The following is a 144,179-nucleotide window of genomic DNA, read 5'->3' on the forward strand; positions in this document are numbered from 1 at the left end:
ATTTCGGGACTAACATATGGTTTTAATGTTATTTCAATAATTCGCATGCGCATAGGGGTCTTTAGCAGTGGGAGGAAACCAGAGGACCCGGAGAAAACCCACGAGGTTGGACAGGCGACCCCTACTCCTTGTCACGTACAACTGGGGATTCGAAACCATGCCAGTTGACTCAATGACAGGCTTTATGATAAAGCCCGAACGTGCTAACTATTCTGCCATCCATCCCCCCCTTAATAAAGTGAAATGAAATGAAATGGGATTTAACGTCCTATCGTTCTGCGCAGAACTTGGCTAATGAAGATGTGCATATGCCATACAGTGTGCTATGAGGAAAATTTTGCCCAGACAGTGGCACTACGGCCAAGTATTATATCGAGGGATATAAGGGATCTTTTATGTGCATGCCAATGTGTACACAGGACCTTGTTTTTTTCGTAACATCCGAATGACTAGACAGCTGTTCTTGACAGGCTGCATACTTGACAATGCAAATGAAATGGGGTTTAAAGTCCTACTATTCTGCTCTGACTGGGCTAATGAAGACAGGACTTACAATGCATTTTGGCCATTAATGTATAGTACTCAATTAAGGTGGGTGAACTTTAAATGGCTACACTATAGTGTAAGTCAGTGGTTGGGTAAACTAAAAGATGGATGTACTGTTGCATTTCAAGGGGAGGGTGTCTCGAATTAGGGTCCAAATTTATCAACGGTTGGGTGGCTGAATTCTAGGATTAGGTGGCTAAAATCTAGGAGTAGGTGATTGAATGACCCAATTCTAGGTGGGGTGGCTGAAATCTAGGATTAGGTGAGTGAATTCAACGAATTGATGACCCAATTCTAGGCGGGGTGGCTGAAATCTAGGATTAGGTGGTTAAATTCAACGAATTGATGACCCAATTCTAGGTGGGGTGGCTGAAATCTAGGATTAGGTGGTTGAATGATGACCCAACTCTAGGCGGGGTGGCTGAACTCTAGGATTAGGTGGATGAAGTCTAACAAGGAATATGTGGCTATGGGTGGCTGAACTCTAGGATTAGGTAGCTGATTTGAATAAGAATGGCTGAGTTGGTCCAACTCTAGGATTAGGTAGCATAACTCTAGGAATGGGCGGTTATGGGTGGCTGAACTCAGGCGATGGGCAGTCCGACTCTGGGATTAGGTGGCTGAATTTGAAGAATAAAAGGCTCAACTTTATGGTGGGGTGGTCCAACTCCTGGATTGTATGGCTGGTAACATGTCTTATGATATATGATCAACAGCCAACATTGAAACACTTGGCCACCCATTAGCTTTGCTAAAAATTTCTTATTAACATTTATATTATATTACAAAAGATAGGTTGCCAGGCAACGAAACATATGCCCAGAGCAGCTAAGTCGTTCAGGCAGTCGACAAGGGTTGTTGCATATTTTTTCTTTTGTCAGTAATGAGAACATTTACAACACATGAAAATCTGATTACAAGTAATAACCCATTAAGTAATTATCCGAAATCATTAGAATTTCTTTCGATTGTTTGTCTAATGTCCTTAAGCAATTTATATTAACTTTAGCCGCTAGAGCATCCACAAGATATTTCAAAGTGATCAAGGGCCATAACTCTGGCAGTAATTATCAGAAATCGTTGAAAATCAACAGACGTCTTCATCTCATTGCCTTAAACACTGTGTATAAATTTAAAGTCAATCGGTGAAATTCAATAGGCTTCTTCGTTTCATGACCTTAAACACTGTGTATAAATTTAAAGTCAATCAGATATTAACTTTAGCCTCTAGAATGTCCAAAGATTTTCAAGGTGGTCAAGGGCCATAACTCGGGTAGTAATTATGAGAAATCAGTGAAAATCAATAGGCTTTTTCGTCTCATGAAATTAAACACTATGTATAAATTGAAAGTCAATCTGATATTAACTTTAGTCTCTAGAGCGTCCACAAGATTTTTCAAAGTGATCAAGGGCCATAACTCTGGCAGTAATTATCAGAAATCGGTCCAGAGTGTCCACAAGCAATTGTGGACACCAGACAGACAGATGGGGCATGACGACAATTTACTACCACATTTAAATGTGGGCATATAAAAACTCATATCAGTAATATCACAGTTTTATTATCGTTAATATTCTAAGGAAAACATATTTATATACAAATAAGATAGGATAAAGGTGTTTATTATTGCATCAAAACTACAATATTGGAAAAGTTGAATCACTCAAGGAAATCAGACCATAAATGGCTCAGTTCTAATCAGTATTTAAAAGAACACGAAGAATTCAAAATCTCCCAACATTCAGCATCCCTTATGGTGAAATTTATGCCAAAAGTCCTACTGTTCTCTGATTGCATGTTGTTTTTTTTTAAAAATAAGACCTTTTTTCTGCAGTCGACTATCTTTTATTTTTGCATATCCATTTTGAAATCTTCCTTAACTTGCTTCAGTAAATCTGGGTTCATCATCACATCTAATGTTGTCATTGCCAGTGCCTTGGCAACCGATAAAGTGTAACCCTGAGCAACAGGAGACCCTGAATCAATATAAAAATACATTATCAATCATCCAACTGGCCAATCCCCAACATCAAAGTGGAATATTCCTTTTTTTCTACCAATGAAATCTCTTCTCTTAAAGATGCATTATGTAAGAGCTTACTCTGCCTTTTACAGATCATTCGTTTGGCCTCAAATGCTATATAAATCATTAATTAGACATATATTCACATACCAAGCCCATAACTCTCTACATGATGGGATGGTTGTGATTTCAATGGATTTAAATGAAATGAAATGAAATGGGGTTTAACGTCCTACTGTTCTGCTCCTATACTGGGCTAATGAAGATGGGCATACGCCATACAGTGTGCTATGAGGGAAATTTTGCCCGGGCAGCGGCACTATCGCCTACTCTTATATCGAATTCCAACTGCCAAGGGATCTTTTACGTGCATTCCAATGTATACACGGGACCTCGGTTTTTCGTCTGCATCACTGACAAGGGGAAACCATGTCGGAAAATCAATGGATTTAAATATCATCGTCAGTTAATAATTTAATTAAAAATTGGATTATCAAGACTTTGTTTTTTATTGTAACAATGGTAGCAAAAATCTTGGTTCCTTTCAATATTGGGATGTATCGGACCGTAACTTCATAGGCATATCTTTCATGGCAACAGCATGTTAACTATTATAGCGAGAAATATATCAAAGTCTTACATAATGCATCTGTAAATGCCATTTTAGTAATTGATAGTAAACACAACATATTTATATGGATTACAATTACTGATTTATTTTACTAGCGACAACCATTTCTAAGAGAGAGAGAGAGAGAGAGAGAGAGAGAGAGAGAGAGAGAGAGAGCGATATGGGGTTTAACGTCTACTTGTTACAAACCAGGTTCCATTTTATTTAAATAAAACCCATAAGGTAGGGCAGGCGACCCTACTCCTTATCACGTACAATAGGGGAATCGAAATCACGCCAGTTGACTCGATGACATGTAGCACCATGGGTCTTTTGTCTGACGTGGAGAGCGGATTAAGGGAACCGGTCGTCACATCCTACATATGACCCATGCATCTTTTCTTACTACATATTTCTGTAGCCTTGTGATCGCCTAGAATTTGTCTCTAGCTGTCTTTACTTCTGCTTCACGTTGTGTATTTACTTCTTAATGGTTTTCTTAAGACGTTTGTCTTACCAGGAATAACAATGCGACAGTTTGCTTCTATATTTTATATATATATAGCTGAATACAGGTATACAAGCATAATAGATAACAATATTAGCTAAAACCATTTCTCAACCCTATCCAGCCTCGCGGCTGTCTAGGAACTCAGATGTAAGCTCTCTGGAACCTAATAGAAGCCTGACTTACAGGGTTCCACGGTTTCTTTTAAAGGTATATGAATATCATGCACAATAAAGCGTGATCATGGACCTGAACTTGTGTAATTAACGATATGATTGGTTACTTTAAGTCAAATGATGCAATTAGAATAATTCCACTCACGTGTAATTCTGGTGGTAAAATATTGACACGTTTTGGTTAAAGAGCTCTTTTTTATATGTCAACTGTCAATTACAGACTAAGTTGATTTTGTACAATTCTACATATGTGGGAACCTACCAATTTGCCAAAGATATTAACTAGTGAAATATAAAGCCATCTTATTTCTCTATTCCTTGTCTATAAATTTAAAAGCAATGTCGCCACCACGATAGTGCTACAGACAGACCTTATGATAAGCGACATTTCTACCATGGTAATGTGTTGTGTTAATATGCAATCTTATTAAGACACACATCCTATTTTCTTGCGTTTTTATTGTTCAAAGTCTTGTTTAACTTGTCTTTACTACACTACAATCTGAAGTAAGGGATTGGCCAATCAAATGGTCTGTTTAAGTTGTCTGTCTAGCGGAACTGTGAGTAGACATTAGCAGCGATAGAAAACAAACCAAAGCAAAAGATGTATTTCTGAATAGCCACTAGAAACACTGACACTCATTGGGTAATCAAATGACTGACATCATAGGGTCAAAAATCGTTGGTATGACCCCTGACGTGACCTCCCACTACAACAGGTTATGAAGGTGAGGCCATCGACAGAATAACAAATGAAATGAAATGAAATGGGGTTTAACGTCCTACTGTTCTGCTCTAACTGGGCTAATGAAGACAGGCATACGACATACAGTGTGCTATGAGGGAAATTTTGCCTGGGCAGCGGCAAAATGGAATACTCTTATATCGAATTCCAACTGCCAAGAGATCTTTTATGTGCACGCTAATGTATACACAGGCCCTCGGGTTTTTCGTCCCATCTGAACGACTAGAAAGCTGTCCTTGTCAGGCCCTGCGATCTGCATCCCTGACAAGGGGAAAATATGCCGGAAAATCCTGATAAACTTTCTCGGCTACTGCAGGGAAGATCTTTATGTAGTGGAGGCCATCGACAGAATACCAAAAATGATACAAAATATAGATCTGTATTTTAAACAAATCGGTTAATATCTAATGTACCTGAAGCTGTTGTGAATTCTTGAGAATGGTTAACAGCTGTTGTACCAATATTGAATTTAGGATGTATACTTGGTACGACTTGTGATACATTCCCCATGTCCGTTGATCCTCCCTGTTTCCTTAAAATATCTGGATTTGTTTCAGTTTGTATTCCCACTTTATTCCCGTTCACCTCGTATAAAGAAGCAAGAGTATTATTAGAGACTAAAGCTGAATACGGTTTCTTACTATATTCACAATCAACCTGAAATAAAGTTAGAATTTTATTAATTTCTTTTTAATTTGGGTTGGATTTACATTTATGGGGAGAGAGAGAGAGAAAAAGAGAGAGAGAGAGATGGGGTTTAACGTCCACTAGACACAAACCAGGTCATTCTGGGAGTAACATATGGTTTAATTTTATTTCAATAATTCGCATGCGTGTAGGAGTCTTTAGCAGTGGGAGGAAACCGGAGAAAACCCATGAATTTGGAGAGGCAGGGAATCTAAACCAGGCCAGTTAATTCAATGACAGACATTATGATGCGCTAAGCATTCGGCCATCCAACCCCCTATTTACATCTTATCAAAGCTGAATTAAAGTTACATTATGTAAGATTTAGATAAAGAGCTGTCTGTTCTTGCTGCAATAGTTCAAAAATAGAGAATGCAAAATGAATATATTGAAAATTCCATTTAAATAACTTTATTCTTAGCCAAGTTATCACTGTTTGTAGTTTTGACAAAATGTTTGCATTGATTGTTTATTATCATAACCATGGTACTGGTATCTTAGCCATTATTAAATCAGATTATTAAATGGCCTAACCATTCTAATCTACTAAAAAATCAGAGCCGCCTGATGGCATCAAGAGTTGATTATGGTCTTGTCAAGTTAATTAATGTCTGATTAATAATTTAGATAACATTTCAGGCCTAAAGAAAGACCTGCAATAGGCAGATTTAGCTCTTGCATAATGTATGTTTAATATATAATTTAGAAAACAAGATCAAAATATCAACGGCAGAGAATCTCCTGATGTGAATTCAATGAGAGAGGTTGCTCTGGGTGGTGTTGACCATGACCTATATATCGGCTACAATGGATGCTGAATTCTCAATTCCTCATATTATCTTTATGAATACCAAAAAGAATTAAACCATAAAAATAATTTACACATAATAAGGTATTTTTCGCAAATAGTAATTTTCAATTATATATATGTTATTCTTTTTATGTTTGTCATTTTCTTTTTGCAAGGGGGGTTGGAAGGCCGAATGGTTAGCACGTGCGCGATGTATCACGAGACCGGTCATTGAGTCAACTGGCGTGGTTTCGAATCCCCAGATGTACGTGACAAGAGGGTTGCCTGTCCAACCTCATGGGTTTCCACCAAGTCCTCCGGTTTCCTCCCACTGCTAAAGACCCCTACGCGCAAGCGAATTATTGAAATAAAATTAAAACCATATGTTAGTCCCGAAATTACCTAGTCTGGGTCGAGTGGACGTTTAGCCCCATTTCTCTCTCTCTCTTTCCTTTTTGCACTTGGCCTGTAAATTGAAAAATTGAATGAATATCAAACTTTGTAAAGTATATATATACTCACAGTACATCCTGTTGCTGTAGCAGCTGCCTTGATACATGAATCAACTTTATTAATTAATACGTCTAGTTCTGGATTAGTTGGTGCACGGATATAATACAATAATTCTGTTAAATCTGGTATTATATTGGGTTTCTCACCTCCTTTAGTTATTACACCTGTAAAGAAAGCAAGATGGGGTTTAATAAAACGTCCACTCAACACAAACTAGGTCATTTGGGGACTAACATATGGTTCAATTTTATTTCAATAATTCGCTTGTGCATAGAGGTCTTAAGGAGTGGGAGGAAACCGGAGGGCCCGGAGAAAACCCTACTCCTTGTCATATACAACCAGGGAATCGAAACCACACCAATTGACTCAATGACAGACTTTATGATACAACGTGCACACCTTAACCATTCAGCCATGCAATCCCCCTATTACACCTGTAAAAATATACAATTAAACAAATGAAATGGGGTTTAACATCCTACTTTTATGCACCGACTCGGCTAATGTAGCCGGGCATACACCATGTATTAGTTGGTTTTCAGACTCTAACTGTGAACACTAAAGGGAGATAACTCGTGCAGCAATTTATTCACTAGGTATCCCGAAAATAGCTTAAAGGGGCATTATGTAAGATTTAGATAAAGAGCTCGTCATTCTCGCTATAATATTTCAAAAATAGATAATGCAAAATGAATATATTGAAAATTTCATTCAAATTTATAGGAGCGAAGTTATTAATAGTCGTAGTTTTGACAAGATGTGTGCATTGATTGTTTAAGCTTTAGTACAGATGTGTTTCATTAATAAATCTCAATAAAAATCCTGATATTTTCTTATATTTTTAGAGAACAGACAAATTCCTTAATCACACTTTATTGAAGTTCCATGTCTGTCTTCATTAGCCCAGTTGGTGCAGATAAGTAGGACGGTAATCCCATTTCATTTTTTTATTTTATTTTATTTCATTTTATTTTATTTATATTTCCTTTCATTTTCATTTTCATATGCTAGGGGTTAGTATTTTGGAGTCCAATTCATTCACATAGACCAGCTCAATCATTATTTATAATTCAGGCCTTCTCAAAAAGTGTGAATAACATACCATGAACTCGCCATGTTGGCTTCATCTGTTGTCGTAGACACGATATGTTCTGATAACACATGACAGCAGCGTCTAGAGCGTTTATACCTTCCCATGGAAACCCTGCAGCATGTGAAGCTCTGCCCTTGAACCGAATTACAACCCTGGAGTACAAAAAATAATGTAGATAACTTTATATATACTCTTCAAAAAAAGTAGGGGATATTCAGAATTTCTAAATCAGAAACAATACAAAACTGCGGAAATGCACTGCTGTTTTTATTAGATATAACCAGTGTATGTTAATAACAGGCCAATTGCCTACACATGAACATAAACAGTTCATTTGGTCGGCTTATTTGACGGCCCCATTTCACTCGCAAAGAGATACACTGTGAAAAGTGAAAATGGACATTTTTGATTTTTGTCTTAATAGTGTAAAAATTGAGGTGCTAAAGGGCAGTGGAACAGGAATTATATTTGGGGACATTTTTGGAGATTGCTGTATCCTAGAGTCAGTTTGTAGAATATCTGGGGGAATATATCAGATACCTACTACTGACGGCTGAAATACACATGGCTTCCCATGTACATATGGGGTATGGGAGGTGGATGGCCGAATGGTTAGCACATGCGCGCTGTATCATAAGATCTTTCATTGAGTCAACTGGCATGGTTTTGATTCCCAAGTTATACGTGACAAAGAGTAGGGTCACCTGTCCAAATTCGTGGATTTTTGAAGAATGCAAAAAGATTGCATGAAAATGTGGTTGGCAAGAAATATATTTTGCCGACCAACTGTAAAAACTGATAGCAGCACGCCAACCGGTTTCACACGCCACTGCTCTAGGTAGTAGTAGTTTCGGGCGTGGGTTTCCGGTGATAGAGAGTAATATATAAAATGGTACATACTGATTCATCGCGACATATATAGGTCTAGGTAACATGAACTGTGAAGGATGAGCCATCATAGCACAATCAATATCATCTAACACACCAGCATTAATCAGATCTATTTTACCTCCACCACCTTCTTCTGCTGGTGATCCAAGTACCGTCAACTAAAAACATAAATAATCCAATATCATACATAGTCGTCAAATGAAATGAAATAAAGTTTAACGTTCTACTTTTCTGAACCAGGGGCGGATCCAGAGGGGTTGCTCAGCCACATAAAATTTTTTGCAAAACAACCTTTTTTATGAGAAAAGTGCCATAATTGTGCTTTATCCTTTATCGTCAGATGGTGCGACAGGATGGGCACTCAAAGCGCGAGATAATGATATAGACATATGTGATATCACAATTAATGCTTTGCATCAATAAAATTGAATCACAATGTCATCGTATTAATTCATAATAAAAATTGATATCAAACAGGATGTTGGATTTCTCTGTTTAAAAAGCTCAATGTTTAAACGCCAAAATGACAATAGAGACCATGTATTTCTGTATTTCTCAAAATATTCAAGCCAAGGAGGGGGGGGGGATACATTTTCTCAGGAATCCGGCAAATCCCCTCCTGCAAAAATTCCTGGATCTGCCCCTGTGAACCCATCTGGCTAATGAACATGGGCGTGCACCATACAGTGTGTTATGAAAGTCATTTTGCTTGGACAGCAGTGCAATGGCTTACTCTTATTTCGAATTCCAACCGTCAACGTTTCTCGTTTCTTTTATAGGCACACCAGTGGCATTTCCATCTATTTTTCTTCAAATTCCAACTGCCATGGGTTCTTTTACATGCACGCAAATGTGGACCTCAAACAGTGGCGGCGCCAGCCGTCGGTGATTGGAGGCGCAAAGCTGAGGCAAAGTCCAAGGTTAAGGGGGCAAAGGCACGAGCTTTAACTAGGGGTAGGGGGCCTCCCCCAGAAAATTTTGAAAAACAGGTTGCCGGAAATGCAGCCTGGCAGTATTTCAGGCATTGATCGATGAGGTAAAGTGTCAAACGAACGGACTTGCGAATCACGACGAAGCCCACTCACGAGCGTCAAATTAAGGAGTCCTCCCCCAGAAAATTTTGAAAAATAGACTGCCGGAAATGCTGTCTTACAGTATTCTGTCAGGCACCGATCGTCGAGATAAATAGATATGCCCAGATACCGTTCGTCGCCTGATCACTAGTTTATCTGACTAGAGAACAAAATGTCAAACGAACGGACTTGCGAACCTCAACGAATTCCCATTGTGAGCGCCAAAGTAGCGAGTCCATTGGGGACCTCGCCAAGAACATTTTGAAAAATAGACTGTCGGAAATGCTCTACAACATGCAAGTTTATGACTGAGTAGGGATGTGGGATTTATTCACCGTAGAAGGTATTGATTACTGAAACGTATCGCAAATACTTTTTTTTATTTTCTAAAATTATTGGGGGGGCAAACAGAGGGCAGACCAGATTAATGGGGGGGGGGGATGTGGGATTTATTCACCGTAGAAGGTATTGATTACTGAAACGTATCGCAACTACTTTTTTTTATTTTCTAAAATTATTGGGGGGGCAAACAGAGGGCAGACCAGATTAATGGGGGGGGCAAATGCCCCCCCCTGGTGCCGCCACTGACCTCAATATGTCACATCCGAACGATGGCTCAATGAGTATGATGCTGGCTCGCTAACAAGGAAGTCTTGGGTTTGCTCCAAGTGTTGTCCAAGAAAGTTCCTGGGGGTTTTCCAGCACGTTTTTCCCCTTACCAGTGGAGTACAACTGCCTGGTAAAGGACGGTGTCTAGTTGTTCGGATGGGACTAACAACCAAAGTCCGGTGTACACATTGGCATGCACATAAACCATTGTTTGGAATTCAAAATAAGAATTGGTTGTAGCCCAGCTATCCTGGCTATCCGGGCAAATTTTCACTCAATCAAGATTCTGATGCTGGATGGTGCACAAGCTAAATCGAGTGCCTTAAAGTAGCTACGACTCCAACTCAATATCATCCAAGATATTAATGCTGGAAGGCGCATGAGCTAGATCGGATGCTTAAAGATACATTATGGGAGATTTGATAATGAGTTGGCAGTTCTCACTATAATAGTTAAAAACTAGATAATGTAAAGGCAATTTGTTGAAAATTTTATTCAAATTGATCCACTATGAACCGAGAACTAAGCAATTGAAATTTCCGCCTAGCCTCGATCATCATTACTAAAGTCAGTACGATAAACAGCATAGTCTCGATTATCCATTTAATCGTTAAATCGTGAAGGAAAGTTATGCAGTATATAGGCTCATAATCCACTAAAGATCGCAGGCTAGCGATGCCATCTAGAGTTGATTATGGTCTGGATAGGTTAATTAATGTCTAATTAATAATTTAGATAACATTTCAGGCCTAAAGAAAGACCTGCAATAGACAGATTTAGCTCTTGCATAATGTATGTTTAAAAGAGCAATGACTGAATCATGGATGTTACATTGGGTAGGCTATATGAGTGACAAGTTGTAAATATTACTCACGGTCCCCAATTCTTTATTCGATGCTTTCATACCAGCCATTATTCCAATAGAAGTAGCCACTCCTAGCTCAGCAATCAAATTATGACCACAGGCATGTCCGATACCTGGTAATGCATCATACTCACAGAAAACAGCAATATTAGGTCCGGCACCTCCTTTATAAACAGCTTTAAATGCTGTCTTGAGTTTGTGCTCCCTCTCGACACTAAAACCATGTTTTTCTAAATAATCTGTCAAAACTTTATGCGCGTGATGCTCCTCAAAACATAATTCAGGATGGTTCCAAATGTTTTGACTTAATTTGTTTAAATTGTCTGAATCTTCGTCGATGGCTCGGCACGCTTCCGTTTTGACCGGCTCCATGGTTACGTTGGATTTTGGTTTTGGTAGTCCAGAATAAAATCTGTTGTGTTTAGTTATAACTTCTACTGTTACTGATAATCTACTGTTAATACTAAGCACACTCCGAAACCTGCAAATAAATATTCATAGAGGTGTTAACATATAAGAGCTGTAATTATAGTACCAGTAAGGCCTACTGATAATAACTTTATTTAAAAAAACATAGAAAATTATAGGTCAAGGGCCTGTCTTACATCTTATGTTACACCCTTGTACACCTGGAAATTACAAATACCCCCACCCCACCAAAAGAATGCATTAAATAAATATACAATAGGGGACATAGAGAGAGAAATGGGGTTTAACGTCCACTTGACACAAACTAGGTCATTTATAGGGACCAACATATGGTTCAATTTGACTTCAATCTTTAGCAGTAGGAGGAAAACAGTGGATCCGAAGACAACCTGCGAGGTTGGATAGGTGACCCTACTCCTTGTCACGTACAACCAGGCAGGGAATCGAAACCACGTCAGTTGACTCAATAACCATTTGGTCACCCCCCCTCCCTCCGGGCCCTGTCTGTAGGCTACAATTACAATAGACAAGTCAATAGTCAATAGGCTAAGTCTGGTTACTGGTAGTATAATTTTAAAAAGTGTAACACAAAAGCACCCCCCAAACCCCACCCATCCCTTCGTCCCGCCCTACGTCCCGTCCTCCTTCCAAATCTATGCCTGTGACTGCACATTAATTCATGACAGATTGCATTCCACCTCTGAGCTGACGGTATCAGCAGTCAGCAGGACCAAAACGAAAGTAGACAATCCATATACTACGGTAGGCCTACCGTAGTAAACCATGAAAAACAGTCTCCAGAACAAGGTCATAATAAGTGCAAATTATATATGTAACTGGGGTATTAATGACAGCATAAAGTAACTTCTCAGACAATACGCATAACATTAATAAAGTATTTACCATAACCCTTTCAATAATGCCATATCAAGTCAAGGGGAGATAACAAAATGGAGTTATCTACCTTTAACCAAAAATACTATACAAAAAAAAAAAGGTATTATCAGGTCACAAAGATCCTTTTGGTTTCGATAAAAGTAGCCTACCGTCAATGAAATACATTTCATTACACCACTTCACAAAAATTTCATTAAGTCATCCCCACCAGTTCCTTAAACGTCTAGATAAGTAGAAATACCATGTAGCCCTGGTGGCAGCGTCAAAGGAAGTAGGTGTGAGGGCCTGATCAGCACCCCCCCCCCCAACCCCCATTATCGGACACACTTTAAATATTCAAAAATTAATGCATGCACTTTTTCATTTGAAGCAAGGGAGTCGCACTGGCTCATTGAGGAAGACACTACCTTGCTAGGCTTAAGGTCTTGGTTTCTTCCAAATGTCTGAGAAAGATCCTCTGGATTTTCCTGTGTGGTTCCCCCCTTGCCAGTGGTAGAGTACAGATGGCCTGACAAGAACAGTGTCTATTCGTTAGGATGGGAAGAAAAACAGAGGCCTGTGTACATATTGGCATGCATGTTAAAGAACCCTTTGCAACTGGAATTCGATATAAGAGTAGACTGTAACACCACTGTCTGGACAAAATTTCCCTCATAGAACACTGCATGACGTATACCTGTCTTCATCAGAATAATAATGACTAGAGAAGCCTAGTCGAAGCATCGCTCAGTAATAAGCAGTATTTGTATTCCATAGAATTGTGACAAGTATACTCCAGTTCAATTACTAAATGCCATTGAAACAATTCATCAGCCCAGGGCGATGGACTGGGCTCATTTCAATATCCTTCCCTTAACTGCGATTGGAATACAAAAAATAAACAAAAAACAAAATGTCACGAATTACGAGTATAAAATGTTAAAGTTATATTATTAAATCATAATATTTACAATACAATAAAAACAAACTCACAATATTTAATATTTTACACAAATAACCATAGACTACTATACAATATAACCATTACTTCCTTATCGTTTATCATTACAATATAACCATTACTTAACTAGTCCAGTTAATCATTACAATATAACCATTAATCTTTTAATCACAAGCATATAGGTGCTAAATAAAACAATATGATCATCATATTTAACTTTCATTCTACCAGAGATGCCAAGATAAACGACTACCCTAAACCTGTGACACAAGTTTCCTTATATTAAGACTGAGTCACGCTAGCGGATTGAATGTTAGTAAAAGTCTTATAAAGGATAAGTCATAGAGGTCATTCTTGGTTTTGGTCTGGTTGAGAACGATATGGGCTATTTGGAGAGAGTGAGAGGGAGAAACTAGGTCAGTTCGAGACTAACACATGGTTCAATTTTATTTCAAACATTTGCTTGCGTGTAGGGGTCTTTAGCAATGGGAGGAAACCAGAGGACCCGGAGAAAACCCATGAGGTTGGACAAAACGACCCTACTCCTTGTCACGTACAACTGGGGATTCGAAACCACGCCAGTTGATTCAAGCTATTTGGAGAAACACAAGTGATAATCAGTTAACAGTATAAATCCTACATGATTAGGACCTGTTCTGTACGCTAGATTTTATCTGTAGACCAATAAATAAATCTGTAACCTGTTTAGTAAAAATAAGGCCATCATTTTGATCGCCATTTCCCTTGTTATCTACATCCCTCCATAGGTATCTTTATCGATTGTTTATACTCTTTCGGTTTACAACATCGGATGAAAGTCAGAATCAAATTAATAGGAACAGCAGATAAGCAGGATAATATATTTCAGAATGTTGACAACAACAAAAGGATTAATTTATGAATTCAGTGTTTCAATAATAAGAATAGGCTGAAGTGACAATAAAATACAATATTCTATCTATGATACATGAGGATAATGGGATGAAAGATTAAATCATACACAGCCGGCCTGGAAATAACGGTTTTAGATGTACCTGACAAAATGTCAGGCACTAATTAAATAGTATGTGACATTTTCAACTTAGTACTGGACATGTATTAATAATATCAATAAAAAGACAAATCAGTGCCGGACAAAATGACAGGTACCAGAGGTTTTGTGTCTGACAAAGCCTGAATCTGTTTCTGACATTGTCTGTGACAGGTGCCTTATTTCCAGGCTTGCATAAAGTAAAGGTTTTCACACTTTATTACAGTAACAATAACAACACACCAAATGAATTTTCTGTTTTTCGGGAAAACCTTTTAAAATTTAGCTTCTTATTTCTACAGGAAAATGACTAATTTAAAACAAAAAGTACTTCATTGCACTGTTTAAAAGCTTTTAGTTTTAAATTTTTATATTTTGAAATTATAAACAAACTTTTAGTTCTCAATTTTGAAGTTTTGAAATTTTTAAAATTATAAAGTTTTGAAATTTTGAAATTTTAAAGTTTTGAAGTTTTGAAAAGTTTTGAAATTTTGAAATTTTGAAATTTTAAAATTTTAAATTAAACATCTTTCATGTGATTCAAGTGGCTATTTATTTATCAAGCCTCCTGAAGAACTGAAAATTACATTGGTTTGGCCTTAAACTAGAAATGAAAACAAATATATCGACACAAATAAAATCGACTAAAAAAAAGTGAAGAAGGAAGCAATTCAATAATAAAAAATTTGTTTTTGTTAATCGACAAAAATAAAATCATTACAAAAAAAAAGAAGGAAGAAATTCAATAATAAAACAGATATTTTTGCTAATATTGACAATCTTGATATAAAATCTGACTCAAAAAGAATGTCTATCTACAGAAAAAGAAGTCAATTCTATGCACAATAATGTCTAAGAATCCATCATTGATTTTTATTGGATCTGTTGATTTTAAAGTAAAAGAATATTTTTGTCTGTAGTTTTATTTTTGGTCACTGGATATTTTATCAAAAATGGCGTGGAACACTTCTTCAAACATTGTGCATAAATATTCCAAGAGCATGTTTCCCATAGTTTTATATGTAGTAGTTGAATATTTATGAAAGACAACTACATAGGGAATAAAAATTCTAAATTAATTCTCATACAAGTGTGTCTTGTGTTTGAAGTCTGTAGTGGTTAATATTCACATACATAGGTATATTATATTATATATCTACCAAGGCATTGTTGTATGTCAACTGTACCTTCATTGAGCTACAATTTACTGTACAAAATAACAAATCTTTTGTTCGGCACAGAATTATAAAATGAAGAGATGAGAAATATTTTCACTAAAAAATTTCAGAAAAATGAACACACACTGAGAAATATGACATGTAATTATCTGGCCATGATTTCACAAAGCATTCTCAGACTTAAGAATTTACTCAACTTTCAATCACTGTTTATGAGAAATATCTTCGATCCAGAAACACAAAACTCATTGATGTATTTGATAAATTAACTAAAGTATAGCCCATTATAAAGCTTTTGTTGTTTTAAAATAAGGCAAACAATTTTGAGTAAATTCTTAACTTGAGTCTGAGAATGCTTTGTGAACTCGGGGCCATGTTTCAGTTTGCTTTTGATTTCCGATGCACTCTTTTATCATAAATACTTAAACAAGGACTACCACTTCAAAACTTTAACAGCCAGCTTATTATTGACATTTGAAGTATTTTGTTTACTTCAGATTAACAAGACACATTTTTTTCCAACGGAACATTACAGTTTTTTTAAATTTGTCGTAATTTTTCTTGTATATTTTTAAGTGTTTTTACACCGAAAATCTGTTTTTTTGAGGTCAAATTCTGTGAAATTTTAATTTCATGGCATGTATAAATTGACCTACGGTTAAGTTCTATAATCGGTCAAATTCACAGGCAATCAGTCCAGGCAGGTAAATATGGCTGAAATGTGAGCCCTGATTTAAAGTATAGCGATAGTTTCTGGATTCAGACTACCAATAGTCTGATAATTTTTTAATTCTGTACATCATGTATAATCTGTTCCATAGATTGTGTTTATTTACATCTGACGTAGTTTGGCTAACCTCTGTGATAATTCATCCTGAAAAGAACACAGAAAGATATATGTTTTGATTTGAAAGAAAGGACAAACAGATCTTAACATTAATAATCACACTATCTTACTAGGTTGTGTCCATCCGGTGGCTAAGCGGGTAAGATGCCGGCACGCTAGTCTGGAGGTCGCGTGTTCAATCCCGGCATTAGCCGAGAAAGTTCATCGGGATTTTCTGACGTGGTTTCCCCTTGTCAGTCGTGCCGGACGAAGAGTTAGACAAGAACAGCTGTCTAGTCATTTGGATGGGATAAAAAAACTGAGGTCCCATGTATACATTGGCATGCACGTAAAAGATCCCTTAGCAGTTGGAATTCGATATAAGAGTAGACCATAATGCCGCTGCCTGTGCGAAATTTTCCTCATGGAGATGAATTTATATAAGCTTTGGCTTGTTTTCAGATCCACTATATCAGTTTTGTAAATAATCATGATATAATAGAAATAAAATATTGTTTACACCAAATTTTCCTCATAGCACACTGTATGGCATATGCCCGTCTTCATTGAGCAGAACAGTAGGATGTTAAACAACATTTCATTGACATTAGCCTTTTTAGTGGTTAGTGCAGAAAAGCAGGCGATTTACTCCCATTTCATTCCATAAAGCATACAGCAACTGGTTGGCAATAGTGTGTGGATGTGCCGATTTCAACATGACAGTTACAATCTGGAGTGACCCATTCTACACAAAAACTCATATGTCATACAATATCCACATTTCTTGGCACATTTTCAGCATAAATTGACATTTGACAGATTTAAAAACTTTTCATTGGATTGAAAATGGAATTAAACAGACTTTGTCATACAATACAATAGATACAGGTGCCTTATGGGAAGGCTTGCAGACAACGTATGAAAATAACCCACCTGTTCTGTTGAAGCTTGTGTAGATGATGCTGTTCCTATTGTTGATCCCTGGGCTTGTGGTAAATCCATATTTAACTCTAGCCTGTGGAGAGAGAAAAAATATAAAAATTGAACACAGTATGAAGAAAATGAGAGGATATGTAGCAAGACAACGAAACACAACATGTTAATTCTAAAGCAACTCGTAATTGTTTCTGGAAAACTTGATCGTATATGCAGGATAAAATTATAATAATATAACTTATATTTTAATCATAATCTTTAATTCTTGTTGTTTGATTCCATTTGATAAAAAATATCAACACAGACACCATTCAGTATTATAGGTTTTTCTATCGTTTCTAAGCAGTCATTCTACTAGTAGGAGTCGCTACACTATTCACGTTTTATACAGTTTCCAGGACAGACATTCTACTAGTCGGACCTGCTACACTATTCTAGATTTCATACCGTTTCTAGGGAGTCATTCTACAAGTCGGAGTTGCTACACTATTCTACGTTTTATACAGTTTCCAGGACAGACACTCTACTAGTCAGACTTGCTACACTATTCTAGGCTTCATACCGTTTCTAGGAGTAACTATGCTAGCTGGTTGTGCTGCCCGACATATATAATATTTAAACATTTTGATAAAGGAATTAAATAGTTAAATGAACCTACCCTGCCTCATCTGCTACTTCTTGCATCAAACTATCAACTTGGTTCTGTGGTGTTGTTAATGTAGATGTATTGCACATTGTACTCTCCATTACTTGGGACTGGACATCTAAATTCTCAAACTGTTGTTCAAATCTATCCATTAACTGAGACACCTAGAATATACAACAAAACATTGGTAAAAATATAGGATGGATGAGAAAGAGAGAGAGAGAGAGAGAGAGAGTTTAATGTCCACTCGACTAGGTCATTTCGGAACTAAAATATATGGTTCAATTTTATTTCAATAATTTGCATGCACGTAGGGGTCTTTAGCAGTGTTGCATGCACGTAGGGGTCTTTAGCAGTGGGAGGAAACCGGAGGACCTGGAGAAAACTCTACTCCTTGTCACGCACGTACAACTAGGGAATCGTAACCACGCCAGTTGACTCAATGACAGACCTTATGATACAGCACGCACATGCTCTCCATTCGGCCATCCAACCCTCCAACTTCTGCTTAATCTTTTCCGCAATAAAAAATAAAAGTTGATGATATAAGAAAAGAGAGAAAGTTCCATACATTAGAGAAAATATAGCAGCAATACCTAGTCATAGGATATGAGTTTGTAGCTTAATTGTTTTAAAATAATTCCTCAACTGATCTAAGCTAATTTATCGAGGACGATAAAATACAATGTGTCATTGCTAAAATTTAAATTTTCTCGTGCCTTAATCCATGCTTATATGTAGGCCCACTCAGGTTGATTATTTAATATTTAATTAAGAAAACATAATCAAAATACCAAAGCTAGATAATGTCCTAGCTAAGATTCAACAGATTTAAATTAGGCTCATCAGGTTTCTCCATTACCATTAAAAGAAGGTGGTGTCTTGTTATGCTCAAGCTGTATAGGTCGATAAAATTTCAGTTTATCAGAACTTGTTAAATACTGACTGGAACTGAACCATTTTGGAACTGATATTCATATTAGAGATTCATATTTCACAATATTGTAATTTACAAGGGATTCCTGTTGATTAAAATGATGCAACATTAGTAGTTAGTATACACAGTACCTTTTCCAAATTCATAGATTTCATAGCTGATTCCATAGATTTTACTACTCCTGCCATAGAACTTGTCACTTGTTTTGTGGTTAGAGCTGTTTGTACACGTTGAGCTACGGCATCAATTCTAGCTCCCATTCTGCGATAATTTAAAGCCTGATTCTTTTGACGAATGGCGTTCTCAGCATGAATCTTTGCACCTTCCATATTACCTTTGGCTATAGACTGAAAAATATCCAAAACATTTTATAAAACTTGGGAAGGACATTTATTTAATAGAGGTACTGGTACCTGTCTTTTTGGAATGTGTAAGTAATGTATCTCTTAACCTATATATGTCCTTAAACAACTGAGGAATCAACTTAGAGAATGATTCATTCAGCTAGAACTTTGACGTAATTACAGACTTTAATTCAAGGCAAGATATACACGGTATATGGCTGATTTACGACTTCCCCTTGTCAGTGGTGCAGGACAGAGAGTTTGGCAAGGAAAAAACATCTAGTTGTTCGGAAGAGACTCAACTGAGGTCTGCACATGTACGCATTGGTGTGAACTAAAACAACCCTTGAAAGTTGAAACTATGGTTTCCATGGCGGTCAGGACTACTGAAAATGACTGAAACTAGAACTGGCCCATCGATCAATTTGCACATCGGAAAAATAGCATATTTTTCAAAACCCAATTTTCAAACATGGCCCTACGATCTACCTCTGCTATGTAACTATAAAATTCTACAGCCTGTACATATTAATGTACACGTATAGGAGCCACTCCATGAATAGTAGGCAGAAACGATGCTAAAGTGGCAATATTACCTTCATGCAAGTAGCACACTGTATGGTGTATGATTTCTTCATTAGTCTGGTTGGTGCGAAGAAGTACACAAGTAGGATACTAAATATTTATAATTTACAACAATACAGGTAGGCTACTTACTTTCTTTAATTTATTTTTTTCATCTCTTTCTGATTTTTCTGACTTCTTGGCATTTCTCTCTAAATCTTTAGCAGCAAATCTCAGGTTAAAAAGATGTTCTAGTTTGGGTTAAGTAAATAAAATCTTTATATTAATAAGATTTGACAACATGAGAGAGAGAGAGAGATTCGACACAAACTAGGTCATTTCGGGACTAACACATGGTTCAATTTTATTTCAATAATCCACTTGCGCGTAGGCGTCTTTAACAGTGGGAAGAAACAGCTAGAGGGACCCGGAGAAAACCCATGGGGTTGGACAGGCAACCCTACCCCTTGTCAGGTACAACAGGGGAATTGAAACCACGGCAGCTGACTCATTGACAGACCTTATGATACAACGCGCATGTGGTAACCATTCGACCATCCAACTTCCCCAACATGAAAGAACATATTGTTCTTGATGAAGGAAAGCACTGACATTGTCAGGCACAAATTCAGGCTTTTTCAGGTACCGGTACAATTCCTCTGCCATTTTGTTAGATTTAACCTCACACAAACTAGGTCATTTTGGGACTAACATATGGTTCAATCTTATTCGAATAATTCGCAAACGTGTAGGGGTCTTTAGCAGTGGGAGGTAACCAGAGGACATGAAGAAAACGCACAAAGTTAGACAGGCGACCTTACTCCTTGTCAAGTACAACCGGTGAATTGAAATCACACCACTTGACTCAATGCACAAACCTTATGATACAGCGGACAAACGCTAACCATTCGGCCATATAGTCATAAAAAATTACCCAGCAAAATTTCAACAAAGAGAACTCCCTGAACATACTGTACATGTAAAGTGTAACTAGGAGACACCTACATTCAGAGCTGAACCTATGGTCGAGCTACGATCGGAAGACTTGGTCTGTCAAATTGCTGTTAAGCAACACGAGATAACACCAAGGTAAGCGGTTATTGTTTATTTTAAGTTTCGGAGTAAATTGAAATCTAGATTCAAAGTAGGCCTATAATGAATTACTCGCTCAGACAGACTCAGAGTCAGAGACTGTTAATTAACTTTAAGTGTCAAGTTGCCAAGTGGTTGATCATATCTGAGATAGATTCAAAATTAATAATTATTATCTTATTAAATATAACACAGTAACAGTTTGTATTCATTATTAATACCCAAATGTTCAGATTGCACAATTTCCTCTTTTTTATATTTTGGCAAGTTTATTTTCTTCTGTCTCTGACACCTTCCTCCATTTTCAAACCTGAATTCCAATCTTTGATCTAAAAATTCTTGGTGTATTTTAGATATAAAAGGATACTGTCCATTTTCTGTGTTTCTGTACTCTTTTCTTGGCAACTAAATTCACAAACTTCGAAAATATCTCGATAAGTTTAACTTTGTTTTGGGTTTTGTTGAATATGACTGATCTTCTTGTGATGAATGTTTGTGTATGACGTATCTTCGGCTAAAAATAGAGTGACTATGTCATCAAAACGTGTGTACTAATTATAGGACTAGACATTCGCGTCTACTACTTTTACTTATCTAGTTCATCGAGTCTATTCATAACCGGAAGCACGTGTTGAATGAAAACATTGAAATAGAAAACATGTCTGTAGTTCATAGGAAAAGAAAAAAGCCTAAAGATGACGCCGATGAGGGTTCAGTCATCAAGAAAACCAGAGAAGTCGAATCCTTCAACCAGTTGAAGTTCAAGTCTATGCTGAAAAACATTGACACAACATTTTTAGGTGCGAAAATCATAATTTATTTAATGATTAGATCATGCACCTTATAAGTTATAGATCTATAATTATAAATTAAAAATAAAGGCCTATTCCAATTTTTTAATTTGAGTTTTTAAAACTCAAAGAATAGGGATGTGGTCATGACGGCCTTAAGCCATATAACAGCCAAAATCCATTTTAGTCAAAATGGCCAAACAGTTCGATCGTAACAGCCCCAAAAATTGGTCGTAACGTAAGGGTCAACAAATTGGTCTTAACGGCCCAAAGATTTGGTCAATATGGCCAAACAATGTTAAATTAATGGAAAACAAAGCATTACATACTATTGTCAAAGATATATACTTATCCGAGAAAGTTCGTCGGGATTTTCCGATCTGATTTCCCCTTGTCAATGGTGTAGAATGGGGGGCCTGACAAGGACAGCTGTAGTCGTTCAGATGTGATGAAAAACCGAGGTCCCATGTATACATTGACCTGCACGCAAAAGATCCCTTGGCAAAATTTCCCTCATATGCCCATCTTCATTAACCCAGTCGGAGCAGAACTGTAGGATGTTAAATCCCATTTCATTTCATTTTACTTATCTTTGTTAAAAATAACAACTGACAAAAATAAACACAAAACATGATAATGGTATTGTACTCTCCCATTGGCATTGCTTAAAATCCTTTGCACAATTCAGCACCTGACACCTAAACTTGAATAAAGGAAATATAGAATTTAAAATATCTCTATATCACGATAAAATCTAGCTACAGGAATTGTCATTGATGCTTAACCTATTTTAATTGCATTCAAGCATGTTGGAATTGATTACAGTTAAAAATGATAAGAGTTCTGGTCTTCCATTAATTTATAGTAAGAAATATCCCCCCCCCCAATAATTTTACTGTGAAAGCACTAATAAAGAGAATGTTGTGTGTTCATTACTAAAGCAAACCATATTGTCTGTAAAGACAAATGCAACAATACTTATTTAAATTCTATTTTTACATTTTTTTTTTATTAGCTTTAGAAGAATTTGCTGATGCAGCAAATGGATTTCCAGATTTTACAGAATATGACATTGTTAAAGATTATATCCAGAATTCTCCCGACTGTGCTGAAGTATTTCAACTACTGGATGGTAAAACACCCAAGTCAACTGAGGTAAGATTTTATAGCTACAGGAATACTGTTGATGTTCTGAGTCTTTTTTGATCAGGTTTCTACTACCTTTCTCAGAGAAATAGAGAGAGAGAGAGAAATGGGATTTAATGCCCACTCGACACGGACTAGGTCATTTCGGGACTAACACATGATTAAATTTTATTTCAATAATTCGCTTGCGCGTAGGGTCTTTAGCTGTGGGAGGTAACTGGAGAAAACCCACGAGGTTGGAAAGGCAACCCTACTCCTTGTTACGTACAACCACGGAATCGAAACCACGCCAGTTGACTCAATGACAGACCTTATGATACAGCGTGTACATGCTAACCATTTGGCCATCCAACCCTCCCTCAGAGAAATAAAATGGCAGCATGAAATCAACATAGGTAATACCATTTGAGTTTTCACCCCCCATATTATAGTATAGTAACTAATGTTGCACATTTTAAAATGGTAAAAAAATCTAATTTTAAAAATCTAAATGTCAACTTTTAAAGCAGATTGAAAAGAAATATGCCTATACATGATTTTTAAATATCAAATATAACCTAGCCTCAATAATCACTATTTTTATTTCGATTGATGATTAACAGTATTACGAATATTTAAAAGTGTTCTTTACATAGTAATCTATTAAAACATGAATTAGACATCATCTTGGGCTTGATATTTCTGGATAGAAATGAATTATTATTCAGATGTCTGATAACGATTTTAGAGAAATAATAATGGTGTTCTGAAATCAACAGGACTTCAGATGGCCAAACCTTCTATTGGGATTTTTGGAAATGAAATGGGGTTTAACATCCTACTTTTTTGTACCAACCAGCACTAATGAAGACAGAGGATTTTTGGACCCACCAGCTTTTGTATATGGTCCCGAAGAGTTTATTTAACTTAACCTTGAAATATTGCATGTTTGAATTCTAAATAAATCAGATTTTACAAGTAATAAATTCAGTTATTTTTAAATAACTGAATTTATTACTTGTAAAATCTGATTTAAAATTATTTTATTTCAGATTGCTAAGATATTTCGTGTATTAGAATGTATTTTAATACGAACAGGGGATGATCTGGCCGAGAAATATGGTAAAGTTGGAGAAAGTATCGTTAGTCATTTGACCAAAACAAATTTTAAACAGATCTATTTGTCGTTGAATATCTCAAACAAATCTAACCAATTAAAGAACAGCTTGAAGTTACTAGCTGCCATGGTAATACAGGGGGACAACTCTGCAGTGTCGGTTTTATCATTATTTGATGAGAAAAACCAAGGAACTCTTCTGCCTCTTTATAAAAGAAAAAATATTAGTGTAAGTTTTCAATATGTATTTTATGGCATGGTGGTTACCCATGATTATTTTTGTTACATAATTTGTATGATAAAATAAAAGAGATTAGCCTGTCTATGGTGGAGGAGTAGTGTTACGTAGCAGAGTGATTTTAATGGCTAAATGTATTTGTTAAGGCCAGCTCAATTTTTGTCAAGATCGCTGAGATGTAAATAAGGTTAGGGCACATGATTGTTGAAGAGATTGTAGGTTAGGGTTAGGGTAAGCATTGGGGCTAGGTCCAGGGTTAGGGTTGGGATTAGCAATAGCCCTGTTTACATCTTGTGACCTATGACAAAAAATTGAGCTGGCCTTATCATTTAGCACTAACCGATTTTAATGGGTGCAGTGCAGATCATTAGGTCTGTTATCCATTCAGGTGTCATTGTTTCAGTCCTACACTAATACAACAAATGGATTAGTGTCACCTGCTTAGAGAGCCACAGTGGCTCAGTGAGTAATATCTTTGCTAGCTAACCAGGAGGTCCTGTTTTCGATCCCTGTGGTGACTGAGAAAATTCATCATGATTTTCCAACCTGTTTCTCCCTTGTCAGTGGTGCAGGACGGAGGGCAATGTATAGTCGTTCTGATGGGATGAAAAACCGAGGTCCTGTGTAATCAATGGCGTGTACGTAAAAGAACCCTTGACAGTTGGAATTCGATATAAGAGTAGGCCGTAGTCCTACTGCCTGAGCAAAATTTCTCTCATAGCACACTGTATGGCGTATGCCACTGTCTTATAAGGGTAGGCTGTAGTGCTGCAGTCTGAGCAAAATTTCTTTCATAGCACACTGTATGGTGTATGCCACGACTTAATTTATATATTTTTAAAAACAGGATCACCAGGATGTAAGAACGTGTGTCGTCCATTTTATAATAGCGTTATTATTAACGGGTAGTAACAGTATTATACGACAACTCTTAAAGAAAACTGGTGAGTCAAGATTACCCAACTCTATATTTTATATGGAAGAACCATAACACTCGGGTGATACTAGATTGAAGGTTCTAGAATTGAACTCTCTCAATCTCAATAATAGTGACAGTCAGTTACAAAGGGGGAATTCAATCTACAACGCATGTACCGACTGAAGAAGAAAGTACTCCAACTAACCACAACAGCTGAAACATGTTCATGTGTTTAATAAATTCTTGTTTTTACTCGCAATATCTCCGTTGTCGGGACTGACACAGCTGTTACGGGACTGAATTTCGTGCCACTCGGTTGCAATTCCATCAATTCAGAATGTTCTGGGCTAACAATTGAGTGCCCCTCAGGGCTTTACTATAATAATGATGTTCATGTCTACAGATTACAGTCAGGTTATATTAAAACACTTTCATGTTATACATAATTAATCTTCAGTCTGCTAAGAGTCATATTGATGTATTCCCTTATACTTGCACCCACTTACCAAATTCAGCTGGATACTGAAACGTACCCTATACCTAACTTATTCTGAAACCCACCTCTGTACCTGCCTTATGCTGAAACCCACCTGTACCTGCCTTATACTGAAACCCACTTTATGCTAAAACTAATGTTTTACTGAAACCCGCCGTATACTGAAATCCAGCTTATACTGAAACCCACCTTATGCTAAAACTAATCTTTTACTGAAACCCACCGTATACTTAAATCCAGCTTATACTGAAACCTACCTTATATTGCAACCCCCTTATACTGAAACCCATACCAAAACCCACCTTAAATTGCAACCCCCTTATACCAAAACCCACCTTATATTGCAATCCCCTTATACCAAAACCAATCTTATATTGCAACCAGCTTATGCTGAAACCCACCTTATATTGCAACCAGCTTATACTGAAACACACCTTACATTGCAATCCCCTTATACCAAAACCTATCTTATGTTGCAACCAGATTATAATGAAACCCATCTTATATTGCAACCAGCTTATGCTGAAACCCACCTTATATTGCAACCAGCTTATACTGAAACACACCTTACATTGCAATCCCCTTATACCAAAACCCATCTTATATTGCAGCCAGATTATAATGAAACCCATCTTATATTGCAACCCCCTTATACTGAAACCAATCTATGCCCTGATACTTAATTTACAGCTGTTGCTAATAAGAGCAGATGCTATGAAATATATGTCAAAATAATCACTGTGGCTACATTATCCAAGCAATTAAATAACATCCACATATGGTTGTAAACTTGAAGATACATCTGAATGTAATGATACATGTATAATTTAAAGTTTTTGTTTTATACAGCTTTGTTACATAATATATTTTATGGAATATCGGAAGATAAATTTGAACTGATTGAAGTTGTTCTTCCAATATTTCAAGAAAAGGTAAGGTGATTCAATCCATGGATGCTGTTTTTATTTATCAGTGTTTTAGTTAAAAGTTTCAAATGACTGGAGTTTCATGTTTCAAATGTTTGGTGTGTAATGTTTCTAATGGTTGGTGTGTTATGTTTCTAATGTTTGGTGTGTTATGTTTCTAATGTTTGGTGTGTAATGGGTATGTTTCTAATGTTTGGTGTGTAATGTTCATGTTTGGTGAAGCGACTTACTGAAATAAAATTGAACCAAATGTTAGTCCCGAAATGACCTAGTTTGTGTCAAGTGGACTAATGTTTGTTGTGTAATGTTTCAAATGTTTGTTGTGTAATGTTTCTAATGTTTGGTGTGTAATGTGTGGTGTGTAATATTTGTAATGTGTGGTGTGCAATGTGTGTAATATTTCTAATTTTTGGTTGTTTCAGGTTGTTGAGAATGGAGGTATCAGTAAATCACTGAAAGTTGCTGTTTTCAACCCTAATATACTTAATCATTTAACACAGCTATATTACTGGTCGGGGCCACAGAAATGGAAAGAAAATAAAAAAGATGATATACAGGTGCTGTAGGGAAATAATTAATTAACAAATCCACTCACTGAATTGGCAAATCCACCCACTGGAACTAACAAATTCTCTCACTGAATTGGCAAACCCACCCACTGGAACTAGCAAATCCACCCACTGAAACTAGCAAATCCACCCACTGGTACTAGCAAATCCACCCACTAAATTGGCAAAGCCCCCCACTGAAACTAGCAAATCCACCCACTGGTACTAGCAAATCCATCAACTGAAACTAGCAAATCCACCCACTGGAACTGGCAAATCCACCCACTGAAACTGGCAAATCCACCCACTGAAACTGGCAAATCCAACCACTGGAACTAGCAAATCCAGCCACTGGAACTTGCAAATGAACCCACTGAAACTAGCAAATCCACCCACTGAAACTAGCAAATGAACCCACTGGAACTAGCAAATCCACCCACTGAATTAGTAAATCCAACCACTGAATTAGCAAATCAACCCACTGGAACAAGCAAATCAACACTTAATTCTTGTCCTAAAAATATTACAATTTTCTTTTTATCACTGCAGGATACAGCATCAGCAGAAGACAAAGTGTTAGTTATAGAAATGGTTCATAAATTCCTAGTCAAATTATGCTGTTCTTTTAAATATGGCATCGCCTACTATGATAAATCTACTGGTACAGGAAAAATGTAAGTTTAATTATAACTGTTTATAACTGTTCCTTGCCAGGTCGTTTCTCATCAAACATCTTTAAAATATATATTCTTCCACCAACTGGGCTAATGAAGTTTTATTATGTGCTTCTAACATATTCACAGAAAATTATGAATGAAATGACGGTAACAATAATTTATTCATTTATATAGTGCATCAAGATCGAGAAGGGGGGTAGTTGTTTAACGCATGCGCGTGAAATGACAAGGTCTGTCATTGAGTCAACTGGCATGGTTTTGATTCACTGCCTGTACGTGACAAGGAGTAGGGTTACCTCCCACTGCTAAAGACCCCAACACGCAAGCGATTATTAATGAAATAAAATTGAACCATATGTTAGTCCCGAAATGACCTAGTTTCAGTCGAGTGGACAAAACCCCATTTCTCTCTCTCTCCCTCTATTTTGAATGACTTCTTTTGAAACAGTTTTTTTTTCTCTCCACAGAAATAATAATATAACATTGAATAAAATGTTATTGTCTATACAACACCCATATCATCATCGACATTTAAATGAGCTTGTTGTTCAAGTCTTAGAAACATGCCCAGATTTGCTACAGCATTATCTCCCATGTTACCAGCACTCTCTGTCACCCAGACTCTCTGTAGAATGGATACGATGTATGGATTTTTTCCTAGAGGTAAGACTATTACTTCCGTATCCGTTAGTTACCATATCTCTTGTTTCAGCCCACGTTTGTGTGCACATAAAAGAACTCTTGACAGTTGGAATTCGAAATAAGAGGAGGTTAAACCCCATCTCTCTCTTACTGCCAGTCAGTCATGACAGGTAAAATAACTGAAATGAGAAGCTTGCTCAGAACCAAAAGCTTCATGAATATGATGGTAACCCCAATTTTTTTTGAGGCATTTAGTAACTGGATAGAGCTATAAACTATAACACATACTTATGGAAGAACAATTACTGATTTATTTAGGCGACTTTTCGAAGAGTATTCGCTCATCCTTTCAAGCAAGAACTGTAACAAATGTGTAGGGCAATTATATATAGCTAAGCAATAACAACAAGGATTAGTTTAATTCAATTCATAATTGCTCTTGGTCTGATTTTTAAATTTAAATTTTCTTTTTTCTAGATTTATGAGAAGCAGCCATCTGTACCATCAAGAGTTGTCTGGGAGAATATGCCAGTTACTAAACTTGTTACTATGACTACAGCTTTCATTTTACCACCAGACCTTTTGATGAAACCATTAGCCTCTGCTCTTAAGGTCAGTATCATTTTCTATATTATTTAATTAATAATGTGCAGAGTTCTTCAACAGTGGAATGAAACTGGAGAACCCACTGAAAACAAGGGTGTTTGGCATGACTCATGTAATTAAATAAAATTGGGTTTAACATCTTACTGTTTTGCTCCGACTGGGCTAATAAAGATATGCTTATGCCATACACAGTGTGCTATGAGGAAAATTTGGCTGGACAGCGACGCTATGGCCTACTTTTATATCGAATTCCAACTACCAAAGGATCTTTTACATGCATGCCAATGTGTACATGGGACCTCGGTTTTTCGTCCCATCCGAATGACTCTACAATGTCCATTGCCATAATAATATGTTTTACTTTTCAGAATGAGTCCATGTTAGTTCGTCATAAAATAATGGAGTTGTATCGTCTGATCATGGGGCGATGTTTATCTTACATAGAATATATAGAGAATCAGAAACAAACAAATACTCACGTACCATGGCAAGAAATCATTGATAGACTCAAGGAGCTTGTATTAAAGGTAAGTGTCCGTCAGACACAGTTCTGTGTCAACTTGGGGGTTGGATGGCCGAATGGTTAGCATGTGCGCGCGCTGTATCATACGGTCTGTCATTGATTCAACTGTCGGGGTTTCATTTCCCCGGTTTTACTTGACAAGGAATAGGGTCGCCTGTCCAGCCTCGTGGTTTTCTCCGGGTCCTCTGGTTCCCTACCAATGCTAAAGACCCCTACGCGCAAGCAAATTATTGAAATAAAATTGAACCATGTGTTAGTCCCGAAATGACCTGGTTTGTGTCGAGTGGACATTAAACCCATCTCTCTCTCTCTCATTCATGATCACCACCAATCAAATGTTTACCTTCAAGATGGGTGCTCTCCAAAAGTTGATCATTGATCTGTGTTTGTTAGATATTTGTATGATTTTGTATTTTCAGAGTGTTCCGAGTATTAATGTTATTATCAACTGTTGGAACTTGACCTTGAAACCCAAATCATCAGACAATCAATCAGATAAACAAGATTCAGGTGATTCATACTTTTATTTCTGCATTTAAAAACACATTCTGGACTTTCGGAGCCTTCAGTTATCAGGCATTAAACCCCATTGCATTTGGATGGCCGAATGGTTAGCACTTGCACGCTGTATCATGAGGTCTGTCATTGAGTCAACTGACGTTGTTTCGATTCCCTGCTTGTACGTGACAAGGAGTAGGGTTGCCTGTCCAACCTCTTGGGTTTTCTCCGGGTTTTGTCCAACCATGGTAACAGGTAGTGTACTTGTCTTCGAATTCCAACTGCCGAGGGGGATCACGGTGGCAAAGTGGGTAAGATGCTGACTCACTAGCCTGAAGGTCGGGTGTTCGATCACTGCATTGGCTGAGAAAGTACATCCAGATTTTCCCGCGTGGTTCTCCATTGTCAGTGATGCAGGACGGAGGGCCTGGCACGGACAGCTGTCTAGTCGTTCGGATGGGATGAAAAACTGAGGTCCTTTGTACACATTGGCGTGCACGTACAAGATCCTTTGGCGGTTGGAATTCGATATAAGAGTAGGCCATAGTGCTGCTGTCCGGGCAAAATTTCCCTCATTGCACACTGAATGGCGTATGCCTGTCTTTATTAGTCCAGTTGGAGCAGAACAGTAGGACGTTAAACTCCATTTTATTTCATTTCCAACTGCTAAGGGTTGTTTTACCACCATATACATGGACTTTTTTTTTTGGCGGTTGGCGGCCAAATGGTTAACATGTACACATTTGATCATAAGGTCTGTCATTTAGCCAAATTGAGTGGTTTCGATACCCGCCGCTTGTACATGACAAGGAGTAGGATCGCCTGTCTAACACTGTGGTTGGGTGGGTCCACAGTTATTGCGAGTCCCCTATATATTAAATTGAAGGCCCCTATATATATTAGACTGAACAGCTTCTCTATAACACTGTTGTTGGGTGAGTCCCGTATGACACTGTTTCTATGTAGTAGATTGAAGAAGTTTGTTTTTATGTTGTTGGCCACCATGTTGACCCCTGTTTTACTTTGAAACCAGCCTTATAGTGACATCCCAGTTTATTCAGATCTACAAGACAATGTCGACCTACTGCGCAGCCCAAATGACAGAATGAATAAATCTTATAGAGCACTTTTGGACACTCTTTATACAATATACAATATAATTGATTTATATTTTACAGTTTATCCGGTTGTCACGACAGCAGAACATCTGAGTTTATTGGAACAATTTCTATGTTTAAACCAGCAGCTGGTTCCTGGAATTCTACTTGATCACCCGGCTCTACTTACTGCACTACTTGATGGTGTTGCCAAGGTAACAGGCGCCTCAGCAGACATAGACGAAGAGGAAGAGAATATTTCACACTTGCAGTTTTATTTGTTGAAAATATTTTCTGAAGCAGACGCTAGATTGTTACCATGGAAGAAGGAGGTAAGTAATATTTTATGCACCGACATGTTGTCCTGTATGGTTTCATGAATTGTTGTTATAGTTTTCTGTATATATACTATTCAAAAAAAGTAGGGGATATTTGATTTTTAAGTGTTATTAAAGTCACCTAATGAAACTGACGAAGAAACAAATGACAAAATGAAATGAAGTTCACATTCATCGATTTATTCCAAATGATCGTTAGACTAAGTAAGGCACAGACTGACCATTATAAGGGTAAAATGATACCCGGGGTCAAACAGCAAAGTTACCACAGCATCACAACCAAGTCAGTAACGGGTAAATCCTCCTCTGTTTGCCAAACAAGCATTGATCCGACGTGGCATACTCCTATTTGCCTCTCAATTTTGTATTACTGTATTAGCTTGATAAGATTGAGAGAATACTCTTCAAAATGTCTCCCAAATAAATAAGTAGCTGTTTTTCCATAAGTATGTGTTATAGTTTATTGCTCTATCCAGTTACTAAATGTCTCAAAAAGATCACATTTACTTGTAACCTTCAGACTTACGGACTTTTGGTTTGGCGTTTCCTTCGACAGCTACTAAACCCCACTGGGGTGCCATTAGATAAAACCTGCCGCCCTTGCTGCGATTGCCGCACCTCATCTCTTGCTGGCACCATACTCGCCACTGTAGTCATCAATTGTAGCCTCAGTGTTTTATTATTATCCATGTTCGATGTTGAATTGATCTCCTTTTTTGTTTTCAGAGTAAAGATGGAGTCAGCTTAATGCATCAGTTGCTAGGCATGTTGACCAGACCGTCGAGACTTCTACCTATAACTCGACAGTTGATCTGTAAGGTAAGATTATCCAGTCTATATCGATGATGGGTTACCTAGGCTTTATTGTTTTTCAGGCTTTGTCTTTTACCTTTGTTCTTTGTCAGATATCCAGTGACGATGATTGTTGTAAATCTTGAACTTATCTGCATAAGAAAAGAATGAAATGTTTATTTGTCCTTTGTTTTTGCACTAACCATGCTAACAGTTAGTGTACTTTATTTTTTCATCACGTCCAGACAACTAGAAGCCGTTTTTTGCCAGGTTTCATGTCATGCAATAGAAAGAATGTTCCGATCTCGATAACGCATAACTGTTAACTCTGTACGATGATATGTATTTCATCTCTATTTTAGCTACTAAAGAGAACTGGTTTGTTTGAAGATGACAGTAACGAACTTACAATATGGCTGAAACATCTTGTCCCTAGCAACCAAACAGTATCATCAGAGTTACCTTTCCTTGCTAGAATATTAAACCTGTATATTAGTAACCCGTATCATTATATAAATAAACTAACAGAGATTATATCTACTGACCTGCCATCTAGTGGTGATTTAGAGACAGCAAGTATTGGATCAACAGATAGTGTAATTGATGGTGAGTATAAAAGAAATAGAATGGGGTTTACTTTCATAATTTTCTTTACTAACCAGGCTACAGAAGACGGTCATATGCCATGCAGTGTGCTATAAGACAAAATATATCCTGTTGTACACCTTGGGATGTTATTTCCTTTGATCTCCATGCATGTTATGAAACATATTACCTTGTTGTTACATCATCATCATCAGAGAGTGATGTCTGATATCGGCCCTAGTGAATTGGATGTCAGGCTTTTCACAATGCCCTAGTTGTAGTGCTACAATATAGTGAACTGTTTCAATGGCATTTAGTAATTGAACTAGAGTATACAGGTCACAATTCTATGGAATACAATTACTGCTTTTTACTGAGCGACGTTTCGACTAGGCTTCTCTAGTCATTATCAAGCTATGATAAAAAATGAAAATATGACAGGACAATATATACATGTACACCACAATGCTAAGTTAATGATGACAAACCAGGGATGTAACTTAATTACGTGTACCTAATGGTAATCTGATTTAATTGTACGCTAATAAGTAATAATACCAATTAACCTAAAAAATTGACTAATTGATTAATGGATAAGTTGTTGTGGAGTATACACAATGATTAGTGGGTTTTAATAATACAAACGTTGCAAGAAAATGAAAATTGATGAAATGTTATCAACAACCCCTTTCACTGAAATAAATACAAAAGGTAAAAGGATAGATTGTTGTGGAGTATTTACAACGATTTGATGAGGTTTTGATAATGACAACATCCCACGAAGATGAGATTTGATTTGTGTTATGACCAAAATAATTGATATGTGGATGTTGATGCGAGTGATTACACTGATATACGAAAAACCCTTAGAACAATGACTGCACAAATGATCAATAGTCCCCTGAAGGCTGACAATTTAAAATATTGAGCGGTACTTCACTGGATCTTATGGTGATGTAGAAAAGCAGGGTTAGAAATATTGAGTGCATTAAATTACAATAACCGCAGGCCTGAAAAGCAGAAATGCCTGAAAAGCAAAAATAGTTGGGAATTATTAGTTGTCATTTTTGCATATTATGATGGTTATTACAAACTTAAAGTTGTTACTGGAATATTGATAAGTATTAAATATGATAAAAAAGAAAAAAGTAGAATTATGCTTAGCCTTGATTATGTGATAAGAATATCATACGCCCTGGGAAGGAACAATCCTTGATCTCTGTTCATCGTTGGTTTGTGTCGTCGTATATGAATGGCTTCATGTAATCGGCGCGCTCTCTTGTTGCTTATATTCTTGCATAGTGGTTTTACGTTGGACCATTGGACTCTGTGGCGAGGGTTGGAGTTCAAATGTTCAGCTACAGCTGAGTTGTTGGTTGCTGCTTTCGACTTGTGGTCATCTATCCTTTTATTTAATGGTCGCTTTGTCTCCCCGATGTATGCAATCCCACAATTGCATACTATTTGATAAACACATCCCTTTGGTTGTGGTGGTTGTGTAGGATTTTGTTTACCATTGGCTCTTAATATATCTTTAGTGCTGTAGCTTTTTGTGAAAGTTACATCTATTTCTGGTTGTTGCATTAGTAGCCGTTTGATTTGGTAGGAGACTTTGCCGTTGAAAGGAAGGAAGATTCTGACTGGGGCAGTCGGGGTTTTTGGTTTAGCTGCACTCGCCGACAGGGTCTTGTTGATGGCATTTGTCACAAACTTCCCTGGATAGCCGTTGAAATTTGTGAAGACATGTTTGAGATGATCAATTTCCTTGGAGAGGCTCTCAGGATCACATATCTTTTTCGCACGGTTCACCAGAGTTGAAATTGTGGCCGATTTGACGCTATTCGGGTGATTAGATTTGAAGTGAATGTATTGGTCGGTGTGAGTTGGTTTCCTATAGACACTGGTGCGGATCGAGTTGTTGGTTTTAGATACACAAACATCGAGGAAAGGTAGTTGGTTATCATTTTCGGTTTCCATTGTGAATTTTATACGTGGGTGTTGCCTGTTGAGGTGTTGTAACAGTGTTTCTGGATCATCTTGTTGATTGATAATAACAAAGGTATCATCCACTTGCCTAAAGAAGCATGTTGGGGTTACGGTGGATGTTTGAAGCGCCTTCTCTTCTAAATCAGTTAAAAATATTTCTGAAATTAAAGGGGAGAGGGGGCTTCCCATGGGTAATCCATTGGTCTGTTCGTAAAAATCGTCACCCCAGGAGAAATATGTTGAATTGATGCATTGTTTCAACAAGAGTATGATGTTGTCTGTTGATAGGGAAGTCTCTAGTGGGTTTTCTAAACTTTCTATGCGCTTGCGTAGAATCTTCAGGGCCTCTTCCCTTGGTACATTTGTAAACAAATCTACAACATCATATGAGACCATCCTCCCGGGGTTTTGAATATTCTGCAGTTTCTCACAGAATTCACCTGAATCTTTGATGAAGGACGATGCAGTTGTGCCAAGTGAGGAAAGTAGTTTTGATAAATATTGGGCTGTGTTGTAGAAGACTGAATCTCGAGAACACACCAGCAGACGGGCTTTCATGGGGTTTTTGTGGATTTTTATAGTAGCCCTGGCATAAGGTGGTCGAGGGTGGTTTGGTCTGAGCTTGTAATAGAGAGCTTCAGAGATCTGTTTGTCTTCTTTTAGTTTTTTAAGCAAGTTTTCATGGCTGTCCTTGTGCGCGTTTGTTGGGTCTTTGCGGATTCTTCTATATGTTGCTGGATCTTGGAGTAAACCGTTGACCGTTGTGAGGTACTCGTGAGTGTTCATGATGACTGTTGCTTTTCCCTTGTCGGCGGAAACAATTGTGATAGATCTGTCGTCTTTTAGGTCATTGAGGGCTTTCCTTTCTTGGCGGGACACATTGGTCGTCTGCTGCTTGTATTTATTTCAGTGAAAGGGGTTGTTGATAACATTTCATCAATTTTCATTTTCTTGCACTAATCATTGTGTATACTCCACAACAACTTATCCATTAATCAATTAGTCAATTTTTTAGGTTAATTGGTATTATTACTTATTAGCGTACAATTAAATCAGATTACCATTAGGTACACGTAATTAAGTTACATCCCTGGTTTGTCATCATTAACTTAGCATTGTGGTGTACATGTATATATTGTCCTGTCATATTTTCATTTTTTATCATAGCTTGATAATGACTAGAGAAGCCTAGTCGAAACGTCGCTCAGTAAAAAGCAGTAATTGTATTCCATAGAATTGTGACCTGTATACAATATAGTGAAAGTTAAATCTAAAAGAAATACAAGTCCAAAATGGTTGTATGACGAATTGAAAATTGTGTTGACAGTCGGATTGAATGGTGATAAAGTGAAATTCTAATTTACGGACATTCATGCAGCTGCTACCTTGTCGTATGACTTAAACAACAGTATGAACTAGAAAACAGTTTCTATCTTCATGCTCCGACATGGTTTCCCCTTGTTAGTGGTTCAGAATGGAGGGCCTGACAAGGATAGTTGTCTAGTCGTTCAGACGGGACGAAAAACAAGGGTCCCGTGTATACATTGGCATGCACATAAAAAAGATCCCTTGGCAGTTGGATTTCGATATAAGAGTAGGCAATAGTGCTGCAGCCTGGACAAAATTTCCCCCATAGCACACTGTATGGTGTATGCCCGTCTTCATTAGCCCAGTCGGAGTAGGACAGTAGGACGTTAAACCCCATTTCATTTCTTTTCATTTACTATATTCATGGCTCTATTAATTTAGTCTGGCCAGTTTATTTGAACTAGAACATATATCCTTTCTTCATGACTATTAATTTGATTATTTTAGCTATATTAGAACTAGATGATGATGGTTTATCTTCACTGGAGAAAACTGAGGAAGAAATTAATTTAGACAATGACTCCAACAACAGGTAGGTCATCTTCTAGTCACTTTTAGGATTGTCACTATTGAATCCACGATCTGATCCGTGCAGATATGTTTGGATACGTTTCGACAGGATCACCACGATTGCTACGACTGACTTCAATATATGATAAGACCTGATAGGATCACCACAATTACTCCATGATTAAAATTATGATTTCCATCACGTCGCGAATTGTGATAGTGGGAAGCTAGTATAGGATCACCACGATTACTGCGCGATTAAAACCATGATTTCCATCATGGTAGTGGAAATCTAGTATTAGGTTATAAAGACTAAGGTCATCAGAATATTCAAAAATCATTATAGGTCAAAAAGTGGCATGAATTTAATATTAAAGTCAGTAGGTCCAAACTAGAATCTGTACCTTGTCAGGTTCTTTCGTCCTGCGCTACTGAAAAGGTTAAACCAAGCTGAATAATCCCGAGAAACTGTCTCGGCCAAGTCTGGGAGTGAACCCAGTGACCCCTTATTGCTGGTGAGCTAGTACCTCACTCACTAAGCAACCATGGTTCCCAGATAAATATATTCCCTATACAAAAAGCAAGTTTAGTATAAATGAAATTCATACAATCTTATGTTTATTTTAACTAGGTGAGGGTTGGGAGGCCGAATGGTTAACGTTTGTGTTTGCATCATAAGGTCTGTCATTGAGTCAATTGGTGTGGTTTCAATTCCCCACCTGTACGTGACAAGGAGTAGGATCTCCTGTCCAACCGCGTGGGTTTTCTGCGGGTTCCTCAGTTTCCTCCCACTGCTAAAGATCCCTACGCGCAAGCGAATTAATAATATTAGATTGACCCATATGTTAGTCCCAAAATGACCTAGTTTGTGTCAAGTGGATGTTAAACCCCATTTCTCTCTCTCTTATTTTAACTTTATTTTATAAAGGTTGCCATTTAGTCCAATGATTATTGTTGCCATGGAGATAATAAAGACAAAAGAATCTAATTTTGAAGTTAAGGGTGAGTACTGTAAAATAATAGTTGAAAAGAAAAATTATATTAGACTGCTTGCTGGCCCTTTAGTTTATCCCTTGGTCTATACTTTTATTTTTTGGGGTTTATAAGAAAGTAATCCATCACCAATGGTCTAATGCAATACTCTTATTTTGTTTAGTTGCTTTGTATTTTGTAGACCAATGTTTCTGCAACTTAGGTTATCTTGTGCTACGAGGAACTAACCTGGATGTCCCATGTTCGATCCCTGTACATCAGGATTTTTGGGTGTGGTTCCCCCTTATCATTGATGCAGGATCGAGGTCCTGTGTACACATTGGCGTGTATGTAAAAGAACCCTTGGCAGTTGGAATTCGATATAAGAATATGCAGTTGCATAGCTGTCCGGGCACAATTTCCCTCATAGCACACTGTATGCCCGTCTTCATTAGCCCAGTTGGAGCACAATAGTAGGACATTAAACCCTATTTCATTTTGCTAAGAGGAGCTAGGGTTTGGGTTAACAACCTCAGTGGCTGCAACTTTCCTTCTAATTTAAATGCATTGATGTGTTTTAAAGGCTTAATAACTAGTAATAATTTTTGTAATACAGGAATTAAAGAATTTGTTAGTCGAGTTCTGGTGGATATTTTTCACATACAAGTGGAAGTTGATTCGCTGCGTATGGTGATAGATTATTATGGAGAGCATTTAAAGGAAGACAACTCTGTGAACTACATCAAAACATTTACTGTTGCTCATCAGGTTAGTGGAATACATGGTCTAGTCACAAGCAAACACATTGTTAGAGTTACCTTTCTTTCTTCAACCATTCAGGTGGGGGGTTGGGTACAAATACAAATTAGATGATTTTTGGTGATTTTAAACAATTTTTGAAATTTTTAAACAAGGATTTGATATTGAATGAATGTGAAAGAAATTAGTGCTAAATACACAAGATTAAATGATACCCTGATTACAGTGTTACCTTATATAAATATGTATTTTTGTACATGCGGAGTGTTCAGGGCGGGAAGAGAACATGGCATCGGCCTCTCTGAATTATTAGTTAATAAAACAGTTTACTAATCTGTGATTTAAGTGTCACTATTCAGTTCAAACATTTTACTGATACAGAGTAAAATGAAAAAAAAAAAAAAATTAATCGAAGAACATATTTTTCAGGGAAAATCAGATAGTAATTCTGTATCTAGTATGTTGATGTCACTTCCCGTATCGAAGGATGTGTTAACAGAGTCGTATGAAGAGAGAATAAAAGAAGGATTGGTTTCTATGGAAACTGAAGATGTTGTGTTGCTATGTCAACAGATATTGTTGTATATCCGGGAAGCTGTTGATCAGTTTAACAATGTAAGTAGTGATAATAAACAATATTATAATCTCTAAATGACAAGATGGTGGAAACCTGTTCCATTCCTCTTGTGAAATAAACACTGCTTAATTAGTTATTCCCTGAGACCTAAATTTTTAGTCCCATCCGAATGACTATAGGTACTTTTCTTTGCAAGGTCATCGGTCTTGTACTACTGAAAATGGGAAATGAAAGTGGGAAATCTCAAGGAACTTTCTCAACCAATTCCAGAATCAGATATGGCACCAACTGGCACCTCATCAGTCCAGTCGGTGAACAAAAGTAGGGTATTAGACCCGATTTTATTTCATTTCGTGTTAGTCAGCCAGCACCATATTTATCAAGCCACCATGGCGGCCCCCCAGAGTTTTCAAGGAATTATTAGTGAGCAGAAATTTGCCCTTGTATCTGTTATCACTCGTCACTTCAGTCTGTTATATAGTATAACTCGTGTTTTCCTTTTGCATTCGTCACTTCCCTTTCTTGAAAGCTTCATAACGCATCTATCGTAGCCATGAGCTCTGTGTTAAAATTATATTTGGAACGTGTTTAATTAGTTCTGTCTCATATGTGATAATGACTGACACCAATATTGTCCTTTTAATGTTCTAAAAGACTCTAACATGGCACTGATTTAATGACTAAAATATCATTTTATTTTCAGAATAAGAAAGACAATGAGAAAAGGTTGAAATTTTATTTCAGAGTATTACAAAGCATTATTTCGCAAGTAGATAGCAAAATGGCTGAAGATGAGAAAACAGAAAATATTGACAAGGAACATGTTCTGTTGCTAGGCAGTAGTCACTACAGTAAGATGGACCAGAAAAAACAAATTTTGAAATCTATTTTGAAGAACACAACACTTCAGAAACTTTTCCTGTATACAAAGGATTCAGGATTATTTGGTGGTGTGGATGAATCTGCACGTGTGTTGAGTGCTTATATTACTACGCCACTATTAGAGATTATTAAAACAAATGCCCAAATGTTTGATACAGCAGAAATGAAAAGTTTGCTGTTTATCTACGCTGACAGTATACTGGAGAAAATTAGTTCTGTGGGGGGACAATTGGACAAGAGTTTGATTATCCAGTGTTTAAAATCATTGGTACCATATTTGGATGAAGAGTACCAGAAACGTTTCTTGACAGTTGTTCTGAATTTATCAGATTCCGTCATAGTTAACAAGAAGATGAGAGAAATAACGGAAACAGGAAATTTAGTTATTCGACTCTTGTCGGACATGTTGGAAAAATCACAGTCATTATTTAAAAAACTTTCGCTTGAAAAAGCATCCAAGTTATTCAATTGTTTGGCTCATTGCGATGACGACAATTTAATTGGTTTGTGTACAGTCATACTAGATGCAAATCCTAGTTTCTCATTGGCTTGTTCTGAGTCTTTGTGGCGACACCTGTTGGAGAATTCTAGTGATAAGATGGAGGGAGTAATGTTACGATTATTCAACAATAACTGCGTCTGTCGACAACTGTTTGAAGAGTGGTTGGTTAATGCGGATGGAACAACACAGACAAAATGTAAGTAGAAAATAGATGTTGTGGATTGTGTTTGATTTATCTTTTTCAAGGGGGCTGGATGGCTGAATGGTTAGCGTGTGCGCGCTGTATCATAAGGTCTGTCATTGAGTCAACTGGCGTGGTTTCAATTCTCCAGTTGTATGTGACAAGGAGTAGGGTCACCTGTCCAACCTCGTGGGTTTTCTCCAGGTCCTCTGGTTTCCTCCCACTACTAAAGACCCCTAGACGCAAGCGAATTATTGAAATAAAATTTGACCATATGGTAGTCCCAAAATGACCTAGTTTGTGTCGAGTGGATGTTAAACCCCATCTCTCTCTCTCTCTCTCTCTCTATATATATATATATATATGATTTTTGTTTTTGTTTCAGGGTCAAGTAAGATAAAGAATAGTATAGAAGTTATATCAACCGTTTACGGAACAAATCTACCTAAAATAACCAATATCCACGATAGCAAGGAACTAGAAATAATACAACAATTGGTCCTTAAGAACAGATATAGTATGTTGTTTGTTTTATATTTATAATCTTAGTTTATTATCCTGCGCCGAATATCATATGCTAATTAGAAATTTTCACGAATTTAATGATTTTTGTGTTACCACTGAAACAAATTGGAATTAGTGTTTAGTATTCATAACATGAGATGTGGATGAAATCATAAAAAATGTACAAAGCAAGACTCTAGTAGTACCTTATTCATTTGATCCTTGCATTGGTCGAGAAAGTTCATCAGGATTTTCTGATGTGGTTTCCTCTTGTCAGTGGTGCAGGACGGAGGGCCTGACAAGGACAGCTGTCTAGTCATTTGGAAGTCACGGAAAACCGAGGTCCTGTGTAGACATTGGTGTGCACGTAAAAGACCCCTTGGGAGTTGGAATTTGATATAAGAGTAGGCCATTGTGCCGTTGCACAGGCAAAATTTCCCTCATAGCACTCTGTATGGCGTATGCCCGTCTTCATTAGCCCAGTTGGAGCAGAACAGTAGGACGTTAAACCCCATTTAATTCATGTAAATATAATCAGTTAAATTTTGAGTTTTTGTGTATAAAAACACTTTAAAAGTGTGATTATGCTAAAATTTGACTTAAAGAATATCTTTGTAAACTGAGGTGAACAAAATATGTAAAACAGTTGACCAGTTCAGTTAAGGCCTGCTGTTTTTTTCATTGGCTGAGAGCAAAGTATACTTGATTTCACTGAAAAGGCCCATTTTCTAAAATACTTTTTAAGGTAAAAAAGAAATGGTAAAAATGTGGAAGTCCGTGACGTCTGCTGTTGAAGATTCACTTCTGCTAAAATCGGATCATACAAAACTTCTCCAAGCATTATATACACAGTTAGTTACCATAGAAACATCCTACAGGGAGAAATTAGTTATACTCTGTATGCAGATGCTGGTTAATCATGTATCAAAGAAGTCAAGTGATGAAAACATGAAATACTCCCTACTGAACATGATCACAGATAATTTGAAGGTGATTATTTATACTGATTTTATTTTTAGTTATTAGTCAATGTTTAAATTGTGGCTCAGTGAGTAAGGGGCTGGCTAGCTAAACTCTGGATTTTCCAGTAGGGTTCTCCCTTGTCAGTGATTCATGATAAAGGGCCTGACAAGGACAGTGCCTAGTTGATTGGATGGGGAAAAAAATGAGCTCCTGCATACACAGCCCCTAGACATTTGGGATGGACGAAACCGAGGTCCTGTGTACACATTGACTTGCACGTAAAAGAAATCTTGACAATTGGAATTCGAAAGAGTAGACTGTAGTGCGACCGTCCAGGCTATATTCCCACATAGCAGCATACAGACTTTATTGGACCAGTCAGTGAAGAAAAGTATGACGTTAAACACCATTTCATTTCATCAAGTTTAAATTAGGGTTATTAACTGTCCTGATTTCTTTATGAGTTCCCTGATATTGTTTCCTCACTGATCTCTGGATAGGGAATGAAATATTGTTCTATTGGAATTTCATAATGTTTTATGTTTTAATAAAAAAAAGTTGTCTGATATTTTATTTGTGTAATCATTTAAATCTAAGTCAGTTTCTTTGCAGTATTATATAAACCCCCCGACAACACAACATAAATAAAATTACATGCTCCTGAAAATTTTTTTAAAAATCAATACAAGTGTATTGTCAACCTTGAACAACCCACATAAACCTAAAACTGTGATAAAGATTTTCAAAATGTCCAAAGTTGAATACCTAGATTATGATATATCTGTTAGATTTCTAATTATCTGAAAATGGAATTATTAAAAATGGTAGAAAATCAAGAAGATTTCATTCATTCCTGTTACAAATGGATCCGTACTAATTCTGTTGTGAAAGATTTAAAATGTTGTATTTATTTTTTATGTTATAGTTTTGTAAATCAGAAGAATTGTCAACAACTTTATCTGAAATGTGGCTAAAATTCATCAAAACCTGTTTAAAGTAAGATTTGAATATAACCCCATTTGACTGCCTATCTTTAACATTGGATTTACTAATATTTGGGAACATATCAAATATGAAACAAAGTACGTCAATAATTACGACAACTAGGCAACAACTAGGGATACTGTTGTTCAAGTGTTCTTATCATTTGTCAGTTACTTTATTATTGTTATTTGAACCTTTTGTGGGTTTTCTTTTTCATGGTAGAAGTGTAAAAATCAAATTACTGAACAGTGTGGGAGTAAATTGCCACAAGTAAATAAAACGAAAAAAAAGTTGAAACTCCATACTTGTAGGCTAAATTGATGTTTTCAATAATATATTTCAGGTCCATGTATTTAGAGCCTAAACTACTAAACATTATATTTGGCTGTTTACCTTTTGTATATGGTGAATCATGTGACCATTCTCTGCCAATCAAATCACTGTATGAGATGGTGATGAGCCATTCTAAATTTCTATTGGTTATGTTTGGTGAATACTCTACAGATATTAAAGGTACCGGTATTGATTACGTTTGGTGGGTTTTTTTTCGATTTACTTGAGTATATCAATCAGAGCTCTCGCTTCAATTATATTACCCTGGGGGGGGGGGGGGGGGGTGAATGGCCGAATGGTTAGCATGTGCGCGCTGTATCATAAAGCCTGTCATTGAGTCAACTGGCGTGGTTTCAAATCCCCGGTTGTACGTGACAAGGAGTAGGGTTGCCTGTCCATGCGCAAGCGAATTATTGAAATAAAATTAAACCATAAGTTAGTCCCGAAATGACCTAGTTTGTGTCGAGTGGACGTTAAATCCCATTTCTCTCTCCCTCTCTCTATATTACCCTGACTTGATTGACCAGCAGTTGGGGGTTGGTTGGCCGAATGATTAGCGTATGGGTTGTATCATCAGGTCTGCCACTGAGTCAACTGCCATGGTTTCGATTCACTGTTTGTATGCGGCAATTAGTAGGGTCGCCTGTCCAACCTCCTGGGTTTTCTCCAGGTCCTCCGGTTTCCTCCCATTGCTAAAGACCCCTACGTACAAGCTAATTATTGAAATAGAATTGAACCATATGTTAGTCCCGAAATCAAGAAACACAAAACTTTGCATGTGCTTTCTTATATTTGATACATTAAAACAACAAAAGTTTTATAAAGGGCTATATTTTTGTTAAGATAAGATCAAACCATTTTGAGTAAATTCTTAACTGAAGTCTGAGAATGTTCTGTGAATTTGGGGCCTGATATTTTAAAAGGGATGTATATTCAATGTATTGTATTTTTTTTGAAAACAACCTGTGAAATCTTGATGAGAGGTTGTAATGTAATAAACATAGCGATTCTGTCTTTACATATTGTTTATTTTGTGTGTTTTCTCTTGTTTCAGAAACTTTGATTAATCTGTTGCTGGATATAGCCCAACGATCACATGACTGTCAAGATTCTGCCCATATAAGGATATTCTTGGGAGCCTATGGCGCCTCTCTTTCCATTTCAGGTAAAATACATAGAGTTATATAAATTGTAAAACGAGAAATTAAAGCAAAAATATGTGAGTAGCCATTGGATAAAACCACCCTAACACCACGATCACAGGAGGCTTTTGGAAAGGGCCCATAAAAAAAAAATGATCTGATTACTAAAATCCTCATTTTTCCCTTTGTGACACAAATTGATAACTAATATTTGTTATGGAACAACAGGAATGTGAGTGGGAGAATCTTGTCCAGACTGCTCTTCTTCGAATTCCAAATGGCAAGGGTACAGTTACGTGCATGCCAATATGTACACAAGTAGAGACCCATCACGAGCAAAATAATTTCATTGTATTTAGGGTGAGGTTGGGGGTTGGTATAATTGTATAAGGTCTGTCATTAAGTCAAGCGGCATGGTTTCGATTGTACGTGACAAGGAGTAGGGCTGCCTGTCCAACCGTGTGTTTTCTCCAGGTCCTCCGTTTCCTCTCACAGTTAAAGACCCCTAGACACAAGCTAATTATCGAAATAAAATTGACATAGTTTGTGTTGTATGGGTGTAAAACACAATTTCTCACTTTTTTGATAATATTTGATAATATTTAATTGATATTTCAGATCAGATGTTATTAAAGTTGATATATTTATATGAATCAAGATCTGCTGATGTCATTCAATATAAGTAAGTTTCTCGGATACTAATAACAAAAATCGACATCCATCTTCAAGCTAACAGTGGCTCAGTGCAAACTCACAGTGGCTCAGTGCAAACTCACAGTGACTCGATGCAAAATCACAGTGGCTCGGTGCAAAATCACAGTGGCTCTGTGCAAAGTTACAGTGGCTCGGTGCAAAGTCACAGTGGCTCGGTGAAAAGTCACAGTGGCTTGGTGAGTTTGGCGCTGGCTCACTAACCAGGAGATCCAGGGTTTGATCAATATTTTCCAGTCTTGATTGTGGTTCAGAAAACACTGTAACTCGGGTATCATTTAATCTTGTGTAATTAGCATTAATTCTATATCAAATCATTGTTTGAAAATTCATAAAAATCATTTAAAATCACCAAAAATTGTGTCCAGTTTGAAGCTGACCATTCAGTTTTGATAATGAGTTTCCCAGTTTAATTTCTCAATCACTGGTAAAAAAATAAACAACCCAATTGATTATTGATGTATAATTAGTTTTTAAACGGTGGTCAGGAAATTAAGCACTTGTAACTTGGACACTCATTATCAAAATTAATTGGTCAGCTTTGATGATTTGAAATGATTTTTTACAAATTTTCAAACAAAGATTTGATATTGAATGAATATGAAAGAAATTAATGCAAATTCAAAAAATTAAATGATACCCGAGTTACAGTGAAATGTCCCTTAGTAAATCGGATGGTAAGAAAAAATTAAGGCCTTGTGTGTACCATGTTAAAAATCCCACTGATTTAAAATATTTTGTGTTTCCATGGAAACAAATTTGACTTATTTCTTGCTATACATGTGTGGGGGACGGTGATGAGTGAATCTTCTTGTTTATTTTCAGACCATTTCTTTGGGGTCAAAAAGCTCTTGATTTTTATTCTTCATCGAAATATCAGACGCCTTCAGTTCTCAGGGAAACCAAGATGGCTGACATGCTGGAATGTTTGGACGAATCCCGTCTGCACAGAACTGTTGTTAATTTTCCCATTCATAGAAAACTGAACGTAAGTAGTAACATGATATTATTCCATGCAGGACAATAGTGAGAAAATTTTTAGAGGTCATGTTAAGGTAATATGAGAGGATGTAGCATTTTGAACATACATTTTCCTGTAAATCGTTATTGGACAAAAGGATGATTAAAATACAGATCTATATTACGTTTCATATTTTTTATACTTTCGAAGGCCTCTACTACATGAAGGTCAGACCAGTGTTTTGTTAAATAAATTTATTTATATTATTATAGCCAGTAGAAGTGAAGCGGGCTGTAGAATATAAATCTGATGAAGAATGTTATGATCCATGTTTTTTATTACCTGTCTTTAACCAGTTACTACAATCAGGTGAGCTGTCATGATATCAAATTCTTACATATATTAGCAGCATACGGGGGGTGGGGGGGTGTGGTGGGGGTGAATAACCGAATGGTTAACGCGTGGGCTTTGTATCATAAGGTCTGTCATTGAATCAACTGGCATGGTTTCAATTCCCAGATTGTATGTGACAAGGATTAGGGTCGCTTGTCCAACCTCGTGGGTTTTCTCTGGGTCCTCAGGTTTCCTACCACTGCTAAAGACCCCTATGCGCAAGTAAAGTATTGAAATAAAATTGACCCATGTTAGTACTGAAATAACCTAGATTGTGTCGAGTGGATGTTAAACCCCATTTTTATATGCAGAATACCATTCAGTGAACAACTAAAAACAGGGTCATGCCATTTGTAAGTCCTCAACCTCTTTCCTTAAGGTGATGTAAATATCTCAGATGTGTAAGAATGAATGTAGATATATTTTTAAAATGGGCGCCTCTTTATGAATCAACATTTGGTGGCAGACTAGGCTGCACCCTGATGACAATGTTAATCTTACTGTCAGGGGATAAAGATGTATGGTCACGTATTCTGTAAGGAGATTGAAAACTTTCAAATTTTAACAGGAAACAGTTCTCGATAATTTACAACAGGATATTGATTTTGTAATATGAGTCTTAGTTTTAATATCGGTGAATCATTAGTGGCAGTATTTACAGTCTTATAAGGCATTTGTAATACGGGACTTTCTAAGATTTTTTACTGTGTGTTTTAATTGCCATTTGCACTCTGCTTTACTCTGTTCTCCATCTAGTCTCTCCTCTCCTCTCTTCCCTTTTTCCTCTCCTCTCCTCCCATTCATCTCTCTTCTCTTCTCCCTTTCGTCTATCCACCCTGTTGTTCTAGATATAACTGTCAACTGTAAAGAGTTCATTACCTCTAACTGTGAATTTTTTTTAGACTGTTTTCTTAATTTTTCAGATATAGTTGTCAATAGTAAACAGTTTATTACCTCCAACTGTTTGTCCCTTGTGTTTGCTGGCTTGAGTAGTTACGCTACCAACATACGAAAGGTGGCTTATCTTATCTTGAAGAAATTCTACGATGTTTTGAAAAAGGCCCAGTTTGCGGAGGCAGAAGAGCTGTTATATGTTTTTGATTTGTTAAGTCGAAGTATCGAAACATCGAATATGAAGTTATGTACGGTTATAACTAGTTATTTGTCCAGAATAACCAAGTTACTTGTTACTCCAGGTAAATATTACATTGATTCGCATCAGATACTTTCGGTATGGCTTCCCCTTGTCAGTGATGCATTTCGTGAAAATCGGCACAAAACTGACAGACAAAATGGCCGCTCCTCGTTCTCAAATTGCGTAAAAATATGGTATATCAAGGTTGTGCACCCTATAGAGGTCACAATTTTTATCCGATTTTGTTGAAACTTGAAATGTAAGTTTATAACTCAAAGATCTTGGTTCCTGTCGATATTTGCGCATATCAATTTGTAATTTCCTGAATTATGGCCCTTGATTGTAGGAAAAATCACTTTCGTTTTAGCTTGTTTTCTATCCATCTCTCGAAAATGTGGGCGTATCCTGCCTGGCAGCCGCTGGGGTTTTTTTTACATTGTCACGAATGTATTCTGTTTCTTAGAACAATAAATAAATAAATAAATGTAAGAAAAAATATTTTCCTGTGATACTGCAGCCATTTAAATACATTATCACTTTGACCAGTTCGATTAGGAACCAATCAAAAAAATATTAGAATTATTAAACTAATGTTAACTGAAAAAGAAATTTATTTGTTTTCGCTACGTTAGTAATTTAAAAAATATTTGTCTTCTTTCAGAGAACCACATGTATCGTAAGCTGACAACATTTTTGTTAACGAAGCCTACAATAGAATTTGATCGTGTTCCTGGTTTTTATCGTTTCTTCAACAGTACTGAATTAGATGTATGTATATATTATACTTATAGAATAGGGGGCTAATGAGTACGCGTTGGCTCAAAATGTCTGTCATTGAGTCATTTGGCGCGGTTTTGATCCCTTGCTTGTACGTGGCAAGAAGTAGGATCGCTTGTCCAACCTTGTCGTTTTTCTCCGGGACCTCCCACTGCTAAAGACCCTATGTGCAAGCAAATTATTTAAGGAAAATATAGCCAAATGTTAGTCCCGGAATGACCTAGTTTGTGTTGAGTGGACATCAAACCCCATTTCTCTCTTTCACTTATAGAAGGATTTCCTATCAAACAGCTGTATACTTCTAAACTATGGGTAATATCAGAGGGTGGCTTGGGATATACGGCTGCAGGCCCTATTCTGCTTCTGGCAGAGTTGCTGACGGGTATTTATTACCTGTGCACAATGAAATCGCTTCTTTTTCTTGTGCCCAGGGCTAATTAGTGTAATTTGTCCTATTTAGATCATCAAGTCAGTTATTGAGTCAAGTGGCATGGTTTTGATCCCAAGCCACCTGACAAGGACTAGTGTCACCTGCATAAACTCGTGAGTTTTCTCATGGGCATTCACTTATGTCCCATTGCTAATGCAAATTAAGCAAATTATTGAAATTTTAGGAGGTAATTCTTTGAATCTTTAAAGCACTACAAGCAAGGTACCAGTGATTCTGGACACGTTATGATAACCTGTTTACAATATAATTGATTTATATTTTCCCAGCATCATCAAGAGCGAATCTGGATTTTATCATTAATGGCTGATGGATTGAGAACAAATGAAGATTATATGATTTATGGTCATCTGTATTGTTTTAAATTATTAGAAAGTTATTTTACAAGTTCTGTTAGTGATGCACATAGTCAGGTTAGTGTCATTTCTTACATTACAGACTTCTTCTTCTGGGTACTATTAAAATGGGTTCATCTGTCTTTAATGAAGGTTAATTTCTTTGTTACACAGACTGTTTTGTCACACGCCTTTCAGAGAAAGCAGGGTGCTATCAAAATAAATTCATCTTTCCGTCTGGCCATCGTACCTTTTGGAACACAATAACTTTGATTGAGGTCGAAATGTTCAAATGTGGTGTAGATATACCTGAGGTGAATATCTGACTTAGTTCAAATTCAACTATCTGAGCAAAAATTGTCTCTTAGCACACTGCATGGTGGGTGCTCATTTTCATTATCCTGTTTGGTGCAAAAAAGTAGGATTTTAAAACGTAGAACCCTGGGGCCGAGTTCACAAAACATTCTCAGACTTAGGAATTTACTCAACTTTCAATCACTGATTATGAGAAATTTCTTTGATCAAGAAACACAAAACTTTTTACATTGATACATTAAAACAACAAAAATTTTGTAAAGAGCTATATATTAGTTAAAATAAGGCGAACAATTTTGAGTAAATTCTTAACTTAAGTCTGTTTTGTGAACTCGGGGCTTTGATATTACTCAAATGCTCAAAATCAAAATTTAGTCAGATTTGAGCTTTGGTGTTAATCTTTTGTCTGGAAGTTTTTAGGCCATTGATAATTATGTATATTTTCAGAGTTTAATATTAGGTATTATAAAAGCAGCTAGTTTAGGCCATTGATAATTATGTATATTTTCAGAGTTTAATATTAGGTATTATAAAAGCAGCTAGTTTAGGCCATTGATAATTATGTATATTTTCAGAGTTTGATATTAGGTATTATAAAGGCAGCTAGTTTAGATGTAGAGAATGTTGTTATGATGTATGAAAGAAACAGTGTATTAACCTGGATTCTAACAGTTATAAAAAATATGTAAGTTTACAAAATGTCGTAAGATGATAAATAGAAAATGTAAAATGTTGATTTAGATAAAGAGCTGACCATTCTTACTATAATAGTTCAAAAATATATAATGCAAAATAAACGTATTGAAAATTTCATTCAAATTACTTCATTCTGAGTTATTAGAAGAACAGTGTAGTCTCGGTTTTCATCTCTACCGTTGTTACAAGTCTTGATTATCCATTTTATAATTAAATCATTAACTAGCAACCAGGTTTAAATTTGTTGATAAACAAAAGCATCAGATGGTCTTGAGCATTCATTATAGGCTTGACATGTGAATAAATGTCTAATTGATGATTTATATAACATTTGAGGCCAAACGAAAGATTTGCATTAGGTATCTTAGCTCTTACATAATGCACATTCTCTAGATAATATGATGCTTTTATATAAAGATGAAATGGGTTTAACGTCCTACTGTTCTGCTCCTAACCTGGGCTAATGAACACGGACATACGCCCTACAATGTGCTATGAGGGAAATTTTGCCCGGGCAGCGGCGCTACAGCCTACTCTAATATCGAATTCCAACTGCCAAGGGATCTTTTACGTGCACGCCAATTTGTACATGGGACCTAGGTTTTTCGTCCCATCCGAACGACTAAAAACCTGTCCTTGTCAGGCCCTCCATCTGCTTCACTGACAAGAGGAAACCACGCTGGAAAATCTTAATGAACTTTCTCGACCAATGTAGGGATCGAATTATATAAAGATAGAATCAAATTTAATAAATACAAATATGTTTTTGATTTCAGGAAAGTGAGTTCCATCCATCTTGAATCTATCTGTGATATTTTATTCAACATGTGGTTTTCTGTGTTCAATGATTTACCTACTGATGTTAAAGAACCAAATTATTTCCCCTTGGAGTTTATACATCAGATTATCCAGTGTCTTAAATTATTATTAACAAAATTTGGGTAAGTTTACTGTTATTCTGAACTGACACTGTTCAATATTAATGAAATTGTCATTAACAAAGTCTAATGCAGGGGTGTCAAAACTTTAAATGAGTAGGCAGAAACGCCATTGCCCGCGCAAAATTTCCCGCGCAAAATTTCCCTCATAGTACTCATAGCACACTGCATGGCAAATGCCGGTCTTTTAATATCCTGGTTGCAGAAGATGTTAAACTCAATTTCATTTCATTTATGCAGTTTATAAACATTTCTTTTATGTTCATATTTTTCAGGCCAGATGACTCACCAGCTTTTAACAAAATTCTCAGAATATTTTCATCATCATTGCACCAACTGTCCTTAGCAATAAATACCCTGAGCAACCAAGGTCAAAAGATTACCATAGAAACTTTTACTCTTAGAGACACAAGTCTTGTTTTAATGCTGATTGGAAAATATCAAAATAATGCCAAATTATCCAGACAGGCAGAACAAATTCTAAATGAACTTGGTTTGGATACAAAATCACAGTTATCCAGTCACCAGAAAACAACTTATAAATCTGAGAGGCAGAAACTGAAGGAAAGTGGTGATTATGATAGAAAGGATAATCAAATTGACCAGACCAACCAGACTGTTGTCAAGGAAACAGGTGACAGACTTGACAACAACCTTGACCTTAGTGCTAAATCTCCAAAATTTGTCCATAACCAGATTGATGTGGTTGAAATTTTATTATCTTGGAATCCTGCATCGGATTCTTCAACACTTGATGCTACAGCCACTGGTTTTCTTAGTGCTTTGACATATTGCCTTGATGTCTGCTCAGGGGTCAAGGACATCCTATTAAAGGTTAAGGTTATGAAGTGGGCAAGCTATGTTATTCTTTCTGGAAGCGATTTAGCCAGGAAATGTGCTGAAATAATTATTAAAGAAAATGACTTTAACACGAAAATAGTAGGTCAGTGTTTAAATATGTATTCTAATGGATTTACGGCTGAACATCTGGAAGAGAAAATGGAGGATAGTGATAGAGTTGCTGAGATCCGAGACAATACTCCTGCTGTCTTAATAAGAGAGTTAAACAGTGTTCTCTTAGTGTTAATTGACCAATCAGTTAAAAGCACAGATAGAAAATCAGAATGGAGAAAAGGTTTGAAGATTATAAAGACATTGAACAATACAGGTGAATGAATACTTAAAATTTACTAGAATCATTTGATTGGGATTCAATGACAAAGCCTCTATTTAGCACAAGGATCCCCCAAATTTGTCAATAATATGCGATTTGGTGTATGTTCTGGAGAACACATCAATAGAAAAATTGCATCTTTGAATCAATTAAAATGGGGGAAAATTAGCTCATGCCCTGGGAGCAGTTCACAAAGCATTCTCAGACTTAAGTTAAGAATTTATACTCAATTTTCAATCTCTGTTTATGAGAAATATCTTGTTCCAGAAACACAAAACTTTGCACATAATTTCCTATTGATGTAAAAGAGAGAGATATGGGGTTTAACATCCACTTGATATAAACTAGGTCAGTTCAGGACTAACATATGGTTCAATTTTATTTCAATAATTTGCTTGCGCATAGGGTATGGTCTTTAGCAGTGTGAGGAAACCAGAGGACCCGTTTGACCTAGTTTGTGTCAAGTAGACCTTAAACCGCATTTCTCTCTCTCTCTTTATCTCTCTCTCTTTCTCTCTCTCTCTCTTTCTCTCTCTCTCATTTCCATGTAAATGATTTTTTTATGTGCATCTACATGTATTGTGTAAACATGTGGACCTCAGTTTCTCATCCTTAACAATGCACAATATGTTAAATGTAATAATTTTGTCTTCTTTTCTTCAGATGAAATGGAGCAGATGAAATCTGTTTATATTCAGGAATATTTCTTGGATTCAAAGACATCTGAAATATTCAATAAACTGTACATGGGTAAAAAAGGTGTGTCAACGACTTCACCAGGTGTTGATGATGTTACCATGGAAACAGATGTGGACAGTGATGAAGACTCTAGTAACACCCATAAAATGAATTCTTGTAAACTTAAAACACCAAATTCAAGTAAAATGCCAAAAGTAACTCCAAAATCAAGTGATGCCAAATCTAGTAAGGCTACAGAAACACCCAATTCTAGTAAAACACCTAAATCTACACCCAAGTCAAGTATTTCTAGTAAAACACCTAAATCTACAACCAAGACAAGTAGTACTAGCAAAACACCTAAATCTACACCCAAGACAAGCAGTACTAATAAAACCCCTAAATCGACACCCAAGTCAAGCAGTACTAATAAAACCCCTAAATCGACACCCAAGACAAGCAGTACTAATAAAACCCCTAAATCGACACCCAAGACAAGCAGTACTAATAAAACCCCTAAATCGACACCCAAGTCAAGCAGTACTAATAAAACCCCTAAATCGACACCCAAGACAAGCAGTACTAATAAAACCCCTAAATCGACACCCAAGTCAAGCAGTGCTAATAAAACCCCTAAATCGACACCCAACACAAGCAGTACTCATAAAACCCCCAAGTCATCTGTTATGAAAATGAAACAATCCTGATAATAAATGCATTATTACTTGTCATGTTTTTGATGTACATTTTTTTAAAGGATGAAAGATAAATATGTCAGAGAAATTAGAAAAAAAAAAAAAATCATGTATTAAAAAGATATGACTTGGTGTTGTTTTTTTGTCATCAGAGCTTTTCACTAGGAAAAAATGGAGAACCAAGTAGTTTATCACTGAGGTAATAAAGGGCATGACTTGGGTAAAATACAGGGTATCACTGGGGTCAAATACAGGACAATACTGGGGTCAAATACAGGACATCACTGGGGTAAAATACAGGACACCACTAGAGTAAATACAGAGCATCACTAGGGTAAAATACAGGACAACACTGGGGTAAAATACAGGACATCACTAGGGTAAATTACAGGACAACACTGGGGTAAAATACAGGACATCACTAGGGTAAATTACAGGGCATCACTAGGGTAAAATACAGAGCATCACTAGGGTAAAATACAGGACAACACTGGGGTAAAATACAGGACATCACTAGGGTAAATTACAGGGCATCACTAGGGTAAAATACAGGACAACACTGGGGTAAAATACAGGACATCACTGGGATAAAATACAGGACACCAACTAGGGTAAAATACAGGGCATCACTGGGATAAAATACAGGACAACACTAGGGTAAAATACAGGACATCACTAAATACAGAACATCACTAGGGTAAAATACAGGGCATCACTGGGGTCAAATATAATCAAAGCTGAATGAATATTATTATTCTTCTATATGATATATGTATAGATTAATAAACCTTTGGATGAAGTTATGGCAGGATAAACCCTTTTGAAAATACTACTCCCTATCTCGAACGGGCTCTGTACTTGATTTGGTATCATTCCTATAGCTCAGGATTCATTTTTCTTAGTACCGAAAACATGGGGCCATGCACTGAAGTCAGGGACCTTTTTCTTGAAGGGAGGGGACGGGTGACCCAACCTCGTGAATTTCCTCCTGTCCTCCGGTTTCCGCCCACTGCTAAAGATCCAACGCACAAGCGAAATATTGAAATAAAAATTGAAACATGTTAGTCCCGGAATGACGTAGTTTGTGTCGAGTGGAATTTAAACCCCATCCCTCTCTCTTTTTTTCTTTGACTCTGGGGGTCCTTTTCACCACCTCGGGGAACCAATTCCCTATATTACGAATTTCATTTTTAAATTTAAATAGTAGATAATGTTCTTTTGTTTTTATTTAGTTTTCAAAAACATGGTCATATGATAACAGATGGCCATTCTTTGACCTAAAGAATTAATTTACAACCAATGGAATACAATTTAAAGAATATTTTTAAAAACACGGTATTCATTATTGCTACGCGCAAAACACCCAGAACTACAGGATTTATTTCTACGGTGATATTAATTCCGTTTCTGAAGTAGCACTGGCTTCAACTTATTTCTTCTTTTTGCTGGTGGTGGAACGTTTAGCCACATCACCCTGTGTTGAGTCTTTATTATCTCTCCCGGCTCTCTCTTTTTTACCTGATCTTGGTTCCGTTCCCGCTAAAAAGATATTCACATAGATGTATTAATAATAAGTTTATGGAGAGAGAGAAATGGGGTTTAACGGCCACTCGACACAGACTAGGTTATTTCGGGACTAACATGGTTTAATTTTATTTCAATATTTCGATTGCGCGTAGGGGCCTTTAGCAGTGGAATGAAAGCGGGGGATCCCACCCCGTAAGTAAAGTTTACATTATTTTATTTATATACCACCTACCTGTATTTACAGAGCCACGGTAAGGTGCCTAAGTGAGTAATACGCTGGCTTGCTAGCCTGGAGGTGTCGGGTTCTCTCCCGTTGTTGGCCGAGTTCATGTCCGTCTTGATTAGCCCAGTCGGAGGAGAACTGTAGGACGTTAAGCCCCATTTTATTTCATTTATTTACGATTTCGACAATGGAAAGATATGAAATGAAATAGATTCCTACTTTTCTGCACCATTCCTAATCAAGACGGGAATACCGCTTTGACTTTGAGTTAAATTTTGCCCGGAGATCGGGGCTACGGCTTAAACTACATGTAATTTCGAATTCCAGCTGTCATGGGTTGTTATACGCGCACACCAACGTGTACAGGACGTTGGCGAGGCGAAATAATCGATTTCCCGTTCTGATGTCACAATCAGTATAACGTAATCGGTTCTATTTATTTAACCTGGATGTTTACCTTGCCATGACCCCTCAGCCCCCCCCCCCCCATTTGAGGGCCCTGTCAGTATAACGTAATTGGTTCTATTTATACTGGACGCTTACCTTTTTCTCCCGCCATCTGGTTCTTCAACTTTTCTACAAATAGATTGAACATTATTATATTGGTATGATGATAATGTTAATAAAACTCTTTACACGCACCAGAGAGGAGACGATGTTCAAAATGGTGCTATTGGTGACAAGATCCTAATATCTAAAATATTGGGGATGGGGTGGTTAACGCGTGCGCGCTACATCATAAGGTCTGCTACTAAGTCAATTTTTTCTTCAAAACAAAGATTGATTATTGTTAATTATTACATTTCTGCCACATCCAATTACAATAAAAGCATAGAAGACACCAACAGGTCTGGTTGTCGACCTGTCACGTACACGCAGGGAATCGACACAATGCTACTTGACTCAAGGACAAACCCTATGAACTAACGTACACGCGTTAACCCCCCCCCCCCCCACTAAAAAAAACAAGAAGAAGATTACCATGTGTATAGGGACCAGTCCCTGCTTTAAAGGTTAAAGGACGCATGGCTCTATTTTTTGGAACCTTGAAATAAACAAAAATGGTTCTAAAAGCACATATTAATTTAATATGAATGTATATAAAGTGTTTTGTATTCAATTTTTGAAAGAAAAAAAAACAAACTGAAATTTCTAATCAATATGTTCAGTGAAATACGGCAGTCGTTTACGCCTGCTTAGTGCATTGTACACGTTTTTATATTGTAGTTTGTGAATCGGCCTTTACTAATTACTTCCACATTGTGTTGTAGGACATTTTTTTTATTTGTTCATTACAAAATGACCCCAAAACCGTAGGGTACACGTCTCGTGTACTTGTTATAAAATGTTAATTGTGTCGGGGGATCACGTGGCTAAGTGGGTAAGGCGCTGGCTCGCTAGCCTGGAGGTCGGGTGTTCGATCCCTGCATTGGCCGAGAAAGTTCATCTCGATTTTCCGGCGTGGTTTCCCCTTGTCAGTGATGCAGAACGGAGGGCCTGACAAGGACAGTTGCCTAGTTGTTCGGATGGGACAAAAAAAACCGAGGTCCCGTGTACACATTGGCGTGCACGTAAAAGATCCCTTGGCAGTTGGAATTCGATATAAGAGTAGGCCGTAGCGCCGCTGCCCGGGCAAAATTTCCCTCATAGCACACTGTATGGCGTATGCCCGTCTTCAATTAGCCCAGGTTAGGTGCAGAAGAGTAGGACGTTAAACCCCATTTCATTTCATTTCATTTCATGTTAATTGTGTCTTAAATATTGGATGACAACATCAATATTGATTGAAACTGATCAATATTCAATTCTTGTTTCTAATTTCGAATATTATGGAAAATATTGAGTTAGAGACTTAGCTCCTTTAAAACAACAACATCGATAGTTTAAATTGATATGGCGTTTTATTAAAACAGTACCAATTAACCTACTTTCTAATGCTGGATATCTTCTTTGCCATTCATGTAGAACGGGTACCAGGGTCTTAACCGATGTGTCATCTTCACCTGAAAATTAAACTTTATAATTGGATTTGCCTGAATGACGTTCACATTTTTGTATTTTGTGCTCCGAATGTTCGTTTTTATTCATGATTGTTATGGTTACAATGAAATGGTGTTTAATAGCACGTCAGCACATTTATGCCAGAGCTATGGTTAACCTATGGTCGGTGACACACGAAATGAAATGAAATGGAATGGGGTTTAACGTACTACTGTTCTGCCCCGACTGGGCTAAAGAAGGCGGGCCACTGACACACGTACCGGACACGTGTATTCCTCGTGGAATTTTGGCTAGACACTGGGTCAATTCAAGTACGCTTGTGTTAAGGTTGAGTTGTAGTGGTATATAACTGGTGTTCTTTTTAGTACCTTAACCTGAGTTTAAACTAGTTTAATACCAGTGCTAAGACTGGTGGAAAAAATAAAACACTACAACACTAGTGTTATTTTTGACTGTTTTCCCTTTTGTATCCTGCCCTAATTCATTCATTTCGTGTTGCAGATGCAAACAAATTGGAAGATTGACAAGATTATTAATTGCATACAGACCCTAACCAGTAAGGTTGATGCATATAAGTTAGCCACTAAGAAGTTCTCTATAAGCTGGGGGGGGGGGGGGGCGAATGGTTAGCACATGCGCTCTGTATCATAAGGCCTGTCATTGAGTCAACTGACATGGTTTCGAATCCTCGGTTGTACGTGACAAGGAGTAGGGTCGCCTGTCCAACCATCGTGCGTTTTCTATGTCTCCTCCGTTTTCCTCCGACAGCTAAAGACCCCTACGCGCAAGAGAATTATTGAAATAAAATTAAACCATATGTTAGTCCCGAAATGACCTAGTTTGTGTCGAGTGGATGTTAAACCCTCTCTCTCTCTCTCTCTCTCTCTCTCTCTCTATAAGCTGCATTTCCCAATAATACATTATTAGGTTGCATATTGTTTAAATATTTTAAAAAAAAACTCAGCTGACCACTCTGCTGCAGTTTTGTCATGTGCAGCGACGGGTATACCACTTATGATGTGTCTCACCACTGATCTCGGATACACAATATATTGGACATTCAGGACATTACAGAAAGAGGGGTTACACATAGGCATAGCCTGTTCCCCAAATTCAGATTTAATGAATAAAAATACTGTTTAAAACAAATTAAAAAAAAAATTATACTATCAATGTATAATACTGAACACATATTTCTGCCATCGGCTAAATGGATTGGGTTGGCAAATTCAATCGTTGAGGAATTTTATGAATCTGTCCGAAATATCAGACAAAAAATCAGCAACTTCATATGTACTCCTTACAATCCCAAATGCATGGGCTGGCTGACTATATAATAACCACTTCTCCCCGCTTTCGGGAAGTTAAGTAACTGCGATCTATGTTGAATGTATGTTGTGAGGTGTTGTCTCTGTGTATTATATTCAATAGATAGTTTATCTATTTGATCATTATTCTCGTAAATCAGTAGGTCAGCGATCAACATTCATTTCTTTGCCTTATATTTTGGCCAGTTATAGGTAAAAACAGCATTTTACGCCTGGAAACTAAATCTGAAAGCCTTAAGTTAAAAAAAAGAATCCCTTTTTTATCGTCTGATGTTTCACACCAGTGTTGTTATAAATGACTTTGGTTTCGAATCCCCGGTTGTACGTGACAAGGAGTAGGGTCGCCTATCCAACCTCGTGGGTTTTCTCCGGGTCCTCCAGTTTCCTCCCACTGCTAAAGACCCCTACGCGCAAGCGAATTATTGAAATAAAATTAAACCATATGTTAGTCCCGAAATGACCTAGTTTGTGTCGAGTGGACGTTAAACCCCATCTCTCTCTCTCTCTCTCTCTCTCTCTATAAATGACTTGAACTGAGATTTTTTTTTAACCCCTAGCGGTTAGTGTTAGAGTTATTTTTGACAAGATAATAACCTTCATCAAGTTATTATTATCTAATAAGTTTTTATGTTGTTTTTTTTTACAACGGGAAATTGATATTGAAAATATAGACAAACTGAGGGGCTCAGGTATAAATTAGTGTTTGAGTAACACAGATACGACACTAGTGTGTTACTAGTGTAAGTATATCCATGTTTAACACAACCTCAACACCAAAGACCTTAACTCGGATTGATTTAAAATACAGAGGGAGTCTCAGGCTGATCTAACTGGTGTTAAACACTACACCACCTTAAAGGAGCTAATTCGCTAATATTTGGGACCTAGAAATGGACCCAAATGGGTCGCAACGCATATAATAATGTAACCTGATTGTATATGAACTGATTTACATTCAATTGTTTCCGTTTTGACTCTAATTTCAAAACAGTCAGATCCAGCGAAATACGGCATAAGTTTCAACCGAATAGAAATTTCTAGCGTCTGGTTATTCCAGTCTATTCTGCATATCGTATGACATGAGTTGTGGAATATGTCTAGCCTCGCTCTTTCTGGTCACTTGTTTCAAATGATGACGAAACGCACTATGGAACACGACTCGTGTACCAATGGTAAAATGTTTATTTTGTCTTAAATATTGGATATCAGAAGCCTGCCTTTTCCCGGTAAGATTACAGCATCAATGTTGATTTGAATTGACAAATAATTCGTGTTTTCAACGTGTAAGAATTTGTATGAAATTGAGTTAGAGACTTAGCTACTTTAACCCAGGACTTGAACTGACCCACTGTCATTTCCACATGCTCTGCAAAATCCGTCAGACGTTAAATTTAGAAAGTAAGTGCAAGACAAACCGCATTAAAAACAAACCGAACCGATAAGACAAACCAATGACCGGGACGCAAACTACACAGATATTGTAAGCAACAAACAATAAGTATCAAATCAAGTGAATTCATGGATTTTTAGTCTCTTGCAAACAACTACAATGTTTACAGAGAATTAAAAATAGAAATCATTTACTGTTATTAAATTTTATGTAAACGGTTCCACTATTGATTTTAAATATTATTGACATTAAGTTCACTAAATGTACATGACAAGGAGTAGGGTTGCCTGTCCAACCTCGTGGGGTTCCCCCGGGTGACCGGGTCCTTCGGTTTCCTCCCACTGCTAAAGACCCCTACGACCAAGCGAATTATTGAAATAAAATTGAATCCATATAATTATTCCAGTTTGTGTCAAGTGGACGTTAAATCCTATTTTTCTCTCTCACTCACTAATGTCACTGTGCTTGATATGTACGTGACAAGGAGTAGGGTCGACTGTCCAACCTCGTGGGTTTTCTCCGGGTGACCAGGTCCTTCGGTTTCCTCCCACTGCTAAAGACCCCTACGACCAAGGGAATTATTGAAATAAAATAGAACCATATGTTAGTCCTGAAATGACCTAGTTTGTTTCGAGTGGACGTTAAATATTTCTCTCTCTCACTCACTAATGTCATTGTGATAACTATAAGAGAATACTTGTCGAAACGTCGTGCTTTTATAATAAAACTAGTGATTGTTTTCCAAAATAACTGTGTTCTGTTAACGTGTTTCTCGATCGCTAAAAAGATTATACTGTATTTAACTACAATGTTGGAGTTGAATCTGAAAAGAATATTATTCCAAAAATCATATAAGCTAATATGTATCTACTCACGTGCATTTTCTACTCGAAGTGGTATATAGACAGATCTATGTAATACACTATTACCAACACACTCGTTATTACTTTTAGTTGATAAAAACGCCACATTACCATTCTCATCACAAATATCTATAACAGCTACAATATACAAAATGAAATGGGGTTTAACGTTCTACTGTTCTGCTCCGACTGGGCTAATGAAGACGGGCATACGCCATACAGTGTGCCCGGATAGCGGCGCTACGACATACTCTTATATCGAATTCCAACTGCCAAGGGAACTTTTATGTGCACGCCAATATGTACACGGGTCCTCGGTTTTTCGTCCCATCCGAACGACTAGGCAGCTGGCCCTGTCAGGCACTCCGTCCTGCATCACTGACAAGGGGGACAAAATGGAATTAAATGAAGTTTAACGTCTTTCCTTTCTGCACCAACCGGGTTAACGAAACTGGGCATACACCATACCCCGTCTTCATTAGCCCAGTCGGAGTAGAACAGTAGGACGTTAAACCTCAGTTCATTTCATTTCATATGCTGTACGTGGCAAGAAGTAGGGTCGCCTGTCCAACCTCGTCGGTTTTCTCCGGGTCCTCCGGTTTCCTACCACTGCTAAAGACCCCTACGCACAAGCGAATTATGTAAATAAAATTAAACCAAATGTTAGTCCCGAAATGACCTAGTTTGTGTCGAGCGGACGTTAAACCCCATTTCTCTCTCTCTCTCTCTCTCTCTCTCTCTCTCTCTCATTTCATATGTAGGTGGGTAGATATAACAATATGATAGGGGGGACCTAGAACAAACTGCAACAGAAATCATTTCTTTGGGAACTGTTCAGGTATGGTCTCTAGTACTCCCATAACAAAAGCGGCCATTATCGGTCTTGGGGAAATTTGCATAAATAATTTAATTCCAAGATGGCCGCCAGTGGACTAGAAAATCGACGAAATCTCCGAAACGGTTGGCTTTAGTGCAACTAAATGTATTACCGACCTATAGGAAATCGATACTCCCGAGTTCAAAATTGCCGACATTTTTTTCCTACGACCTTATCGTAACCAAAGCCCTATATAAGGAAAGTTCCAGGCGCCATTTTGGATACCAACTATGACGCCACAAAAACCATGGTGTCATACAGCTTTACTTATCATTACAAAACGTTTTATTTACTTCATGCAGCATTATATAGGTGGGGAAAGATATAACGTTTTACCTTAAACAAATTGCACCAATGCAGTTTGGTTCAATGATAAATATGTCAGACAAAATTATACTCAAAATCGGTCGAATTTGGCCAAGGTAAAATGACGTAATCAACATAATTCAATATGGCGGTCTTCAGGAATGTGTTTCAGTGGTGGAAGAATAAATAATTTTTAAATTCCTCAAACACAGAACGATTATGCAAGCCAAATGTGCCTAAAAGTCGAATTTGACAAATATCAATTAAAAAAATGTATTTTTCATATGGTGCCGAGCAGTTCTTTCAAAGTGGCTGCCAAATTTGGTAATATAATGCAATTTAAAAAAACAAACAACATAAATAATATGGTAATAAAAGGGCAGCGATAATTTCATAAGATATGACTTTTGCTATGACTTTTATATGGTTTTCGATGTCCGAATTAAAAGATAAATTTCTAAAATCCAAAATGGCAGCAACACAAATCGGCAGATGTTAATTTAATCGTCATTTTTCCTTGTTGGATATTACTTGTAACATGTCATTTCCACGGTTCTCGATGTCGCCGAGTTCAATACTGATCTCAAAAATGACTCCATGATGGCAGAAGTTCAAAATGGTCGGCAAAGTGTTTTCCAAATTTGCGGAATTTGGTTATATATCTTATATATGTGTTTTGAAGTTGTTGGCACAACTCTGATCTCAAAAATAAATTTCGAGAATTCTTGATGGTAGAAATTCAAAATGGTCGACAAAATGAAATCTAAATTGGTGCTATTTTAATTAACCGTCATTTTTTTCCGTTGGATATGTCTTATATGTGGATTTGGTGGTTTTTAGGGTTACTGAATTCAATGTTGGGTTCAAAACTTAATTTCAAATAGGATTGTCACCCACCAAATTTGTGCGTAAGCTAGAAACATCAGGACAAATTACAGAAATCATCTTTTACGGTCAGTTTTGTAAAAGCAAGGACAGAACCTCACCGGACCTCCAATAGAGTGGGAACCCCTCGCGAGGCCAGGTTCAGAGACCCTCGGCCCCCTAGCTTGTGAAAAACTGTACTACTGGGGTAATCACAAGTGCCGGTCGTGAAATGAATAACAAACAGAAATGAAACCGCAGTAACTATCGGTCTTGATGTTACCAGGGACGGACCGGGAGTCGAGGGTCTCTAAATCATAATGAAGACATCTGAACTCAATCAATCAAATCAATCAACCAGGCTGTTGTCGTTGCATTCACATGTCACCAGAAATTTCACTGATGAAACAAATATGCCCGAAAAACACCCTTTTTTTTTATTTAAATTACACTGATTTTAAATGTTTTATCCATTAGTCAATTTAAAGAAATTTCAATTCCCGAAATATTGATGATACAATTAATGATCGATGACCGAAAACTGTCACACAATCCGGAATATCACCAGACCAAAAGTCATGGAATTTCGAGCACTTTATTTTGCCGGCTAGAAGGCAAATGGGTTTTTCCCCCTCAAAATATTATTCTCAGACTTAAGTTGTGAATTTACTCAAAATTGTTCGCCTTATTTTAACTAAAATATAGCCCTTTATAAAACTTTTGTTGCTTTAATGTATCAAATACATCAATAAGAAACTATGTGCTGGAAAGTTTTGTGTTTCTGCATCAAAGATATTTCTCATAAACAATGATTGAAAGTTGAGCAAATTCTCAACATAAGTCTGAGAATGGTTTGTGAACTAGGGTCTATATTTTTAAAAGCGTATTCAAGTTAACTATCTTTAATAGCGCTTTTATCTGGTGTATCTTTTATTTTGATTTTTCTTATGAATTCAATTAGATTATATGACAATTGTGTGCGCTTTTGTTTTTCGTCTCATCCGAAGATGTACGTTGTCCCCTGCCAGGTCTTCTGCCCTGCACCACTGACAAGGGGTACCACGCCGTAAAATCCCGATGAACTTTCTCGGCCAACGCAGGGATCAAACACTGAACCCCCAGGTAAGCAAGCCAACGTCTTACTCTCTGAGCCACCGTGTCTCCCAGCTATAGATGAACGATGATGTACAGTTTCAGTTTGGATGAAGATGTGTTCTTTTATAGAAATTGTACAGCGGTTCCTGGTTTCAATACAATTTGATAATGAGAACGACGTAATGCCATCAAAATGACGTTACGACGTCATAATAAGGTCGTAGGTAAAAAATGTTGGCATTTTTGAACTCGAGAGTATCGATTTCCTATAGGTCGTTAATACATTTATTTACACTGAAGTCAACCGATTCGGAGATTTCGGCGATTTTCTTATCCACTAGCGGCCATCTTGGATTTATGTTAATTATGCAAATTTCCCCAAGACCGATAATGGCCGCTTTTGTTATGGAAGTACTAGAGACCACACCTGATTTCTGTTGCAATTTGTTCTAGGTGCATTGTTATCTACACCCGCCTAATGCTATGCATTGTGCTATGAGAGAAATTGTGCCTGCCCGGACTGCGGCTCTACGGTCTACGGTTCTTTTACAAGATATTAAATGAAATGAAATGGAGTGGGGTTAACAGGGCATTAGGTAAAATTAGCTAAAGAGCTGACAGTTCTCGCTATAATTATAAGTTAAAATGGGGTTTAATGTCTCGTGAGTACATTATTGTATTTTATTTAAATCCGTGGTTATGCTTGTAAAATTGTAACACGAGAGAGGAGAATTGTAGTTTAACACGCATCGTTTATTTACCAGCATTCGTACGAATTGGCGCACATTTCTTAAATCCGCCCCCCCCCCCCCCCCCCACACCTCCCACCTTGCCGTATTGAAATTAGAAAAGTAACTGCACTTTCGTCCCCCCCCTCGCCCACTTGCTCAGCTACATAATTTTTTTTTTGTAAATCAACACTTTTAATGAGAAAAGTTTCTCGGCCGTCTTTATCCTTTATCGTCAGATAATGGACGGGATGGGCACTCAAATCACGAGATAATGATATAGACATTATGTGATATCACAATTAATGCTTTGCATCCATGAAATTGAATCACAATGTCATTGTATTAATTCATAATAAAAATTGACGTCAAACGAGGTGTTGAATTTCTCTGTTTAAAAAGCTCAATGTGTATGTATATACGCCAAAATGACGACAGAGACAATGTGGGCGGGGGCACTCGGCAAACCTCGGCAGATTCCGATACCCTACATCTGTCGAGGTTTGCCGAATGGGAGGGGGGGGGGGTACATTGTCTCAGGAACCTGGCAAAATTCCTGGATCGGCCTCTGTCATGTTTTTGTTCTTACCACCAGAATCAAAATTACAGACATCTTTTACGTAATCAACAAAATTACGACAACCACAGTCAGCATTTAACAACTTCGTCATTGAATCTGCAAAACACAAAAAATATTTCAATCAATTAGTTGAATTACCGGTATGCCCCAACACAGGTTCCGACTTAGCATCCCACTAAAAAAAAGTTGGACATACGCCTTGCAGTGTGCTGTGGGGGATATTTTGTCCGGTCCATCTGCTCTTCTTCGCATTCCAAATCTCAATAGTCTTTTTATGTACACGCGGCTAGGCAGTTCCCAATCTGTTTCACAGAGAATTACGAGTCTCGTATAATATCTCTGTCATAGATGACTGCCTTAACACGTGCTGTCACAGCACGCGGTGTATATCATTGGCTGAATGGCGCGTGCATTGGTTACATAAGACATAACTGCTTCGGAGAGAATGCTGCATTTTAGTCATTTTAATACCCATTTACACTAAATCGGAAATAATTTTTAACTACAAATACGTCAAACGCCTTTATTTATTTTTCCAATATATACAAAAAATGTTTTAGAATTTAATTTAATTTGTCGCAGGAAAAAAGTTAATATTTCTAGCTCATTAAGCCGCATCAATGTCATCCTTATCAGTGATTGTCGCGGCCAAGCAAATATTCACTGCGGATCAGTGTGGGCAGTTCCATGTCTGTACCACCAACAAGGGGGATAAAGAATGGAAAAACTCTCGGTCATTGAGACAGCGGTTTGTGTACGGTACGACATAAAAAGATTCATTATGTGAGGTCTAGATAAAGAGCTGACCCTAATTCTTGCTATTACAGTTCCAAAATACATAATGCAAAATTAATATATTGAAACTTTCATTCAAATTACTTTATTCTCAGCGAAGTTACCACTGTTTGAAGTTTTGACAAGATGTGGCATATTGTTTATTAATATTATCGTAGCAACAGTAGGTCTACTAGTACTACTTAGTACTACTACGGTACCGGATGCATCTTTAACTTTAATGATATGTCGTCTAATACAGAACAACTTTCAAACCTGTATACTTTAGGTCAAGTCAGTCCTGTGGTGTTTAAAATGGCGAAGGTTTTAACAGGGCAGAGGCGTTTGAAGCAAAAGGTTTTTCTTCTCAATCCTCACATGACATTTGATTTCATATAAATAAAGACGAAACAGATGGGTCTATTTTAGTATTTAGTAGGCTACTTGAATTTCAGGCTTTTCAGTTACTATTTCATTGTAGGAAGCAGGTGTGTTGACGCAAGGGCAGGGTATTCATTGACATTGTTGTTGCTTCACTGTAGTGTTTTGGTTCGCTTAAACTTCTTAAATTTTAGCCATGGTCCAAGAAAGACCGGTAGCCTGGCTAGGCCTAAGCCCCTTTTGACAGGCTTTGATTTGAAGAAGAGGACGCTACGTCGTGAGCCTTGCGTTGTAAATTAATTATAGGCCTATCGTAGATTTTACTATACTTGCCTCCGTATAAAAGAGTTATGAACATGACTGTTTCTAATCCATACTAGGCCAATTCAGATCTTGATCAGAGCAGAAATTCGTCGTAAAAAGTAATAATAAAATACTAAAAACAAAGACAGCTCCACCTGTGTAAAACAAGATCGATAACTCTAAAATCTATTATAGACGTCATCTGCTATCAAAAATGAAATAAAATGAAATGGAGTTTAACGTCCTACTGTTCTGCTCCTAACCTGGGCTAATGAAGACGGGCATACGCCATACAGTGTGCTATGAGGGAAATTTTGTCCGGACAAAGCACTACGGCCTACTCTTATATCGAATTCCAACTGTCAAGGGATCTTTTACGTGCACGCCAATGTGTACACGGGACCTCGGTTTTTCGTCCCATCCGAACGACTAGACAGCTTTCCTTGTCAGCCCCTCCGTCCTGCATCACTGACAAGGGAGAACCACGCCGGAAAATCTGGATGAACTTTCTCGGCCAATGCAGGGATCGAACATCCGACCTCCAGGCTAGCGAGCTAGCGTCTTACCCACTTAGCCACGTGATCCCCATCTGCTATCAAATGTCCACCCCAACGCCATGGACATAATAATAATTATTATTAGTCTATACTCTATCTATCGTCTATCGGAGAGGGTTTATTTTCATTAGAATTTTACAACTTCAACTTTCAACTTTTTTATTTGCATATTACGTCCATTAAGAACATTATACAAAACATACGCATACATCAATATCAGGTATACAGGCAGTGGTGTTTCCCTTTACTCTTTATCGACTTTTAACTGTCAAGGGTTTTTTAGCGTACAAGTTACAGATGTGGTAAATTTTTAGGCCTAGGCCTACTTAGTCTACCTAGTAATAATAATTAATAGTATTATTATTCATAGAGTATACATAATGTAAGTATACATAACATAAAGTAGACAGTAAAATTATTAGGCTAGGCCTACTGTCTATATTATCAAATGTAGTTTTTACTCCGTTCACAAATATATCGAGATCAATTTCAAAATAATATACCTTTTGATTTTTTTTGATTTTTTTTTTTTTTTACGAGGCGGGTGTTTCATTAGACAGTACAGTTACTAGTGGTAATTGCGGACTTACCATTTGCTCCTACAATTGTGATATCGTCGAAAATCTTCCAGCCAATGCTCTGACTGATTAATGACAACCCGACCCTCCAAATGGGCAACGTGAAACAGTTAGCAAAGGTTTTGAAATGTGATGAAAGTTCATAATAATATGCTATATGCTTAATTGAATATTTACAATGGCAGCCCACAAAATGGCGCAGTTTGTAAAACAAATAATTTCTGGGCCCTTATTCACGAAAACTTAAACTAAGATAAAATCGAAATTTTAAGAAATACTGCAATTCAATTGGCTGACCAGTAAAATCCATTTGCATATATCCAATGAAGTTGCAGTATTTCTTAAAATTTCGATTTTATTTTAGTTTAAGTTTTCGTGAATAGGGCCCAGTTCACTGTGTCCGTTATAAATGAAACCCTATTTGACGTATTTCGCCGGGAAATCTGTGACATTTTTATGGAGAGCATTCCCACCCCATACTGGAAAATCCAGGGGCCACGACTGCTGCTGTGCTCAGATCAGTTTATAATTAGGCAATAAAATATCTTGGACTAATAACTAATTTAATTTTCACACCATCATTTTGTCATTTTATGCGAGAAAGAAGAGCATTACGACAAAAAAAGCCCACCACCACCATCCCACCACACACCAACATACACATGCACACACCTCGCTACTAGTAAATTGTGGAGCCGCCACTATGTTTTTATATGTCAATCGACTATAAAATACACGTATATTACATAGACTAGCACGAGCCGTTGAAATAAACACACAATACAAACAGAAGATTGCTATTTGATTTGATTTTATAGTCTTTCTATTGACTACTTCAGGCTTCTACTCCGTTCATTCGCTATATTAAATCTTAATTAAATCATACCGATCACAACACCGAAACATAAACTAAATATTGATAATACACAAAAACACATACTTATGGAAGAAACAGCTACTTATTTATTTTGGCGACGTTTAGAAGAGTATTCTCTTAATGATATCAAGTTATTAGGACAGCAGCGTATCTACCTACTCTTCTTGCGAATTCCAACTGTCAAGGGTTCTTTTACGTGCACTTCAACGTGTACACGGGACCAATCGAACAAATAAACGCTGCCCTATCTCCCCATCCTACACCACAGACAAGTGAATGTCGCATAAGAAAATCCCTTGGAACTTTCTCGACCAACAAAGGGTCAGAAACCGGGATCTCATGGCTAGTGAGCCAGCGCCTAACTCACTGAGCCACCATGGCTCGAAAATTTTAATCGCTATGTGTGTTAGCCTATAAAATACAACCAAAGATGTGTAAGTTATAATGAGATCAACGCGATTTCCAAGCAAATAATGAGCTCGCTCCAAGTCGGAGGAGTGGATTCGATTGCATCGAATGTTTTCTCTGTTTTCTTGGATTATTTTTCGCTGACTGCTAAAGAGATCCGTGTGCATACGGATTCATGAGATAAAGATAAATCATATTTTATCTCGATTGATCTAGTTATGTCATGGTTGAACTCTGTACCCGATATCTTTTCTTCTCCGCAACTGTGAAATCTCATCCTCGGTATCCCCAGTAGTATCATTCAGTAGAAGGAAACGATGCCACATCGGGATACCGAAGATGATAAAAGCTTAGAATGACTAATAGACACAAAATATTAATTTACGGATTGAATTAGAACGGAACGATACCACATGGGGATACCGAGGATGATGAAAGCTCAGCATGACTAATAGACACAAGATATTAATTTACGGATTACATTGTCTTTTATATATTAAAGTTTAATTGCAGGAATCCCTTGAAAACTACAATATCGTGAAAAAGAATCTCTAATGGGAATATCGGTCCACAGAGCGTTCAACTTCGTTCAGTATTTACAACGATATGTTGAACAGAAATTTCATCGATCTATTCTGCTCGCTATGTAATAAGCCCGCCGCTATTTGATTGTCCGCGAATTAATACCGATGGGCCTATTTTATATCCAATTTAATCCAAGCCGCGAGATTATCTAGCGTTGGTATATTTTGTTTCTTAGTTTTAAAAATGTTAAATAAACAATCTGAGTAAGTTAAGCCAAAAAGCAAAAGCGTTTACTTAAAAAAGAAGAAGAGGGGGTTACGGTACCCTTTAAGAAGAGACTTTCTGTAAACTGGGCAAAAAATATCTTCTATTTTTCGGAATAAATTGTCTTTTAAATATCAACTACCCATGTAAATATTTTAAATGAGAAATTAAATTCAAGACACTAAGTTCAACCCTCAGTTACGTTTGTCGCTTTTGATTGAAATGTTAACCCCGACCGTTCCCTTTAAGAAGGGCGTTTCAATAGGTCTTGTATTGAATGGAGTTTATATTAAACCATAGTGCTGTGTAATATAATATCGTGTATATACAGGTATAAGAAAAGACTGAATGGGTGGCTTTATAGTTCAATATGGATATCATGATACCGGACAAACTTCCGTGTATATCAATATAATATATATTTCATGTTATTTCAACACCTCTTTTATTCTGGTATCGCCAGTCGTCATCACCAGGTGAATTGTGTTCAAAAGGATATATTAATTTTAAATAACGATATGGTATCCCCGGTCGTCGGCAACAGGTGAATTGTGTTCAATACGAACATCGTGATATATTTATTTTAAATACGATATGGTATCCCCAGTCGTCGTCAACTGGTGAACTGTGTTCAATACGAACATCGTGATATATTAATTTTAAATATCGATATGGTATGCCCAGTTGTCATCACCAGGTGAATTGTGTTTAATACGATATACTGATTTTAAATATCGATATGGTATCCCCAGTCGTCATCAACAGGTGAATTGTGTTCAATACGAACATCGTGATATATTAATTCTAAATATCGATATGGTATGCCCAGTCGTCGTCACCAGGTGAATTGTGTTTAATACGATATACTGATTTTAAATATCGATATGGTATCCCCAGTCGTCGGCAACTGCTGAATTGTGTTCAATACGAACATCGTGATATATTAATTCTAAATATCGATATGGTATGCCCAGTCGCCGTCACCAGGTGAATTGTGTTTAATACGATATATTAATTTTAAATAACGATATGGTATCCCTAGTTGTCATCACCAGGTGAATTGTGTTTAATACGATATATTAATTGTAAATATCGATATGGTATGCCCAGTTGTCGTCACCAGGTGAATTGTTGTCAATACGATATATTGATTTTAAATATCGATACTAATTAACCTTGGATTTGTATATATTTATCACAGCAAGGTAAGTCTTAACATTTTTTTTTTTTTTTTTTTGGGGGGGGGGGGATCACGTGGCTAAGTGGGTAAGGCACTGACTCGCTTGCCTGGAGGTCGATTGTTCGATCCCTGCATTGGCCGAGAAAGTTCATCTCGATTTTCCGGCGTGGTTTCCCCTTGTCAGTGATGCAGAACGGAGGGCCTGACAAGGACGAAAAACCGAGGTCCCGTGTACACATTGGCGTGCACGTAAAAGACCCCTTGGCAGTTGGAATTCGATATAAGAGTAGGCCGTAGCGCCGCTGCCCGGGCAAAATTTCCCTCATAGCACACTGTATCGCGTATGCCCGTCTTCATTAGCCCAGGTTAGGTGCAGAAGCGTAGGACGTTAAACCCCATTTCATTACTTTTCTTAACATTTTATATATAATAGTGATATGTAATAACAATCGGTGGCGTGTGTGTGTGGGGGGGGGGGGGGGGTCGAATCCAGGAGTGAAATTATTATTATTATTTTTAAATTTAAGTTTTAATCCAATGTTGGAAATCGTGACACTGGATTAATATTTCCAACAATGTCATATTTCTCATTTTTTTTCTAATAAAATGTTGGAAATATTAAACATACATTATGCAAGAGCTAAATCTGTCTGTTGCAGATCTTTCTTTAGGCCTGAAATGTTATCTAAATTATTAATTAGACATTAATTAACCTATCCAGACCATAATCAACTCTACATGGCATCGCTAGCCTGCTATCTTAAGTGGATTATAACTTTCCTTCACGATTTAACGATTAAATGGATAATCGAGACTATGCTGTTTATCGTACTGACTTTAGTAATGATGAACGAGGCTAGGGTTCATAGCGGATCAATTTGAATGAAATTTTCAGCAAATTGCCTTTACGTTATCTAGTTTTTAACTATTATAATGAGAACTGCCAACTCTTTATCGAATTTCCCATAATGTATCTTTAATACAATGTCATGATTTCCAACAATGTCAAATTTCTATTTTATTTTTTTTTAATGGAGAATTTGACATTGTTGGAAATCATGACATTGGATTAATATTGGGTGTGTGAATGTAATATGTAGGCCTACCTTACTATAGAATATATATACACCATCACATTTATATCAACCCTTTTCATCGCTTTGCCATTTAAAAAAACGTTATAAAGGGATTCAGCCATCTAGAACCTTATTCTTGTACACATTAACTGTACCTATATATAAGTTAAGCATTAAGCTTTTTGCCTAATTTATTATTTAGCTCATCCCTTTCAATATTTACCTCTTTCCCATAAGCACCGCCAACATCCTAGGTCAGTGCTTCTGTGGAGACTTAACCTCTCCCCAAAATTCTTAAACCTAACCTACAATCTCGCGAAAAATCGCGTGCACTAACCTTATTTACATCTCAGCGACCCTGACGAAAAATGAACTGGCCTTAACAATTAGATTTAGCCCTTTAGAATATTCTATGTCGGAATGTGTGGTGCCTCCGATACCCAGACATTGTCTAGAACAATCTTCGTAAGATGTATTTGGCCGATATATTGTAGAACAATTAGACGTAATCCGTTGTCGGTAGTATACACATATCACATATATTTTGGTCGGAATGTATATAAAAGACGACTTTAGAGCGGTGGGGCGGGGGTGGTTATGGGGGAGGGGGGTGGTACTCCGAAAGCCATAATCAAAGGTCAAAGGTCATTTATTCGCTTATTAAATAGCTACACAGGCAGCGTATATTCAACTTTCAAAAACGAGCATTGAAGTTTAGTAATAAGGGAAATAACAAATTATCGCCAGTAATCACAGAACTCCCCCCCCCCCCCCTGATATAAGCAAGCACCATTACCACAGCTTTAATATGTAGGCGTAAAACGTGTATTTTTAAAATCATTAAACTGTTTCAATGACTTTGAACTGGACCGTCACAGAACACATTTCTATGGAGGGAGAGAGAGAGCGAGAGAAATGGGGTTTAACGTCCACTCGACACAAACTAGGTCATTTTGGGACTGACATATGGTTTAATTTTATTTCAATAATTCGCTTACGCGTAGGGGTCTTTAGCAGTGTGAGGAAACCGGAGGACCCGGATAAAACCCACGAGGTTGGACATTTCTGTGGAATACAATTACTGTTTATTACTGAGGAAATGAAATGAGATTGGGTTTAACGTCCTACTGGTCTGCCCCGACTGCGATAATGAAGACGGGCATACGTCATACATTGTGCTACGAGGGAACTTTTGGCCGGACAGCGGCGCTATGACCTACTTTTATTTTGAATTCCAATTGTCAATGGTTCTTTTACGTTGTTACTGAGGGTGCGATTTGCTAGGTTTGCGCTGTGGAGATACTTGGTTTGGGCTATCGATTTGCCGAGTTTCCACTGTCAATTACTGAGTTACCACCGTAATTAGCTGGGTTTAAACTGTCGATTTACTGGGTTTACGCTGTCGATTTCTTTGTTTAAACTGTCGATTACTGGGTTTGAACTGTCGATTTAATTATACTGGGTTTGAACTGTCAATTTAATTATACTGGGTTTGAACTGTCGATTTAATTATACTGGGTTTGAACTGTCAATTTAATTATACTGGGTTTGAACTGTCGATTTAATTATACTGGGTTTGAACTGTCGATTTAATTATACTGGGTTTGAACTGTCGATTTAATTATACTGGGTTTGAACTGTCGATTGCTGTGTTTAGACTGTTGATTTACTGGGTTTAAACTGTCGATTTGCTGAGTTTCCACCGTTGATTAACTGGGTTTAAACTGTCGATTCCTGTGATTAAACTGTCGATTTCTTTGTTTAAACTAACGATTTACTAGATTTAAACTGTTGATTTACTGGGTTTAAACTGTTGATTTACTGTTGATTTACTGGGTTTAAACTGTTGATTTACTGGGTTTAAACTGTCGGTTTACCGAGTTTCAACTGCTAATTTACTGGGTTTACATTTTATTGATTTGCTGCCCCACTGTCGATTTGCTGAGTTCTAAACGTTCATTAGCTAGGTTTAAACTTTCGTTTTACTGGGGTTACAGTGTCAGTTACTGGGTTTACACTGTCGATTTGCTGGGTTTACGATGTGGATTTTCTGGGTTTACACTTTTGGATTTGCTGTCTGAAATTCGTCTATAGTCCAAATGCTAAAATTGGAGTCGTTAACTGTTGTAAACAGATACGCTTCGGTAACTTCTATAATTGGATACATTATAAACAAGTTCACATTGATGATGATGAATTTCCATCGATTTCAGCATTAAACCCAAAGACATGTAACTACACCCTGTCGAACAGTGCAAATAAGATACTTATATTATCCCGATTTCTTATATAATTTTATTATTCCGATATATGATTAAAATTTATTTTTATCCTTTGTGATATTTGTATGTAATTGTAATGTACACCGAAGCACTTTGCTGAATACTTCGCTATATAGATGTTTTTAAATGATAAAAAAGATATACTATGTGTAATGATTGAGCCCCACTTTAGCTATTGAGTCTAAACCACGACATGTAACAGTACACGGTTGGCTAGAGACACTGAGATATATTTCTATAGTGGAGTTATTTACACAAAATACCAGTTTGAATATATACCCACGATAACTTATCCTTCGTCTATTGTCTACCTGTATGCCACGCCTTTATAATATAAGGCCTGTCTTTTACCACCAGTTGTATTAAGCGCACTGCTCTGACCCCAGTGACGCCACAAGGCACATAAACGTGTGATTATTATTTATTTAGTTTTAGTCTAGATATATTGAGAAAATCAGATTAAAGGGATTATATTTAATTCATCAAAAGTAAGTTAAGTTTAGTACCATAATTATGTTTTAATATATATGTGTATTTTTATATATTCATGGTAATGTCCGATCTTAGTTTACATCCAGGAAGTAGACAAGTTTTTCCAGGGTTAGGGTTACGCTGGAACTATACCAGAGAGCTTTACGGGCCACGAAACTTGTCTAGATTGTTTCAATGGCATTTAGTAATTGAACTAGAGTATACAGATCACAATTCTATGGAATACAATTACAGCTTATTACTGAGCGACGTTTCGACTAGGCTTCTCTAGTCATTATCAAGCAATGATAAAATTTGAAAATGTGATAAGACAATATATAATACATGTACACAAGGATACTAAGTTAATGCTGACCAACCAGAGATACCCCTACATGTACTTCAAGGGAATCTAATTGGTTGGTTGGTCAGCAGTAACTAAGTATTGTTGTGGCTGACGTGTTGTTGTCAAGAGAATAGGCGGAAATAGGCCAATCGTTTTTCGGATGTAACCATAAAAGAAATTAGAGTTGCAACCCTTTCGTCTGAATATAATGGAATTATTAAGTTCACGAGATCCCTCTCCATTATTTACATAAGTTTAATTATTGTACACAATGAAACCCCATTTCATTAGAAGGCTGTTGTATATTTTGTATCTTCATTGTACTGCAGTTGTCATTGTTTGCTTGATAAATTCGAGAGAACCCTCGTCGAAATGTCGCCAAAATAAATCCTTCAAGTAACTTGTATTCCATAAAATTGTGTCATGTATTATTCTCATCCAGTTACTGAATGCCACTTTAAAGGGACAATAACAATCTTGCTGGCTTGACAGCTCCAGAAAATAAAAAAATAGCCCTATTCTAAGTACTAGATGTGTTAGTGTCCTAAAAAATAGCCCTATTCTAAGTACTAGATGTGTTAGTGTCCTACCTGTTGTGTAAATTATCCATTAAATCCTATTTAACTTGTCCAGAGGGTTTAAAAATATTTTTAAATCCAAGTCACATTTGAAAAGCTCTACATCAGGCTTTTCAAATCATTTAGTTGAATTTTTCCAATTTTTTAAATTAGGTGTGTTAAGATGAAATTTGTATCATCAATTAATTAGAATATTGTAAAATAGTACAATTTGTTGACCAGAATAAAGATTGGGGCATATTATTCAGTTACAACAAGAGTGGTATTGAGCCTTTAACAAAATATATAATATTTGGTTTGAGTCATGCTGAATAATTTCACAGTTATACGATACAATGTGTTTATAGACAAAGTAATGGATTGATTAAACATACATTATGCAAGAGCTAAATCTGTCTATTGCAGGTCTTTCTTTAGGCCTGAAATGTTATCTAAATTATTAATTAGACATTAGTTAATTTATCCAGACCCTAATCAACTCTCGATGTCATCGCTAGCCTGCGATGTTTATTGAATTAGGTAAATAATTGCTGCCCGACTTCCATTCATGATTTACAGTAATCATGAAATGGATAATTGCGACTATGTTTTTAAATCGTACCGACTTTCGTAATGATGATCGATACTAGGCCCAAAATTCAATCGCTAAAACCTCGGTTCATAGTGGATCAATTTGACTGAAATTGTCATCAAATTCCCTTTACATTATCTAGTTTTTAACTATTATAGTGAGAACTGCCAGCTCTTTATATAATCGCCCATAATGTATGTTTAAGAATTTAATAAAATTACTTAAATGATGTTCCGTGGTTTATTAACTATACTTTCGATACTGTTAAAGCAACAGCATTTGTCACCGCTGCCTCTCACTTGAAAATTTGCTTTTGCCGTTCGAGTGTGATTTTGTAGGTGCTTCATAGCCAAAAAAAAGACTGTCTTTTTAATGTCTATGCAAAATGTTTTTATTTATATAAGCATAAAGTAATGGGGACAGGTAATTACTTTCAATGTAATGGGTAATGGTAACTGATTACTTTCAATGTAATGGGTAATGGTAATTGATTACTTTCAATGTAATGGGTAATGGTAATTGATTACTTTCAATGTAATGGGTAATGGTAATTAATTACCTTCAATGTAATGGGTAATGGTAATTGATTACTTTCAATGTAATGGGTAATGGCAATTGATTACTTTTAATGTAATAGGTAATGGTAATTGATTACTTTCAATGTAATGGGTAATGGTAATTGATTACTTTCAATGTAATGGGTAACGGTAATTGATTACTTTCAATGTAATGGGTGATGGTAATGAATTACATTGCTAAAAATGAGAAAGTAATTGTAATGAGTATATTTAAGAAGGAATGGTAATGTAATTAATTACATTGACAATGTAACGTAACGTGTTCACAAGACCTCGGTGTTTTGTTCCATCCAATCTAACATGGGTAATTTCTTAAGTCGTTCGGATGGGACGAAAAAAAACTAAGCCTGGTGTATTTGGAAGAAGAATAGGCAAATCTATCACTCGCAACAAAAATGTAACTTTATAAATCCAAATTATCACGTGTTACCCTCAAAACGACGCTTTGATGATACATAAATATACCATTTAGAGTTAAATAACTAAATAAGAGGTGCCCAAACGGCCTTCAACGGTGTATTAACATGTAATTGTATAGCTTATACCCCTAGTCCCGCTCACAGTTGTTTTTTACCCGGTGTTGAAATACTTTTATAATAACGAAATACTTTTGTGATTGATTACCCAACCGAGTGACATAAAAGAAGGTTTCATTGTGTGGCATAATATAAATATATATATATATATATATTTATGTCTAGTAGAGGGTGTACCACGATATTGAATTACCACGTGTGAGTATTAAAAGCATTTGTCATGTCTGTCCTAGAAGAAGGGGTTGGATGACCGAATGGTTAGCATGTGAACGCTGTATTATAAGGTCTGTCATTGAGTCAACTGGCGTGGTTTCGATTCTCCGGCTGTACGCGACAAGGATTAGGGTCACCTGTCTAATCTCGTGGGTTTTCTCCGGTTTCCTTCCGGTTTCAATTGGTGCATCAAGAATAATTCTTGCTGCCCTCATTTGTAATTTTAAAAGAATGTCTAATTTACTTTTGGTAGCATTCCCACAAATAATAGAGCAATAATCAATTATTGGTAGCATGTAACTGTTATAAAACAAAATTCTTGTCTCGTAAGGTAAATGATCTTTTATCTTATTTAGGAGAAATACTTTTTTAGACATATCTGCTATTTGTCCTTCCCAATTAAGGTCTTGGTCAATTTGAATTCCAAGTAATTTTGCGGTAGTAACCGTCTCAATTTTCTCACCATGGAGACGGCCTACAAACTGGGAAGCTCGTTTCGAAGGGCCTGCTCATATTCCATATAATTATAGTTGAAGCTGTAGCTAGTCGAGTTTCCAATTCCCTTACTGCTCGACTGCTGCTGCCACACTGATCCGCAGTGAATATTTGCTTGGCCGCGACAATCACTGATAAGGATGACATTGATGCGGCTTAATGAGCTAGAAATATTAACTTTTTTCCTGCGACAAATTAAATTCTAAAACATTTTTTGTATATATTGGAAAAATAAATAAAGGCGTTTGACGTATTTGTAGGTAAAAATTATTTCCGATTTAGTGTAAATGGGTATTAAAATGACTAAAATGCAGCATTCTCTCCGAAGCAGTTATGTCTTATGTAAACAATGCACGCGCCATTCAGCCAATGATTCACACCGCGTGCTGTGACAGCACGTGTTAAGGCAGTCATCTATGACAGAGATATTATACGAGACTCGTAATTCTCTGTGAAACAGATTGTGCTGCTGCCTCTGAGACTGACGTATTAGTAACTTTAATAACAACTCCTATATGATGAACAAGAAACAGACCTTAACGTCTTCGCAGCTATACCCAAACGTCATATCGCAGCTTTAATCTCGATCGTGTTATCGAATTGCCGGAGTCTTAGGCCTATTTTCCGAATACCGTCGCCTGATTACCAAGTGTATTGAATCACTTCCCGGTGCAAAATATATCATATATTGGTCCCGAAATGAAATAGGGCATTAAAATGTCTCACTGTTTTGTTCCGACTGGGCTATTGAAGACCAACATAGGTCATACAGTGTGCTATGGGGGAAATATCTCCCTGACAGCATAACTACGGGCTACTCTTTGACGTGCATGTCAATGTGTACACCGGACCCTCGGTTTTTCGTCCCATCCGAACAACAATACCAGGCCCTTCGTCCTACACCACTGACAAGATCTCAAAATCACCTAGTTTATAAACAGATATCAAACTACGTTTATCTCTTCTTTGATTGGCATTTAGTAATTGAACATATTAATACAAGGTACAATTTTATGGATACACAATTACAGAGTTTAATACTAAGCGTTTATATCATCTGTCCGTGTAAAATGTACACATAAATAAAACCCCTTTTACTATCTGATTTTAATTTTCTTTTTTTTTTATCTCCGTTGGTTACAATAGAAATTAAGATTGTAATCTTTTCTCACGGGAAAATTTATCAAAAAAAAATAAAAAAAATAAATGAAAATAAAATTGATTGTAAATGATATGAAATAAATTTATTCATGGCATCAACCAAACATTGTAGCTTATTTTCTTTCAAACGGGAGCCACCGTTGCTCAGTGAGTAGGATGTCTCGTGTTTGATCCCCGTGTTGACTGAGAAAGGTTTGGCAAGGGACAACGTATAGTCGTTCGGATTGTACGTAAAACCGAGGTCCGATGTATACATTGGTGTGCACGTAAAAGAACCCTTGACCGTTGGAATTAGATATAAGAGTATATAGGTCGTATTGCCGCTGCCCGAGAAACATGTCCACCAGAGAGAGAGAGAGAGAGGGGGGGGGGGTAACGTCCACTCGACACAAAGACTAACATGTGGTTCAACTTTATTTCAAGGGCACTGTAGCAGTGTTGAGAAACCGGAGGACCCGGAGAAAACCCACCAGGTTGGACAGGCGACCCCACTCCTTGTCACACACAACCGGGGAATGGAAACCACGCCACTTGACTCAATGAAAGACCATCCAACCCCAGAACATGTTTACGAATGTTAACCTTTGGAAAGTTGTACTTTTCATGCTCTGATTATTTTTTTTTATATTAAATCCAACCTATTATATTGTTAACATATGTCTTGACAACAGAGACCTTTGTATAAGACTCCAATAATGAGTTATTGAGATAACCCACTGTGAGTTTATTATGTAGAACAACCCGACATGACCCAGGGCATCGGGACAAAAGTGTGTGTTATCTAGGACCTGTGGGTTAGATTTGGATGTATTCTTGTTAATTTCTGCGAGGCGTGTACGCCCGCTACCTGGCTAAATCTATTTGTTAAGGCCAGCTCAATTTTCACCAAGGTCGGCGACATGACCCAGAGCATCAGAGACAAACGTGTGTGTTATTAGGGCCTGCGGGTTAGATTTGGGTGTGTTCTGGTTAATGTCTGTTATGTGTGTACGCCCGCTACCCGGCTAAATCTCTTTGTTAAGGCCAGTTCAATTTTCATCAAGGTCGCCGAGATGTAAATAAGGTTAGGGCAATTGATTGTTAGCGAGATTGTAGGTTAGGGTTACAATAAGCATTGGGGCTAGGTCCAGGGTTAGGGTTGGGATTAGCGCTAGCTCTGTTGACATCTCGTGACCTTTGACCAAACTTGAAGTTGGCCTTATCAAATAGGTCTACCCCCCACCACTACCCCTATACAGTGGTGTACTAATCGTGGGTGGGGTGCGATCGGGATGAGCTCCCAAAGTGCAGCAATCAATTCTCCACCAACTTTTAAAAACTTCGACCATTTCTGATATTGTTTTATCCTTGTCCACAGTCTTCAAGTTGTGAAACTTTATAGGAGCAGTGGGGGTCCAGACCCTCGAGCTCATGATTACATAAAATTCTCGAGTAATCCCCAGTTCTTACGCCATACATGACGTGGTCTCTGCCAATGACCCCCCCCCCCCCCGCTTAAATTTCTGAACACGCCCCCCGAGAAGAGCTGGACGAAATTGTGCACGGGCAAAATTATCCGTCATTGCACACTTGTCAGGAATGGATCAATAAGGCTCAGCATCTCCGACCACTATTTGCTATGATGATAAACCATTCCTCTTTCATTCATATCTGCCCAAATTATTAAATATCGATAAAGATATTTAAATTCATCACGTTTATGTTGAAGCTTCTTTTTTTCAGATTTGAATAGGTAAAATTTATGTCCATCATTATATATTTAATTCCCGACAAACTGTATATTTTCTTTAAGTGTCGATTTCAAATAGAAGATAATCGAATCCATATTTTATGTGAGTTTATATTTGACTAGTCATTACTCGCCTTTGATGTTTATGACATACTGTTTATTTAAAATTTATTTACTTCTTGAAGAGGCTAGTTAGCGATATCGCCTTGCTAGAATATATATTACAAGTTTTCGTTTCATGCCGTATGGTCATATTGACTTTGATATTAAAAAGTAGCGTCGGTCTGTTTTTTGTTTGTTCAATATATTTGCAATAAAATGTAACTTAAAAGTAATTGAAATGTTGTTGATCATTTCCATTACTGATTACCAATCATCTATTAGTCATTGCATGACCATTACTTCAAAAATATGTAACGATTACCATTACCCTTTACCCCAGTACCCGTTACCTTTACCATTACCCTTTATTACCCACTGCCCTAGTACCCATTACCCTTTACCTCAGTACCCATTACCTTAACCCGTTATTACCATTACCCTTTATTACCATTACCCATTACTATTACCCATTACCTTACCTCATCCCTGGCCTGTTGCATTGTAACATTACCTTTACCCCATTACCCCGTTACCCTTTACCTCAGTACCCATTATCTTTACCATTGCCAGTACCCATTACCTTACCTCATACCTGGTCTGTTGCATTGTAACATTTCCCATTACCCATTACCAGTACCCATTACCGTACCCCATCCCTGACCCGTGGCATTGTAACATTACCACATTACCCATTACCAGTACCCGTTACCTTACCTCCTCCCTGGTCTGTTGCATTGTAAAATATTGTTTGTTTAAAATTATTTGGAAGCATAGACTGTACAATCATAGTATTCCGGAAGTAGAGTAGACATTTCACCAATAATCAAAATGGCCAGTCGTTAGTTAAAGTTGTCCATACCCCACCCCTCCCTCATTAATAAACGTTCATCCAGATTTTCCAGCGTGGTTCCCCCTTGTCAGTGATGCAGGACGAAGGGCCTGACAAGGACAGCTGTCTAGTCGTTCGGATGGGACGAAAAACCGAAGTCTCGTGTACACATTGGCGTGCACGTTAAAGATCCCTTGACAGTTAGAATTCGATATAAGAGTAGGCCGTAGTGCCGCTGTCCGGGCAAAATTTCCCTCATAGCACACTGTATGGCGTATGCCCGTCTTCATTAGCCCAGTTTGGAGTAGGACGTTAAACCTCACTTCATTTCATTTCATTTCCTTCAATAAAGCCATCAAGAAATAAACCAACTGTAATCCCGTAGAGCAAATTAGAGAATACAATACATCCGTCATTATGCGACTAACACGGGAATTATACCCAAACAGTCGGGGTTCTCAGAAATGAAATTAAATAAAGTTTATAACGTCTAACTGTTATGGTTCGACTGGGCTAATGAAGACGGTCTTGTTCTCAGTTCCAGATACCACGAGATTCATGCGTGTTCTAATTTATACGCGGGGTCTGTTTGTGTATCTACCAACCGAAGTACATGTATTAAGTTTGATGTCACGCTTTCAGATGTTAAGCATCTCAGGGAGGAAATAAAACGCAATGAAATGTGTCAGAATCCCCTTTTTCTTCACGATCCGGGTTAACGAAGACTTGCATTCTCCAAGCAGGAAGAAAAATGCAATAAAATGGGTTTAATGTTGTTTTTTTTCTGCACAGTATGCTGTGAGGGCGCTTTTTCTGGGAAGGCGGCGTTTCCCCGCTTACACTTAACCGAATCTCACCTGCCAAGGGTTCTTTTACGTGCGCACCTCAATTTTTCGTGCCATTCGAGCGACTAGCAGACCCGTAACCAGTGGCGACGCCAGTCGTCGGTGATTGGAGGGGCAAAGCTGGGGCAAAGTCCAAGGTTAAGGGGGCAAAGGCACGAGCTTTAACTAGGGGTCGGGGGCATCCCCCAGAAAATTTTGAAAAACAGGTTGCCGGAAATGCAGCCTGGCAGTATTTCAGGCACTGACCGATGAGGTAAAGTGTCAAACGAACGGACTTGCGAATCACGACGAAGCCCACTCAAGAGCGTCCAAGTAGGGAGTCATCCCCCAGAAAATTTTGAAAAATAGACTGCCGGAAATGCTGTCTTACAGTATTCTGTCAGGCACCGATCGTCGAGATAAATAGATCTGCCCAGATACCGTCCGTCGCCTGATCACTAGTTTATCCGACTAGAGAACAAAATGTCAAACGAACGAACTTGCGAACCTCAACGAATTCCCCTTGTGAGCGCCAAAGTAGCGAGTCCATTGGGGACCTCGCCAAGAAAATTTTGAAAAATAGACTGCCGGAAATGCTCTACAACATGCAAGTTTATGACTGAGTGGGGATGTGGAATTTATTCACCGTCGAAGGTATTGATTACCGAAACGTATCACAAATACTTTTTTTTATTTTCTAAAATTATTGGGTGGGCAAACAGAGTGCAGACCAGATTAATGGGGGAGGGGCAAATGCCCGTAACTAAGGGGGCGCCCCCCTCGCCCCCCCCTTGCGCAAAAAGTCCCCCCCCCCCCGTGGAAAAATTGTCGACCATACAAAAAATAGACATACATTATCCGTCAATTTTACAGCACCCCTGAGAACACTTTCCGCCCCCCTCGTTGCTCTGAGCTAGTTACGGCCTTGGCGACTAGACACTATTCCTTACCAGTCCGCCATCCCGTCCCCGCACCCTGTGTCACTGACAAGGGAAAACACGTTGGAAATTCCCAAGGAACTTTGCTATGCGGGACCTCTTGTTTACACCCCCACCCCACCCCCCGTGAACCGACATGCTCTCTCAAGCCGGATGTTTACCAACCGACCGATCGAACCAATCGAACCGACCTTCAAACAAATTTCTTCCCGATCTATTTAGTCTACCAAGGCCTTACCCCCTGAATCATGGCTCTCAAGTCCGGATGTCATCTGACAGATCGAACCGACCTTCAAACAAATTTCTTCCCTTTCTATTTAGTGTACCAAGGCCTTACCCCCTGAATCATGGCACCCAAGCCGGATGTCATCTGACAGATCGAACCGACCTTCAAAAAGATTTCTTCCTGATCTATTCATATTACATGTAAACGTATATTTATGTTATAAAGTATATTATAATAGTAAACTAATGCTTAACGTGAAACATGATCGCCCTCCTTTCAATCAATGTTTATACACTCTCCTATTTTTTACATTAGGACATAATTTATCAGTCACGACATAAGCGCTGGGAAAAAAAGAAATTCTTCGTCACGGTTTCGATATTTTGATAGTCATTATGAAAAAAATTGCAGAGAAGCACGACCATGCACACGATTTTTTAGTCCCTTAAAGAATCCCCTATATTTTGTAATCAAGGAAAAACCCTTATAAGTGTATAAGAGCCACTTGGCCGGTGCATTCGTTCCTTGGTTGCGCTGAAAGACTAATAAAATAATTATTACAAGTTTAAGGTAACCAATTTTTGTTAAATCTATGTTTTTTAACCAACGGTCTGGTCACTATTCTGGTGGTGTTTGACCAAATAATAATCTTATTTCATTTATTTTCTTCAGATATTTTTATTTGATATTAAACTGGCTCAATGGCGCGTGCATTGTTTACTTAAAACGTTACTGATTCGAGCAGAATGGTGCCTTTTGCTCATTTTAATACCTATTTACACTAAAATAGGAAGTAATTTTTACCTACAAATACTTCAAACATCTTTATTTATTTTTCCAATACATAAAAAAATATGTTTTAGAATTTAATTTGTCGGGGGGAAAAAAGTTAATATTTGTGGCTCATTAAGTCGCATCGGTGTTATCCTTATCAGTGATTTTCGCGGCCTAGCGAATATTCACTGCGGATCAGTGTGGATAAAACCATGATTAAAACCACGATTTCAGTCGTAGCACGAATCGTAATAGTTGGAACCTAGCATTACATGTTTTGGCACTGGCTCAATAACCAGTGGATCTGGGATTGGACAGGGTGGATGGCCGGGCAAGGAACATTGTCTAGTTGTTCGGATAGGGCGAAAAAACGAGGTTCCGTATACACGTATGTTCATAAAAGAAACATTGACAGTTGTAATTCGAAATAAGAGTTGGCCGTATGGCGAATACCCATCTTTATTACCCCGGTTGGTGGTCGCCTATCTAACCTCGTGGGGTTTATCCGAGCCCTACGCGCAAGCGAAATATTAAAGTAAAATTAAACCATATGTTATTCCCGAAATAACCTAATTTGGTCGAGTGGACGTTAACCTCTCTCTCTCTCTCTCTCTCTCTCCGGTGCAGAAAGGCAGGATGTTAAACCCATTTCATTTTATTTAAAAGTTTTCTCACGATAATCTTTATTATATATATTATTATATACCGAGTATAATATTCATCTCTTACTATCAATGGTATAGGCGTGGTCCGTCACACACCTGTACTTGTACCTTATATTGTGGATTTCAATTTAAAGTAGCCGAACCCAATCGCCATTTGCTTTTATCGGCCAATAGAATAAAATGAAGTATTTATCCATAGAAATAGACACTGTATGTATTTCTATGATTTATCGAACAATGTCTAATTTTGACTGCTCAATCATCGCTAGAATATACCCATATTGATCATTTAGCGTTTTCATACGGAGAGAGAGAGAAATGGGGTTTAACGTCCACTCGACACAAACTAGGTCATTTCGGGACTAACATATGGTTGAATTTTATTTCAATAATTCGCTTGCGCGTAGGGGTCTTTAGCAGTGGGAGGAAACCGGAGAACCCGGAGAAAACCCACGAGGTTGGACAGGCGACCCTACTCCTTGTCACGTACAACCGGGGATTCGAAAACACGCCAGTCGACTCAATGACAGACTTTATGATACAGCGCGCGCACGCTAACCATTCAGCCATCCAACCCCCCATTTTCATAAGGAAATAACAACCATACCACACTGACATGTGGGGCTTGCTTGTTTATATCGCCCTCCCTGAATTTTCAATTCATAGGCGGATATCCCTACAGATATTTAAAGATACATTATGGGATATTACATAAAAAGCTGGCAGTTTTTACTATAATAGTTAAAAACTAGATAATGTAAAGGGAATATGCAGAAAAGTCGTTCAAATTGATCCACTATGAACCGAGAATTAAGCTATCGAAATTTCGATCATCATTACTAAAGTCGGTACCGTACGATAAAAAACATAGTATCGATTATCCAGTTGATGATTAAATCATGAATGAAAGTGGACAGCAAATCGGATCATAATCCAATAAATATCGCAGGCTAGCGTTGACATTCGAGAGTTGATTATGGTCTGGATACGTTTATTAATGTCTAATTAATATTTTAGATAACATTTCATGCCTAAAGAAAGACCTGCAATAGGCAGATTTAGCTCTTGCATAATGTATGTTTAACTGTCATAATAATTGCTTGTTTATTTCGTCTGTCCGTGAATGTTACGAAATTTTCAATTCATTATATAATTGAAACACTATTCTGGACTGATATGCCTTTAAAGTAGCTAAGTCTCTAACTGAATATGATCAAAAATCGTCGACATTGAAAACACGAATTATTTGTCAATACAAATAGACATTAATCTTGTGATCTTACAGGGGAAAAGATGGGCTTCTGATATCCAATATTCAAGACAAAATAAACATTTTACCATTGGTACATGAATCGTGTACCACAATCCATTTCAGCGCCATTTGGAACAAGGGAGTCAAAGAACAAGGCTAGACAATATTCCACACGTCATGTCAAATGGTGACGCTATATTCTTATATTGAGCCCATACGCAATAAATACCATCGGTGTTTTCTGGAATAACCAGACGCTAAAGATTGTCATTCAATTGAGACTTCTGGCGTATTTCGCCGAACATAACTGATTAGAAATTACAGTAAAAACAGAAACGATTGAATGTAAATCGGTTTATATACATTCATATTACATTATTATATGCATTGCGACCCATTTGTGTCAATTTTTAGCTCCTTTAAGATATTTAACTGTTATAATAATCATTGCAGTTCAACTGGCACCGATTAACTTTTTCTAGGCCACGCATCATCTGCTGCAGGACTTGAGACTTTTAGTGGCACCGAAGAAATCATGTAACTCCAAATAAAAAAAAAAGATTTTTCGAAATGAAACAATCAACCATAATCTAGATTTGCTACTTAGTGAATCGGTTGAAATATCGGATCCCAAATTCAAAAAGCATTCCCAGGTTTAAGTTAAGATATACTGTTCACAAAAAATTGCTTTGATCATTTAGTAGGTTGTTTTCTAGAATGATTTGATTAAAGTGCCTCTCTGATTTAGAAATCGTATTGACGTTTACTCAACTTTCAACCACTGTTTGTGGGAAATATCTTTGCTCTAGAAACACAAACCTTTGTATACAGTTTCGCATTGATGTATTTGATACATTAAAACAACGCAAGTTTTATAAAGGAATGTATTTGAGTTAAAATAAGGCAAACAATTTTGAGTAAATTCTTAATTCCGAGAACGCTTTGGAAACTTGAGCCCAGATGTATGGTTATTCAGTGAGTAAGGCCCTGGCTTGCTAACCAAGAGGTTTCGGGTTTACTCCCGCTGTTGACCGGGATTGATCCTCGAGTTTTCCGTCGCCGTGTTCGCCCTTGTCAGTGGTGCAGGACGGAGGGTCTGGCAATGAGGGTGCTGTGTATTATCGGACCAAACCGTGATCCCGTGTACACATTGGCATGCACGGAAAAGAACCATTGAGAGTTGGCCACAACGCCGCTGTTCCAGAAACAATTACCCTTTAAAACATTATGTGGCGCATAGCCGTCTTCATAGCCTAGTAGGACATTAAACCCTCATTTCATTTTGATTTATAAAGTTTTTTTTTATTGCGGGGCCTCTTTTTTTTTACTGGTTCTGTATTCAGCGGCACCAATCTGATTAAAATACAGATCTACATTTCGTTTCGTTTTTATACTTTCGATGGCCTGCACTACATGAAGATTTGACCGGTTGTAGTCGAAGGTCGCGTCAGAGGTCATACGAACGACTTTTTACCCTATGCCGTCAGCCATTTGATTAATCAATCAGTATTGATGTTTCTAGTGGGTTACCCACATTTCCAGGCACCTCACGCCAAAAACTCGCCGTAACAGACCGTTTCATTGGCTAATCCCTCAGATCATCCAGAACGCGGGTTATATAACAACTCTTCCATATCCTAGTGTAATAAAGACAAGTAAAACGAAATTTTGAACTATAAGAGACGAAACGAAACAGGATTTGTGGTTTAATCAAATTGCGGCTGCAGCATCTACACAATTTACACTCTTTTATTTTGTTTTCAGTGACGACGCCGGGTGATTTAAGGAAATGAAGCCTCATCTGTATCTATCACCATGGTTACCTAGAATAATGTTACTACATCTTTGTACCCTCCTAACTGTCCAGGCCGTGGTTCCAGGTTTAACTAGTACGCCAAAAACTATCAACGAGCCCTTATTGGATGTACCTAAACCATCGTGTTCTGGCGTTCCAAGTGATTTCTGTAAGAATAACGGCACGTGTCGGGAACCACGTGATGATGAATTGTGGGAATGTAGCGGGGACGCTGGAATAGGTCCTTTAAAATGTGACTGTCCCACTGGATTCACAGGTAAATAAGTATTTTTCTTATTTCTGTCTGAACAATTACGCCCTATGTCTACGTCATCTGGCCGGTTATTTCGGATATTCATATTACATAATTATCTCCCCAATCTGGTTTGGAGCCACGGTGACTAAGTCATTAAGACGCTGGCTCGCTAACCCGGAAGTCGCGTGTTCAATCCCTGCATTAGCCGAGAAAGTTCATCGGGATTTTCCGGGGTGGTTTCCCCTTGTCAGTGGTGCAGGACGGAGGGGCTGACAAGGACAGCAGTCTAATCGTTCGGGACGTGAACCCCTTTTGCTTTGAAATACAAGTGGGGCGAGTACCTAAATATGCTGCTTCCCATCTGTTAAATAGCACCAAAAGCGCATTTGCCCAATTAATTACTGTACAAAAAATCCCTGGGTCTAGTGTTATTTTTAACAGGGTATTAAATCAAATTTATTAGATTCACTTTATTCTTAGATATTACAATATCTTTCTGAAACACTTTGCGTAAAAGCAGAGCTTGTAGATTCTGTAATATTAATTAAAGATACATGTACATTGTACATTATATAAGATTCTTGTTATAATAGTTCGGAAATAGATAATGTAAAATGGATAATTTGAAAATTTCATTCAAATTACTCTATTGTGAGCGAAGATAATAGCTTTTGAAGGTTTGACAAGACCTTTCAATAATTGCAACCACCGTACTGGTTGTTCGAAGCTAAGTCTCGCTCCTCCTTTTAAATTAAATCAAAATATGGCTGAACCGTTCTAATCTATTTAATATCGGAGAAATCAGACGCCATTGAGAGTTGATTACGGCCTGGATCAGTTAATTAGTGTCTAATTAATAGTTTATATAACATTTCAGGCCTAAAGAGAGGCCTACAATAGGCAGATTTAGCTCTTGCATAATGTATGTTTAAATAAAATGATAATTGTGTGTTTCAGGTAGCAGATGCGAAACGAAGTTGTCCTGTGTTGATCTCTCGTGTAAAAAGGGTGAAATATGTGATTTTAATTGGAGTAAACAGCAACTGGAATGTATACCCTTAAATACATGTAAATATAAATAATCCATATTCTACATTGCATACATGTAGATATAACTAATCTACATTTGATACATGTAAATATAAATAATCCATTTTCTACAGTACATACATGCAAATATAACTAATCTGAATTAAATACATTACATAAATGCAAATATAACTAGCCTGAATTAAATACATGCAAATATAACTATTCTACATTAAATATAAATACATGCAAATATAACTAATCTACATTAATACATGTAAAGATAACTAATCTACATTAAATACATGTAAATATAACTAATCTACATTAAATACATGCAAATATAACTAATCTACATTAAATACATGTAAATATAACTAATCTACATTAATACATGTAAATATAACTAATCTACATTAAATACATGTAAATATAACTAATCTACATTAAATAAATGTAAATATAACTAATCTACATTAAATACATGCAAATATAACTAATCGTCATTAAATACATGTAAATATAACTAATCTTCATTAATACATGTAAATATAACTAATCTACATTAATACATGTAAATATAACTAATCTATATTAGATACATGTAAATATAACTAATCTACATTAAATACATGCAAATATAACTAATCGTCATTAAATACATGTAAATATAACTAATCTATATTAATACATGTAAATATAACTAATCTATATTAGATACATGTAAATATAACTAATCTACATTAAATATATGTAGATATAACTAATCTATATTCTACATTAAATACATGTAAATATAACTAATCTACCTGCTCAGTGAGTAAGTCGCGACGGGTATACATTATAATTGTGTTCCGCACTGACTGGGCAAATAAAGACGGGCATACGCAATATTGTGTGTCATGAGAGATATGTTGTCCGGACAGCGGTACTACGACTTAATCTAATTTCGAATTCCATCTGCCAAGGGTTATTTTACATGGACGTCAGCGTGTATACGGGACCTCTGGCTTTGCGTCCACACTGTCTTTGCCAGGCCCTCCGTCCTGCACCACTGAGCCAGTGCCTTACTGTTCTGCTCCGACTGGGCTAATGAAGACGGGCATACGCCATACAGTGTACTATGAGGGAAAGTTTACCCGGGCAGCGGCACTATGGCCTACTCTTATATCCAATTGCAACTGCTAAGGGATCTTTTACGTCCACGCCAATGTATACACGGGACCTCGATTTTTTGCCCCATCTGAACGATTAGACAGCTGGCCTGGTCAGATCCTCCTTTCTGCACCGTCGACAAGGGAGCAACCACGTCAGAAAATCTCGATGAACTTTCTCGCCCAATGCAGGGATCGAAAACCTCCAGACTAGCGAGTCGGCGTCTTATCAACTTAGCCACCGTGGCTCCCAACTGAAGAGAGTACTATAACTGTTTATCTGTTTCAGCTGGTCAGTTACCGACATGTAAACCGGGAATACATGATATAGAGTTTAAATATGACAAAGTTAATATCCAGAAATCTATCGTATGTTTCCCCATGTACGAATTTGATTCATCATCCCTATGTTCCGATCCAGATGATTCTCTGACGTATCTACTCGCCCAGGGCCCACCAGAGTTACCGGACCTGTTCTGTCTTGTTGTGGATTATCAGTATTATCGAACTTGTCTCCGAGTCAACGCCACCCATCGTGATAGAATAACCATGACAGACGCTAGGGTAAGTTTAACTGATGTATATTATGAACAGCTGTACCGTGTGGGAAGGGCTTGAGTTCTTCTTCCATATGTGTTCAACGTACGCTTCAACACCACTAGATGAAGGACTTAAGCCCTCCCCACACTGTACAACTTTTCAGAATAAAGGCAATTAGTAACCCCTTTCCGAACTGATCTAGTGGTGTTGAAGCGTACGTTGAATACATATGGAAGAAGAACTCAAGCCCTTCCCACACGGTACAGCTGTTCATAATATCCGAGAATCAGTTAGGAAAGGAGTTACTAATTGCCATTATGCTGAAAAGTTTCACTGTGTGGGGAGGGTTTGAGTCCTTCATCTAGTGGTGTTGAAGCGTACGTTGAACACTAATGGAAGAAGAACTCAAGCTCTCCCCACACAGTACAGCTTTTCATAATATCCGAGAATCAGTTCGGAAAGGGGTTTCAGTATATTATCTTAATGTACAATACAATTATATAAAGGGCCGTAGCAAATGACATAGGCTATGACGGATGTGGAAGGGATATTGGCCATGGGGGGTTGTAGCAAGAATTATGGACTATGAAGGGCTGCAAACAAGTGATTTGGGCTATGGAAGGTTGCAGCAACTTTAACCCTTCCCGGACAGTGTTGTCTTTATTAAAACAGGTAAATGTGCGACATTTCGACGGTCATTTGTATTACAGGCTTTCAGTGATTTGCTTTAGAGGCTTTTATTGGTCAGACGATTATGGTTGGTAACCAATCAGCAGACAAATAAATGATATTGACCCACGATTTGTTAAAATGAAAGGGGCTACTCGATTGAACGTTCTGGAATTGAATTCTCTCAATTACCAAAAATAGTGACAATCGGGTGAAGGGGGTATTTCGGGCTATATAGCATGCACCGAATGCACAAGAAAATATCTTAACTAACCATGACAGCTGAAACATTTGCGCTGTGCTTAATTACGTCATGATTCTACTCACACCTCCATGTCGGGACTGACGGAACTGTGACAGGACTGAATTCCGAGTCACTCATCTGCAATTCTGTCAGTTCGGAACGTTCTGGACTGGTCATTGAGCACCCCCAAAGTATTCAATTTTCTCCTACATTTGGATGATTTGTGAGAGATATTTTGGACAAAGAGAGTTTTATAGATTCAAACAAGCGTAAAATGCCAATTCCCTCTGTTTTCAGGTAGATGTGTTTGCAGAAGAATATTCAGTATTAGAGAGAAAAGCCCGTTTACAGTTAAATATCATCTTCAACAAACCACCGGTTGTCAGCAAACCTATCGTCAGCTGGATTGTTAACTCAGCAGAGTTACGCCCCTTTGATGTCATAAGCGAAGCAGGTGTCACGAGCTCATTTGATCTGACACCTGGAGAAGTTTGTAAGTTTGAACGAATCGAAGAATAAACGACTCTGCAGGTTTCATTTTGGAATTTGTTGCATAAACATATGGGAGTACAAGACTAAGCTCTTCCAGATGAAATCTGATTAAAATACAGATCTATATTTCGTTTCGTTTTTTTATACTTTCGATGGCCTACGGTACACTACATGAAGATCTGACCAGAGGTCATACGAGCTGCTTTTAACCCTATGACGCTAGACATTTGATTAACCAATCAGCATTGATGTTTCTAGTGAATTACCCACAGTTCCATGCACCACACGCCAGTAGCTCGCCGTAACAGGCCGTTTCATTGGCTAATCCCTCACATCCAGAACATGTCAATGATAACAATACTTCCAGATCCTAGTGTAGTAAAGACAAGTAAAATGAAATTTTAAACTATAAAAAACAAAACGAAATAGGATCCGTGTTTTAATCAAATTGTTCCAGATGAAACAAAATTGAATTTAAAAAAATTTGGTTCGATATCTTACTTTTCTAACCAGACGTACGCCATCTTATCTACGGTCAAGTTTAGCCACTACCCTATACTACTTGTACCCAGGTGTAACGCCTTTGGATAGAGCATGGGGGGTGGGGGGGGGTTGGATGGCTTGAGCATATGAATGGTTATTAAAGGAGCTAAAGCTCTGTTCTTTGGCAACTGGAAATGGGCACAAATGGGTCGCAACGCATATAATAATATAATATGAATGCATATATACTGATTTACATTCAATCCATTCTGCTTTTACCGTGTAATTTCTAATCAGTTATGTTCGGTGAAAACGCGAAGAGACCAAAATGAATGGCAGACGTTAACGTCTGGTTATTCCAGCCTTCATCGACAGTATTCTCATGTGGGACAGTCGTTTCATTACAAATGACCCTCGAAAGCATTCTCCCACGCGATTCGTGTGCCAATTTTAAAATTTTCATTTTGTCTTAAATATTGGATATCCGAAGCCTATCTTTTCGCGGTAAGATAACAACACCAATGTTGATTTAAATTGACCAATGAGTCGTGTTTGCAATGTGTAAGACTGTGGATGATATTAAGTTAGCGACTTGCCTCCTTTAACACCAACCCCTGGACACTACACATTGACGGGCACGTAAAAGAACCGTTGACAGAATTCGAAATAAGGGTAGGCCATAGCGCTGCTGCCCGGGCAAAATTTTCAACATAGAACACTTCATGGCAGATGCCCGTCTTCTCTTATTTCAAATTTCAACTGTCAAGGGTTCTTTTACGTGCATATCTTGTTTTTTTCCCATTCCATCAGAATGACTAGACACCGCCCTTGTCTAGCCGTCCGCCCTGCTCCATTGTCAAGTGCACACGAAACACAAAATGACTGGCCACTAATTCGCACTTGTTGTTTTTTTTGTTCTAGATACAATAGGTTCGACAGCATTGGTGCCATTTATCAATCCCACCGGGCAGTTGGAACTTACCCCACAGACGACCATCTTGGATTTAAAACGACTACAGGTTATAGTTCAGGTAGGAGATTGACTAGTTCATTATTAGAGACGGATTGTTTCAATAGGGATCTTTCGCATCGGTACGAAAACATATATGAAGACGAAAACGTCATCGATTCGTGTGTCGACCCGTAATGAGTGTTCGGCCGGTGAAAACGGTACGCGTGTGGAGAAAGATTCACGTAGGTATGCAAACGAAAATGTTTCTTGTCTCATATATTGAATCTTCCACAATTGTTCGAGGCCTTGTGTGTATTGTTGATTGTGTAGAGTTTGTAGAATGTGCTCAAATGCAATATTCTGCTTGACTTGTTGTACATCTGCTAAAAAACGATTGAAAACTTTGCCTGGACAGAGAAGTTCATGGAGTGGAAATTAATGCCGTCTATCTCGTACCGTACGTCGGATTGCGAAACCGCGTAATGGAGGATACGAAAACGAAAGCGAAAACGTAAACGAACGTATGTTCGTTTTGGTGTTCGTTTTCGTACCGATGCGAAAGGTCTCTATTGACACGGGGATCACGGTGGCTAAGTGGGTAAGGCGCTGGCTCGCTAGCCTGGAGGTCGGGTGTTCGATCCTTGCATTGGCCGAGAAAGTTCATCCCGATTTTCCGGCGTGGTTCCCCCTTGTCAGTGATGCAGGACGGAGGGCCTGACAAGGACAGCTGTCTAGTCATTCGGATGAGACGAAAAACCGAAGTCCCGTGTACACATTGGAGTGCACGTAAAAGATCCCTTGACAGTTGGAATTCGATATAAGAGTAGGCCGTGGTGCCGCTGTCCGGGCAAAATTTCCCTCACAGGACACTGTATGGCGTATGCCCGTCTTCATTAGCCCATTATAGGAGCAAAACAGTAGGACGTTAAACCCCATTTCATTTCATTTCATTTTTCTATTGACACTTAGTAATCGAACTGGACAGGAAACCATTGAACATTAGGATTATTTAAACAAACATTATTATTATTATTATTATTATTATGTCTAGTGTAGGTTTCTCATTAGGCCTTAAAGGGCCAATCTCGATTATATTTTGGAGATAAAATTTCATACATACACGGAACTTTTATTTCTGAGACTATGTTAAAATCGGGATGGTCCCTTTAAATATTATACAAATTATAACTTAGATATAATTATAGTGTTCATCGGCATTTTCCGGCGTAGTTTCCCCTGGTCAGTGGCGCAGGACGAAGGGCCTGACAAGGACAGCTGTCTGGTCGTTCGGATAGGAGGAAAAATCAAGGTACCGTGTACACACTGGCGTGCATGTAAAAGATCCCTTGGCAGTTGGAATTCGATATAAGAGTACATGGTAGCGCCACTGTCCGGGCCAAATGTCCCTTATAGCACCCGCCTTCATCAGCCCACTCGGGCCATACAGTAGGATGTAAAACCCATTTCATTTCATTTCAGTAATTGGCCTAATGCATCTTTAAGGCCGATGCGACTCAACACGACCGATTCATTGAATTTTGTTTTTTTAGGTAACTGATGACGGAATACCAAGTTTATCGTCCAATGTAACGGTACAGGTTACTGTAGCAACATTGAGCTGTCAAACACAGGGGCAAATAACGGTAGATATCCGAGATTTAAACAGTTTGACGTCATCAACGCCAGCTATTACTATTGGTCAGATAGATTGCACGTCATCAACGGGATATCAGCTGGATTACACACTGCTCAACAATCCGTTTTTAGGTAACATAAGTATACGAAACCTTATTCACTAAACAGGGCCCTGTTTCTCGAAATCGTAACTAAAGATAAAATCCCAATTTTAATAGATACATATATTTCCATTTTGATTGGTTAAGCACTAAAATCAATCTAATATTATCCAATCAAATTACTAAAATTTGGATTTTATCTTAGTTAGAATTTCGTGAAACAGACCCCAGAACCGGATTAAGATTTGTTTTTACGTCTGAATAAAACTTATTAGTACTATTAGTACTTAGTACTATTAGTACTGAGTATACGGCCAGAAACCAATTCCTCATACAGTACATATTCATTGAACTCTTGTGCTTTGATCTCTGAAGGCAACCAATCTGTAGAAGGTGATTGGACCGCGATCCCTAAAGTCTACAGCTTAGTGTCAACCTTTCTGGAGGAGAATCATTCATGGACAGTGGCATTTTCCGCAACGTGTATGCATCGACCAATGTTTTACTAGCTTCGTTGTTTGTTTATTCAAAATAAACCGAGATAGCATTGTGGAGGAAACGTGATATTGATATATGTATTTTGTTTCTGTGCAGGTTTGACAGTAAGTTTATTAGAAGGAGGTATACAACTATCACGAAATGGTGACACCTCTATCAATAGTCAAACACAATCCGTAGATGCTACTATTTCTATGCAACGTTTTCCACGTGTTACTTCTGATGTCACATTCACTATTCAAATTGGTGAGTAGTTATCGCTTTTTTTCAATCCCCCGCAAAGAATCAATCTGATTATTATACAGATCCCATTTCGTTTCGTTTTTTATAGTTCATAATTTCGTTTTACTTGTCTTTACTACACTGATTAAAATACAGATCACATTTCGTTTCGTTTTTTATAGTTCATAATTTCATTTTACTTGTCTTCACTACACTAGGCTCTGAAATAGTTGTTAAGTAACTCGTGTTCAGGTTGATGTAATGGATTAGCCAATCAAATGATGTGTTGGGTCAAGTTCTTGTCATCTAGGACGAGGAACTGTGAGTGACATTGGCCGCGATAGAAAACAAATCAAAACAAAAGTAGTATCTCTTAATACCCACTAAAAACACAGACGCTGATACGTTGATTGAGTAACTAACGTCATGGTGTCAAAAGACGCCCTTATGACCCCTGGCGCGATCTCCGACTACAACCGGTCAGATCTGCATGTAGTGGATGCCATCGAAAGTATAAAAACAACGAATCGAAATATAGATATGTATTTTAATGAGATTGTCATTGAATTTAAATTGCCATATACAGCCGCTGTCAGACGTACAAGAGTGGCCCTTGAACGGAACGGAGTCCATATCCCACTGACGTCGGCATGCGCAGAGCGCCAATCATGTCAAGATGGCACTGTGAGTGTGGCGTTAGCTAACTAGCCAGACGGCCCAGGGCTCGACCCCGATGCCGGCCAAAACAATTGCTCTGAGGAAAAGCGTAGAGTCATTCGGATCGCACAAAAAACGATGTCCTGCGATGTAAAAAGAACTCTTGACAGTTGAAAAACGCTACCGTCGGGCAAATAGTCCTTCATAGCTAGCATACTACAGGGCATGTCTAGTTGGAAATTAATGAGATGGGGTTTAACATCCTACTGTTCTGCTACGACTGGGCTAATGAAGACGGGAATACAGCATACATCGTGCAATGGGTGACATGTTTCTCGGGTAGCGGCTCTACGCCCAATTCTTATATCTAATTCAAACGCCATACAGTATGCTATGAAGGACATTTTGCCTGGACAGCGGCGGTACGGCCTACTCGAATTCTAAGGGATCTTTCACGTTCACGCCAATGTGTACACGGGACCTGGGTTTTTCGTCCCACCAGAACCACTGACAAGGGGGAAACCACCCGGAAAATCACGATGAACATTCTCAGCCAACACTGGCAGTGAACTTGTGACCTCCAGGCTAGCGAGCAAGCGTCTTACTCACTTAGCCACCGTGGCTCGGTGTCCGGTTGGTACATTTGTGTCTTTTCTTCTTTGTAGGTTATCTCTCATTGGTTTGGTTTAAACTGACCAATATTACCTGGAACAAGGAATATACCAACACAAGCAGCAACAGTTATATAACTTTAAAACAAAGGGTCGAAACGGAGGTTAGTCTTGTTATGCTGAACAAAGAATAATAATTGTTTCTCTTGATTTAAGAGAGAGAGAGAGAGAGAGAGAGAGAGAGAGAGAGAGGGTCATTTCTGGACAATTCGCTTGCGCGCATGGTCTTTAGCAGTGGGAGGAACCCGGAGGACCCGCTGAAAACCCACTAGACTGGACAGGCGACCCTACTCCTTGTGACGTACAACCGGGAAATCGCAACCACGCCAGTTCACTCAATGACAGACCTTATGATACAACGCACACGCGCTAACCATTCAGCCATCCAACTCCCCCTAACCAGAAGGTCCGGGGTTCGATCCCATTATTGGTCGAGAAAGCTCCCTGGGAATTTCTAGCGTGCTTTCAATCAGACCACTGACAGTTGGAATTCAATGTATGGGTTGACCATAGTGCCGCTGTCCGAGCAAAATTTCGATCATTGCACATTGTAGGACGCCATCTTCATTGGCCCTATCGATGCAGTAGGACATTAAACCTCATTTTATGTGTGTTTTCTACAGGTTGGTTTTCTATGTAGATGACTAAATTAAAATTATAGTATGTTATACTCAATGCAGGAATGAAATGGGGTTTAACGTCCTACTGTTGTGCTCCGACTTGGCTAATGAAGAGGGGCATACGCCATACAGTGTGCTATGAGGGAAATTTTGCCCGGACAGCGGCACTGTGGCCTACTTTCATATTGAATTCCCACTACCAAGGGATTATTTACGTGCACGCTAATGTATACACGGAACCTCGGTTCTTCGTCCCATCCGTCCTGCACCACTGACAAGGGGAAACCACGTCGGAAAATCCCGATGAAATGAAATGAAATGAAATGGAGTTTAACGTCCTACTTTTCTGCTCCTAACCTGGGCTAACCAATGCAGGGATCGAACACCCGACCTCCAGGCTAGCGAGCTAAATCCCGATGAACTTTCTCTGTCAATGCAGGGATCGAACCTGCGTCCTAAACGTATATATCAAATCAGGTGAATGGATCCAGGAGCTAGCCGTAACTCGAATTAAACGTAGACCTTTGCAGCAATATTATGGCCAAATTTCCTAAACGTGTTCAACTACATGTCATAGTACTACTACTGACGACTGACTTAACAGTGTGCGCATACAATCTGATTAAAATGAGTGAGAGAGAGAGAGAGAGAGAGAGAGAAATTGGGTATATCTTCCACTCGACACAAACTAGGTCATTTCGGGACTAACATGTGGTTCAATTTTATTTCCATAATTCGCTTGCGCGTAGGGGTCTTTAGCAGTGGGAGGAAACCGGAGGACCCGGAGAAAACCCACGAGGTTGGACAGGCCACCCTTCTCCTTGTCACGTACAACTGGGGATTTGAAACCACGCCAGTTAACCCAATGACAGACTTACTGATACAGCGCGCACGTGCTAACCACTAAGCCCCCCCCCCTCTGATTAAAATGTAGGTACTATTTAGTTTCTTACTTGCCTTTACTACACTACGATCTGGAAGAGTTGTTATATAACCCGTGTCTGGTTGATGTGAGGGATTAGCCAATGAAACGATCTGTTGCAGCGATTTCTTGGCGTGAGATGTATGGAACTGTGGGTATTCCACTAGAAACATCAACGCTGATTGGTTAATCAAATGTCTGACATCATAGGGTCAAAGGCCGCCCGTATGGCCTCTGACGCGACCTCCCACTACAACTGGTCAGCTCTTCATGTATAAAAAAATGAAACGAAATATAGATGTGTATTTTGATCTGATTGGCCCACTCGAATATTGGGTTAGAATCACCGCTTGTTATGCATATGGTTGATGTATGTTAAGATTTATAATTGACTTGTTACAGATTGTCAAGCTTATCAACAATACTCGAGTGGAGGTTCGTGTCATTCAGTTCCGGTAAGTCTTTAATTTTATCGGGGGACACGATGGCCAAGTGGGTAAGACGCTGAATCGCTAGCCTGGATGTCGTTTGTTCGATCCCTGCATTGGGCGAGAAAGTTTATCTAGATTTTCCGGCATGGTTCCTCTTGTCAGTGATGCAGGACGGAGGGCCTGACAAGGACAGCTGTCTAGTCGTTCGGATGTGACGAAAAACTGAGGTCCCGTGTACACATTGGCGTGCACGTAAAAGATCCCTTGACAGATGGAATTCAAAATAAGAGTAGGCCGTAGTGCCGCTGCCCGGGCAAAATTTCCCTCATAGCACACTGTATGGCGTACATGCCCGTCTTCATTAGCCCAGTTCGGAGCAGAACAGTAGGACGTTAAACCCCATTTCATTTTATTTCTTTAATTTTATCAATTACTATCTTATTTTAGAAGGTATACACCCCTCCTCCCACGCCATCATTCTCCCCGTCCGCCGCCCCGCCCCCTTCTTTCCCCTTTCCTACCCCGCGCTTCATCTTTCCCCAGCCCCCCCCCTTCCCACCCCGTCTCTCGCTCTCGCTCTCCCTCTACCCACCCCGCCCCTTTTTCTCAGGACATGATTCACAATATGAGAAAAATGATTGTTTGCTTTTCAGACCTGATTTTTGGGTTGATGTTGTAGTTGAATCAATTAATGAAACACTGTTGAATCAGAAGAGTAAAATGGTGGTTGATGAAGCTAAAACTGGTTTGATAGGAACCCTGAAAATAAACAAGACAGCTGTATATAACGCAACCGGAAGTAAATCTTGTCTATCTATATAAATAGAATCAATTAAAGATGAAATGAAAAAAATGAAATGAAATGGAGTTTAACGTCCTACTGTTCTGCTCCTACACTGGGCTAATGAAGACGGGCATACGCCATACAGTGTGCTGTGAGGGAAATTTTGCCCGGACAGCGGCACTACGGCCTACTCTTATATCGAATTCCCACTGCCAAGGGATCTTTTACGTGCACGCCAATGTGTACACGGGACCTCGGTTTTTCGTCCCATTCGAACGACTAGACAGCTTTCCTTGTCAGCCCCTCCTTCCTGCATCACTGACACGGGAGAACCACGCCGGAAAATCTGGATGAACTTTCTCGGCCAATGCAGGGATCGAACACCCGACCTCCAGGCTAGCGAGCTAGCGTCTTACCCACTTAGCCACGTGATCCCCTCAATTAAAGATGTCGGTGTGTGTGTATGTGTGTATGTTAGCCCATCACCTTTAGTCACGCCCCCCCACACCCACAGTCACACCCACACCTACACATATATGTGGTATCAAATTAATCAGCAGGACCCATTGAATCGTTAAGGCCATCGAATTGGGCATAGAATCAAAGATGTATGTGTGTGTATGTTAGCCCATCATGCGTCGTCGCCGATATTTCAATAAACTTTAATTTAATTTTACTCTTTAATCTGATGCACCCCACTCCCTTGGACTGAACCAGGAGCCCCCCCCCCCCGCTCTTCGTAGAACGATAGACCGAAGACGTCTATTCTAGCACAATAAATGGCGTCATATATGGATTGTGGGTTAGTGCAAGGTTTAGGGCTAGGTTTAGGTGTTTACATCCCGAGACCTTGACGAAATCTGCAGCCCTTACCCTAACCCACACTTCACATATGACGTCATATGTGCTCTACCGTCTCCGATACAGACCCCCTCCCCCCTCCCCAACACCTCTCTGCATACTCCCTGCACGCCACTGTTTCTTTTTAATTAATATGGCTTCTTGTCGGTTAAAATGAATAAACAATGTATAAAGATGACAATCAAACATTATGACATAACTTTATTATAGGCAGTCATCTATTTAAACCGGCAGTGGATTTTGTTACGAACTTTACCACTAGCATCTACTTCCTGGAAGAGACACGAGTAGTGGTTGTATGTTCCGTAGATTATATCAACCCTACTGGCGGTGTTGACGTCGATTGGACGCTAGATGGCGCTAAGGTTCGACCCCTGAGCACCTCTCGATTCCAGGTATCTACCCAACAGATGTTACCATGGAGAATTAGAAGCACTTTAACAATTAGCAACGTGAAGAGAATAGATACAGGTAAGTATGTTAGTCATTGATATATAAAAACATACCTGTAACAAATAGTGGCACTAATTGGGTCATGTATAGCAAATTCCCCGAAAACAGCCAATCAAAACACACCACTCTACCCATCCGTTAAGACTTTAAAGGGGAAGACCAACGATTTTCAATAAGGTTTCCATAAATAATAAATATATATTTAGAAATAATCCCTCCTATAACATATGCAAAAAATAATTTGCAAGCCAGAAATTAATTTTTATTAATACCGGAAGTGTCGTAGTTGGTTCGACACGCTCACTGGTCACTATAGTAAACATACAAATTTGGAGCAAGTTTAGCGCTGTATTTTGTGATCGTTTCGCCGTTTGGCAGAAAATCTGATGAAAGGTAATCTTTATTAGGATATTAAGAACAAGAACTTACGGTGTTTTGAAGGTATAATATACAACGCGTTTGTGTAAATTAAGTTTCTAAACTGGACACTGTGACACAATTTAAGCCACATGGCTAATTGTTTACATCACGTGATAGCTGGCACGTGACAGATATTAACCGAACACAAATTGGCGACCTATTCGGCTAGCGACCTATTTGACCGATCCAGCTGGCAACCTGTTCGTTGGCAACCTATGTCTTAATTATCCCAGATTGGGAAGAACAGTAGACGTTAAACCCCAATTCATTTCATTTCATTAGTTAGTGAGCCGGGGATCACGTGGCTAAGTGGGTAAGACGCTAGCTCGCTAGGCTGGAGGTCGGGTGTTCGATCCCTGCATTGGCCGAGAAAGTTCATCCAGATTTTCCGGCGTGGTTCTCCCTTGTCAGTGATGCAGGACGGAGGGGCTGACAAGGAAAGCTGTCTAGTCATTCGGATGGGACGAAAAACCGAGGTCCCGTGTACACATTGGCGTGCACGTAAAAGATCCCTTGGCAGTTGGAATTCGATATAAGAGTAGGTCGTAGTGCCGCTGTCCGGGCAAAATTTCCCTCATAGCACACTGTATGGCGTATGCCCGTCTTCATTAGCCCAGGTTAGGAGCAGAACAGTAGGACGTTAAAGTCCATTTCATTTCATTTCATTTCTGTTAGTGAGTCAGCTCCGTATCCATCGAGCCACTTGGGCTCCTTTGAATTTTACTCAATCTGATTAAAATACAGATCTATATTTCGTTTAATTTTTATACTTTCGATGAAGATCTGACAAGTTGTACTCGAAGGTCGTGTCAGGGGTCGTACGCGCAGCTGTTGACCCGATGATCTCAGACATTGATTAATCAATCAGCGTTGGCGTTTCTAGTGGTTTACCCACAGTTCCGTGCATGGCACGCCAAGAACTCGCCATAATAGACTGTTTAATTGGTTTATCCCCCACTTCAACCAAAACACCGGTAATATAATAACTCTTCCAGATCCTAGTGTATTAAAGACAAGTAAAACAAAATTTTGAACTATAAAAAAACGAAACGAAATAAGATCTGTGTTTTAATCAGATTGGATTTTAATAGAAACTTTGTACTTTTTTTTAAACTATAAAACCAGTTCGGGTTAGCTTCTGCGTTGCCTGGAAATGATGTTTTGCTAAATTACCGACTGTTCTATTTCATTTTATTTATAGGTGAACTATCATGTCGTGCACGTGATGTAGCGGGTCGGATCGCTCACACAGAAACACGATTAGAAGTTTTATCTCCCCCTGTGGTTCGGATTGTACCCAATACACCCGCTATATTTGTTCAGACGGGCACAGAGATAACGTTAACATGCGACGTCGCAACTCCAGGCGTTAAAACGTCTTTTACCTGGCAGAGTAGTGCAGAAAAAAAGGTCACAGCAGGTAAGTAGTAGTGCAGTCTATACAGTTTGTCTGTCTATATGTTCAGAGTCTGCCGCTACATTAGGGATGACATTTCAGCTAGACATCTGGTTAAATTCAATTTAATCTTTCAAAATTCAATTTAATCTGGTTAAACGCTATTCAATCTGATAAAACTCAATTTAATGTGGTTAAACTCAATTTAATGTGGTTAAACTTTATTTAATATGGTTAAATTCAATTTAATATGGTTAAATTCAATTTAATATGGTTAAATTCAATTTAATATGGTTAAACTTTATTTAATCTGATTTAACATTCCTTAATCTGGTTAGATTTGTTCTGCTCAAACTCTATTTAAACACAATCATATCTGGTTAAACTCAATTTAATGTGGGTAAACTCAATTTATTCTGGTTAAACTCAATTTATTCTGGTTAAACTCTATTTAATCTGATTTAACTTTGTTTAATCTGGTTAAAATGTATATAAGGTGGTTAAACTCAATTTGATCTGGTTAGATTTATTCTGCTCAAACTCTATTTAATCTGATTTAATTTTATTTGATCTGGTTAAACAAAATATGCAGTGGTTGAACTATATTTAAGTTGGTTAACTTAATTTAAGTTTGTAAAGTTCAATTTAACTTGGTTAAGCCAATTTATGGTTAAGCTCAAATTGAGCTTGTTACCTTTTTTTTAATGTTGTTAAACTCAATTTATAAGGAATTTGTAATCTTTAAATTGATTAAGAATTTGCCTATCTTTACAAACATGTTCTTCAGGTCAAAACATTACACTAACAATCAGCCAGGATACCAGTTTAACTTGTAATGGTACCAACGAAGCGGGTCAAGGTCAACCAAAGACAACCAAGATCCTCGTTATACCAGGTATTGTCAGCCATCTTATAGCCTATCTTCCAATCGGTATTACGATTACATTCCTAGAGTCGTGAATGTTGTTCTATTAGCAAAAGCAGGGACGCAATGCAAAAAACAAAAAAAACCTATTATAGAGGTCTTGACAAATAAAGAGGCACTTGAATCGCGTGAATTAGTCCCGAAATGACCTAGTTGTACTGAGAGGTCGCGTCAGGGGTCATACAAGCGGCTTTTGACCCTATGACATCAGACATTGATTAATCAATCAACGTTGACGTTTGTAGGGGTTTTACCCACAGTTCCGTGCCGGGCCGTAACATACCGTTTCATTGGTTAATTCCTCACATCAACTAGAACGTCACCTAGTGTTGTGAAGACAAGTAAAACGGAATTTTGAACAATAAAAAAACGAAACGAAATAGGATCTGTGTTTTAGTCAGATTGTAAATTAGCCTTTTTCCTGAAGAAATATGAATCATTCACAGAAAATTATAGTATAAATTTGTCAATCTTTATGAATTTTGGATATGGTTTGTAAAATATTTATATCTATAAAATATCTTTCCTTGTCGGTCACTTATTTTTGCCAATAATTTATTCTAGGTGAAGTCACATGTCCAACAGAGTCTGATTCTAGAAATACTCCATGGTTACAAACAACACCCGGTTTTACAGCTGAACACCCATGTCCTACTGGATATACAGGTATGATATAGTCACCAATATCCAGTAACTGCGTGATTGTCAATTAGTGTAATTATGATTTCGTTCCACTTTGCTTTTGGCAGAAATGGAAATGCCTGAAAAAAAATTCTTTGTCGGGTGCCAGTATACAGGGCTTCGGTACTCTACATATACCATGCTGCCGTTTTTGGTCCAAAATTTGTTTTTCATAAACATGTTTTTATATGTTTATGGCTCGACCAAGCGATTAAACGGAACGACATAACATTTAAGTTTTGTGTGCAAAGATCGATTTGGAGGTAGGCTACATTGAACATTCATGAATTTGTGGTATTGACTAACCAAAGGCTTACTAAATCCAAAATTTGATAAAAAAAAAAATTAAAAGCAATGATCATTGGGCAAACTCAACAAAATCAAAACAACAATTTACGCAGGTGACAAATTACATCCAACGTTTTTTTTTTAAAAAAAAAAGAATAAAATACGATTATTTTTTAAACTGTAGGAATAGCGTCACGTGTCTGTGATTCTGAAGGAAAGTGGGAAGAACCTAATTATGATTCGTGTATTCAAGATAAAGTCGTGGAAATACAAAACACGGTAAATGTAGAAATTTGTAGTCAATCTGATTAAAATACAGATCTATATTTCGTTTCGTTTTTTTTTACTTTCGATGGCCTGCACTACATGAAGATCTGAACGATTGTAGTGGAAGGTTGTGTCAGGGGGTCATAGGATCGGCTTTTGACCCTATGACGCCAGACAGTTGATTAACCAATCAGCGTTGATGTTTCTAGTGGGATACCCACAGTGGTGTGCACCATACGCCAAGAACTCGCTGTAACAGACCGTTTCATTGGCTAATCCCTCACAGCAACAAGAACGCGGCTCGTATAACAACTCTTCCAGATCCAAGTGTAGTAAAGACTGGTAAAACGAAATTTTAACTATAAAAAACGAAACGAAATAGGATCTGCGTTTTAATCAGATTGATTTATAGTTTAATATGTTTTATGGTTCCTAAATCATTTTTTCCGCTGACCCCTTTAATCGCACGGAACCCTTTAATCTCACGGAACCGCATATTCCGGAACCCAGAACAAACCCCGTCAGGTAATAAGGTCTACGCATTCAGATAGGACCAATACATAGTTCGGTTAACATGTAATGGCCATTTAGATAGGACCAATACATAGTTCGGTTAACATGTAATGGCACTATCAGGACGTTCTCAAGAAGTTCATGTAGATAAATTTCATGGGAAATAGATTTTAAATACATAAATTATCTGATGTTTGCTTATTCATTTCAGATAGCCAAATTAGAGGCAGGAGTATTTGTAGCCGAACCGGAAGAGCTGGTTGCTAACTTAACAGACATTGCAGAGCGCCCTCTCGAAAGGAATGAGATAATCACTATGACACGCGCAATATCCGCGCTAACAACAATTAAATCAAATATTAACTCTACAAGACGACAAGAAAACACGAAACAGTTCGCTATGGTAGGTAGAGGAGCTGTACCTTGTCAAAGACGTGTTTTGAAATATATGTGAACAACTAGAAACTCTGAACAATAACGATGATAAAAATATGTACATTTCAGATCTTTTTTGAGTGGTATTTAGTTTGGTGTATCGAAGCGTTCTACGGCGATACGCTCGTCTTTATCAAGCAAATGACATTTCGCCGATGATATTCTGTTCTTATCAAGCAAAAGACGAACGTATCATCGTCGAAACTCTGCATGTTAATAAACCAGTAATAGTTTTTAGTGTACAATTCAGATGTTATGATCGATGGCTGTGGGAGTTGGTGACCGGATGGATTATAAGGCATGTTATCTATGCTCCCCGGTTTCGGGAAAGGGGACGTAACATATAACGAAAAGTTGAAGAACACAGAATATCGGTAGGGGTCGCCCTATCACGAGCCCCTCTCCCATGCCCACTGCTAAATATCCCCGCACACAAATGAATTTTAATAATAAACATAACATGTACGCAATATTAAAATGTTTTTATTTTTCTTGTTGCAGCAATCACTTAATTTGGTTGGTAATCTGGTTGATTCAAAACATAATCTTACAGGTGTAGATTCAGAGGTAAAGTAATATTTATATTACTATGTAATCAGATGTTTAGTAATAATTATATTATCATGTAATCAATGGTATAGTAATATTTACATTATTATGTAATCAGTGGTATACTATTTATAGTATCATGTAATCAGTGGTATAGTAATATTTGTATTATTATGTAATCAGATGTTTAGTGATATTTATATTATCATGTAATCAGTGGTTAATTGTAATATTTATATTTTCACGTAATCACGGCTTTAGTGATATTTTTATTATCATGTAATTAGAATTTATATATACAGTAAAATCCAGCAGATCACAGGCGAGTTATCGATCATATTCAAATATTTAGTTTGTGTACTTTTCAGAATACTAGCGTATCTCTTTTGTTGCTTGATACCATGGATCAAGTTAGTTCTTTGTGGGGGAATACATTACCAGAAGGATCATCAGGAACCATTACAGCCAAGAATATAGGTAAGATAAACATATCATCTTTTACACCTTTAATACCACTAACTCTAACCCCACCTATACGCGTTTACTTATTATGTATAATTATTTGATGTGTATACTTATTACATACATTATGTATATGTATTATGTATGCTTATTACATACATTATGTAAAGTATTACGTATGCTGTTATGTATACTTATTTCGTAACTTATTATGTATTCTGTATACGTATACTATTATGGATACTTATTATGTACAATATGTATTATACTTATTACATACATTATGTATACTTATTATGCAATATGTATACATAATATATAATATTATACAATATGTATACTTTACATATATTATGCATACTTATTAAATACATTATGTATACTATTATGTATATTTATATGTTTAGTCAATAAATATATAAATCTATATTTTGCATTTAATTTAAGCCTCGATTAAAGACTTTAAAATTAAAATTTTAAACTATTTCCATCTGATTTGCTGGACGACCCAAAAAGGAAAATATAGACCAGGTGGAAAGAAAGTATTTTAAGATATGTATTAATGTACCCTTTTCTTAATTCTATTTATTTTAGTTTGCACAGTGGGCAAAACTGACCCGTTTAACATAAGTGATGTCATATATCCTGCTAACCAGTCATCACCTGGTGCCTCGGCACAATTACCAAGTTCTATCTTCAGATCAGAATCAGGTAAAGAAAGTGGTGTTGGGGTCATTCAACGACGGAGTGGCCCATCCATGGCGTGATCACCCGCGAGTCGAAGCCACGCCCGGCAAGAAATGATAGTGCACCTTAGAAGCTTAAAGGCAATCACATAATAACAATGGCTTATTTACTGTAGTTGAGATTGAAATAAAATGAAATGGGGTTTAACGTCCTACTTTCCTGCACTTACTGGGTTAATGAAGACGAGCGTGTGCACAACAGTTTATTGCGTTCGCGATCGCCTACCCTCGACTACAACCATGGGTGAAGGTCCAAACATCACACTGATCTATAATTTTGATTGAAACTGTTTTCTTGACTTTGTTTTCGATGAAGCATGACTACTGAATAAGAGAATGGTAGGATCAGGGTAAGCTGAACTCTCATTTAAAGAAACATTTAAAAAGAATATGGTATAACGTGTTGGAAATCGTTGATTTCAATACGAACCAGGCCCGTAACTAGGGGGTGGGGGCCCCCACCCCTGCAAAAAGTTTCGCCCCCGCGCCCTCGTGAAAAAATTGTCGACCATAAAAACAATAGATATACATTGTCCGACAATTTTACAGCACCCTTGAGAACACTTCCCGTCCCCTCGTTATTCTGAGCTAATTATAACGGCCCTGAAAATAACTGGGTTTTTTAGTTTGGATAGGTGTGCATTAATTTTGATTGAAATAAATACTTTACTTTTTGGTTTCGGCCTTACGAAGTTTTAGAAAAATGAAATGAAATGTGGTTTAACATCTCACTCTTCTGCTCCGACTGGGCTAATGAAGACGGTAATAAGATTGATTTTACATAGACGGTTTTAATTAACTAAAGAAATTTTTTTGTTTTGTAGAATTTGAACCTATTGTTTTTTCATTGATTACATATAACAATTTGTCCAGTCTACCTGTAACAGTAAATAGGTGAGTACCAAAAACTGTATATTTCAAATACTTTCGTTTTAGTTTCTTTCCTACTTTAAGTTCATACAACAGTAAGGACTGTACCATTTGCACATTGGTGGGATGTACCGTCAAGCTCTGGTCGAAATTGTGCCATTTGTTGATTTTCACAGAAGGCGATTCTAAGCTGTACACGGCAAATGAAACTCCTATCGCGCCAACCTGTCGCCCGCTGATCTGCATGTAAACTCACTAAATGCACGTATATAATGCAGTCGATGCAAGCCGCCCGAATTTGAGCATCCTTGGATATATGCTAGATCTTATGCATTGTTAGTACAATCTGATCTATATTTCGTTTCGTTTTTTATACTTTCGATGGCCTGCACTACATGAAGATCTGACTAGATGTATTGGGAGGTCGCGACAAGGGTCATACGAGCGGTTTTTGACCCTATGACGTCAGAGACTGATTAATCAATCAACGTTGACGTTTTTTAGGGGTTTACCCACAGTACCGTGCAGAGAACGCCAAGAACTCGCCGCAACAGACAGTTTCATTTGGCTAATTCCAAACCATAGAAACGATACGAAATATAGATATGATTCGAGACAGGATTGTTCTCAAACCACCCTTACAGCAAGCTTTAACCATGACCCCTTTTGTACATTTATATAGTTTTAACAAAGGTTTGCAACTACCAAATTCATTTTCCGAACCATTATTAACACGTGTAGGGAGTTTTAAAGTGGCCACCAAGTCCTTGAAGAACAATTCTGGTGCCCATCCATTCGACATAATTTATTATGTAATATAACTGGTTAAACACATAACAAATATGATTTTAACATATTTAAAGGAGTTATTGTTACAAACGGAAGTAGAGAGCCATACATACGATTTTCAGCTCAATGACATTGTCCTTTAATACATGCATGTAATGTTTTTTTTTTTTTTTAGTAATTTAACCAGAAATGATACAGGAAGTAAGAGAACCTTTGAGATTAATTCCGATGTTTTAACTATCAGCATTTTTCCTGGCGCTGCTGACTTCGATTCTAGCAAGTTGAAGTCTGACGTCATCTTTACCTTCTCTCATATCAATGTAAGAAATCATTTTGTTAAGAATGCAACGCGCTTTGTTGAAATAACAGTTCCATTAACAGCCCTAGGAGGGCCCTTTTCCCAAAGCATTGTGTAAACTAACGGAAAAGAACTGGGTTTAATGCCATGTTAACACAATAATTCGGCCATTTTGTTTTTCATTCCCTCGCCATCCCAGACTAGAATAGAAATGAAATGAAATGGGGTTTAACGTCCTACTATTTTGTTCCTAACCTGGGCTAATGAAAACGGGCTTACGCCATACAGTGTGCTATGAGGGAAATTTTGCCCGGGCAGCGGCGCTACGGCCTACTCTTATATCGAATTCCAACTGCCAAGGGATCTTTTACGTGCACGCCAATGTGTACACGGGACCTCGGTTTTTCGTCCCATCCGAACGACTAGACAGCTGTCCTTGTCAGGCCCTCCATCCTGCATTACTGACAAGGGGAAACCACGCCGGAAATTCTTGATGAACTTTCTCGGCCACTGCAGGGATCGAACACCCGACCTCCAGGCTAGCGAGCCAGCGTCTTACCCACTTAGCCACGTGATCCCTAACGGAAAAGAACGGGGTTTAATGCCATGTTAACACAATAATTCGGCCATTTTGTTTTTCATTCCCACGCCATCCCAGACTAGAATAGACTGGATTTTAAAAATTCTGACGGTTTATTTCGGCAAACGCCAGGTTTCGAACCCGTGAAATTCAAGTCGCGATTTAACTGATCTGGTAAAATCACTGGTCAATTAAACAGAGTTGTATAATTTGATTTACATGAAACTAATGTCTACCTGTGTTTACTAGTTGTATGTTTAATTTATTCCAATGAGCGAGGTGCCATACCACCTTTAGTCTACCCGTTGTTATTCAAGACTGAAAGCCAATTCTAAAGTAATTTGTGAGAATCTAAAGTTTCCACTAGTTCATAACGCCTTTTGTTTCTATCCTTTAACATCGAAGTCAAGAAAGTATCTCATCAAAGTCTTTCGAATTAATCGTTTAAAAATGAAATGGAATGGGGTTTAACGTCCTAACATTCTTCACCAACTGAGTTAATGAAGACAGGTTATTCGTTTAGAGAACAACCCCCAGTCCTTATTCAGCCATATTAACACTTTGAGGCTTTAAAAAAGGGCCATATAAAAGAAAATTCTGTTTCTCAGGCAATTCTTCTCAAAAGATTTTTGTTCTGTCGTAGAATCGCTACTGTTCTAAACATCACATGTCAAGCTCTTATTGGGCCCTTCTAGCGTTTTGGTGCTTTAAAGTAATGATTCAGTGGTTGTATTTTCTATTTAAGACATCGTTGAGCAACGCTACCTGTTCCTATTGGGATATTCAAGACATGTAAGTAAAAGTAATATATTTTAAAATCCCCGCTCAACAGTAGTACAAACAAATTTTCAGTTGGAATAAAAGGTGGTTTATTCTTCATAACACTTCCGGTGATGCGATCTTTTTTCCCATTTGACCCAGCAGCTACAGAGATCTACTGGCCATGTCAAATCTCATCCCAAACTTAGGCTTCTTGTCTACAGCTAGCTCCGCCTGAGAACAGGCCCTAACCTAATTAACCGACATTTTAATTCCTACATCGACGATTTTTTTCGAAAACACTGAGTATGCGTTTAGTAATTTTTAGAAGTATTTATTTATTTCATATTGAATGAAATTAAATATGTTTATTTAGCCGCTGTTTGTATGAAAGATATCAAACTAATCAAAGCCGAATCACAAAATAGTCTTCTAATTATTCAATATGGCGGCGCCCAAGAAAGATAATTTCACAGAGGCGGTTTTGTTTGCGAAGACACATTTAGGAGTATCTAACCTTGTTTTGAAAGATAAACAGATTGAAACCCTAAAGACAGTTTACAATGGCAAAGAATGAATTGCAATATTACCCACTAGCACATATTATATAGTGCTTTTACCGGAGTGGCAAAAGTTGACATTTTGCCAATGACATGTGTTTACATAAAACATGTGCTTGATCGGGTTATTTTTACTATGTTGTGTACATAAAGCAGTAGTCCAGGCGATAAGTCCCGCCCCAAAATGATCACGTGAGCGTTTTAAATGGAGGACAACTAGGGCAGTGATCATAATCTCGAAGTATGGCGTAGATGGATCGCTGCGTGCAGTTTGTCAAATCTCTGCTATTCTTTGTAAAATTAGTATAGATAATTCTTTTATTTATTAAAGTTTGTTACTCGCTTAGAAACTATTCTGTCTAAAATAGCCGGCAAGAAATAGCCGGTGAGTATTTCCTCGCGAAAAGTGCTGAACAAAACAAAGAATATTATTCGGAATTCTGCTACTGCGTTTTGGTCCAGGCGTTTAGTCCAGATCTCCAGTTTATATCCTTGCTTTTAAATTGATTGGACCTTTAAAAGATGCATTATACACGAGCTAAAATCTGCCTATTGCAGGTCTTTCTGTAGGCCTTAAATGTTATATAAGTTATTAATTAGGCATGTATTAACTTACCAAGGCTATAATCACCTCTCGATGTCATCGGGTACGCGAGATTGTCATTGGATTTAAACACGATTGACGGTTAATGATTTAATGAAATAAATGGATAATCGAGACTTGGTTTACTATCATAACAACGGTAGCAATGACAATCGAGGCTCTGAATGATATAATTTGACTGGAATTTTCAAGATATTCCCTTTTCATTATCTTGTGTCTAACTATTACAGCGCGAACTTCCAGCTCTTTATCTAAATCTTACATGAAGTTATATTTTGTATGTTACTAGGAGTTGGAATAATGACGGCTGTGTTGTAATATCCACCAATGACACGTCGACAACCTGTTCCTGTAATCATCTCACTAACTTTGCTCTTTTGATGAAACCAACATCACCGAATACTAATGGGGTTTGTCAAAAAATTTCTTTCCTCGTTTATGCTGCTATAGGTTCCCACTATCAAGATTTGCGCTACGATTGAATTCTTGGTTTTAATCGTGGAGTAATCGCAGTGATTCTATCAGGTCTTGTCATATATTGTGGTCAGTCGTAGCAATCATGTTGATCGTATCGGAACGTATCGGAACGTAACTGCACGTACCAGATCGTGGACTCAATAGGGCCAATCCTAAATTAACGCATCGCACGACAGTTCTAGCCTAGCATTAGTTATTTATACACAATTTAAAAAAATCCCCGCTCAACAGTAGAACAAAACAAACTAAGTTTAAGACTGTTCTACTCCTGTTCATCTGTCTACTCTCTCAGCTGGCATCAGTATTTGCTCCAGTAGCTTCCCAGGTCTACCCACATGCCAAGCCTCTGCTACTGTTTTAATGGGATCTTACCGCCCCTCCACCCACCACTCGTTTAGATATTTCTGTAGTTTTACCATGGGATAAAATCCAAGCACAGCAGTGCCATATTGTTTATCTACTACTAAATAGATAAGATAAGACATCATTTCAAATACAACTATCTTCAGTTACAAAATGTGGCTGAGTTACAAAAGTGTCTATCACAGCTACTTCAGGTCTCTTGCTACTAAATGTCGCGGAGCATCGGTTCCCTGTTATGCTACCATAACTAATCACCCGATTAGATTTTATTAACCCTTGTAGGTTCACGTTATGAGAATCACATAGCAGGTATCAGGGGTCCATATGGACCCCAGTTATAATTCAAAGTTTTTACGTACAGATATATTTGAATTAAAAGGCAGCGGTTTAGTTTTTATTTGCCTTCATATTTGACAACTGAAAAACAACTAAATTATTTTACAAAAACGTTTTAGTGACATTTGGAAAAGATTTAATAATTATCACAAAATTGCTACTTTGTGTACTATGTGATAGAGAGGTTAAAATGGCAATTCACGCTTGATACAAAAACCATTGAATATCTTGAATTCATCATTTAATTTTTGGTATTTGTAACATGCAGCAGCTAAAAGAGAGAATACACTGGCATACGCAATATGGTATTAGGCAGCAAATACATTAGCAAAATCCCTACGTTGAGTTGTTTAAGTTAGGGGTCCGATTGGACCCCTTGTTATCTTCAAGCGTTGGGCCTGATTTGCATGTGACAGAACTCTGCATGTGGGAAGCAGATGAATACCGAGTTCTTCACTACGTGTAAAAATGTATCGGAGACAAAGTCACTAAATTTCAAAAAGCAGTGCCCAGTAGTTATTACACAACACTATAAAACATGTGCATGGGGTCCACGGAGACCCCACGTGCACCGACAAGGGTTAAATACTTCGAGAAGGTATTTGTTGAGTAATAAAACCTTCTAGTAGTTTATCGAGGGCTGGCCGTCCTTACCGCACGGTACAAATAAAACCTTCTAGTAGTTTATCGAGGTTCGGGTGCTTCCGGAGTCCAAAATGGCCGCTTTATATAAATGAGATTTATATAACCTAACCCTAACCCTTTTTAAAAGACTGAACTTGGATCTAATTTAGTTTTTACTTCTCTTAAAAGGGTTAGGTTTAAGAATTTGGGGGGAGAGGTTAAGTATTCCCCTAAATACTCATTTCTATAAAGCGGCCTTTTGGTATGAGTTCTGGCTTGTTCTGGAATTTGTTGCTTCTAGTGGTGATAATATTTGTACCGTGCGGTAAGGACGGCCAGCCCTCGATAAACTACTAGAAGGTTTTATTACTCAACAAATACCTTCTCGAAGTATGTAATAAAATCTAATCGGGTGAACTAATAATGTTCTTGTCCATGTTCATTCTGTAGGTCGGTGATCATGGAACTGGCTTACTAACCAGGAGGTCCAGGTTCCATCCCAGTGTTGGCAAAAAAGTTCCAGAGATTTTCTAGTCTGGTATCTCTTTTTCAGTAGTGCAGGTGGGGGTGGGTCGGATAAGTCACGAAATCGTTAAAGTTCCCCTAAAAATTAAAAGTTGAAATGAAAGTGAAGCTGTCAGAAAATATCTGCATTCAAGAACCACATTGTTAGTAAAAGCATCATCATCATCATCATCTGATATTATTATTATTATTATTATTACAGGGTGATAGATCAACACTATCAACGATAACTCTGATAGGGTGTACTATATCTATATTCTGTCTGCTGTTGACAGTTTTAACCTACGCTTTTGTCTGGAGGTAAGTCACTTCTACTATGAACTGGTTTTCACTGATCTCTTTTTTTCCGGCGTGGTTCCCCCTCGTCAGTGTTGCAGGACGGAGGGCATGACAAGGACAGCTGTCTAGTCGTTCGGATGGGATGAAAAACCGAAATCCCGTGTACACATTGGCGTGCACGTAAAAGATCCTTTGATAGTTGGAATTCGATTTAAGAGTAGGCCGTAGTGCCGCTGTCCGGGCAAAATTTCCCTTATTATATATAGCACAATGTATGGCGTATGCCCGTCTTCATTAGTTCAGTTCAGAGCAGAACAGTAGGACGTTAAACCCCATTTCATTTCATTTCATTTTCACTGATCTGTCTACTTATTCATCGCAATACTTTTGGAATTATCTGTATTTTAGTGAACATTCTTGTTATTAATCATCATTAAGCCAAAGTCCCTTTTTTATAGGGGCTCTATATTGGGGGGTTACCTGTTTGCTTTGACCTTTCGTGTTCTTTATTATCATTGAGCTAAAATACCTGTTTTATAGGGGCCGTACTTTTGGGATTATCCGTGGTTCTCTGACTTTTCTTGTTGTTCATCGTTACTGAACAAGAATCCTTGTTTAATTGGGGTGGCTAAGAGGGTAAGATGCTGGCTCGCTAGCCTGGATGTCGCGGGTTCGCTCCCGCTGTTGGCTGAGAAAGGTCCTCGGGATTTTTTTTACGTGGTTTCCTCTTGTCAGTGGTACAGGACAGAGGGCCTGACATGGACAGCTCTCGAGTCGTTCAGACGATAAGAAAAACCGAGGTCCCGTGTGCACATTGGCGTGCACGTAAAGATCCCTTGGCAGTTCGAATTCGATATAAGAGTAGGCTAGGCAAAATTTTCCTCAGCACGCTGTAAGACTAGTCGTCACGCTCCTGTCCGGGCAAAATTTTCCTCAGCACACTGTATGATGGTGTATACCCGTCTTCATTAGCCCAGTCGAAACAAGACAGTGGGACGTTAAACATCATTTCATTTCATTCTCTATAAGGAGTTCACATAGCTAAAACCAATTTATTTATTTGCCATGATGATATGATGTTTATTTTGTTTATATTTGTAGGTACGTGAAGTCAGATAGAGCTATAGCTTTAGTAAATCTTTGTATAGCTTTAATAGTAATATTTTTGTTTATATTTGTAGGTACGTGAAGTCAGATAGAGCTATATTATTAGTAAATCTTTGTATAGCTCTAATGATGGCTTTAGTAATATTTTTATTTGGTGTCGACGAAACATCCAACCAGGTAAACAGTCTTACTGATCAATATCCATAATGCTAGGGCCCCCCTGTCCTGTGATGTCGGGGGTGGATCCGGAGGAGGGGGGGGGGTCCAAACCTCACCCTGCTCAGCTACATATAACAATATTGTAAAACAACACTTTATGAGAAAAGTGCAACGGTTGTGTGCTTTATCCTTTATTATCAGATGGTAGGATGCGATTGGCATTCAAAGCGTGAAATTTTAAAAATTGACATCAAACGGGGTGTTGAATTTCTCTCTTTAAAAAGCTCAATGTGTATGTATACCTACGTAATTAAGAGACGATGGTAGCATCATGCATTGTCAACTGTCAAATTTCCTTATACGGAGCCTGGCAAACCCCCTGGATCCGCCTCTGAATGCGTTACGATGGGATTGTTCCTATTGAATCCACGATCTGGTACGTACAGATACATTGGGATACGTATCGATACGATCAACACGATTGCAACGACTGACCTCAATATATGATAAGACCTGATAGGATTACCACGATTACTCCACGATTAAAACCACGATTTCAATCGTATCGTTATAGTAGCAACCTAGCGTAACATCAACATGTGAACAGAAATGAAGAGTCCTGGGTAAGAACGATCTAAGTCACATTTTTGTCTTTTCGCCTAAAAGGCAAAATAGACTTTTGGACAAGAATGCTTGACGCGAACAGAACAACGAGTGGGTTTAATTATAACTTCAAAATGATGTTTAATACGAATCATAATTACAAGTAGAACAACTGACTTCTACTTTTCAGTCAAATTAAGGTCAAATAAATACGATGGACTTGTATTTGTCCGGGAGTCCATTTCAGACGGGCATTGGTTCAATGTGACTCCGATCGTTTTTACCTGAAATTGATTGTTCCACAGAAAGCTTATACAATTTGCTACCAGATGATGCCATATAACAAATATATATTATTGGTATTTTTCAGGCTGTGTGTAAGGTTATAGCTGTTGGGCTGCATTATTTCTACCTGGTTGTGTTTTTTCTCATGTTGTCTGAAGGTGTTGAGGTACTCGTCAGTATTGTTAAAGTATTTTCAAGTCGATCAAAACTTCGTGAATTACTTGTAGTAGGTTGGGGTAAGTAAAAATTTACACCAAATATTGATTCCTATGTGTCTTATTCCCCATCGGGTGGGGGTGGGTGGATGGCTGAATGGTTAGCACGTGCGCGCTGTATCATAAAGCCTGTCATTGAGTCAACTGGCGTGGTTAAGAATCCCTGGTGGTACGTGACAAGGAGTTAGGGTCGGCTGTCCAACCTCGTGGGTTTTCTCTGGGTCCTCCGGTTTCCTCCCACTGCTAAAGACCCCTACGCGCAAGCGAATTACTGAAATAAAATTAAATCATATGTTAGTCTCGAAATGACCTAGTTTGTGTCGAGTGGACTTTAAACCCCGTTTCTCTCTCCCTCTCGGCTATGAAGACGGCTATGCGCCACATAATTATTTAAAAGGTAATTGTTTCCAGAACAGCGGCGCTACGGCCAACTGTCGGTGGTTCTTTTACGTGCATGTCAATGTGTATACGGTTTTGGTCCGACACTCATTGCCGTTTGATTATTGTGATTATAAGAGATAATTTATTTATTTGTAGGCGTACCTGTTATTATAGTATGTATATCAATGGGTGTTACTCAACTAGAAGGATATGGAAACCAAGATTTGTAAGTATACAAAATACACCTTGATATTAAATCGGGGAGATCTTTAATATTACTAATCATAAAAAAACGATCAACATTAACAAAAACATTTAACATTATTGGGAGATGCTAATTGTAGGCCGGTTGGGGAGACTCAGGTATTTCCGAAGTCCAAAATGGCCGCTTCATGAGTATTTTGAGGAAGTATTTAGGCGAATACTAACTCGAACTCTAACCTTAACGCTTTTAAAAGGGGTAATAGGTAAATTGGACCCAAGTTTAGTCTTCTAAAAAGGGTTAGGGTTAGGGTTAGGGTTAGTATTCCGCCAAATTCTCATTTATATAAAGCTGCCTACAATTAGCATCTCGCTCATTTACTAATTAATTAATTGGCGTCCATAATGTTTGACCAATTATTCTTAGCATAAGGTTGACAGAAACAAAACCGCATCTTCTGTTTATTTCTTTCTGGTCAAATTTGAAATGATATATGGAAACAATAATATAAATATTTTAATTTTTTTTAAATCTGAACTGAATGTATATGTTTTGATAGAGGTTAGATGTTGTTTGAAGTGGGCTTATATTTTTACTTGCTGGCTATCACTGAACTTATAACTTATATTTTATATTATATTTTAGTTGTTTGTGAACTGACTTTTTGTTTTTTAATTGATGGTTTTCTGTGAAATGAGTGTATATTCTATTTTTGTCTTTGGATGTATGTGATTATATATTTTTGTTTATGTATATATTTTTTTAATTGTTGAACTGAGTTTATATTTTTGTTTATATTGTTATTCTTGGTTCAGCTGAGTTTATATTTTTGTTTATATCGTTATTCTTGGTTGAACTGAGCTTATATTTTTGTTTATAGTTTTATTCTTGGTTGAACTGAGTTTATATTTTTGTTTATAGTTTTATTCTTGGTTGAACTGAGTTTATATTTTGTATTATTTTATTATAGTTTAGTTGTTGGTTGAACTGAGTTTATATTTTGTATTATTTTATTATAGTTTAGTTGTTGGTTGAACTGAGTTTATATTGTGTATTATTTTATTATAGTTTAGTTGTTGGTTGAACTGAGTTTATATTTTGTATTATTTTATTATATAGTTTTATTCTTGGTTGAACTGAGTTTATATTTTTGTTTATAGTTTTATTCTTGGTTGAACTGAGTTTATATTTTGTATTATTTTATTATAGTTTAGTTGTTGGTTGAACTGAGTTTATATTTTGTATTATTTTATTATAGTTTATATTTTGTTTATATTTTGTATTATTTTATTATATTTTAGTTGTTGGTTATCTGTAAATGGTGGATTAATCTGGGCGTTTATAGCACCAGCCCTTCTTGTTATTGTGGTAAATATTTTAAACTCATGGTTTCTTACACGATCATTCCTCGAATAAGACTCTTCTTGTGAACCATTATCCTAGTACAGAGTTTCGAATCCCCGGTTGTACATGACAAGGAGTAGTGTCGCCTGTCCAACCTTGTGGGCTTTCTTCCCACTGCTAAAGACCCCTACAGTGACAAGAGGGTTAAACAGACAGGGAATCACTCCGCCAACAACAGAAGCCAATAACAGAAACGAAGGCGGGATCTGCTAAATAATGAGCTAGAGCCTACGAGCCATCGTGGTCCTCTTATTCTAGGTTCCTACCTCAATTAAGACCTTTTAGGATCACCACGATTATTCCACGATTAAAACCACATGTTTTATCGCAGCACGAATCGTGATAGTGGAATTCTAGCATTAAGATCTTGAAGATGTTGAAAAGTATGTATTCGGGATAATACTGGGAAAAGCGGTGTTATTATTACACACACCGATCCCCTTTAATACAATTAATTTAAGATATGTTTAAGATTTATCAAAAGTTTCAGCAAACACCAAAGCCTAATATTATTGTGTTTGTTTTATAATTTCAGATAAATTTTATTATAGTAGTTAAAATAACCCACGCCTTGTTACAGACTAGAGTTATGATCAATAAAGATGTCAGAGTAAGAGCTAAGTACGTATAAAATGTTATATATAATAATAAACGTCTGGTCATGTGTGAAAGGCAAATTGTTCCAGAACGGCAGCGTTTCGACCAACTGTTGCGTGCTGTCAAAAAGTACATGTGGGAAACCCACTACCCGTCGTCGAATTCCAACTGTCAAGGGTTCTTTTTCGTGCACCTCGGCTTTTTGCCCATATGGGTTTCCGAATCGCTAAATGTCACTTAAAGATTATTATTTTTGACGTTTTGAGTTTCAATTGCCACCATATTGTGTGTACTGTGTTGTGTTTTGTTTTTAAATTATCAGTTATGTTGTAAATTCCAGAGCTGCTTTACGAAGTATTTGTATTTTGTTACCAATAATGGGCGTGTCCTGGATATTTGGTATTTTAGCCGTTAATGAAGATTTAATAGCATTTGATTATATTTTTACTGTTTTAAACACATTACAAGTAAGTTTTTACATTATTACAGGTTCTTGGACCAATTCGCGATACTCGTCACGTTGTAGTTCTTCTTGTGCTAGTTAGCACTTGCGCGTTGTATCATAAGAACTGTCATTGAGTCAACTGGCGTGATCGCCTGTCCAACCTCTTGGGTTTTCTCCGGGTCCTCCGGTTTCCTCCTACTACTAAAAACCCTACGCGCTAACGAATTATTGAAAGAAAATTGAACCATATATGTTAGTCCCGAAATGACCTAGTTTGTGTCGAGTGGACGTTAAACCCCATTCATCACTCTCTTCTTCTTGCGGATCCATTGACTGAGTTCGATTATTGATAAGACCTCATAATTCCAAGATGGCGGCGATCACGTCATGCGCGATTATTGATTTGACTTTACAATTCCAAGATGGCGATGAACACGTCATGCCTGGTGCCTGGTGGGCCATATGGTACCATCGTACTTGTACTGGAACAAGATGAGTAACGCTTCTTGGGACCAAAATTCTTCATATCACTTTAGGTTTAGTTTTATGGATAGTCATAACAAGTACACGGGATGGCCTCGATTTTCCGTACCACCCGAATGACTAGACACATTGTCCTTGTTAGGCCTGTAGGAGAAAACAGGCTGGAAAATAAAGCCCAGGACCTTTAAGTTAATGAGTCAGGGCCATAGTCACTGAGCCACCGTTTATGACTGATGAGAAATGAAATGGGGTTTAACGTCCTACTGTTTTGCAACTAAACTGGGCTAATGAAGACGGGCATATACAGTGTGCTATGAGGGAAATTGTGCTCGGGCAGCGGCGCTACGGCCTTTTCGTATATCGAATTCCAACTGCCAGGGGATCTTTTAAGTGTATGCCAATTTGTACACGGGACCTCTGTTTTTCGTCCCATCCGAACGACTAGACAGCTGTCCTTGTCAGGCCCTCCGTCCTGCATCACTGACAAGGGGAAACCACGCCGGAAAATCTGGATGAACTTTCTCGACCAATGCAGGGATCGAACACCCGACCTCCAGTCTAGCGAGCCAGCGTCTTACCCACTTAGCCACGTGATCCCCCATGACTGATGAGAGCCAGGGCCAGAAACGGTGGCTCGGTGACTATGACTGATGAGAGCCAGGACCATAGTCACCGAGCCACCGTTTCTGACTGATGAGAGCCAGGGCCATAGTCACCTAGCCACCGTTTCTGACTGATGAGAGCCAGGGCCATAGTCACCGAGCCACCGTTTCTGACTGATGAGAGCCAGGACCATAGTCACCGAGCCACCGTATACCCCCTCTTTTTGATTTCTGACTGATGAGTTGTATCTTATTATTCTATATATATATATTTATATCTATTTTTCAGGGATTGTTTATATTCATTTTCCACTGTATTATCAACCGAAAGGTGAGAAGGTTTACTGATAAAAACAAATTTAAAAAATAAAAAAAAAATAAAATTTTTTTTGTTAAATTGTATAGCCGTCTTAAAAATAAAAGGTAAAAATAAATTCAATAAAGAAAATTTCATATCGCTTTCAAGTGTTTATTATGATTTTAAATTTTGTATGATTCAGGTGCGTGATGGATTGGCCAATCGAAGACGTCGATACAGGAGTCGCCATACTGATCTTTCGGCACCAAATACGGTAGGTCTGATGTTTTTCTCTATTCATGTGATATCAAGAAGTAAAGCCTTTTGATGCTTCCGCTAACTACTCGCACGATGCTGTATATTAGAAAAGTTATTTGATCTATGCTTGTCCGAATTAAAGATACATTATGGGAGATTAGATAAAGAGTTGACAGTTCTCACTATAATAGTTAAAAAATAGATAACGTAAAGGCAATTTGCTGAAACTTTCAGTCAGATTGATCCACTATGAACCGAAATTTTAGCATTGAATTTTCGGCCTAGCCTCGATCATCATTACTAAAGTCCGTACAATAAAAAACATCGTCTCGATTATCCATTTCATGATTAAATTATGAATGAAAGTCGAACAGGAAATCGGAACCTAATCCACTACAGATCGCAGGCTAGCGATGCCATCGAGAGTTGATTATGGTCTGGATACGTTAATTAATGTCTAATAATTTAGATAACATTTCAGGGCTAAAGAAAGACTTGTAATAAGCAGATTTAGCTCTTGCACAATGTACGTTTAATCCCTTCAAAGCTGGTAAACACGATGCATAAAAAGGGTGTCTATTTTTAAACTTGGTGGAGTGATATTGTGAATTTGTTGACATCTTGTGAACGATTGGTTGTGTTGAACATGAATTTGTTTATATTTCAGGATTCTAAACGACGTAAATCTTCTAATGATAATGGTGCCCTGATGTCGTTAAGAGATGGTAAAATTTCTGTAAGTTTTCAATGGACTACATATAACAACCACACTCTCTCAATATATATATAACACCCACTCTATGTAAATATAACACCCACATTCTCTCCATATAAATATAACACCCACTCTATGTAAATATAACACCCACCCACTCTCCATATAAATATAACATTCATTCTATATAAATATAACATCCTGTCTCACTCTGTATAAATATAACACCCACACCCCCTCCATATAAATATAACATCCACACTCTGTATATAAATATAACACCCACACTCTCTCCATATAAATATAACACCCACACTCTCTCCATATAACACCCCTACCGTATATAAATATAACATCCTGTCTCACTATATATAAATATAACATTCACTCTCTGTATAACATTCACTTTCTCACTCCATATAAGGAAAACGCTATTGTCGGACGTCTTGGCGCTTTCCCATAACTCAAGAAATACTCTATTGAAGATACACTATGGGAGATTAGATAAAGAGCTGACAGTTCTCACTATAATAGTTAAAACTAGATAATGTAAAGGGAAAATGCTGAAAATTTCAGTCAAATTGCTCCACTCTGAACCGAGATATTAGCGCGATTGAATATTAGGCCTAGCCTCGATCATCATTACTAAAGTTGGTACGACAAAAAACAGAGCCTCGATTGTTCATTTTTGGATTAAATCATTAATGAGCGTTGAGCAGCAGATCGGATTCAAATCCAGTGAAAATCCGACACATAACATGGCATCAAGAGTGGATTAAGGTCTTTTCATGTTAATAAATGTCTAATTAATAGTTTATTAGCATTTGAGTCCTAAAGAAAGACCTGCAATAGGCAGATTTAGCTCTGACAACCTGCTCCAAATGACGTCGGTCTGGTTCCTACGTCACTACGCTATTCTGACTTCAATATAGATAAGCAAGTCAGAAAAGGAGTGACGTAGGAACGAGTCTGACGTATTAGAGCAGGTTATCCAGTCTATTTTAGCTCTTGCATAACGTATGTTTAAAGAAAATAATCGATGATGTGCCGGTTGATTGTCAAGTTTGTGTTTTAATACAATGCTAATGTATATATTGTAGGACGCAGCGAAACGGCGCAGGTCATCAAACGATAATGAAGCTCTTGCTTCATTAAAAGAGGGTAATACTAACGTAAGTTAAATAAATTTATATACGGAGGGCCTGACAAGGACAGCTGTCTAGTCGTTCAGAATGGACGAACTACCGAGGTCCCGTGTACACATTGGCGTGCAAGTAAAAGGGCCCTTGGCAGTTGGAATTCGCTGTAAGTCTGGGCAAAATTTCCCTCATGGCATACTGCATGGCGTATGCCCGTCTTCATTAGCACAGTCGGTGCAGAAAAGTAGGACGTTAAATCCAATTCCAATTCATTTCAATTTCATCTCTCTGAATGAACATAAACAACACATCCATACCATAATCTGACCAAACTCTCGATTTATCAGATTTTCGAAAACAACGAAGATATTTACCCCCCCACCCCCTTTGCTTTCTTCATAAAAAAAGTTAATTAACTTGTTTATTAGTTGTTTTTATTTCCAATAAATGAATAAATACACAAATAAATATAAATATATATAAATATGTACTAATTATTATTTGTATATGTTTGATTATTACAGCGTGGTTTTGAGATTACCCAATATGTGATGGATGGTAAGCAACATTTCTATATAACACCCAATACCAATCTGATTAAAACACAGATCCTATTTCGTTTCGTTTTTTATAGTTCAAAATTTTATTTTACTTGTCTTTACTACACTTCTATCTGGAAGAGTTATTATATAACGCACGTTCTGGATGATGTGAGTGATTAGCCAATGTAACGGTCTGTTACAGCGAGTCTTTGGCGTGAGTTGCACGGATCGGTGGGTAACCACTAAAAACATCAACGCTGATTGATTAATCAAATGTCTGACGTCATAGGGTCAAAAACTACTAGTATGACCTCTGACGCGACCTCCCACTACAACTGGCCAGATCTTCATATAGTAGAGGCTATCGAAAGTATAAAAAAAACGAAATATAAAATATCGATCTGTATTTTAATCAGATTGTCCGGTTTCCTCCCTCTGCTAAAGACCCCTACGCGCAAGCGGATTATTGAAATAAAATTGAACCATGTGTTAGTCCCGAAATGACCTAGTTTGTGTCGAGTGGACGTTAAACTCTCTCTCTCTCTCTCTCTCTCTCTCTCTCACTCTCTCACGCTATAACTCTATAACTAAATAAACACACTCCAATATAATTTAACAAATAAATTAATATTTCAGATTTCCCCAGAAAGCGACCAATAGAAAGACTTCGATATGGTGGTGTAAACTACCCACGCCCCCAACCGGGCTATTTAGACACGTGTCCTGAAATCAGTGAAGGGTATTCAACATTGTCAGGGGGAGACGATCCAACCCCTATAATGCCCCAAACAAATTTTACTAAACACGAATTAAACCAGGTACATACACAACACTTTCTTCTTTTACGTTGGTGCCACGATGGCTCTGTCAGTATGGAAGTCATGGATTTAATCCTCGGGATTTGGGAGCCGCAGTGATTAAGTGGGTAAGACGCTGGCTGGCTAGCCTAGAGGTCGCGGGTTCGCTCCCGGTGTTGGCCGAGAATGTTCATCGCGATTTTCCGGCGTGTTTTCTCCTTGTCAGTGTTGTAGGACGCAGGGCCTGACAAGAATAGCTGTCTAGTCATTCGGATGGAAACGAAAACCGAGGTCCCATGTACACATTGGCGTGCACGTAAAAGATCCCTTGGCAGTTGGAATTCAATATAAGTGTAGGCCTTAGTGCCGCTGTACGGGCGAAATTTCCCTCATAGCACCCTGCATGGCATATGCCCGTCTTCATTAGTCCAGTAGGACGTTAAACCCCATTTCATTTCATTTCATTTCCTCGGGATTTTCGAGTGTGGTTTTCCCGTGTCAGTTTTGCAGGCCTAGTCACGATAATGAAATAAAAACCGAGTTCCGTATAATATACTCTTGCATGAGCAAATTAAAAATACCATGTCACAATTCAAAATAAAGATCTCTGGTTCGTTCATCGAGATTGTCCAATTTTAAAATGCAAGACTTAACATGTAGTAATATTCTGTGGTGTATTTTAAATAATAATTTTCAGGAGTTTTTCCGACCAGCGTTGACGAGAGGCTTCAGTGGGGTCAGTGCTGCTACATATTCTGATCGAAGTGGATCACTGAATTCTGATGACCTGTCGGTGTTTACCGGTTTACCACGACCAAAATTCAGACCGTTCACGTGATGGGGGACATAACTCTCACTTACATTTGTGATATCGACTGGTGTTTTTTGACTTGAACTACCACTTGTGATATGGACTGGCGTTTTGTGACTGAAACAACCATTATATGGACTGGCGTTTTGTGACTGGAACAATCAGTTGTAGGCTAATATCCACTGGTGTTTTGTGTCTGCCATTTGTGATATCGACAGGCGTTTTGTGACGCGAACTTCCACGTGTGATACGGATTTGCGTTTTGTGACTCGAACTTCCATTTGTGATATGGACTGGTGTTTTATGACCCGAACTTCCATTTGTGATAATTACTGACGTTTTATGACTCGAACTTCCATTTGTGAAATGGACTGGCGTTTTGTGATATAACAACTTCGTTAAGGCCTTCCAACTAGCTGGAGAACAAAATACAACAAACCAAAAGAGATTGCCAGAATTATAGAGAAGACATGTTACCGATGGTATAATGGGGCCATTACTGCTCCCCTTTACGTGATATCTCCCACGTGACTTGTTGCCGATGATGTAATTTGTGAACAACGCCACTCCCCTTCACACGATATCTACCACGTGACTTGTGAAACGTACACAAACCTGATTCATGTGATTTGTGACACGATGTTACTATGTTCTATGTGACTTGTAAAACCACGTTACTGTTAGATGTGACATGCGGAATGTATGTTACTATGCTCCATGTGATTTGCGAAATGTATGTTACTATACTCCATGTGACTTGACTTACGAAATGTATGTCGCTATGTTCCATGTGACATGTGAAATGTATGTCGCCATGTTCCATGTGACTTGTGAAACGTATGCTACGATGTTCCATGTGACTTGCGAATGTATGTTACTATCTTCCATGTGACATGTGAAATGTGTGTGGCTATGTTCAACGTGACTTGTGAAATGTATGTCGCTATGTTCTATGTGACTTGTGAAATGTATGTCGCTATGTTCTATGTGACTTGTGAAATGTATGTCGCTATGTTCCATGTGACTTGCGAATGTATGTTACTATCTTCCATGTGACATGTGAAATGTATGTCACTATGTTCAACGTGACTTGTAAGATGTGTGTTACTATTGTTCCATGTACATATTATTATTATCTAAAAAGTGCAATTATTACCATGCTTACATAATATCACTTTACTTTAAATACAATACAATTGTTGCAATTTATATTTAGTGTTGATTAAGACGGAGAGAGAGAGAGAGAGAGAGAGGGGAGAGAGAGAGAGAGTCATTTCGGCACTAACACATGATTCAATTTTACTTCAATAATTCGGTTGCACGTAGGGGTCTTTAGCAGTTGGAGGAAGCCGGGGGACCCGGAGCCGGAGAGTTTTGTATTAACAATCTGTCTGTACCTAGGGGTCTTTAGCAGTGGTGCAAAACTTGGGAAAATCCACGAGGTTAGGCATGTGATCCTACCTCTTGTCACGTAACTCAATGGCAGACATTACCATTTAGTGGCTGTGTGTCGCTAATACTAGGTTTCCACTGTTGTCCGATGCGTTAGGATAGGATTGTTCCTATTGAATCCACGATCTGGTACGTGCAGATACGTTCGGATACGTTTCGATACGATCAACACGATTGCTACGACTGACCTCAATATTTGATAAGACTTGATAGGATCACCACGATTACTCCACGATTAAAATCACAATTTCAATCGTAGCGCGAATCGTGACAGTGGGTACCTAGCATTAACAAGACAATGCAAATGAAATGAAATGGGGTTTAACGTCCTATGAGGGAAATTTTGCCCGGACAGCGGCACTACGGCCTACTCTTATATCGAATACCAACTGCAAGGGGATCTTTTACGTGCATTCCAATATATATACGGGTTCTCGGTTTTTCGTATCATCCGAAGGACTAGACAGCTGTCCTTATCAGACCCTCCGTCCTGCATCACTGACAAAGGGGGGGGGGGGACTTTCTCAGCCAATGCAGGGATCGAACACCCGACCTCCAGGCTAGCGAGCTAGCGTCTTACCCACTTAGCCACTTAGCCACGTGATCCCCTCAAAACAATGCAATAATGGATGCATACCATGTTGCCATAACGCAATGAATTATTAGTGTTTCTATAAAGCCTACTTTACAATACAATACAATAATAGATGCATAACCATATAAAAAATGGCGGAATGGAACGAAATTATCATAAAACAATAGAACCTCTTGTACAATGTATTCAGGTGGCACTTTATAATACAATACAATTATAGAAAATGCACAATATGAAAATCAACGCTTTCTTTTAAAACGCAATAAACCTCCTCTCTTCCAAAACCATTTATTTAATACAATAGTACTACAAAAGCTTGTGAACATTTTAAATGTCTTTTGAAGCGTGGATAGATTTCCCCTAGGGACAGTACTTCTCTTTAGCAAAAAAAACAAACAAAAGAAGGTTCTCTGGAATACTGGATAAATAAGTACTACAAAAGCTTGTGAACTTTTTAAATGTCTTTGAAGCGTGGATAGATTATTGTTCTACACATGACCATCAGAGCGAGAAGAAAATATCTTACAAAAACATTTTTCATATTTCATCAATAATAAAAAATGAAATGAAATGAGGTTTAACATCCTACTGTTCTGCTCCGACTGGGTTGATGAAGATGGACAGCGGCACTATGGTCTACTCTTATATCGAATTCCAACTGCCGAGGGATCTTTTACGTGCACGCCAATGTATACACGTGACCTTGGGTTTCGTTTCATCCGAATAACTAGACAGATTTCCTTGTCAGGCCCTGCGTCCCGATGAACTTTCTCGGCCAATGTAAAGATCGAACACGCGACCCCCTTATCAATAATATACTGTTAGGTCGATTAGAACGCCCACTGTGGGTATTATATGTCCAGGTGGTGGGATGAGATATAAAAGTGGGATTTACATCTCGCCACAATAATTTAGTCTTATTATTACTGTTGTCACGTGTGCAATGGTAAGAACAGTAGTGTTACCCGTTTTCCCATACGCTTCCCCGAATTCCTGCAACAGTCATTTGTGTGTATCTGTTTGGGGTGGGGGGTCTCATGACCGCGATGCTTTAGGATCCGACCAGTCATAACCACGATGCTTCACATCAGCTTTGAAAAGCGAGACAGCTGGGTTGGGGAGGAGGGGTGGGTGCTAGTAGTGGTCGACCTCACTTGATCGCAATGCCTACAGTCAAATTTGAAAAAATAATCGTTAAAAAAATGTAGTCTCTATGGTATTTACAAGGTTGTTGGCACAGGTGTGTGTGTGTGTGTGGGGGGGGGGGACTCTGGAACAGAAAGTGTTGAAATCAGTTCGAGTCGGCACCCTTTTAACGTTTTTATCATTTACCGTGAAACAAAGCGGTGTATCTTTACGGCTGTGCTAATATGTTTGGATATATGTACCTACACCTGAAAATTAAAATATTGAAGAAAGAAACACAGTATTATGCGGCTAGCCCTTTCAGTTCCATTGGAACATCATCCGGCCTTTAATATATGAAGAGCTCCGGGGAAGAACGATCTAAGTCACGTTTTCAAGAAACCCCAGTTAATGGCGCCATCTGGTAGCAAAATGTATAAGCTTTCTGTGGAACAATCTATTTCACTCGGGTAAAAACGATCAGTCACATCGAACCAGGGCCCTTCTGAGATGGCCTCCCTACTAATACGTCCATCGTACCCTTTATTTGACCATAATTGTGTTGAAAAGTGGAAGTCAGTTGTTAAACTGGTAATTATGGTTCATATTAAACATCATTTGAAGTTGTAATTAAACCCACGCGTTGTTTTGTTCGCGTCAAGCATTCTCGTCCAAAACTTAGATCGTTCTTCCCCTGGACTCTTCATTTACTTTTCGAGGCCTAAAAAGAAAACCACGCACATCTATATGGGTATCTCACACAGGAAACCGTTGACGCGATCACACATTACGTCACCAAATCCCCCAACTGGGTTATGTGTCAATACTGTACTACAATGCTCTCCGGCACCATGAGGTTCACCTGTACGCCAATAAAATGCAGTAGAGCCATCCAACCATTCCCATGTTCCTTCTACGTATAAATCAGTTCCACCAAAATACGTCAAGCGACTGTACACTATAATAAAAAAATAACACAAAGTAGGCGGAAATCGTCGTGTTCAGAGCCAAGATACAAGACAGAGAGGCGACCATACTATCCCTTCCATCTACTGGTATAAGATACTAATATACTGTAATGGACGCCCCCTCCATATTCTTTTCACATAACCCTAACCTGTGCACTTGGTGAATGACCGTGTGCCTGCCTACTCCTTGTCACGTACAGTCGGGGTTTCGAAACCACGACAGTTGACACAATTACAGACCTTATAATAGAATTCTCATTGAAATAAATACGAAATATTATCGCATAATTAAGTAATTTTATAAAACTTTTTTTTTATACCAGAATAAGCATACTTCAAAATTGTAAAAAAAACCCCAGTCCGGTAACGATCTTCGTTGTCCAATCTTCACTAGTTGTAATAAAATTACGTATTCACATAGACGTATGTGTGTTGAGAATTATGCGCTTTATGTGAGGATAGTGCAATAAATTATTCCTCGACACTGGCTAGTGGTTAGTGCTAAATGATAAGGTCAGCTCAATGTTTCGTCATAGGTCACAAGATGTAAACAGGGCTAGCACTAATCCTAACCCTGGACCTAGCCCCAATGCTTACCTTAACCCTAACCCTGGACCTAGCCCCAATGCTTACCCTAACCCTAACCTACAATATCGCCAACAATCACGTGCCCTAGCCTTATTTATATCTATATAAATAGATTTAGCCCTTGCTATTTCCATAAACGTAACATTTTCAACCCTAACCCTAACCCTAGTCACCTTACAAAACAAATTTGATCATTAAAACAAAATATGAAACCTGTTAAATTCTGGACAAAATCGGACACCATTAGTAATCTGCTCTTAGAATTTCCAATAAAGAGATATCCGCCATCGTTTTCACATTGTGTCATAGCTTTGTTCCATATCGCCGCGTCAGTGGCATCAATATAGGCCTTGAAACATATATTGTAGGTTGTATTCAAAATGTATTCTGATGGACAGCGGTCTGAAATATTAATGTTGATCTTGAAACATTGGGCTAATTCACTCGGAAGTGTTATGGTCAACTTATAGTTTTGTTTACGTGTTCTATTTTAGATGAAATGAAATGGGGTTTAACGTCCAACTGGGCTAAGGAAGACGGGCCTACGCCATACAGTGTATTATAGTGGATATTTTGCCCGGCCAGCGGCACAATGACCTACCTATCGAATTCCAACTGCCAAGGGATCGTTCAAGTGCATGCCAATATATACACGTACATGTCAATGTATACGTGCCATCCAAACGACTAAATAGCTGTCCTTGTCAGGCCCTCCATCCTGCACGACTGACAGGGAAAATCCCGGTGAACTTTCTCGGCTAATGCAGGGATCGAACACGCGACCTCCAGACTAGCGAGCCAGCATCTTACCACCTAGCCACCGTGGCTCCCTATTTTAGGTCTTAAAGATATATTATATCCGACCGTTCTTGCTTTAATGGTTTAAAAATAGATAATACAAATTGAATATATCTAAAATTTCAGTCCAATTGCTTTTTTTCTGAGCGAAGTTATGTGTTTGAATTTTTGACAAGATAGCGTCGATTATCAAGTACCATTGTTACGATAATAAACAAAGTCTCGATTTATTAGAGTTCTAATCGATTTAATTTTTAAACTATCCGATGTTCTAGAGAGGTTAAGACCAATTAGGGGTTAGAGCTAGAGGCATTTTTGAATACAGAAAAATTGTCTGTAAGCACAAATATCATTTCTTAAAGCTCAATTTGTGATCACTATTTCATACATATTTTCTGCCATACTTCTAGAAAAATATGAACGAAATGAAGGAATCGGTATAAGTTAGTGCTTGGTTAACACAATGGAGACACAGATGTCCAAGTTATGGAATAAATGTTCTAAATACCCTATGTTACTTAGTTTGTATATAAAGGGAATTACCTGCTAACCGCCAATACGTCACCAAGCCTTCTCTATTAACCGCAGGTGTCTGTCCTGCCCAAACTCTCTTCCGATACAAATAACATTCCCTGGGGTTCGTCTTGGGTTGATAAGAAAAGGAATCACAATTGGGCGTTCTGGCACATTGTTCTCCACAATCTTGAACTGATAAATTCAGAAGCTGACTTAAATAATTACTCACAAGACGGTTTTTAAACGGAATCATCTTAAATGCTCTGGTACACTGACTAGAAACTCCAAACATATGTAAATGTACCATGAAAACCATTACATGTATGATGAACATTGTTAGTGGGATTACTTCGACCTCTGTTTACCAATGACACAAACGTGTTTCGTTCATTGGAGAAATGAAATCTAAATATTGTGAAGTATTGCTCGTCACCCGATGGCTAAGTTCTTTCTCAAATCTGGAATAAATTGATGTATAGCTTCAATACATCAAAAAGGTGACGGAGTTCAATCATAAACATCTCCGCTCAGGCTAAGTATAGCTGAGCAGTTTGATTGCTCTCCACGCTTAATCAATAATTATACGGTTCTAATCCTCTCAGTATTAGTAATATCCTAAAAAAAAATCACACGTTAAGAAATCACAATAATAGAGATCGACAATCCAATAGTAATATCCTCAATAAGCACACGCAATATTAGTAATATCCTAAAAAAAATCACAACTTAAGAAATCACAATATTAGAGATCGACAATCCAATAGTAATATCCTCAATAAGCACACGCAATATTAGTAATATCCTAAAAAAAATCACAACTTAAGAAATCACAATATTAGAGATCGACAATCCATTAGTAATATCCTCAATATGCACACGCAATATTAGTAATATCCTAAAAAAAATCACAACTTAAGAAATCATAATATTAGAGATCGACAATCCATTAGTAATATCCTCAATATGCACACGCAATATTAGTAATATCCTAACAAAATCAAACCTTAATAAATCACAGTGTTAGAGATCGACAATCCATTAGTAATATCCTCAATAAGCACACGCAATATTAGTAATATCCTAAAAAAAATCACACGTTAAGAAATCACAATATTAGAGATCGACAATCCATATGTAATATCCTCAATATGCACACGCAATATTAGTAATATCCTAACAAAATCACACGTTAATAAATCAAAATATTAGAGATCTACAATCCATTAGTAATATCCTCAATATGCACACGCAATATTAGTAATATCCTAACAAAATCAAACCTTAATAAATCACAGTGTTAGAGATCGACAATCCATTAGTAATATCATCTATAAGCACACGCAATATTAGTAATATCCTAACAAAATCACACATTAATAAATCAAAATATTAGAGATCTACAATCCAATAATAATATCCTCAGTAAGCACACGCAATAATCCAGCAATAATAGTAATATATTCAATAATAAATAATAATCCCACACTAACCACACGAAGGTAATCCTGCAATATTAGGAACATTTAATCTTAACCACACGGAGGAAATCCTGAAATATTCAAAATCACCAGTAATATCATTAATAACCACACGAGGAATATATGATAGTATTATTTAATATTACCAATAACCACGTCGATATAATCCTGAGATATTAGTAATATTTATTTTATGATCAGTAGTGGAATACCGCATTTTATCACTGAAATAAAAGTGTTATTCCACTGGCTAGTTGTTTTTACCTACAATGATTGTAAAATCATAAAATAAATAGAACATTTGTCGTTTTGTCGTGAAAAACATATTTTATTCCATCTCTAAGCAAGAAAACGTTTATATTTTCACTCATGCTACGCATTCGTGAAAATATAAGTTTTCTTGCTTCTCGATGAAATAAAATACGTTATTCACTCTAAAACGACAAATATCCTCTATTTATTCTCATCAAAAACCAAACGGAAGTAATTGTGCAATATTAGTAATATTCAATACCATTAAAATATACATGGAGGAAATCTTTCAATAATTATTAATAACATTATTCAATATTACCAATAACCACATGGAAGTAATCCTAAAATATTAGATATATCTAATCTCATCAACAACCACACGAGAGTAATCCTGTAATAATAGTATCAATTTCCACACGGCAGTAATCCTGTAATAGTAGTATCACTAACCACACGGGAACAATCCTGTAATAATATTATCACTAATCACACGGAAGTAATTCTGTAATATTCAATATCCACACGAAAGTAATCCTGCAATATAAGTATCAATAACCAAACGGGAGTAATCATGCAATATTAAAATCAATGTGGAATAAATCATGAAGTACTAGTTATATTGAATAACCATAGAGAGAATAGTAGTATTCAATATCATTAATAACCACACGGTAAAAATCACATAATAATCAGAGGGTATCTTCCTACTTACCTTTAAAACAGTGTTAGTATTGATGTCACATTAATAACCATGTTAGTGATCCGCAGTATACCATTGGTTATGCATTGTTATAATAACGCCATTATTAGTAATCGGGTGCTTAATATTAGTTAGTGATCCAGTAGCCGCGAGAACAAGTTTATTCTGAAAGAAAATCTGAGCATGACATAAATGAACTGAAGTTGTTACTCGTCGATCGCTGACTTAGTTCCCTCTCAAATCTGGATTGATAAGAGATAGACAAAAACAACACTAATAAGCCTATAATATTAAAACAGTATAAAACGATACAACAAGAATGGAACTATGTATTTTACCGTAATGAAAAGAATTCAAAGCCTCCAGTGTATTTTACCTGTAGGTTTTGCTGCTATAGTCAATCAATAAATTAAATCATAATGTAATCAGATTTGACGGCTTAAGCCCAGCGTACACGGTCGACTTTCTTGGGTAAATTGCGACCGATTTTAATTGAAATCATTTTGCTTGAAATCTCACGCGAGCTGCACCGACAACGGTTATACAATTTTGATACAATTTTGTATCTGGTTTCAAAGAATGGCTTGTCGCTCTCAGACCCCAGATCAATCGCTTTTAGTGGATTCGTTTTTATCAATTGCCAATTTTATTGGTTGCCAGTGAATCAGGACGTACATTTCTGCTTTTTAACAAAGTCTTCAATCGCGATCTAAATGTCGCATTTTTGTCATTTGGCCGTTTTGTGAATTGAGCAAAACGAACCCACCGGTTGAATTGTATACTGTAGGCGACAGCCTGCAATCTCTTTAAATGATTCCATTGTGAACAGGCAGCCAGCTAGAAACCAACGGGTTTTGTTTTTAAACCGTTCTGCTAATCGAGAGTCGTAGGGAGTATCAGGACTCAGACTAGCAATTATTTGCCCATTGACTTCAATGTTAAATGGCTGTAACATCACAGGCTGTAGCTTTTTGCTCAACATTCCGTTGGTTCCAACCTTTAGAGGCACAATGGGGACAACATTTGGCAATATCCTCATCATAAATTTGTAGAGGGTTGACCATTTAGATTTTTTGCTACGGGGATTTGATGTTGATTGGGGTGAAAATCTCACTCCCGACACAATGATTGCTCTGCAGAAAGACACTTTACACCCCCTATCCCTCCGCTGTAATATCAGTATTACCCAAAACTGCTATGAAATTGCAAATTTGATCCCTTTTCTCCAATTCTAGACAAAAAGTCAACCCAAAAATGCAGGAAGAGGGGAGAAAAAAATTAAGGGAAAAATTGTCTAATAACTCGCACTACATTTCTCATGAAATAAGGGGAAATAATTACTAGTTTTAGTCCATCAAGTAGCTTTAGTACAACTTATATTTACCTCAAACAAATGAAATGAAATGAAATGAAATGGAGTTTAACGTCCTACTGTTCTGCTCCTAACCTGGGCTAATGAAGACGGGCATACGCCATACAGTGTGCTATGAGGGAAATTTTGCCCGGACAGCGGCACTACGGCCTAGTCTTATATCGAATTCCAACTGCCAAGGGATCTTTTACGTGCACGACAATGTGTACACGGGACCTCGGTTTTTCGTCCCATCCGAACGACTAGACTGCTTTCCTTGTCAGCCCCTCCGTCCTGCATCACTGACAAGGGAGAACCACGCCGGAAAATCTGGATGAACTTTCTCGGCTAATGCAGGGATCGAACACCCGACCTCCAGGCTAGCGAGCTAGCGTCTTACCCACTTAGCCATGTGATCCCCTTACCCCAAACAATAATTAGGATATAAATAATATGGTGTTTAATGTCCGTCCTGCTTTTCAACCCCAATCGGCCTAATGAAGACAGACGGCCTCTTTGAAATAAAAATGTTCCCAGACTCTTAAAGATATGGATAACAGGCTTGCCAATCGATTATTGCACAGGTCGTTCCAATAAGGAGGCCACGTGTCACAGATCCAAAATATTCGTCCGCAAAAATTAAAGATGCATTATGTATTGTTTAATGGTCGAGAGCGAGACATTAAGTAATATATTGTAACAAAGGGGAGTAAATGCGGAACGAGGGTAACTCAAGAACGGGTTTATTACCTCATGTATCCGACGATTCACAAAAAATTGAAAGGGGTTTAATAAACAATGTAGCCCCTAATGGGTTTAAAACGTGCGCCGCTAAGTGGAAATAACTCTGGAACGAAAAGTTGCAGAACACAGCTTAAATTGTTGAAAACTGTATCCCCCGAGACGTTTACAAGGTTTTGGGAAAGGTGGGCATAACTCGGCAACGGGAGAGAGAAAGAGGGGGAAATAGTGTTTAACATCCACTAGACACAAACTACTTCATATCGGGACAAACATATGGTTTAATTTCATTTCAATAATTCGCTTGCGCGTAGGGGTCTTTAGCAGTGGAAGGAAACCGGAGGACCCGGAAAAACCCCACGAGGTTGGACAGGCGACGAAGAAAAAAGAATTGCAACACCCCCGAATGTTTATGCGCTTACTGCTGCCAATGTAGCACATAACAGATCTGCGGTGCCGCAAGGAAATCAGAAAACGCATGTTTGGGAAATGAAACATGATATTGTAGACAAGTGGAAATGAAATGGGGTTTAACGTCTTTCTGTTCTGCTGCGACTGGGTTAATGAAGACGGGCAGTGTGCTATGAGGGAAATTTTGACCGGAGAGCGGCACTACGGCCTACTCATATCGAATTCCAACTTTCACGTGCACGCCAATGTGTACACGGGCCCCTCGGTTTTTCGTACCATCCGAACGACTATATGCAGTTCCTTGACAGGCCGTATGTCCTGCACTACTGACAAGAGGGAACCACGCCAGAAAATCACGATGAACTTTCTCGGCCAATTAAGGATCGAATACGCGACCCAACGGGACCCCCTGTAGTCCAATGGATATGTGCTGAAATTGTTCAATGCGTGTTACAAGCATGAATCTCTACAGACATATAGTGAGCGAAGATATTAGCCTTTGAGGGTTCGACAAAACGTGCGCATTAATTGTAACCACCGTACTGGTTCTTCGAAACTAAGTCTAGCTCCTCCATTTTTAAAATTAAATCAAAATATGGCTGAACCGTTCTAATCTACTTGACATCGGAGATATCTGATAGCATCGAGAGTTGAGTATGGTCTGGATAAGCCAATTAAAGTATAATTAATACTATAGATAACATTTCAGGCCTAAAGAAAGACCTTGCATAATGCTGGATAACAAACCTCATCTCTCAACCCTCCGTGTTTCGAGATACGAGATGATCCTATATAGTTTCACGTGACAAAGCCGAACGCGAATCACATCCGGCCTCAGTAAACAAAATTGACAATATTTTTCATCAAAACAACGATTGAATATTGTTATATATAACATTTCTGCCACACCCAACTACAATTAAACAGACAATCCGAACTGACACGGGTACAAATCCCCTCTTTTTAAATCAAAGCGATAGTAGATTGCTTTTTCCTACATTTGAAATGTACCTCTTTAACACATAGAGGCGGGGCCTCGTATACAATAGCCAATCAAAGTACTAACCTGATCAGAGTTGCGCACGAGTAATACGCCGTAATTATGAATGTCCGTATCATTTTTGATAAAAACAACGCTTGATTTACTTTATCGTCAATATTTGCTGATAAATGAATGTTGTTTCAGTAGATTGGGCTGCTTATGTGTAATAAGTACTATATACTCTTCAAAAAAAAAGTAGGTGATATTTAGAAACAATACAAAACTGCAGAAATGCACTGCTGTTTTTATTAGAGGTAACCAGTGTATGTTAACAACAGGCCAATTGCCTACACATGAACATGAACAGTTCATATAGGCGACTTATCTGACGGCCCCCATTTCAATCGCAAAGAGATGCACTGTCAAAAGTGAAAATGGACGTTTTTGGTGTATTTTTATGTTGCTTCAATTTCGAAAACGGAAAGGTCAAGGTCAAATTCAAGGTCACGTGGGGGAAGGTCATTTCAAGGGCTATGCGACGCACACATTTTTGACACCCTGCCCCCAACCCTAACCCACGGAGGGGCTGGCCCACCTTTGATACAGTTGTCGTTTTACGTGACCTTTAAAGGTCAAATCAAGGTCACCACGTGGTGTCCCACCCCCACTTTAGTACAAATGGCCGCCGGCTCGAGGTCGTGGGTGCAGATCCTGGCCGACCTTGGTGCCCCCACCCACCCGGATGACGTCACATGACCTTGGGTCCTGCTTGACCTTGGTGGGTCAAGTCATCCCCCCAAAAAAATCAAGTTCATCCCTGAGGTTCCTTTTTTTGCTTGGCTCCGATTGTTGGAAAGAGCAAGGTCGAATTCAAGGACATGTGGCGGAAGGTCGCCCACGGGGCTATCATGTGGGCTGAAGGTCATGACCCTGGCTGGCCCCTCCCCCCCATGGTCGTATCGCTGTTTATTCTGGTTGCATTGCGGTGGTTGTTTTCGGTGTATTTGGGTGACTTCACATGCGATTTATTTGCACATCACAGGCATTGTTCCCGTGGTCGTATCGCTTTTAAATTTTTTGCATAATGTAGCTTGGGATTCTAGCTATCACATACGTAAGAGGTTATACGATCCCTCTGCTGTAACAATATGAAAAAAAATACAAAACACAAACACAGATTTGGCTCAAAAAAATATTTTTATTAATCGCATCACACTGGCACTAAGTCTACAAAGTCACGTGCAACCCTAGTCACGTGCCAATGTGGTATAAAAGAGGCCCCGGGCGCTTTACGCGCCAGTTGCTCCAGTATTCTCTAGAGTAACTCACGGCTCGTACATACACGCATTTTCGTACACAAACCCACTCGCAAACAGCTTCTTAGCACACACACCTTGCAAAACTCATACATAAACACACATTTGCAAACAGTCTCTTCACACACACACACCTTAAAAACATCATTTTATTTATTACTGTTGTCTGCCATCATTTTATTTATTACTGTTGTCTGCCATTAGCCCAGGTTAGGTTCGAAACTTAAACTTAATTACTGCTGCCCAACCTTGTAGGACAACAACCAGGAAATGGGCAAAGATAGGGTCAAGTGTGAGATTTGTGGGAGTCAAGTAGTCTGGATATCCCGGCACTTACGCAATGTGCATGGCAAATGTGATGCTTATGTATCCAGCTACTTGGCCACCCATAAATTCAGCCTCCACCGTAAAAAGCCTTGCCCATTTCCTGACTGCGAGTCTCGGGTTACTAAGGTTGCGCAGCACCTTGAAAAATTCCATAAATTAGAAAGGGGCAGTGTTGATTATCACCGTCATCTGCACCCTATTTCCCAACCCTCTGACGATCCACCTCCTGCAGAGACTGCCCGCCATGATACACCCCTCGGCTCTCTCAACCCACAAGCAGAACATTACGTCAACAGCTGGAGGGCGGAAATAAAGTTCAATCATGGTGTGCCCAGGTCCGACAAAGTAGTTGGCCAGCATGTGAAACAGTTGACAACCTGCTGGAAACACTTGTCGGAACGCAACACGATTAATGATTGGGCATCACCTCGACTTCTCGAGGTACGTTGGTACAGACCATTGATGGAAGGCAATCGATTCCAGCCTGGTACCGTCAAATCGTACCTCGGTTCGTTACTGATGTTTTTTAATTTCTTATTAGACACGGAAGTCGAGGTGATGTCGCAAAAGGTGCATGATCTATGGGTCAAAACTTTCAGTCGCTGGAGAGTCAAGCTCAATTATTTGAGTGCCAAGCGGCGCCACAGACTTCAGATGGAAATGGCGAATGACCTCTTAACGCCAGATATGCACACCATCCTGGCGGACTCCCCAGTTACTCAGAGGGCAAAGGCCTTCCTGGCCGATGCTAGGCAACAAGGTGTCCCCGGTGTACGCCTTCACGGGGACATCGTTGCCTACATTGGCCTGTCCACTTTACTGTTCAGTGGACAGAGGACCTTTGCCCTCCTTAACATGAGCGTACAAGATGTTGTCAGCGCTGTTAAGGAAGGAGACAATTATGTGATGACTATTTTCGATCACAAAACCGATGCTAAAGCACCGGCCTCCATTCCTGTACCGGCTGACCTGTATGCCGAGATTAAGGAATTCGCAATGCTGCTCCCTTCCCGTTTGAAACAACCCATTCTCACAGAAGTTCCGGCTCTCCCATCCTTTGCCGGAAATTACATCACATGTTCTGCTTATAATAATACATTGAGGGTAAGGTACCAGAAGACGGCAGGCCGGAATCCGTGTTCCCGAGCCATCAGGAAAACCATAGTGACTCGGGTACTCACGGACCGGCCTGACGTCAGCGTGGACCTTGCCCTCCAAATGAGCCATTCGACAAAGACGCAAATTCATTACTATAAGCAACCGCTTATACGCAAACGCGCTGTCGAAATGTCCAACATAATCACTTCCACAGCTTTTCGTGGCAGCAAGGCACCAGCTACGCAGACGAGCAGTGAGGTGGCAGCTCATGTTGAACCCCAAGCCACCACCTCGGCAGCACCTGCTGCTTCCACCACCAGCCAGTAATCGGTGCGAAGACGCCCGGTAATTTCATCAGATGATGAAAGCCAGGAGGAAGCTGTTGCACCTCGTACTGCGTCACCGACCGAGGCCTTGTCAGCAGCCGAGGAGACCGGCAATGTCACACCACCTCGCCCGCTGCTTATTTCTATGCAGCCACAATACTTGTCTTCTTCGGACGAAGAAGACGACGCCATCTTAATTACCAACAAGAGGCGTCGTGTTCGGCTGTCATCAGAGTCAGATCAGCAGTCCTCGCCTCAGGGCAATGCCTCTCCGGCGTACGTGCCGCCATCTCCATCTTCACGCACACCCATGGCATGTCAACCACCTTCACCAGCAACCGTGTCGCCTCAACACACGCCACCAAGGCCTCCATCACCCGTTCAACCTGCCCCGGCTTTGGCCCCTCCCTCTCCGCCCATGTCCTTATTTATTCCGGTCCATGGCCGACGTACATTTTCGGCGACGCATGTCCAGACCATGGAGCGTGTATTCCATAGGCTTATTAGTGGAGAGCTCTTTCTGTGCCAGTCCATAATAAAGAAGATGCTCGCATTGGCGTCGGGTGAAGACTCCATTTTGCTGGAGCCTTTCACTGCGAAGCAGATATATGATAGGCTCAGGATAATGAAGACTAAGTGGGCCAAAGGCCATCGATAAAAAAATTCCCCCCCCCCCCAAAAAAAAATATGTTAAACCAGATAACAAAATACTTAAAAAAAAACAAAAAAAAATAAAAAAGAAACAAAAAGTTTAGTCTTCTTAGTTAGAAGACTAGACAACCAAAAACAAATTATAAATGACTACCAATTAGAGTGCCTCCCCGTGGCGGTAGTCGGGCAACAAGTTGGGTTACCAAACCCAACTTGGCAAAACTCTATTCAAAGTGGCTTTTTACTTGCGCATGAAGCCGACGACGCGAAATAAGTCGACTTATGGGCATGTACATGTGTCCCTGGGTCGCCCTGCAAATTTCAAGGGGATTGGAGGGTTGGAAGGGCCAAAAAGGTGCTTTTTACTTGCGCATGAAGCCGACGACGCGAAATAAGTCGACTTATGCGCATGTATCAGCCCCCATATTTTTGGAACTATTAAAGATAGAGGGCTGCAATTCTCAGAATCGCTTAGTACATGTGTCCCTGGGTCGCCCTGCAAATTTCAAGGGGGTTGGAAGGGCCAAAAAGGGTCTTTTTACTTGCGCATGAAGCCGACGACGCGAAGGGTTAGGCGACTTATGCGCATGTATGAGCCCCCATATTTTGGGAGCTATTGGAGCTAGGAAGCTGAAATTCTCAGAGCTTCATCCTACATGTATTCCTGGGTCAATTAGAACTGTTTTTATACCCGTTTCATGGTTGAGCCACAGATTCAGGTCGAACGCATGGCATGCAACCACCCCCAAAATGCTTCATTTTTTGGCCTTCCCGAAGGAATTTTGGCATGGGACTGTTCCTGTCAGAAGGCACGAGGGTTAGGAAGGTTGTGTTAAAATTTCAGACTGATTGGACAAAAACTAAGTGTCTCGGGCTTATCTCAGTTCGGTTTTTTTTTAGGATTTTACGTCTATAATTGAAAACTGTTTTGCCTAATTAACGGCCTTCCCGAAGGAATTTTTACTTGAAATTTATACAGCACCTGCGCATCACCCATGAGGGGTATGTGTTAAAATTTCAGAGCGATCGGACAAAAATTGAGCGAGTTCGATATTTTTGAGCCTATTTTTGATTTTTTAAATATCGGATTTCTAGTTAACGGCCTTTACAGCACCTGCGCATCACCCACGAGGGGTTTGTATTAAAATTTCAGACCGATCGGATAAAAATTGAGGGCGTGAG

At 38.2% G+C, this 144,179-nt stretch overlaps 5 protein-coding genes and 2 long non-coding RNA genes across 7 annotated transcripts; 3 read left to right on the forward strand and 4 right to left on the reverse strand.

The window, feature by feature from the left end:
* Window positions 1-2,090: 2,090 nt before the first annotated feature.
* On the reverse strand, window positions 2,091-12,515 carry LOC126809886 (xaa-Arg dipeptidase). The gene is made up of 7 exons (XM_050534751.1): window positions 12,463-12,515; window positions 11,140-11,611; window positions 8,593-8,741; window positions 7,702-7,844; window positions 6,609-6,763; window positions 5,023-5,266; window positions 2,091-2,523 (listed from the first exon to the last, which is right to left on the reverse strand). The coding sequence occupies exons 1-7, from the start codon at window positions 12,483-12,485 to the stop codon at window positions 2,393-2,395; spliced, it is 1,317 nt and encodes a 438-aa protein (XP_050390708.1). The 5' UTR covers window positions 12,486-12,515; the 3' UTR covers window positions 2,091-2,392.
* Window positions 12,516-13,358: 843 nt separating this feature from the next.
* On the reverse strand, window positions 13,359-21,456 carry LOC126809893 (charged multivesicular body protein 1b). Its single transcript, XM_050534760.2, has 6 exons — window positions 21,317-21,456; window positions 20,011-20,108; window positions 19,081-19,296; window positions 18,025-18,176; window positions 17,364-17,445; window positions 13,359-16,478 (listed from the first exon to the last, which is right to left on the reverse strand). The coding sequence occupies exons 1-6, from the start codon at window positions 21,321-21,323 to the stop codon at window positions 16,437-16,439; spliced, it is 597 nt and encodes a 198-aa protein (XP_050390717.1). The 5' UTR covers window positions 21,324-21,456; the 3' UTR covers window positions 13,359-16,436.
* A 137-nt stretch (window positions 21,457-21,593) lies between these two features.
* Window positions 21,594-27,787, forward strand: LOC130010643 (nucleolar pre-ribosomal-associated protein 1-like). The gene is made up of 7 exons (XM_056098396.1): window positions 21,594-21,749; window positions 22,756-22,895; window positions 23,918-24,211; window positions 25,068-25,164; window positions 26,485-26,567; window positions 26,984-27,118; window positions 27,659-27,787. The coding sequence occupies exons 1-7, from the start codon at window positions 21,608-21,610 to the stop codon at window positions 27,785-27,787; spliced, it is 1,020 nt and encodes a 339-aa protein (XP_055954371.1). The 5' UTR covers window positions 21,594-21,607.
* Window positions 27,788-28,259: 472 nt separating this feature from the next.
* Window positions 28,260-54,024, forward strand: LOC126809875 (nucleolar pre-ribosomal-associated protein 1). Its single transcript, XM_050534715.2, has 27 exons — window positions 28,260-28,449; window positions 28,906-29,040; window positions 29,403-29,561; window positions 29,977-30,067; window positions 31,234-31,484; window positions 32,217-32,309; window positions 32,645-32,888; window positions 36,669-36,753; window positions 37,660-37,733; window positions 38,320-38,471; window positions 38,892-39,077; window positions 39,743-40,619; window positions 40,990-41,121; window positions 41,854-42,098; window positions 42,997-43,067; window positions 43,399-43,568; window positions 44,443-44,553; window positions 45,149-45,212; window positions 46,067-46,229; window positions 46,475-46,571; window positions 47,519-47,791; window positions 48,392-48,498; window positions 49,225-49,368; window positions 50,181-50,290; window positions 51,078-51,242; window positions 51,515-52,407; window positions 53,077-54,024. The coding sequence occupies exons 1-27, from the start codon at window positions 28,279-28,281 to the stop codon at window positions 53,796-53,798; spliced, it is 5,985 nt and encodes a 1,994-aa protein (XP_050390672.2). The 5' UTR covers window positions 28,260-28,278; the 3' UTR covers window positions 53,799-54,024.
* A 3,433-nt stretch (window positions 54,025-57,457) lies between these two features.
* On the reverse strand, window positions 57,458-65,666 carry LOC126809903 (uncharacterized). The gene is made up of 3 exons (XR_007674984.2): window positions 65,578-65,666; window positions 61,131-61,256; window positions 57,458-57,539 (listed from the first exon to the last, which is right to left on the reverse strand). It is a non-coding gene; the product is annotated as an uncharacterized LOC126809903 (long non-coding RNA).
* A 9,457-nt stretch (window positions 65,667-75,123) lies between these two features.
* On the forward strand, window positions 75,124-118,526 carry LOC130010644 (uncharacterized). Its single transcript, XM_056098397.1, has 27 exons — window positions 75,124-75,261; window positions 88,826-89,133; window positions 90,070-90,180; window positions 91,585-91,859; window positions 93,046-93,241; window positions 94,645-94,754; window positions 96,226-96,442; window positions 97,006-97,155; window positions 98,454-98,563; window positions 100,404-100,456; window positions 101,086-101,231; window positions 102,288-102,548; window positions 104,152-104,370; window positions 105,134-105,241; window positions 105,836-105,937; window positions 106,425-106,519; window positions 107,232-107,423; window positions 107,957-108,022; window positions 108,373-108,481; window positions 109,061-109,177; window positions 110,037-110,106; window positions 111,047-111,191; window positions 112,495-112,541; window positions 113,962-114,082; window positions 116,200-116,297; window positions 117,378-117,457; window positions 118,516-118,526. Exons 2-27 carry the CDS (start codon window positions 88,851-88,853, stop codon window positions 118,524-118,526), a joined length of 3,492 nt encoding a protein of 1,163 aa, XP_055954372.1. The 5' UTR covers window positions 75,124-75,261; window positions 88,826-88,850.
* Window positions 118,527-130,794: 12,268 nt separating this feature from the next.
* On the reverse strand, window positions 130,795-133,572 carry LOC126812188 (uncharacterized). The gene is made up of 3 exons (XR_007675857.2): window positions 133,389-133,572; window positions 132,261-132,449; window positions 130,795-131,449 (listed from the first exon to the last, which is right to left on the reverse strand). It is a non-coding gene; the product is annotated as an uncharacterized LOC126812188 (long non-coding RNA).
* Window positions 133,573-144,179: the final 10,607 nt, after the last annotated feature.

This window comes from Patella vulgata, chromosome 2, assembly GCF_932274485.2.
Source record: "Patella vulgata chromosome 2, xgPatVulg1.2, whole genome shotgun sequence".
NCBI classification, from domain to species: domain Eukaryota; kingdom Metazoa; phylum Mollusca; class Gastropoda; family Patellidae; genus Patella; species Patella vulgata.

Excerpts from the sequence above, each read along its gene's own strand:
- LOC130010644 (XM_056098397.1), top strand. The coding sequence starts at position 88,851 with ATGAAGCCTCATCTGTATCTATCACCATGGTTACCTAGAATAATGTTA. Across the intron at positions 105,938-106,424 it reads ATGTCCTACTGGATATACAG|GAATAGCGTCACGTGTCTGT; the intron begins GTATGATATAGT and ends TTTAAACTGTAG. Across the intron at positions 107,424-107,956 it reads ACACGAAACAGTTCGCTATG|CAATCACTTAATTTGGTTGG; the intron begins GTAGGTAGAGGA and ends TTCTTGTTGCAG.
- LOC130010643 (XM_056098396.1), top strand. The coding sequence starts at position 21,608 with ATGTCTGTAGTTCATAGGAAAAGAAAAAAGCCTAAAGATGACGCCGAT. Across the intron at positions 22,896-23,917 it reads AAACACCCAAGTCAACTGAG|ATTGCTAAGATATTTCGTGT; the intron begins GTAAGATTTTAT and ends ATTTTATTTCAG. Across the intron at positions 24,212-25,067 it reads ATAAAAGAAAAAATATTAGT|GATCACCAGGATGTAAGAAC; the intron begins GTAAGTTTTCAA and ends TTTTAAAAACAG.
- LOC126809886 (XM_050534751.1), bottom strand. The coding sequence starts at position 12,485 with ATGGCATTATTGAAAGGGTTATG. Across the intron at positions 6,764-7,701 it reads GCCAACATGGCGAGTTCATG|GTGTAATAACTAAAGGAGGT; the intron begins GTATGTTATTCA and ends CTTTCTTTACAG. Across the intron at positions 5,267-6,608 it reads CTACAGCAACAGGATGTACT|GTTGATTGTGAATATAGTAA; the intron begins GTGAGTATATAT and ends ACTTTATTTCAG.
- LOC126809893 (XM_050534760.2), bottom strand. Across the intron at positions 17,446-18,024 it reads GAAGTAGCAGATGAGGCAGG|GCTAGAGTTAAATATGGATT; the intron begins GTAGGTTCATTT and ends CTCTCTCCACAG. Across the intron at positions 16,479-17,363 it reads CACAAGCTTCAACAGAACAG|GATGAATTATCACAGAGGTT; the intron begins GTGGGTTATTTT and ends TGTTCTTTTCAG.
- LOC126809875 (XM_050534715.2), top strand. The coding sequence starts at position 28,279 with ATGTTATTGTCTATACAACACCCATATCATCATCGACATTTAAATGAG. Across the intron at positions 29,562-29,976 it reads TCAAGGAGCTTGTATTAAAG|AGTGTTCCGAGTATTAATGT; the intron begins GTAAGTGTCCGT and ends TTGTATTTTCAG. Across the intron at positions 32,889-36,668 it reads AACAGATAGTGTAATTGATG|CTATATTAGAACTAGATGAT; the intron begins GTGAGTATAAAA and ends TGATTATTTTAG.